The sequence below is a fragment of the Engystomops pustulosus genome, chromosome 2, assembly GCF_040894005.1.
Source record: "Engystomops pustulosus chromosome 2, aEngPut4.maternal, whole genome shotgun sequence".
In the NCBI taxonomy this organism is placed as follows: Eukaryota; Metazoa; Chordata; class Amphibia; order Anura; family Leptodactylidae; genus Engystomops; species Engystomops pustulosus.
The window spans coordinates 10,445,177-10,574,823 of record NC_092412.1 but is presented as its reverse complement, the minus strand read 5'-3'; the positions used below and the strand labels follow the sequence as shown (position 1 = coordinate 10,574,823).

The 129,647-nt window shown below is 45.6% G+C and overlaps 3 protein-coding genes and 1 pseudogene across 3 annotated transcripts; all 4 read left to right on the top strand.

The window, feature by feature from the left end:
• The first annotated feature begins 9,318 nt into the window (after positions 1–9,318).
• On the top strand, positions 9,319–17,703 carry LOC140119789 (uncharacterized; annotated as a pseudogene).
• Positions 17,704–37,138: 19,435 nt separating this feature from the next.
• LOC140116886 (uncharacterized) lies at positions 37,139–86,286 on the top strand. Its single transcript, XM_072133320.1, is given in 7 exon segments — positions 37,139–37,212; positions 39,828–41,995; positions 48,164–48,187; positions 64,011–64,601; positions 64,603–65,211; positions 80,035–80,149; positions 82,855–86,286. Coding segments are annotated over 6 exon segments (5,679 nt in total). The 5' UTR covers positions 37,139–37,212; positions 39,828–39,880; the 3' UTR covers positions 85,080–86,286.
• Positions 86,287–96,664: 10,378 nt separating this feature from the next.
• LOC140119872 (uncharacterized) lies at positions 96,665–100,849 on the top strand. Its single transcript, XM_072139301.1, has 4 exons — positions 96,665–98,570; positions 98,683–99,052; positions 99,166–99,647; positions 100,620–100,849. Exons 2-4 carry the CDS (start codon positions 98,968–98,970, stop codon positions 100,785–100,787), a joined length of 735 nt encoding a protein of 244 aa, XP_071995402.1. The 5' UTR covers positions 96,665–98,570; positions 98,683–98,967; the 3' UTR covers positions 100,788–100,849.
• A 923-nt stretch (positions 100,850–101,772) lies between these two features.
• Positions 101,773–106,476, top strand: LOC140116885 (uncharacterized). The gene is made up of 2 exons (XM_072133319.1): positions 101,773–101,800; positions 103,928–106,476. The coding sequence occupies exons 1-2, from the start codon at positions 101,773–101,775 to the stop codon at positions 105,253–105,255; spliced, it is 1,356 nt and encodes a 451-aa protein (XP_071989420.1). The 3' UTR covers positions 105,256–106,476.
• Positions 106,477–129,647: the final 23,171 nt, after the last annotated feature.

Genomic DNA, 129,647 nt, shown 5'->3' with positions numbered 1-129,647 from the left:
AGATATTTTTAATTTAGTAAATGGCATATCGTATCCATGAATGAGGGACCAATATATTGGGACGTTATCAGAATGGATGTTGGCATCGGAGGCAAGAGGCAGGGCTAAGGAAGAAGAGGTCGATATGATTGAAAGGTGTAGTAATTTGAAAATTCTCTATTTCCTGGATGGAGTATTTGCCATGTATTAACCAGCAGAAGATTCTGTAGATCTCCCTTAAGGGATTCCAGCTGCCTAGTGGGGACAGTGCTCCTACTGGAGTGTCGTAAATAAACTTCAAAAATTCTCCCTCTACTATTAAGGTTCTTGTTAGGGATTTTTATGCAGGGCCCCAACAGCCCTCTTGACTTTTGTAAGGTGAGTCCTAATTAACCCTTGATTGAACATAGAGACCAAGACATACGTCAATCTCTTAGTCAAGATCTTCTCTCCTTTAATAATCAAAATGCATAATATATATCAGACAGAAGAGTCATCAAAGGGGTGTGAATAGTATACTGCAAAGCTATTGGACATCAGCATATTCTGGGAAAAAAGTGAATTAATTGTGCTCAGTTCTCAGAGACCTTGTACACAGATATTGTTTATACTAGTTTGCTGAGAAGAAGATGATAAGTGGCTCCAGAATCACAATATAATCAAGGACAGACTGGCTTCTCATTAAATGTCAAAGGGTATTAGCTGACAGGCCAGCAAACAGGTTACATAAAATGAAGTTTGAATCATGACATTAACTTGACAATGGTCAGGGAACATGGCCGCTGTATCTAAGATGGCGGACAGTAGTCAAGATGGCGTCCGAAACAAGTGCGACCTCCTTAACAATTCCCCCCTTTGAGCTTTGCTGGCCTGTAACTCCATCCTGAGCGACCTCCTCAAGCTCCAGGTACCCACAAGTAGGCTAAGCCCTTACCTGCTGGACTTGTTACCTCTTCACCAGATCCCCTGGAGGCCAGTCACTCAGGGGTTACAGGCCTGCATACTCAAATCACATCACTGAGTTCCCATAGTCCATAGGTTTGTAAACAGGCAGCATCATCCTCCGCTCCAGGCACTTCTCCTGTCGTGGTTCTTACCGCTTGGACGGACATCTGGGACATGGTGGACTTGATGAGGGGGACTACACAGCACACAATAAGTGACAAGAGCAAAATCACAATCCCCAATATCACCCCCACTTAAAGGAAACCCTTCCAATCCCCCAACCACAAAGTGAAGGACAAAGTGTCCCCCCCAGAGTTTCTCTTGAGGTCCCTGGACAGTCCTTCAATCTTTTCACGAGCATGGGTAATGGATCCATAGGGGGTGATGTCATCTGGGATGTATATGCGACAAGCCACTCCCACCATCTTACAGACTCCTCCCTTCTCAGCAAGGGTCATGTCCAAAGCCATGCGGTTCTGGGAAGCATCTCCGATATAATTCACAAATCTCTGTTGATTACAATAAAAAACAGTTAACCCAACCAACATCTTTGCTCATAGCTCTCTGGGGAATAATGGACTCTAGACCTGCCCATATCTGATTGTGGGCCTTGTACTCAACTGGGACCCCCCTTGGTGCTCCCACTGTATCTATATAAACGTTGTCATCTAGGTGCTTCTCTCTCAGACCTCCAGAATCCTTTGGGATTCTCTACCTTTTCTAATGTGTCTGATCAACTTTATCCCTGGGGATCACGAGGAAGGAATGCACAAATCTTATCACCGTACACTCCCCTTCCCAGCCTCTAGGCCTGACCTGACTCTCCTATCCCCACAAATCCAGTACACATCAGACACTGCTAATACAGGGTTACCTGTGCTCTCAATGTTAAAGAAGGTCATTGTCGTGTTGCACCAACCGTAGGTAAAGTCTCCTACACTGGGGGCATCCTGGTCACCCCTATAGATACAGTGATAGTCATGGTTGGGGTGTCCCCGAGCATACAGTCAGTCAGAAGAGAACAGCTAGCAAGAAGTATAAGTAAGCATGGAATAGAAAGCTTGGAAGCGTACTGACTTCCCTCTAGCTTCAGACGTGGCACCGGTCAGCAGGACTTGGAAAGGACCGTCGTAGCGAGGCTCCAGACTCTCTCTCTGGTGTCTCTTCACCACCCGTAGTCTCCAGGCTTCAGGTTATGCATCCTGAGGTCTCTGTCTGCATCTGAAAAAGGAATCAGAAACACTTTTGCCGACCTTTTTCAAGGCCTGGCTCAACTGTGCCATGTTCCACCTTGTTTCCTGCCATCATCTCTAGGGTCGGTGGGAAGTAGGGGCTTAGTCTGGGTGCACAGCCAAAAAATACTTCAAAGGGGGACAATCCCATCTTTCTGAATGATGGTCAGCAGGACTTGGAAAGGACCGTCGTAGCGAGGCTCCAGACTCTCTCCCTGGTGTCTCTTTACCACCCGTAGTCTCCAGGCTTCAGGTTATGCGTCCTGAGGTCTCTGTCTGCATCTGAAAAAGGAATCAGAAACACTTTTGCTGACCTTTTTCAAGGCCTGGCTCAACTGTGTGGCATGTTTCACCTGGTTTCCTGCCATCATCTCTAGGGTCTGTGGGAAGTAGGGGCTTAGTCTGCCAGTCTACTCCCTGTAGGGCCGTGGGGTATTGGCTGGGTGAGTTTCACCCCCTTGTGGGAATCTACACCAGGTATACTGGAATACTGAACTGGTAAAGGCAAATAGGTACTGGCAATTTTCATGTTGGGGCACAGAGAGGAAAACATTTGCCAAATCAATAACAGTGAATAATATGTCACTCTCAGGGACTGCTGCCAGTTTGGGCTAGGGACCACTGGGCTTCAGTGCACTCATTGGCGGCTTGGAGGTCATGGACCATGCTACATGTATCCAGCTGTTCTTTCTGAGTCTTTTCTTGACCGGGAATGGGCTAAAATCATCATCGGACTAGCAGGGGAGAGTTCTACAATGCAAGGCGATAACTCTGTTTAAGGGGGGCTGTTCTCGCTGACATCCTTGTCCATAACCACCCCCCTTGTCTAGCCCTGTCGGGGCCGTCTCCGCCACTCACTACAGTAATGTCTCCTCCCCGCAACGCCCAATTGGGTTGGCCGGTTGAGACTTCCGGAGATGTTGTCAATCTCACTTTGGCGTGGTCTGTGAAACATCCTCTATTCCCTCTGAACGTCAATGTCAGAGTCCCTCCACCACATCTCCAGTCCAGTGTTCTGTGCTACCTATAAAGTTCTGACCAGACTCCAACGTCTCAATAAAATCCAGGTACACTTGTGTTGATTGTTAATCAAAAAGGAACAAAAGTCAGTCATAGGCTCTGTAATACAGTTGGGGGGCTCATTCTTGCTTAGTCTGTTCATGGGGTACACAGGAGGACATCACATCATACTGTATTCTTGTTCCACAATCAAATAAACTCCTTCAAGTCTTTTTTAGATTGTCAGGGAGAAGTCTAAACGCAGCGATCTACCCCTCCCAAATGTAAATGTTCTCACTAGCCTGTAAACCACGAGATAACAGAACACAGATTCCAAGCAACTCAATATGGAGAAATTCAGTTTTCCGTGAACATCAAGGTCACTATCGTCTCTCTCGTAGATAAGAAAGACACAGCACATGTCAGTTCTTCACAAAACAAAACGCAGCTCCAACAGCCCCCACCCTTTTGTTAACCCCATAAATGCCAGAAAGCAGGTACCGGAGACATTGTAACACTTTTTCATAGTAATTTCTCTAATTGTCGGGATCAATAAATTTGAATAATACTCAAACAACCTCCATCCCTCACTCCAAGACCCCTAGCAGACGCCCCAAGCATGGTCAGCTGTTTTCCTACAAAGCCCCACAACAGCTTTTATGGCTGCCAACAGCAATCAACTTTCAGGGACTTGAAGGGAATATAACTTAAAATGGCCGCCACTGAAAAATAAACTGACTTAAGATGGCCGCCACTGAAGAATGGCAGGGCACGTCATCTTCTCTAACCACCAGATACAGGGGTGGAGTCTGGATTACAGGGGCCATTTTTCACTCCAAGGAAAATATAATAAAATCTCTTTTTCTCAAATTCTTTCCACATCAAAAACTTTGAAATGTCCCTTATCGCCTGTCTCTTTCTTCAATGGGCACTCAGAAGAATCCCAGTCACTCTGTCCTGGTCCGTCTGTCAAAGTCAGAGGCTATAAGTGTCTGTTTTGCAAATCTGATCAAGTTTTCTCACTTGTACAATCATCAGATCATCTGACACATCCCAAAAAACTTTCAAACCTTCACTATGACCTTTCATTTCAACACAAAACTACCAGCCCTTATGTCCGATCATGTCAACTTGCACGTTTCCATCAGTCCTACTTAACTCAACAACCTTTTGTCTACTTACATCATGCCAATCTTCTGTCTACCTACATCTTTTTGTCTGCAATACACTTGGCTCAATTCCAATTCACAACTCATCATAAATGCCTACTACTGCAACACAACCAAACTTGTCCCCACAGACACAGCGAATGCCAACACCTCGATTTACTGACCCCAAAGAAACTAGATACCAGACTTCCACAGAGGACTCTACACCAAGTCAACTCTGACCTGTCACTACTCTTTCACCGACTACACCAAGTCCACTCTCTTACCGACTCTTTACTAAGTCACTCCTAGTTCTTACAGTCCCACGAGGCTGTTCAGACTCCCAAAAAAAAAGAAAGCTAAACACACACTTGATCAGAGCGGGTCTCCGCTGCACGTGCAGAAATTGAGCTCTATACCTCTATGGGCAACCCTATTGGCACCAGTCAAACAGTACTATAGACACTATGATAATCACAACAGAATATCTCCCACTCTCCCACTCTAGCATTGCAGACATCTAAGGGTTACTACTTCCCATCTCACAGTTTCAGCTAACATCACAGACTGTCTGACCATCCGTCACTGTCCAGTCTCTGTCCAGTCTCTGCCCATCACCTTACAAAGAGGTTCTTTGCCAAAAACTCTGAGCTTAGGTTACAGTGAACAACAGTGGCAAATACATAACACAGAGACAGTCTTACCCGGTCCGTCCAACCAGTGAACCAGAAGTGACATATCAAGGTAGACAAGAAAAATTAATATCTTACCCTGAGAGCGCTCTGGTCAGTTCTGTTCACCAAGCCGGCGGGGACTCTTCACGGAGGCTGTCTTGGTGTTGTTGTTCACTCCTAAACCCACCCAGGAAAGGACGCCAAATATTGTTAGGGATTTTTATGCAGGGCCCCAACAGCCCTCTTGACTTTTGTAAGGTGAGTCCTAATTAACCCTTGATTGAACATAGAGACCAAGACATACGTCAATCTCTTAGTCAAGATCTTCTCTCCTTTAATAATCAAAATGCATAATATATATCAGACAGAAGAGTCATCAAAGGGGTGTGAATAGTATACTGCAAAGCTATTGGACATCAGCATATTCTGGGAAAAAAGTGAATTAATTGTGCTCAGTTCTCAGAGACCTTGTACACAGATATTGTTTATACTAATGCTGAGAAGAAGATGATAAGTGGCTCCAGAAACACAATATAATCAAGGACAGACTGGCTTCTCATTACATGTCACAGGGTATTAGCTGACAGGCCAGCAAACAGGTTACATAAAATGAAGTTTGAATCATGACATTAACTTGACAATGGTCAGGGAACATGGCCGCTGTATCTAAGATGGCGGACAGTAGTCAAGATGGAGTCCGAAACAAGTGCGACCTCCTTAACAGTTCTCTCCAAGAAATCTGACAGTTTGGCTAAAAAAATTTGGCCATATATCTGGACCTTGAGGAAGACATATTTATCCGGCTACCTTCTCATCCAAGACTTCAATTGCTATCTGTGGACTCTAAAGATAATTTCCCATGAGGGTGCATGAGCCAACAGGGGGAACCTGCAAAGATCAATGTGCCATATCCAATTCGAGGGCACCCTCAGTACATTTTTGAAATTCAGTCTGAGTATATAGTGGAATTTGGAGGATTCAACAGATTCTACTAGATGGGGGACCTGATGTCTGTTAATCTGAAAATTGTGCCTGAACGGTATCTGTAGAAGATTCTACCTCTGCAACCCTAGTTTGCAACTGACACAACTCTTCTAGCATCCTTGCCAATTCATCACTGTATGATTGCTCCAAGTGCCACATAGCACTTCATATCTTCCCTTGTAAGAATTGCCTTCAAATGGGATTGGAAGGTGTATAATTCTGATAGAGCCTCCAGTGTGTGGAGAAGCAGGGACTGCTACTGCAGAGCCACAGAGGAATCCATCTGTCCAACAGACAGGGTTTGGAGTTATGTTGTCGAAGGGGTCTGGGTGCTATTAGAGGTAATCACTGTTGCATACCTCTTGGTTGGAGCAGTGGACCTGAAGAGGGATCTGGTGACATTGTCCAAGAAGAGCCACCCCAGGAAGCAGGCTGGGGGGTGGAGGTACTCCAGGATGCAGGGGCCAGGTGTTCCAGCTGAGATGGCTTTGCGGGCAGAGTTTGGGGACTCTACGTGTAAAGCTGGACCAATGCTGTAATTCTTATATTCCCAGGGATTGGTGTAGATGCTTGTTGAGGGTCTTCCCTTATAGAGAGGTAAGAGTCTGTCTGGATAGAGTCAAGTTCTGTAGATTCCTGCTGAGAGATGAAGGCAGAAGATGCCACAGTTGAGTCATGACATGATAAGCCTCTGTCTAGCAAAGGTTGACTCTATTTCTGGTGTCTCTGTTATCACAAGGGCCTCGGGTTTTGGACCACGACACCAGCTCCAATCATTGGTAGATGCGTAGACTGTGCAGGTGGTCGAATATTGGTAGTCTGGATAACAGGGATTGCAGTTGGAGCATCTGCCAAAATGTTAAATGCAGAGGTCAATGATGGTGGTGTAGAGTCACAACTGTCTCTACTATTTTTTACCTACCCTTTCTAGTCTTTGCTATGTCGGTAGTGAAAATAGAATTAGTGAAGAGTCCCAAGTCCAGTGTCATAACTCATTGCCTTAGTCTTTAAACAGTTTACCCATTGTCTTTCCATTTTTTTTTTAATTTTCCTTAGATAAAGGACTCCATTTCTCTAAAAAATGGTATTTTTTATCAGTGACCCAAAAGTAATTGAGACGGACAGAGAGCAGATGGCGGCCAGGATCCTGGACCTCAACATGGAGATCATCTCCTTGATAACCGGAGAGGTGAGAGTCTTCCAGGACATCGCTCTTATCTCTAGGAAAAACAGCGGGAAATGACTGGAGAGGTAAAGGATTCTTAGGATCTATGTAGTGATCAGTGTCTCCCCATACACAGGATTACACAGTAGTGAAGAAGTCGTCTGGTGAGTGTGTGACCCCCCGTGTGTCAGGAGGATGGACCCAGAGCCCCATCACCGAGCCTCCACCTCATTCACCGATACATGAGCAGAAGATCCTAGAACTTACCTCCAGGATCACTGAGCTGCTGAGCGGAGAGGTGAGCGCTGCCGGGAATGCTGGGACATTGTACAATAACACAAGGGAGGGGTCTGGGTGGTGACTGTGTCATTGTGTGTGTCAGGTTCCTATAAGGTGTCAGGACGTCACTGTCTATTTCTCCATGGAGGAGTGGGAGTATATAGAAGGACACAAGGACCAGTACGAAGATGTCATGATGGTGAAAGGTCCACCAGGGATGGAGAAGGACAGAGAGCAGATGGCGGCCAGGATCCTGGAGCTCACCCTGGAGATGATCTCCTTGATAACCGGAGAGGTGAGAGTCTCCCAGGACACGGCTCTTATCTCTAGGAATAACAGCGGGAAATGACTGGAGAGGTGAAGGATTCTTAGGATCTATGTAGTGATCAGTGTCTCCCCATACACAGGATTACACAGTAGTGAAGAAGTCGTCTGGTGAGTGTGTGACCCCCCGTGTGTCAGGAGGATGGACCCAGAGCCCCATCACCGAGCCTCCACCTCATTCACTGATATATGAGCAGAAGATCCTAGAACTTACCTCCAGGATCACTGAGCTGCTGAGCGGAGAGGTGAGCGCTGCCGGGAATGCTGGGACATTGTACAATAACACAAGGGAGGTGTCTGGGTGATGACTGTGTCATTGTGGGTGTCAGGTTCCTATAAGGTGTCAGGACGTCGCTGTCTATTTCTCCATGGAGGAGTGGGAGTATATAGAAGGACACAAGGACCAGTACAAGGACATCATGATGGAGGACCACCAGCCCCTTACATCACCAGGTAAGAGGAGACCTTCCTGATTATAGAGGACAGAGCAGGTGTGAGGTCACCTCCTCCATCATCTCATCATCACATATAGACAATGTATCAGTCACTGTGTATATTTCCTATAGATGGATCCAGTCAGAGAAATCCACCAGAGAGATGTCCCAGTCCTGGAGATTCCCGAGATATTACACAGGAACCAGAGAGATGTCCCAGTCCTGGAGATTCCCGAGATATTACACAGGATCCAGAGAGATGTCCCAGTCCATATTTCCATGTTGTTAAAATGGAGCCAGAGGAGAATGTCCCACTGGATCATCAGGTAGATGGAGTTGAGATTTCTGTAAATCGTCTATATATGGATCTAATGAAACTTCTACTAACCTTCTCCAGTAGCAGTGGGGTGGAGGGTCTATAACAGTGATGGCGAACCTTTTAGCGGCCGAATGCACAAACTGTAACCCAAAACCCCCCTTATTTATCGCGAGGTGCCAACCAAAAATTAAAGCAGGAATTTATTGCTTCCTGTTCAACAATTTTCAATCATATTGGCCTCCTGAGGACAGCAACACAGTAGAAAGATAGAAAATTTTCGTCATTTTAGCTTCTTTCCAGTGTCCCTTTGTACACAGAGAATCGTGGGGCCAGCAGGAGATCCTCCAAAAATAATTCGGCCCTGTCTACTACTTCCTACAGTCCCAAGTAGCGAAGTGAATATCAAAATGTGACGGAAAGCCGCATCTTTTAAGTTGCTTGGAACTGCAGGAAGATTCTTTGAGTCTCGTCTGGTGCGCTGGGGCGATGGCCCGGGTGCCCACAGAAAGGGCTCTGAGTGCCGCCTCTGGCACCCGTGCCAAGGGTTCGCCACCACTGGTCTATAAGATGATGTTGATGGTCGTTGTGGTCAGTCATAACTACAAATACGTACAAATTGCATTAAAGATTGTAGTAAAAATACCTATTACACTAAACTTACAGTTAATCTAGGACCTGATGTCCATAAGCGCAGTCTCCACCTCAGGATTGGATCACATCGTTTTATGCAGTAATATAACCGTAACTATGATGTGGATGTGTAAAATATTTGGATGAATATTGATCCTGTCTCCTGCAAGAGATTATTTTCATGCCTTCTAGAGGTTTTCTCATGTCCTTCATGTTGGATCTTTCCAGGAAAGTTGTGGTGGAAGGAGGAGCGGAGAGGAAATCCCCTCATCAGTGACAGAGGAGGGTAAGAGCCTTTCATGTATCTTGTGGGTTATTCTTCCCTTATACATTGCAGGGAGAGGTCACATCCAGGGGAGGAGATGGAGATGACATAGACACCGGCTCATCTGTCTTTGGTTCTCTCCTCCACTCAGTGGGATCTGTCGATATTCACAGGTTGTTCAGTTACGTGTGGAAGGAATATTTTCTCTCCTTTAGACATTTCAGGCTGACTATCTAGGGATGGGCTTCTGGGTGCTTACGATACCCAGTGGTTACTTGCTCTGCAATGTCTCAACAAACCCTTACTCCATACTTGCATACATTCTGAATCAGACATTCAGGCTTCTTCTCCTCCAGCATACCTCCAGGACCACCACAAATCGAAGTGGCCTATGCACAGCTAAGATCAGATCCCTCTGGACTAGGGCTAGTGGTGAAAAAGTGAAAACTGTAGTGTTCCAGAGATAATCCCCTTAGTGGTGACCCAAAGTCAAACCGTTAGGATAGCATAGTGGGTGCTCAACCAACTAATGTTTTCCAGAAGAGACCAGTATTTGTGTCAGCACCAGCTCATGCAAGCCATACAAACTATTGTCGATCGCTCGGACTCTCTATCTAGTGCACAGGTCCCAGCTTCTCCACCTGCCATAGCTTCTGTCAGTTCTGGAGTTCAACTACCACTTTTGCCTCATGATGACGGTAAGTCGAAAGCCTGCTGTGGATTCCTGGACCAGTGTCAAATCAATGCTGCATTGCATGTTCATTGATTCCCTACTGAATGCTCCAAGTTGCTTCCATTGTTTTCTTACTCTCTAGTAAGGTCTTATATTGGGCAAACCATCTCTGGGAGCATGGCAGCACTGAAACCGCAAAACCGCAAACTGTATTTGTGGAAATGTGTTGGACAGTAGACCATTCAGTTCCAGTACTCTTGCTAAATTTTTCTTGGAACAGTGATGCCTTCGTAGCCTCTTTGGGGAACTTTCTGGAAGGGATATGCCAGCTAAGACAAACTCATTCCCCTGGCCATGTGCTGTGGTCATGTGGAAAGAAGATTCCAATACTGGCACTAAAATTTAATTTGCCCCGTCTTAACGCTTCCATTCCTTTCCAAGATGAGCCAATACATGCAGAGAGGACAAGTCTCTGAGCTATGTTATGCAGGCAGACAAAGAATTATGTTTTGCTGCCGCGAGATATCAGGAGGGGGAGAAAGAAAAAGAGGAAGGATACGGTGGTTAAGTTCATCGAGGGGTTGTAATATCAATGGGACCCAGGAGCCTGTAGGGGCTCTTGTAACACCCCCAGAGCATTTGTGCTTCATTATCATAAATAGCTCCTAATATACATGGCACCTAATATACATGGAGCTGTAATCGATAGTTAATAAAGAGGAAGTCAACTACTAGATTTTCTATGTAGACATTTCTCCTGGAAAAACTTACACAGAAAAAAAAATCTAAGATGGCTGGTCATTCAAGGACTTGTAAGACTCGTAACTTCATTTCAAGCCAATTCCGGTAGCCTGCACTCTCCAAGGATATATGAGAATATGTCTCTGTATGCTCTAAGTGTGCCCAGTAGAAGAGTCTCCATTATAGACCTACAGGCTAACAAGAAGAGAAGACCACCTCATATCTACCGGCACATGGCTTTGGCTTGAGGTTCTACAAGTTTGCTCCTAAATTCCTTCGCCAATTTGAAGTTTTTTTAACAAATTGGCTTACAAGCTTCAACTTCCTCTGACCATAAGGATCCCTTACTTTTCCATTTGTCTCTTTTCAAACCAGTGGTTCTTAAATTTAAACTTCTTCTGGTGGCTCCACTGATGTTTTCGAGGTCATAGAAGAGCCCCAACAGTAGCTGGGAAAACCTTTTGCTTTTTAGACTGAAAGGCCTTTGGTTACAGAAGGGAGAGATGGAACCTGAAGAATATAGAACCAGATCCTCAAAAGATTTATTTCGTTTTGGTTCCAAGAAGTGGGGCATAATGGAAGTTGGGTGCTTCAACTGATAACTGGCAACCGGTTCTGTTTCCTCCTGCCCATTGAGAAAATTAAATATCCACTCCATCCATATCCATCCTCCAAAATTTAAAGACCCTTTTAGTTTAAGCGCTCTTCATATATTCGGTCTCAATGCGTTCAAGGTTCAAGAGGTGTTTAATTTGCTCAGCAATATATTGTAGTGTGTGTACCTCTTGCAGCCAGAAACAAAGAAAAGTTTTGTGTTGTCACCAAGCTAATTACATGTAACAATTCTCGTAACTAAATAGGGAGGCGGGAGAGACCTTCCTCTTTGAGGAAGTGAAAGTATGAAGGTGTCGGGGTTCACCGGAATTTCTCAGTCCCACAAACAATAATACACACCTCACACCATGCCCCAAAGGATCTGCACGTGTGGACATAGCAAAAGACCATGGAAAAGATTCATACCCTTCTCCTTATATTTTGGGCAACTGGTTTTGCAAGGGAGGCAGAATAAATCCAAATATGTCTTTATGCAGTAAACAAAATTGAGAATCTCTCCAAATATTGTTGAGAAAATATTTTTCCTTATCGATTGCTGATTTGTCGGTATTTATCACCTGGATATCATGAGCTGAAGCAACACATCATCTCTCATCAAGTCAATTTGTCATCTAGCCTATGGCTTTGATACGTTAGGGGCAACCAATATCAGATAATCAAATATTAGGGCCTATTTCTTTGCTGACATTGATCACTTGTGACATGATTAACACCCGTTTACACGATTAACACTCTGCACTAATCAAAAATAAGCAATTCTCTAATTTACTATAATTAGCTGTCTGTAGCTGTTTAGCAGCTAGCAGAGGTTAAACCTTGCCCCCAGGCTAATCTCTATTTTTCACACTTTCTGGTTGCGATGGGAAACCATACAGTACAGCTAGACACCACAGGAGACTTGTTGAGAGGTGCTATAGGACCTGTAGTGATGTCACAAGCATGTGACTCCTCACATGCTTCAGGTCGGCTAGTTACAAAAAATAGCTGTCCTGCATAATTTAAAAGGACTTGGTGTGATGCAAAGGACCTGCAATTGAAACCTCTCAAATGCATTCATAAAATACTTTGAGTTCTTGCTTAACAACTGATAAGACAGGGTTTCGAGTGCCAAGTCAAAAAAACAGAGTGGACAAAGAACATTCCAGCTTCATCCCCTGGTTTAACAGGTAGACCTGCATGCTATCCCTCGCTCTGGGATAAACATATAAAGCACAAAGATAAGTGCGGAACTCACCTTGGAAATCCAACCTATCCAGCACCATCCATTATTAAAGGGTTTCTTTGCATCAAGCGTGACCACAGCATCTTCTATAGCTTCCAGGACTAACAGCACTTACCTAATGTAAGTGACTGCCGATTTAAAACCCACTTGGTTCCTCGCAATTATTGTTGGTAAGATAGTTGTCAAGGAATTGGCCAGGACTTAAAGCTTTATGAGATCAGCCTAAAAGTGATCCGATCCCTCTTTTGGAAATTAACATTATATGTGAAATAAAACAGCCCTAGGTCAGTGAGTTGCCCTGGATTGTGCTGTTAAAAAGGTTGGACAGCTGGACCATAACTTTAGAAAACTACCCAGGATACCCCACTGGCTGAAGAGCCATGTATAATTCCGACCCTCATCTTAAACATGTGAAAAAAAGTTTGAAAACTTAAGATGGATTTTCTGCAACAGCATTTTAGTTGCTGTAGGATCATCACGTGATTGCGGGGAAACCCTCTAAAATTCAAAGTTACAACATGCAGGATGTAATTAACTCAAACCTAAAGACAGGAGCCCATTGAGTTGGGATTTGGATGGTGCTATAGGTGCCTTCAAGCTGTCTGATAGTCTGGGCAAGGGAATTCCAGAGAATTGGTGCAGCTCGGGAGAAGTCTTGGCGACGTGCGTAAGAGGTTCGGATTAAGATAGAGATTAATCTAACATGACTGGCAGATCGAAGAGCACGGGTTGGGCGATAGACTCCATAAGACATGCCTCTGCATGTATTTGTGAATAATAACTCTTCGTCCCCGCTCTCCGGCCTGCTATAAGTCTTTTATTGAGCTAATCCCGGAGGGTCAAGATTAGAGAAGATCAGCATTGGAATCAAGATGTAGAGGATGTTAGGTGACTATGTGAAGATTAATTTTGTTCATAAAACTGTATATGCACCTCTAATTATTTCTCTAATTTGGTGGAGCTACAAAACATGAATTTTAGACCATTCCAGTCCATATAAATAGTCATAAAATGAAGGATAAACCTCCAAACCATGGCTCTACCCTCGAGATATAGATATAGAACGTCTCATAGTAGTCACATCAAAGGATTCCGATCCAGGTTCTCCCATTGACATCAAGGTTCAGATTTCAGAAAATCGTAGAAGTAGTAAAGGTTTCCAGAGGAAATTGTTGAGGAATATAGCGTAGCCCGTAGTGTAAAAACTTTATCTTTTATTGTAGTTTACTTACAATTTCTTTGTTAAAAACCTCATTTCATAAGAGCCCTCGTGCAGAACGTCGGTTAATAAACCCCCAACCATGGGCTCCGCTCCTTTGCTTCGTCCGGGGCATGGCTAACGTCATTTCCTACTATTATTTGTATACTCTCCACTATTGGAGCTGTCCACTACTAAGTTTGCCTTTTTGGGGGTAGTTCCCAAGAGAAAAGGAGGCGTGTATAAGTTTAAAGTGAAGGCGGTTCCTCTACAGGTCCGACCATTTTTAAACATGTGATATGTGATTGGTTAGTAGTCTGCCAGGTTGGGAGCGTTTCCAAGTGGGTGCGTACAACCTCGAAGTAGCACAAGTTCTCTCTAAGGTCCGATAGATGGTGTATAGAGTAAACGCTATATGATTGGAGGAATCAGTCATGTGGTGTTTTATTTTTTAAACAATATTAGTAAATGACAAAGTGGTAAATTCAAAATTTTGATTACATAAAGATGCAGTTTGATGTTTTTTGTGTATATATAGTGCCAAGTATTTGTAAAATCTGAATATATCGAAAGGTGTTTTAATGTAAGATTCGTAACTTTGTGGAAGAGTATAAAAATGTAATAGCCAATGACGATAGCCATGCCCCGGACAAAGCGAAGCCCATGGTCGGGTGTTTATTAACTGACATTCTGCACATTCATGACATGACATTCGTTTTTTTTTTTATAAAATGTGATTTTTAACAAAGAAATTGTGAGTAAACTACAATAAAAGATAAAGTTTTCACACTACGGGCTACACTATATTTCTCCACAATTTCCTCTAGAAACTTTTATTATTTACATGAATGTGGAAGACAAAAGGAGATGAGAAGTCTGAATGGAGGCTGATTTTCTGGAATCTGAACCTTGATGTCATTGGGAGAACCTGGATCGGAATCCTTTTAGGTGTTTATTATCTGGAGTGTAGCGCCACGGAGGGTTATCCTCTGTTTAGTAATGCACAGACACTCTTCCAGTGCTAAAAAATAACGCTTTTAATGCACAATTTGTGACAAATAAATTAATATAGATGACTTTACTTTATTTTTGCTTGTAAAAAAAATGTTTAATTTCTTGACTATATTTTTTTAGGAGACAAAAGTACAAAAGGTCCCCATGGACGCCCCCCCTCATCTCCTTCTGGTGAAGACAATCAATCACATCTTTCCAGAGAGGAGGGAAATCATGGACAGTTTTCATGTCCTGAAAGTGAGATGAGTTTTACTCAAAAATCACATCTTGTTATCCCTCAGACAATTCACACAGGAGAGAAGCCGTTTTCATGTAGTGAATGCGGACAATGTTTTATGCATAAATCACAATCTGTTAGACACCAGAGAAGCCACACAGGGGAGAAGCCATTTCCATGTCCTGAATGTGGCAAATGTTTTGGGAACAAAATCTATCTGAATAGACACAAAATAATCCACACAGGAGAGAAACCATTTTCATGTAGTGAATGTGGGAATTGTTTTAACAAGAAATCATTCCTTATGCAACACAAGAAAACTCACACAGGGGAGAAGCCATTTTCATGTACCATTTGTGGGAAATGTTTTAGTGTGAAAGCAGGTCTTCTGGAACATCAGAGAATTCACACAGGAGAGAAACCGTTTTCATGTACTGAATGTGGGAAAAGTTTTAGATGTAGGGCAAGTTATTTGAAGCATGAGAAAACCCACACAGGGGAGAAGCCATTTTCATGTAGTGAATGTGGTAAATGTTTCAGCAGGAAATCAAGTCTTGTTCACCATCAAGGAACTCACACAGGGGAGAAGCCATTTTCATGTCCTGAATGCGGCAAATGTTTTGGAAACAAAATCTATCTAAATAGACACAAAAGAACTCACACAGGAGAGAAACCATATCCATGTAATGAATGTGGCAAATGTTTCATTCAAAAAAAACATCTCTATACACATCAAAGAATTCACACAGGGGAGAAACCATTTTTATGTACCGAATGTGGGAAATGTTTTAAGGATAAGTCAGTCCTTCTTGTACACAAAAAAACTCACACAGGAGAGAAGCCATTCTCCTGTACTGAATGTGGAAGATGTTTTACGGTGAAATCAGTCCTTATTGCACACGAGAGAACTCACACAGGGGAGAAGCCATTTCCATGTACTGAATGTGGGAAATGTTTTACCCAGAAATCCCTTCTTGTTAGACACCAGAGAACTCACACAGGGGAGAGGCCATTTGCATGTCCTGAATGTGGGAAATGTTTTAATTGTAAATCGGATCTTGGTAAACATCAGAGAATTCACACAGGGGAGAAGCCCTTTTCATGTCCTGAATGTGGGAAATGTTTTGCAGAAAAATCAAGTCTTGATCAACATAGGACAGCCCACACAGGGGAGAAGCCATTTTCATGTAGTGAATGTGGTAAATGTTTCAGCAGGAAATCAAGTCTTGTTCACCATCAAGGAACTCACACAGGGGAGAAGCCATTTTCATGTCCTGAATGCGGCAAATGTTTTGGAAACAAAATCTATCTAAATAGACACAAAAGAACTCACACAGGAGAGAAGCCATTCTCATGTAGTGAATGTGGAAGATGTTTTACGGTGAAATCAGTCCTTATTGCACATGAGAGAACTCACACAGGGGAGAAGCCATTTCCATGTACTGAATGTGGGAAATGTTTTACCCAGAAAACCCTTCTTGTTAGACACCAGAGAACTCACACAGGGGAGAGGCCATTTGCATGTCCTGAATGTGGGAAATGTTTTAATTGTAAATCGGATCTTGGTAAACATCAGAGAATTCACACAGGGGAGAAGCCCTTTTCATGTCCTGAATGTGGGAAATGTTTTGCAGAAAAATCAAGTCTTGATCAACATAGGACAGCCCACACAGGAGAGAAGCCCTTTTCATGTAGTGAATGTGGCAAATGTTTTAGCCGGAAATCAAGTCTTGTTCACCATCAAGGAACTCACCCAGGGGAGAAGCCATTTTCATGTCCTGAATGCGGCAAATGTTTTGGAAGCAAAATCTATCTAAATAAACACAAAAAGAACTCACACAGGAGAGAAGCCATATCCTAATGAATGTGGGAATTGTTTTAGCAAGAAATCATTCCTTCTTAAACACAAGAGAATTCACACAGCGGAGAAGCTATTTTCATGTACCGAATGTGGGAAGTGTTTTAGTGCAAAATCAGATCTTGTTGAACATCAGAGAATTCACACAGGCGAGAAGCCATTTTCATGTACTGATTGTGGGAAATGTTTTAGATCTAGATCAAGTTATTTGAAGCATGATAAAACCCACAGAGGGGAGAAGCCATTTATGTGTCTTGAATGTGGGAAATGTTTCATTAAAAAAAAACATCTTTATGCACATCAAAGAATTCACACAGGGGAGAAGCCATTTTCCTGTTCTGAATGTGGGAAAAGTTTTTTACCCAGAAATCTGTTCTTGTTCACCATCAGAGAATTCACACAGGGGAGAAGCCATTTTCATGTACTGAATGTGGGAGATGTTTTAGCAAGAAATCAATCCTTCTTAAACACGAGAGAACTCACACAGGAGAGAAGCCATTTTCATGTAATGAATGTGGAAGATGTTTTAACCGTGCATCAAATCTGGTCAGACATAGGAGAACTCACACAGGGGAGAAGCCATGTTAATAATGCAAGAAATGATAATTGGCCGATGTAAATGAACATCTCTCTGTATTTTGGCGAGAGAGAAGCCTCAGTGATATCTAACAATAAATCCATTGTTAATTTCTCCCAATAATATTTAAAAGGTTCATCCAAATCAATATGTTCTCTGCTAGATGAAGGCTTGTCCTCCCTCTTATTGAATTTCGGGGACCCTAGCTTTGTGGGCTAACCCGCCCCCCCCCCCCCCCCCAGGACATTTTCCCCCCAATTTTTTTTTATTTCAAAGGGACAATCCCTTTATAAATGTCATTTTGAGTTCATTCGAAAATGTTAAAAAAGTAGTGTACATTACAAAAAAATGTTTGTTTCTCTATTTTTTGTAACTAAAAATAAAATTAATAAAAACAAAAAAAAAAATCTTGTCCATTTTTAACTAGCTCTATGTGTCACAAAAAGATTTTTAATGCAAACCTGTCCCCAGGAATGTCCCTATTGGAAGGTTCCTGTAGCCAATGTGATTCTGATTTTAAAGGTGCCTTTGTCAGCATTCTGAATCCTTTCAGTGCTTTATAAAACTTTATTTCATATCACCTGCGAGTGGGAGATAACATTTGCATTTCTCTTGAACCATCTTAAAAATTGTTCCAGTGTTTGAGTCTCTTTGTCTGCCCATTGCTTTCTTGATAAAATGAATGAGAAAGGCAGAGAGATCCCCAAATGCCACAAAATTTTGAGACAAACTGCACCCCCGTCTGTGACGGTATTTTCAGAAATGCTATGGGGGCAGATACTTTTTATTGTTTTTAAAAATTTTATAAGACAATACAGGTAAACATAAGCAACCGGTTTTCCAGATGAGCGCAGAAGACTATAACATTGTGTAGAGAATCGCAGGCTCCTGAAGGAAGCCCACATTTTGATTAACCGTCCAGACGCTGGAGCAATTTATGGTGCCCAATGAGAGTCCAAAAAGTGCTGAAACCCAAAACAACACAATACCAAGATGGAAGCAAACACAGTGACATCTAAGAAAATGACAACATAAAGGTTACAGATGGAATATTTGAAGAGCCAAAAATGTAACACCCCCCCCCCCCCCCCGGGACATCATCCCAAAATTTGACAAAAACTAACTCCTATGGCTCTCCGATAAATATCCAAGGATACATATTATTCCTGAACATGATACACCAGTTCCATACACGGTTCCAGAACAGTTCTGCATCAAATGTGTCTGCCCGGCCCTAGATTCCCATCACTGTGAACAAGTGTCCGTGTAACGATGGAAGGTTAGGAATAAACACAGGATGGAAGCCAAAGTTTGCATAAAATGGGCTTTCAGATGTAGAACTATGTTTGGAATTGTTGTAAGCAAATTCTGCTGTTGGTAAATAGTCCACCCAATCATCTTGAAGATAAGAAATAAAGCAGCGGAGATATTGTTCAAGAGTTTGGTTAGTCCTTTCAGTCTGGCCGTTTGACTGAGGATGAAAAGCAGAAGATAAATTAACTTTGATTCCCAAGGCTGTACAAAAATTCTTCCAAAATCTGGATGTGAATTGCACACCTCTATCTGAGATGACATTGTCTGGTGCACCGTGCAGCCTAAAAATCTCTTTTATCATTAATTCTGCAGTTTGTTCAGCAGTAGGGATTCGTTTGGTTGGTATAAAATGGGCCATTTTTGTGAGTCGGTCCACAACAACAAGAATGGTGGTCATTTCTTTAGAAGGAGGAAGATCCACAATAAAATCCATGGAAATTGATCCCCAAGGCCTGGATGGAACCTGCAGTGTTTGAAGAAGACCTAGAGGGGGAGAACGTGGAGTCTTGTTTCGTGCACATGTTAAACAGGATGAAACATACTTCTTAACATCATTTTTACAATTGGGCCGCCAAAATGAGCGAAGCAACAGTTCATAAGTTTTCATAACTCCTAGATGCCCTGCAAGTTTTGAATCATGGATCAGCTTTAAGACTTCAAGTCGAGCAGATTCAGGGATATATAGTCTGTTGTCCTGCTTCCAGAACCCCTCTTTTAAGGAAAGATTTACATCCTGAGAAGGGTGATTGAGAAATGAGTCATTCTGATATCCATTTTTGATCATGGTTAAAAGTTCTTTGGAATCAAGTATTCCTACAAAATTTTTGGAAGGTAAGATGGTTGACTCTGTCTTAGACCCCTCCTTAGGTTCATCAAGAATCCTGGATAAGGCATCAGCCTTGCCGTTCCTTGAGCCTGGTCGATAAGAAATTATGAAATTAAATCTAGAGAAAAATAAGGCCCACCGTGCTTGTCTTGCAGATAATCTCCTGGCAGTACGGATAAATTCTAAATTCCTGTGATCTGTTAGGACAGTTACAGGATGATTTGCGCCTTCCAAAAGATGTCTCCATTCAGAGAAGGCAATTTTAATGGCCAACAGTTCTTTATTTCCGATGTCATAATTCCTTTCTGCAGATGACATGGTATGGGAAAGAAAGGCACATGGATGAAGTTGCATCTTGTCACCAACTCGTTGAGACAGAACAGCTCCCACAGCAGCGTCTGAGGCATCTACCTCCACAACAAATGGCAATTCAAGATTTGGATGTACCAGTATGGGTGCAGAAGTAAAAACAGTTTTTAATTTATCAAAAGCCTCCTGTGCCACAAAAATGCTTGGGTTCTCTTTGTGAGTGAAGTGATTGGAAAAATTACCTTAGAAAAGTCCTTAATGAATCTCCTGTAAAAATTTGCAAAGCCAACAAACCTCTGAATATCTTTAACATTTTTGGGGGTAGGCCAATCCACAACGGCTTTGATTTTACCAGGATCCATACATAGGCCTTCTGGAGATATGATATGTCCCAGAAATTGGATTCTGGTTTGTTCAAATTCACACTTCTCTAATTTAATATAAAGATGATTCTCCCGTAAACGTTCCAAGACTAACATAACATGTCTGTGGTGTTCCTGCAAGGTGTCTGAAAATATTAGAATGTCATCAAGATATATCACTACAAATTGATCCAAGAAGTCTCGAAACACATCATTTATAAAATGCTGGAAGGTGGCTGGGGCATTGCATAAGCCAAATGGCATAACCAGGTATTCAAAATGTCCATATCTTGTTCTGAAAGCTGTCTTCCACTCATCCCCTGGACGAACACGTATGAGATTGTATGCCCCTCTTAAATCAAGTTTGGTAAATATCTTGGCACAGCACAGTCTTTCCAGTAACTCAGGAATCAGGGGGAGAGGGTAACGATTTTTAATAGTAATCTTATTTAGTTCTCTGTAGTCGATACATGGCCGCAAGGATGAGTCTTTCTTTTCTACAAAGAACAAGGGTGCACCAGCTGGGGAGGAAGATGGACGAATAAAGCCTTTCTTTAAATTTTCATCAATGTATTCTCTGAGTACTTTTAATTCTGGTTCAGAGAGACTGTAAATTCGCCCAAAAGGAATAGCCGCTCCAGGAAGCAACTCAATAGGACAATCATATGGGCGATGAGGAGGTAGCTGATCAGCTTTTTTCTTGCTGCAGACATCATTGAATTGTTGGTACTGAGGTGGCAACATGTCCTTTTGAAGAGAAATCTCAGAGACTTGCATTTGCTTTTGGATAAACAGATTCATATGACAATTGTCCTTGCAGTATTTAGATGGAAAGGTAACCGACCTTGATTCCCAGTTGATAAAAGGATTATGTATAGCAAACCATGGAATTCCTAGAATGACTGGAAACTTGGGAGAAGAAATCAGATGAAAAGTCATAGTTTCATGATGATCAGGTTCAATACAAATTCCAAGATCCATTGTCTCCTCAGTTACCGGCCCAGATGATAAAGGTGATCCATCAACTGTTTCCATTTCGATTGGAATGGATTTCGGCCTACGTGCAATGTTATGGTCAAGTGCAAACTGTAAGTCCATAAAATTACCCCCTGCACCAGAATCCAACATAGCAGAACATTGTAACGTACGGCTCCCAATGGTGATTTGTATAGGAATGACAAAATGAGATGAATTAATTTTGTCCTGAGTTACAGAGGAGATAGACTGAGAAGCAGAATCTGGTAGTGTAGAAAGTTCAACATTGTTTACTGACTTCCCACTTATGCAGACTACAGTCCTTTGGAACTTATTTGGACAGTGGATGGCATAATGTCCCGATTCTCCACAATAAAGACAAAGATTTTCAGTACGGCGCCTTTCTTTCTCAACCGCAGTAAGAGGTTTGCGGATTACATCAATCTGCATAGGTTCAGGTGTTGTTTCAGTCTTTTGTTGTGTAGATTGGCTGAAAGAGTAGGTCGGATTGTTTCCAAAGATTCTCAACTTTTCATTCCTACGTTCTGTAAGTCTCTGATCAATTCGGATACACAGTTTAACAAAATCCTCAAAACTATCAGGGGCCTCCACTCTGGCAAGCTCATCTTTCACTTGTTCTGATAAACCTCGTCGAAATTGACTCTTCTGGGCTGGAAAATCCCATTTGGTGTCAGCTACCCAGCGACGAAATTCTGCCATATATTCAGCAACAGAGCGTCGTCCTTGACGCAGATTATGTAATTTGTTTTCAGCCGTGGCACAACGATTAGGGTCATCAAAAACTTGATCCATAGCTTTGGTAAAAATTTCCAAGTCATTGAGGAGGTCACTGTTCTTTTCCACATAAGGCGAGGCCCATGCAAGAGCTTCATCTGTCAGGAGATTGATTATAAACAATACTTTTTTCTTATCTGTGATGAAAGGTGCAGGTTGCATTTGAAAAAATATGCGGCATTGATTTAAGAAACCTCTGTAATGGCGACGTTCTCCATTGAACTTTGATGGCAGGGGCATGTGGCATGAATCTGCGCCTTGGTTGTGCATAGCCAGAATTTGCCTTTGTAATTCAATTATTTCTTTTTGTTGATCCATTACCACAGTTTGCAACTTAGAGAATTTTTCCTGATAAGTAGCACCAAAATCTTGTAGCTCAGCCACCTGTTGTCTCAGAGTGGTCACAACAGACTCCATGGTAGGCAAGATTATTCTGTAACGATCTGGGTCTGGTTTTGGAGTCTAAGTGTTGTGACTTACTTGAGTTATTGCAGGCAGGAATCGTAGTCAGTAAGGCCAGAGGTCGGAACACAGGAGAGGCTTAGCAGTACAGAGGAGCAGGCAGGTATCGTAGTCAGGAGGAAGCCGGAGGTCGTAGCACAGGAGATCAGCGTCAGTATTGATGGAGCAAGCAGGTATCGTAGTCAGGTGGAAGCCAGTGGTCGTTGCACAATAGAGGAGTCAATCGCAGGAGAGTAGGAGACAAGCTAGACTACAGGCTGGAAGCACAATAATCTTGCAAGGATGTATAGGCAAGGCTGGGTTTAAATAGGAAGTCCAATCTAGGAAGGGGTGGAGCAAGGCCAGGGAAACAGGAACTAGGAACTGGAAAGTCACAAACTAGGCCAAGGATCAGCACTGGAGCTGTCCAGCTTGTTGCTTAGCTCAGTTGGTAGAGCTGCAGCCTGGGACAGCGGAGTCCGCCGGTTCAAGTCCTGACAGTCCGCTTCCCTATATCGCATTTTAACCTACATCCTATTTTGTACACGGTACATCCTGTTGCGGCTCCTGGTGTATGAAGAGGGCCACAGCCTGAGGCCTCTTCATGCAGAACATCGCCAACATCGTTGTTAAGCATTTCACCCGATGTGCCGCCATGGGCCATGATGTCACCATGGGGCTGTGATCCTTTGCTATCTGAGACTTCCAGGTCAATCATTCAGCACAATCTGTAACAGTGTGCCTGTGGCACACTGTTATGGATCTGCAGGAATAATCCTCATATACTACAATACAGTATACTGTATGCCCCAGAATGCCCCGTCTATCAAAATATAAAAACGGTTATTTCCAGCGTTGAACAATGTAACACAAAATGGCTCCACGTGTCAGAAACGCAGAAAAAGGGACGCATCCTCCATTCCCCAAGAAACCTGATCCTAGTATCACATGTAGGAAGCGATTCCAGACTTGTAGGGGCTAAAATGGGGCCAGCCCAGGACCCATAGCAGTCTTCATCCTCTACTTTTACTAGTTTACACTAGTGTTGTACGATGTATCACAAATTTCAGTACCTTTTCAGTTTTAGAAATGGTTCAATACCAGGATTGTGTGCTGAAAATTCCCCACTTGGCTTATACTCAGGTTTATGTGCTGGTGCACATGTAGTAAGAAGACGATCTGCCCGGGGCATCAGAATGGTGAGTACTCAGTTTATTTTTTTATGTGCTGGGCATATTGGGGGCTGGCTATATACTAAAGGGGACTGGCTGGCTATATACTACAGGGAGCTGGCAGGCTATATACTACTTGGGACTGGCTATATGCTGAGGAGACTGTGACCAATGCATTTCCCACCCTAGGCTTATACTCAAGTCAATAGGTTTTGCCAGTTTTTGGTGGTAAAATTAGGTGCCTCAGTTTATATATATACACTCACCGGCCACTTTATTAGGTACACCATGCTAGTAACGGGTTGGATCCCCTTTTGCCTTCAGAACTGCCTCAATTCTTCGTGGCATAGATTCAACAAGGTGCTGGAAGCATTCCTCAGAGATTTTGCTCCATAGTGACATGATGGCATCACACAGTTGCCGATTTGTCAGCTGCACATCCATGATGCGAATCTCCCGTTCCACCACATCCCAAAGATGCTCTATTGGATTGAGATCTGGTGACTGTGGAGGCCATTTGAGTCCAGTGACCTCATTGTCATGTTCAAGAAACCAGTCTGAGATGATTCCAGCTTTATGACATGGCGCATTATCCTGCAGAAAGTAGCCATCAGATGTTACAGGGTACATTGTGCTCATAAAGGGATGGACATGGTCAGCAACAATACTCAGGTAGGCTGTGGCGTTGCAACGATGCTCAATTGGTACCAAGGGGCCCAAAGAGTGCCAAGAAAATATTCCCCACACCATGACACCACCACCACCAGCCTGAACCGTTGATACAAGGCAGGATGGATCCATGCTTTCATGTTGTTGATGCCAAATTCTGACCCTACCATCCGAATGTCGCAGCAGAAATCGAGACTCATCAGACCAGGAAACGTTTTTCCAATCTTCTACTGTTCAATTTCGATGAGCTTGTGCAAATTGTAGCCTCAGTTTCCTGTTCTTAGCTGAAAGGAGTGGCACCCGGTGTGGTCTTCTGCTGCTGTAGCCCATCTGCCTCAAAGTTCGACGTACTGTGCGTTCAGAGATGCTCTTCTGCCTACCTTGGTTGTAACGGGTGGCGATTTGAGTCACTGTTGCCTTTCTATCAGCTCCAACCAGTCTGCCCGTTCTCCTATGACCTCTGGCACCAACAAGGCATTTCCGCCCACAGAACTGCCGCTCACTGGATGTTTTTTCTTTTTCGGACCATTCTCTGTAAACCCTAGAGATGGTTGTGCGTGAAAATCCCAGTAGATCAGCAGTTTCTGAAATACTCAGACCAGCCCTTCTGGCACCAACAACCATGCCACGTTCAAAGGCCACAAATCACCTTTCTTCCCCATACTGATGCTCGGTTTGAACTGCAGGAGATTGTCTTGACCATGTCTACATGCCTAAATGCACTGAGTTGCCGCCATGTGATTGGCTGATTAGAAATTAAGTGTTAACGAGCAGTTGGACAGGTGTACCTAATAAAGTGGCCGGTGAGTGTATGTCTCTGTACACAGTATAGGTGTGGGGTGTATATATGACTATGTATGTAGCTGTATATATATGTCTCTGTATACAGTATAGGTGTGGGATGTATATATGACTATGTATGTAGCTGTATATATATGTCTCTGTATACAGTATAGGCTGTGGGGTGTATATATATGTCTCTGTATACAGTATAGGTGTGGGGTGTATATATGACTATGTATGAAGCTGTATATATGTCTGTATACAGTATAGGTGTGAGATGTATATATGACTATGTATGTAGCTGTATATATATGTCTCTGTATACAGTATAGGTGTGGGATGTATATATGACTATGTATGTAGCTGTATATATATGTATCTGTATACAGTATAGGTGTGGGGTGTATATATGACTATGTATGTAGCTGTATATATATGTCTCTGTATACAGTATAGGTGTGGGGTGTATATATATGTCTCTGTATACAGTATAGGTGTGGGGTGTATATATGACTATGTATGTAGCTGTATATATGTCTCTGTATACAGTATAGGCTGTGGGGTGTATATATATGTCTCTGTATACAGTATAGGTGTGGGGTGTATATATATGTCTCTGTATACAGTATAGGTGTGGGGTGTATATATGACTATGTATATAGCTCTATATATATGTCTCTGTATACAGTATAGGTGTGGGGTGTATATATATGTCTCTGTATACAGTATAGGTGTGGGGTGTATATATATGTCTCTGTATACAGTATAGGTGTAGATACATGTAAGTCTCTGCCCTCCCCTTCTCTTCTATACACACTGCTACTTCCTGTCCTCCGGAAGCCCCGCCCCTTCAGTGACATCACACTCCCCAGGTCACATGACTAGTGGATCGTGAGGAGACGTTTGTTAGAGAGTGTCCTGCACTGAGGAGGGAAGAGGTAAGTGACCAGAGGAGGGACTACAACTCCCAGCATGCTCCAGGAACACACACAATATATGGAGGGACTACAACTCCCAGCATGCTCCAGGAGCGCACACAATATATGGAGGGACTACAACTCTTAGCATGCTCCAGGAGCGCACACACTATATGGAGGGACTACAACTCCCAGCATGCTCCAGGAGAGCACACACTATATGGAGGGACTACAACTCCCAGCATGCTCCAGGAACACACACTATATGGAGGGACTACAACTCCCAGCATGCTCCAGAAGCACACACACTATATGGAGGGACTACAACTCGCAGCATGCTCCGGTAGCACACACACTATATGGAGGGACTACAACTCGCAGCATGCTCCGGTAGCACACACTATATGGAGGGACTACAACTCTCAGCATTCCCCAGGAGTGCACATGCTATATGGAGGGACTAAAACTCCCAGAATTCTCCAGGAGCGCACACACTATATGGAGGGACTACAACTCCCAGCATGCTCCCGGAGCACACACACTATATGGAGGGACTACAACTCTCAGCATGCTCCAGGAGCACACACACTATATGGAGGGACTACAACTCCCAGCATGCTCCAGGAGCATATACACTATATGGAGGGACTACAATTCCCAGCATGCTCAAGGAGAGCACACACTATATAGAGGGACTACAACTCCCAGCATGCTCCAGGAGCACACACACTATATGAAGGGACTACAACTCCCAGCATGCTACAGGAGCGCACACACTATATGGAGGGACTACAACTCCCAGCATGCTACAGGAGCGCACACACTATATGGAGGGACTACAACTCCCAGCATGCTACAGGAGCACACACACTATATGGAGGGACTACAACTCCCAGCATGCTCCAGGAGCACACACACTATATGGAGGAACTACAACTCCCAGCATGCTCCAGGAGCACACACACTATATGGAGGGACTACAACTCCCAGCATGCTCCAGGAGCACACACAGTATATGGAGGGACTACAACTCCCAGCATACTCCAGGAGCACACACACTATATGGAGGGACTACAACTCCCAGCATACTCCAGGAGCGCACACACTATATGGAGGGACTACAACTCCCAGCATACTCCAGGAGCGCACACACTATATGGAGGGACTACAACTCTCAGTATGCTCCAGGAGCACACACACTATATGGAGGGACTACAACTCCCAGCATGCTCCAGGAGCATATACACTATATGGAGGGACTACAACTCCCAGCATGCTCAAGGAGAGCACACACTATATAGAGGGACTACAACTCGCAGCATGCTCCAGGAGCACACACTATATGGAGGGACTACAACTCCCAGCATGCTACAGGAGCGCACACACTATATGGAGGGACTACAACTCCCAGCATGCTCCAGGAGCGCACACACTATATGGAGGGACTACACCTCCCAGCATACTCCAGGAGCACACACACTATATGGAGGGACTACAACTCCCAGCATGCTACAGGAGCACACACACTATATGAAGGGACTACAACTCCCAGCATGCTCCAGGAGCACACACACTATTTGGAGGGACTACAACTCCCAGCATGCTCCAGGAGCACACACACTATATGGAGGGACTACAACTCCCAGCATGCTACAGGAGCGCACACACTATATGGAGGGACTACAACTCCCAGCATGCTCCAGGAGCGCACACACTATATGGAGGGACTACACCTCCCAGCATACTCCAGGAGCACACACACTATATGGAGGGACTACAACTCCCAGCATGCTACAGGAGCACACACACTATATGGAGGGACTACAACTCCCAGCATGCTCCAGGAGCACACACACTATATGGAGGGACTACAACTCCCAGCATGCTCCAGGAGCACACACACTATATGGAGGGACTACAACTCCCAGCATGCTACAGGAGCGCACACACTATATGGAGGGACTACAACTCCCAGCATGCTCCAGGAGCGCACACACTATATGGAGGGACTACACCTCCCAGCATACTCCAGGAGCACACACACTATATGGAGGGACTACAACTCCCAGCATGCTACAGGAGCACACACACTATATGAAGGGACTACAACTCCCAGCATGCTCCAGGAGCACACACACTATATGGAGGGACTACAACTCCCAGCATGCTCCAGGAGCACACACACTATATGGAGGGACTACAACTCCCAGCATGCTACAGGAGCGCACACACTATATGGAGGGACTACAACTCCCAGCATGCTCCAGGAGCGCACACACTATATGGAGGGACTACACCTCCCAGCATACTCCAGGAGCACACACACTATATGGAGGGACTACAACTCCCAGCATGCTACAGGAGCACACACACTATATGGAGGGACTACAACTCCCAGCATGCTCCAGGAGCACACACACTATATGGAGGGACTACAACTCCCAGCATGCTCCAGGAGCACACACACTGTTAGAGATTTTTATCTAGGACTCAAAACATGTTGTACAGGAGACTTCAAATGAAACATTTCATGGCTGCCCCGGGGCTTGAACACAAACCCAAGACACACGTCAGTCTCTTGGTGTCTGTAAAGATCTTCTCTCCGTTTATTTCCCAACCACCCGTATATCAAAACAGAAAAAGCAGCATTGGGGGGCGTGGTGAGATGATTAGGGGCGGGATTAAGTGAGCCATCGGCTCACTGAGGGGAGAGTACCCCTGTCAGTTTGTCACGAACAACCCATCACTATGAGGAATTGAAACTTTGGGTCCTGACCAGTGATGAGGGAATAGAAGCCACAGGTCCTGACCAGTGTTGGGAAATAGATGCTTAGGGTACTGACCAGTGATGGGGAAGAGAAGCTCCAGGTCCTAACTAGTGAAGGGGAGAGAGGCTCCAGGTCCTGACCAGTGATGTGGAAGAGAAGCTCCAGGTCCTGACCAGTGTTGAGGAAGAGAAGCTCCAGGTCCTGACCAGTGATGGGGGAATAGAAGCTCCAGGTCCTGACCAGTGATGGGGAATAGAAGCTCCAGGTCCTGACCAGTGATGTGGGAAAAGAAGCTCCAGATCCTGACCAGTGATGGGGAGAGATGCTCCAGGTCCTGACCAGTGATGGGGAATAGAAGTTCCAGGTCCTGACCAATGATGGGGGAATAGATGCTCCGAGTCCTGACCAGTGATGGGGGCAAGAGAAGCCCATGTCCCGACCAGAGATGGGCAATAGAAGCCCATGTCCCGACCAGTGATGGGCAATAGAAGCCCTAGTCCTTACCAGTGATGGGCAATAGAATCTCCATATCCTGACCAGTGATGGGGAATAGAAGCTCCAGGTCCTCACCAGTGATGGGGTAGGGGAACAGAAGCCCCAGATCCTGACCAGTGATGGGGTAGGGGAACAGAAGCCCCAGATCCTGACCAGTGATGGGGAAGAGAAGCTGCAGGTCCTGACCAGTGATGGGGAAGAGAAGATGCAGGTCCTGGCCAGTGATGGGGAAGATATGCTCCAGGTCCTGACCAGTGATGGGGAATAGAAGCTCCAGGTCCTGACCAGTGATGGGGGAATAGATGCTCTGAGTCCTGACCAGTGATGGGGGCAAGAGAAGCTCCAGATCCTGACCAGTGAAGGGGAGAGAGGCTCCAGGTCCTGACCAGTGATGGGGAATAGAAGCTCCAGGTCCTGACCAGTGATGGGGGAATAGATGCTCCGAGTCCTGACCAGTGATGGGGGCAAGAGAAGCTCTACGTCCCGACCAGTGATGGGCAAGAGAAGCTCCAGGTCTCGACCAGTGTTGAGGAAGAGAAGCTCCAGGTCCTGCCCAGTGATGGGGAGAGATGCTCCAGGTCCTGCCCAGTGATGGGGAGAGATGCTCCAGGTCCTGACCAGTGATGGGGAATAGAAGCTCCAGGTCCTGACCAGTGATGGGGGAATAGATGCTCCGAGTCCTGACCAGTGATGGGGGCAAGAGAAGCTCTGGGTCCCGACCAGTGATGGGCAAGAGAAGCTCCAGGTCTCGACCAGTGATGGAGAATAGAAACACCAGGTCCTGGCCAGTAATAGAGAATAGAAGCTCCGGGTCCTGACCAGAGATGGGCAATAGAAGCCCATGTCCCGACCAGTGATGGGCAATAGAAGCCCTAGTCCTGACCAGTGATGGGGAATAGAATCTCCATATCCTGACCAGTGATGGGGAATAGAAGCTCCAGGTCCTCACCAGTGATGGGGTAGGGGAACAGAAGCCCCAGATCCTGACCAGTGATGGGGAAGAGAAGCTGCAGGTCCTGGCCACTGATGGAGAAGAGAAGCTGCAGGTCCTGGCCAGTGATGGGGTAGAGAAGCTTAAGGTCCTGACCAGTGATGGGGAAGAGAAGCTCCAGCTCCTGACCAGTGATGGAGAATAGAAGCTCCAGGTCCTGACCAGTGATGGGGGAATAGAAGCTCCAAGACCTGACCAGTGATGGTGAATAGAATCTCTAGGTGCTGACCAGTGATGGGCAAGTGAAGCTCAGGTCCCAACCAGTGATGGGCAAAAGAAGCTCCAGGTCCTGACTAGTGTTGGGGAAGTGAAGCCCCAGGTCCTGACCAGTGTTTGGGAAGAGAAGCTCCAGGTCCTGACCAGTGATGGGGATGAGAAGCTCCAGGTCCTCACTAGTGATGGGGAGGAGAAGCCCCAGGTCCTGACCAGTTATGAGGAATAGAAGCCTTGGGTCATGACCAGTGATGGTGAATGGAAGCTCCAGGCCCTCACCAGTGATGGGGGAATAGAAGCCCTAGTCCTGAAGAGAAGCTCCAGGTCCTGGCCAGTGATGGGAAGAGAATCTTCAAATCCTGACCAGTGATGGGGAAGACAAGCTCCAGGTACCTACCAGTGATGGAGAATAGAAACACCAGGTTCTGACCAGTAATAGAGAATAGAAGCTCCATGTCCTGACCAATGATGGGGAATAGAAGCCTTGGGTCCTGACCAGTGATTGAGAATGGAAGCTCCAAGTCCTGACCAGTGATGGGCAATAGAATCCTTGGGTCCTGACCAGCGATGGAGAATAGAAGCCTTGGGTCTTGACCAGTGATGGAAATAGAAGCTCCAGGTCCTGACCAGTGATGGGGAGTAGAACCTCCAGATCCTGACCAGTGATGGGGAATAGACGCCCTATTCCTGACCAGTGATGGTGAATAGAAGCTCCAGGTCCTGACCAGTGATGGTGAATAGAAGCTGCAGGTCCTGACCAGTGATTGAGAATAGAAGCTCCATGTCCTCACTAGTGATGGGGAATAGAAGCTCTAGATCCTGACCAGTGATGGGGAATAGAATCCAGTGAATAGAAGCTGCAGGTCCTGAACAGTGTTGGGGAAGAGAAGCTCCAGGACCTGACCAGTGTTGGGGAAGAGAAGCTCCAGGTCCTAACAAGTGATGGAGAATAGAAACACCAGGTTCTGACCAGTTATAGAGAATAGAAGCTCCAGGTCCTCACCAGTAATAGGGAATAGAAGCTCTGGATCCTGACCAGTGATGGGGAATAGAAGCTTTAGGTCCTGACCAGTGATGGGGAATAGAAGCTCTGGATCCCGACCAGTGATGGGGAATAGAAGCCTTGGGTTTTGACCAGTGATGGAGAATAGAAGCTCCAGGTCCTGACCGGTGATGGGGAATAGAAGCTCCAGGTCCTGACCAGTGATGGGGAATAGAAGCTCCAGATCCTGACCAGTGATGGGGAATAGAAGCCTTTGCTCCTGACCAGTGATTGAGAATAGAGGCTCCAGGTCCTCACCAGTGATGGGGAATAGAAGGTCCATATCCTGACCAGTGATGGGGAAGAGAAGCTCCAGGTACTAACCAGTGATGGGGAATAGATGCTCCAGGTCCTGACCAGTGATGGGGAATAGAAACCCTAGTCCTCACCAGTGATTGGGAATAGAAGCTCAGGTCCTGACCAGTGATGGGGAATAGAAGATCCATGTCCTGACCAGTGATGGGGAATAGACGCCTTATTCCTGACCAGTGATGGTGAATAGAAGCTCCAGGTCCTGACCAGTGATGGTGAATAGAAGCTGCAGGTCCTGACCAGTGATTGAGAATAGAAGCTCCATGTCCTCACTAGTGATGGGGAATAAAAGCTCCAGGTCCTGACCAGTGATGGTGAATAGAAGCTGCAGGTCCTGACCAGTGATTGAGAATAGAAGCTCCATGTCCTCACTAGTGATGGGGAATAGAAGCTCTATATCCTGACCAGTGATGGGGAATAGAATCCTTGGGTCCTGACCAGTGTTGGGGAATGGAATCCTTGGGTCCTGACCAGTGATGGGGAATAGAAGCCTTGGGTCTTGACCAGTGATGGAAATAGAAGCTCCAGGTCCTGACCAGTGATGGGGAATAGAAGTTCCAGATCCTGACCAGTGATTGGGAATAGAAGCTCCAGGTCCTGACCAGTGATGATGAATAGAAGCTGCAGGTCCTGAACAGTGTTGGGGAAGAGAAGCTCCAGGACCTGACCAGTGTTGGGGAAGAGAAGCTCCAGGACCTGACCAGTGATGGGGAATAGAAACTCCAAAACCTGACCAGTGATGGGGAAGAGAAGCTCCAGGTCCTAACAAGTGATGGAGAATAGAAACACCAGGTTCTGACCAGTAATAGAGAATAGAAGCTCCAGGTCCTCACCAGTAATAGGGAATAGAAGCTCTGGATCCTGACCAGTGATGGGGAATAGAAGCTTTAGGTCCTGACCAGTGATGGGGAATAGAAGCCTTGGGTCCTGACCAGTGATGGGGAATAGAAGCCTTGGGTTTTGACCAGTGATGGAGAATGGAAGCTCCAGGTCCTGACCAGTGATGGGGAATAGAAGCTCCAGGTCCTGACCAGTGATGGGGAATAGAAGCTCCAGATCCTGACCAGTGATGGGGAATAGAAGCCTTTGGTCCTGACCAGTGATTGAGAATAGAGGCTCCAGGTCCTCACCAGTGATGGGGAATAGAAGGTCCAGATCCTGACCAGTGATGGTGAAGAGAAGCTCCAGGTACTAACCAGTGATGGGAAATAGAAGCCTTGGGTCCTGACCAGTGATGGGGAATAGAAGCCTTGGGTTTTGACCAGTGATGGGGAATAGAAGCTCCAGGTCCCGACCAGTGATGGGGAATAGAAGCTCCAGGTTCTGACCAGTGATGGGGAATAGAAACCCTAGTCCTGACCAGTGATTGGGAATAGAAGCTCCAGTTCCTGACCAGCGATGGGGGATAGAAGCCTTTGGTCCTGACCAGTGATTGAGAATAGAGGCTCCAGGTCCTCACCAGTGATGGGGAATAGAAGCCACAGGTACTGACCAGTGATGGAGAACAGAAGATCCAGGTGACTGGGTCATAGGCGTCGCTGTCACCCCTAGTTTTAATTTGTGGAATATAGGTAACTCCCTCAGGTGGGTGAAGAAGACGAGAAAGGACTCTCCCTCATTTGTTTGAATGCTCGTAGAGGTGGCTTTTAAATCTCATGCATTGCAAGAGATATTTTTAATTTAGTAAATGGCATATCGGATCCATGAATGAGGGACCAATATATTGGGACGTTATCAGAATGGATGTTGGCATCGGAGCCAAGAGGCAGGGCTAAGGAAGAAGAGGTCGATATGATTGAAAGGTATAGTAATTTGAAAATTCTCTATTTCCTGGATGGAGTATTTGCCATGTATTAACCAGCAGAAGATTCTGTAGATCTCCCTTAAGGGATTCCAGCTGCCTAGTGGGGACAGTGCTCCTACTGAAGTGTCGTAGATAAACTTCAAAAATTCTCCCTCTACTATTAAGGTTCTCTCCAAGAAATCTGACAGTTTGGCCAAAAAAATTTGGCCATATATCTGGACCTTGAGGAAGACATATTTACCCGGCTACCTTCTCATCCAAGACTTCAATTGCTATCTGTGGACTCTAAAGATAATTTCCCATGAGGGTGCATGAGCCAACGGGGGAACCTGCAAAGATCAATGTGCCATATCCAATTCGAGGGCACCCTCAGTACATTTTTGAAATTCAGTCTGAGTATATAGTGGAATTTGGAGGATTCAACAGATTCTACTAGTTTGGGGACCTGATGTCTGTTAATCTGAAAATTGTGCCTGAACGGTATCTGTAGAAGTTTCTACCTCTGCAACCCTAGTTTGCAACTGACACAACTCTTCTAGCATCCTTACCAATTCATCACTGTATGATTGCTCCAAGTGCCACATAGCACTTCATATCTTCCCTTGTAAGAATTGCCTTCAAATGGGATTGGAAGTTGTATAATTCTGATAGAGCCTCCAGTGTGTGGAGAAGCAGGGACTGCTACTGCAGAGCCACAGAGGTATCCATCTGTCCAACAGACAGGGGTTGGAGTTATGTTGTCTGGGTGCTATTAGAGGTAATCACTGTTGCATACCTCTTGGTTGGAGCAGTGGACCTGAAGAGGGAGCTGGTGACATTGTCCAAAAAGAGCCACCCCAGGAAGCAGGCTGGGGGGTGGAGATACTCCAGGATGCAGGGGCCAGGTGTTGCAGCTGAGATGGCTTTGCGGGCAGAGTTTGGGGACTCTACGTGTAAAGCTGGACCGATGCTGTAATTCTTATATTCCCAGGGATTGGTGTAGATGCTTGTTGAGGGTCTTCCCTTATAGAGAGGTAAGAGTCCGTCTGGATAGAGTCAAGTTCTGTAGATTCCTGCTGAGAGATGAAGGCAGAAGATGCCACAGTTGAGTCGTGACATGATAAGCCTCTGTCTAGCAAAGGTTGACTCTGATGTCCTATTTCTGGTGTCTCTGTTATCACAAGGGCCTCAGGTTTTGGACCACGACACTGGCTCCAATCATTGGTAGATGCGTAGACTTTGCAGGTGGTCGAATATTGGTAGTCTGGACAACAGGGGTTGCAGTTGGAGCATCTGCCAAAATGTCCCTGCCTGCGGTGCCCGTCCTTGAGAAGCCAGCAGAGGTCAATGATGGTGGTGTAGACTCACAACTGTCTTTACAGTTTCTTACCTACCCTTTCTAGTCTTTGCTTTGTCGGCAGTGAAAATAGAATTAGTGAAGAGTCCCAAGTCCAGTGCCATAACTCATCGCCTAGTCTTTAAACAGCTTACCCATTGTCTTTCCATTTTTTCTTAATTTTCCTTAGATAAAGGACTCCACTTCTCTAAAAAATGGTATTTTCTTTCAGTTACCCAAAACTAATTGAGAAGGACAGAGAGCAGATGGCGGCCAGGATCCTGGAGCTCACCCTGGAGATGATCTCCTTGATAACCGGAGAGGTGAGAGTCTCCCAGGACACGGCTCTTATCTCTAGGAATAACAGCGGGAAATGACTGGAGAGGTGAAGGATTCTTCGGATCTATGTAGTGATCAGTGTCTCCCCATACACAGGATTACACAGTAGTGAAGAAGTGTTCTGGCGAGTGTGTGACCCCCCGTGTGTCAGGAGGATGGACCCAGAGCCCCATCACCCAGCCTCCACCTCATTCACTGATACATGAGCAGAAGATCCTAGAACTTACCTCCAGGATCACTGAGCTGCTGAGCGGAGAGGTGAGTGCTGCCGGGAATGCTGGGACATTGTACAATAACACAAGGGAGGTGTCTGGGTGATGACTGTGTCATTGTGGGTGTCAGGTTCCTATAAGGTGTCAGGACGTCACTGTCTATTTCTCAATGGAGGAGTGGCAGTATATAGAAGGACACAAGGATCGGTACGAGGACATCATGATGGTGAAAGGTCCACCAGGGATGGAGAAGGACAGAGAGCAGATGGTGGCCAGGATCCTGGAGCTCACCCTGGAGATGATCTCCTTGATAACCGGAGAGGTGAGAGTCTCCCAGGACACGGCTCTTATCTCTAGTAATAACAGCGGGAAATGACTGGAGAGGTGAAGGATTCTTAGGATCTATGTAGTGATCAGTGTCTCCCCATACACAGGATTACACAGTAGTGAAGAAGTCGTCTGGTGAGTGTGTGACCCCCCGTGTGTCAGGAGGATGGACCCAGAGCCCCATCACCGAGCCTCCACCTCATTCACTGATACATGAGCAGAAGATCCTAGAACTTACCTCCAGGATCACTGAGCTGCTGAGCGGAGAGGTGAGCGCTGCCGGGAATGCTGGGACATTGTACAATAACACAAGGGAGGGGTCTGGGTGATGACTGTGTCATTCTGGGTGTCAGGTTCCTATAAGGTGTCAGGACGTCACCATCTATTTCTCCATGGAGGAGTGGGAGTATATAGAAGGACACAAGGACCAGTACAAGGACATCATGATGGAGGACCACCAGCCCCTCACATCACCAGGTAAGAGGAGACCTTCCTGATTATAGAGGACAGAGCAGGTGTGAGGTCACCTCCTCCATCATCTCATCATCACATATAGACAATGTATCAGTCACTGTGTATATTTCCTATAGATGGATCCAGTCAGAGAAATCCACCAGAGAGATGTCCCAGTCCTGGAGATTCCCGGGATATTACACAGGAACCAGAGAGATGTCCCAGTCCTGGAGATTCCCGAGATATTACACAGGAACCAGAGAGATGTCCCAGTCCTGGAGATTCCCGAGATATTACACAGGATCCAGAGAGATGTCCCAGTCCTGGAGATTCCCGAGATATTAAAGAGGAGCCAGAGAGATGTCCCAGTCCATATTTTCATATTGTTAAAATGGAGCCACAGGAGAACGTCCCACTGGATCATCAGGTAGATGGAGCTTAGATTTCTGTAAATCTTCTATCGATGGATCTAATGAAACTTCTACTAACCTTCTCCAGCAGCAGTGGGTGGAGGGTCTATAAGATGTTGCTGGTCGTTGTGGTCAGTCATAATTACAAATACTTACAAATTTCATTAAAGATTGTAGTAAAAATACCTATTACACTAAACTTACAGTTAATAGCAGGAGAAGTGATTAATCTTGTCCCTGGTGTCCATGAGTCTCCACCTCAGGATCGGGTCACATCGGGTTATGCAGTAATATAACCGTAACTATGATGTTGATGTGTAAAATATTTCGATGAATATTGATCCTGTCTCCTCCTGCAAGAGATTATTTTCATGCCTACTAGAGGTTTTCTCATGTCCTTCATGTTGGATCTTTCCAGGAAAGTTGTGGTGGAAGGAGGAGCGGAGAGGAAATCCCCTCATCAGTGACAGAGGAGGGTAAGAGCCTTTCATGTATCTTGTGGGTTATTCTTCCCTTATACATTGCAGGGAGAGGTCACATCCAGGGGAGGAGATGGAGATGACATAGACACCGGCTCATCTGTCTCTGGTTTCCTCCTCCTGTCAGTGGGATCTGTCGATATTCACAGGTTGTTTTATTACGTGTGGAAGGAATATTTTCTCTCCTTTAAACATTTCAGGCTGCCTATCTAGGGATGGGCTTCTGGGTGCTTACGATACCCAGTGTTTACTTGCTCTGCAATGTCTCAACAAACCCTTACTCCATACTTGCATACATTCTGAATCAGACATTCAGGCTTCTCCTCCAGCATACCTCCAGGACCACCACAAATCGAAGCGGCCTATGCACAGCTAAGACCAGATCCCTCTGGACTAGGGCTAGTGGTGAAAAAGTGAAAACTGTAGTGTTCCAGAGATAATCCTCTTAGTGGTGACCCAAAGTCAGACCGTTAGGATAGCACAGTGGGTGCTCAACCAACTGCGGTTTTCCCGAAGAGACCTTTATTTGTTTTAAAACCAGCTCATTCAGGCCTTCAAAACTATTGTCAATCACTCGAACTCACTATCTAGTGCAGTGGTAGCACAGGTCCCAGCCACACCAGCTTCTCAGCTTCTCTCCTGCCATAGCTTCTGTCAGTCCTGGAGTTCAACTACCATTTTGCCTCATGGTCCCGGTAACTCCAAAGCCTCCTGTGGACTCCTGAACCAGTGTCAAATCAATGCTGCATTGCATATTCATTGATTCCCTACTGAATGCTCCAAGTTTCTTTGATTGTTTTATTACTCTCTAGTAAGGTCTTATATTGGGCAAATCATCTCTGGGAGCATGGCAGCACTGAAACCACAAACTTGGCAACATTTCTGGAATGACTCAGAACTGTATTTGTGGAAATGTGTTGGACAGTAGACCATTCAGTTCCATACTCTTGCTAAATTTTTCTTGGAATAGTGATGCCTTCGTCGCCCCTTTCGGGAACTTTCTGGAAGGGATTTGCCAGCTAAGACAAACTCATTCCCCGGCCATGTGCTGTGGTCATGTGGAAAGAGGATTCCAATATTGGCACTAAAATTTAATTTGCCCCGTCTTAACGCTTCCATTCCTTTCCAAGAGCTGTAATCGATAGTTAATAAAGAGGAAGTCAACTACTAGATTTTCTATGTAGACATTTCTCCTGGAAAAACTTACTCAGAAAAAAAAAATCTTAAATGGCTGGTCATTCAAGGACTTGTAAGACTCGTAACTTCATTTCAAGCCAATTCCGGTAGCCTGCACTCTCCAAGGATATATGAGAATATGTCTCTGTATGCTCTAAGTGTGCCCAGTAGAAGAGTCTCCATTATAGACCTACAGGCTAACAAGAAGAGAAGATTACCTCAGATCTACCGGCACATGGCTTTGGCTTGAGGTTCTACAAGTTTGCTCCTAAATTCCTTCGCCAATTTGAAGTTTTTTTAACAAATTGGCTTACAAGCTTCAACTTCCTCTGACCATAAGGATCCCTTACTTTTCCATTTGTCTCTTTTCAAACCAGTGGTTCTTAAATTTAAACTTCTTCTGGTGGCTCCACTGATGTTTTCGAGGTCATAGAAGAGCCCCAACAGTAGCTGGGAAAACCTTTTGCTTTTTAGACTGAAAGGCCTTTGGTTACAGAAGGGAGAGATGGAACCTGAAGAATATAGAACCAGATCCTCAAAAGATTTATTTCGTTTTGGTTCCAAGAAGTGGGGCATAATGGAAGTTGGGTGCTTCAACTGATAACTGGCAACCGGTTCTGTTTCCTCCTGCCCATTGAGAAAATTAAATATCCACTCCATCCATATCCATCCTCCAAGTTTTAAAGTCCCTTTTAGTTTAAGCGCTCTTCATATATTCGGTCTCAATGCGTTCAAGGTTCAAGAGGTGTTTAATTTGCTCAGCAATATATTGTAGTGTGTGTACCTCCTGCAGCCAGAAACAAAAAAAAGCTTTGTGTTGTCACCAAGCTAATTACATGTAACAATTCTCGTAACTAAATAGGGAGGCGGGAGAGACCTTCCTCTTTGAGGAAGTGAAAGTATGAAGGTGTCGGGGTTCACCGGATTTCTCAGTCCCACAAACAATAATACACACCTCACACCATGCCCCAAAGGATCTGCACGTGTGGACATAGCAAAAGACCATGGAAAAGATTCATACCCTTCTCCTTATATTTAGAGCAACTGGTTTTGCGAGGGAGGCAGAATAAATCCAAATATGTCTTTATGCAGTATACAAAATTTATAATCTGTCCAAATTCTGTTGAGAATTTTTTGAATAGAGGCCTATCTTCTGAAATCTGAACCTTGATGTCATTGGGAGAAACTGGATCGGAATCCTTTTAGGTGTTTATTATCTGGAGTGTAGCGCCACGGAGGGTTATCCTCTGTTTAGTAATGCACAGACACTCTTCCAGTGCTAAAAAATAACGCTTTTAATGCACAATTTGTGACAAATAAATTAATATAGATGACTTTGCTTTATTTTTGCTTGTAAAAAAGTTTAATTTCTTTTTTACTTTTTTACTTTGCTTTTACTTGTAATTTCTTTTTTAATTCTTTCTATATTTTTTTAGGAGACAAAAGTACAAGAGGTCGCCATGGACAGTTTTCACCTCCTGAAAGTGAGATGAGTTTAACTCAAAAATCACATCTTGTTATCCCTCAGACAATTCACACAGGAGAGAAGCCGTTTTCATGTAGTGAATGCGGACAATGTTTTATGCATAAATCACAATTTGTTAGACACCAGAGAAGCCACACAGGGGAGAAGCCATTTACATGTCCTGAATGTGGGAAATGTTTTGCTTATAAGTCAAGTCTTGTTCACCATCAAGGAACTCACACAGGAGAGAAGCCATTTCCATGTCCTGAATGTGGCAAATGTTTTGGGAACAAAATCTATCTGAATAGACACAAAATAATCCACACAGGAGAGAAACCATTTTCATGTAGTGAATGTGGGAATTGTTTTAACAAGAAATCATTCCTTATGCAACACAAGAAAACTCACACAGGGGAGAAGCCATTTTCATGTACCATTTGTGGGAAATGTTTTAGTGTGAAAGCAGGTCTTCTGGAACATCAGAGAATTCACACAGGAGAGAAGCCATTTTCATGTACTGAATGTGGGAAAAGTTTTAGATGTAGGGCAAGTTATTTGAAGCATGAGAAAACCCACACAGGGGAGAAACCATTTGTGTGTCTTGAATGTGGCAAATGTTTCATTCAAAAAAAACATCTCTATACACATCAAAGAATTCACACAGGGGAGAAACCATTTTTATGTACCGAATGTGGGAAATGTTTCAAGGATAAGTCAGTCCTTCTTGTACACAAAAAAACTCACACAGGAGAGAAGCCATTCTCCTGTACTGAATGTGGAAGATGTTTTACGGTGAAATCAGTCCTTATTGCACACGAGAGAACTCACACAGGGGAGAAGCCATTTCCATGTACTGAATGTGGGAAATGTTTTACCCAGAAATCCCTTCTTGTTAGACACCAGAGAACTCACACAGGGGAGAGGCCATTTGCATGTCCTGAATGTGGAAAATGTTTTAATTGTAAATCGGATCTTGGTAAACATCAGAGAATTCACACAGGAGAGAAGCCCTTTTCATGTCCTGAATGTGGGAAATGTTTTGCTGAAAAATCAAGTCTTGATCAACATAGGACAGCCCACACAGGGGAGAAGCCATTTTCATGTAGTGAATGTGGTAAATGTTTTAGCAGGAAATCAAGTCTTGTTCACCATCAAGGAACTCACACAGGAGAGAAGCCATTTTCGTGTCCTGAATGTGGCAAATGTTTTGGAAACAAAATCTATCTGAATAGACACAAAAGAACTCACACAGGAGAGAAACCATATTCATGTAATGAATGTGGGAATTGTTTTAGCAAGAAATCATTCCTTCTTAAACACAAGAGAACTCACACAGGGGAGAAGCCATTTTCATGTACCGAATGCGGGAAATGTTTTAGTGCAAAATCAGGTCTTGTTGAACATCAGAGAATTCACACAGGCGAGAAGCCATTTTCATGTACTGATTGTGGGAAATGTTTTAGATCTAGGTCAAGTTATTTGAAGCATGAGAAAACCCACACAGGGGAGAAGCCATTTATGTGTCTTGAATGTGGGAAATGTTTCATTCAAAAAAAACATCTTTATACACATCAAAGAATTCACACAGGGGAGAAACCATTTTCATGTTCCGAATGTGGGAAATGTTTTAATGATAAATCAGTCCTTCTGGCACACAAGAAAACTCACACAGGAGAGAAGCCATTCTCCTGTAATGAATGTGGAAAATGCTTTACGGGGAAATCAGCCCTTATTGCACATGAGAGAACTCACACAGGGGAGAAGCCATTTTCCTGTTCTGAATGTGGGAAATGTTTTACCCAGAAATCTGTTCTTGTTCACCATCAGAGAATTCACACAGGGGAGAAGCCATTTTCATGCACTGAATGTGGGAAATGTTTTAGATATAATTCAAGTTATTTGAATCATCAGAAAACTCACACAGAAGAGAAACCGTTTTTATGCCTCGAATGTGGAAAATGTTTTACTCAGAACTCAGATTTTGTGAACCACCAAGGATTTCACACAGGGGAGAGGCCATTTTCATGCACTGAATGTGGGAGATGTTTTAGCGAGAAATCAATCCTTCTTAAACACGAGAGAACTCACACAGGAGAGAAGCCATTTTCATGTAATGAATGTGGAAGATGTTTTAACCGTGCATCAAATCTGGTCAGACATAAGAGAACTCACACAGGGGAGAAGCCATGTTCATAATGCAAGAAAGGTCATCAGTTTGGGGATCTATTGTTGGATTTTCTCCTTTAGTGATGGCTTTTGTATAATATATGTTATCTAAAATTAACATGGGAAGTCCAATGGGCCAATCATCATGAAAAAATTTATACAGAGACCTGTTCCTGATAATTGGCCAATGTAAATGAACATCTCTCTGTATTTAGGGGAGAGAGAAGCCTCAGTGATATCTAACAATAAATCCATTGATAATTTCTCCCAATAAAGTTTAAAAGCTTCATCCAAATCATTATGTTCTCTGCTAGATGAAGGCTTGTCCTCCCTTTTAAAGGGGTTGTGTCACCATTGCACATTGCTGTAATTGGGTCCAATGCATTGTTAAAAGTACTTTCACCATTTACACTTATTACAAAATCTGCAGGCTTACTGAGATAACTCCTTTTGTTCTGGTTGCTGGCGCCCCCCGGTGGTAGCTGTGTCCCGTCCTGAGCAACAGCTGATCTGGCCGAGTCTGCGCACAGGGAGTCAGTCAGCTGTTCTCCACTACAGATCACTCCACACTGAGAGATCACCTGACACACTGCAGCCAATAGGAGGTGAGAGAGGAGGAGGGGCAGAGATTGTGCTGTGATGGCCACTGCTCACCAGCTACACAGGAGCCTACAGCAGCAGATACAAGGTAACTGCAGCCAGACTTGGGAGTCCTCCCCTAACATGGATCATAGCAATGTAGCAGCCCTTTCCTCCCTCCACCATTAGTCAGATCACACAGGTGCCTACAGCAGCAGATACAAGGTAACTGCAGCCAGACATGTCTGCTCAGAGGAGTCCTCTCCCAACATGGATCATAGCAATGTATCAGCCCTTTCCTCCCTCCACCATTAGTCAGATCACACAGGTGCCTACAGCAGCAGATACAAGGTAACTGCAGCCAGACATGTCTGCTCAGAGGAGTCCTCTCCCAACATGGATCATAGCAATGTATCAGCCCTTTCCTCCCTCCACCATTAGTCAGATCACACAGGTGCCTACAGCAGCAGATACAAGGTAACTGCAGCCAGACATGTCTGCTCAGAGGAGTCCTCTCCCAACATGGATCATAGCAATGTATCAGCCCTTTCCTCCCTCCACCATTAGTCAGATCACACAGGTGCCTACAGCAGCAGATACAAGGTAACTGCAGCCAGACATGTCTGCTCAGAGGAGTCCTCCCCTAACATGGATCATAGCAATGTATCAGCCCTCTCCTCCCTCCACCATTAGTCAGGTCACACAGGAGGCTGCAGAGATAAGACAAGTAACAGGCTGAGATCTGACCTCTCTTGATGCATCCTCCTCCTGTACTCTCCACCATGCACTGTCCCTCCATGTTACCCTGCTCTCCTGCAGTCCTCCTCCTGTACTCTCCTCCATGCACTGTCCCTCCATGTTACCCTGCTCTCCTGCAGTCCTCCTCCTGTACTCTCCTCCATGCACTGTCCCTCCATGTTACACTGCTGTCCTGCAAAGGGGTCCCTGTGCCTGACTAGCAGGGAAGTAGCTAAAGATCAGCAACATGTGAGAAGCTGTCATCTATCTATCTATCTCTCTATATATCTATCTATCTCCTATCTATCTATCTCCTATCTATCTATCACATATCACTCTATCTATCTCCTATCTATCTATCTCATATCTATCTATCTCATATCTATCTATCTCATATCTATCGATGTCATATCTATCGATCTCATATCTATCTATCTCCTATCTATCTATCTATCACATATCTATCTATCACATATCTATCTATCTATCTATCGATGTCATATCTATCTATCTCATATCTATCGATGTCATATCTATCGATCTCATATCTATCTATCTCCTATCTATCTATCTATCACATATCTATCTATCTATCTCATATCTATCTATCTAGTGATTTGGTTGCAATTCCTTACAAAATACACAGAAAGAGATTCAATCAACATGCAAAAATACAAAAGTTTATTAGTAAAAGTTATAAAAACAACTATTGCACCTAATTTTGTACAATCAATGCATACAAGAAGAGCAAAACAATGTATTCTCACAGCATCATGGTCGGTCAGGCGGACAGCAAAGTGTAAATATGTCGGAGGTCTAGAAAAATGCAGGGACAGCAAACTCCATGCGTATCCTCACTTCAGAGTGACTTCCTCAGGGGTAAGTGGCACTTTGGAGTGACGATACACGTGGGGTTTGCCTCCCCTGCAACCACCTAGACTTCCGCCATGCATGTCAACCTGACCGACCATGATGCTGTGAGAATACATAGTACATGTGTACTATGTGCAGTGTCCTGTGTAGTGTGCAGGGGGCGCCAGATTCAGGATTTCTGGCGCACATTCTTCATGAATCTGGTGCCCCCTGCACTGCTTTGACAGACTGCACCAACTTTTTTTGGTGCACTTTTAACATGGGGCGTGCGACACATTTCTATTGGACTTCTATTGGATCAGTAAATGCAGGGACTATTTGAGCACAGCAGGTGGAAGGAGACTGAAGGCTGAGCGCTCTGTAGCACTGAGGTGTGGAATAACTGCAGCTGTCAGTGCTGTGCATGTGCCCGGCCCCTCCCACATCTGTGCATGTGCCTGGCCCCTCCCACATCTGCTTCTGTGTGGAACAGAGTAGAGGCTGAACAAGCATCATAATAACAAATAGAAAGGTATCTTTACTTCCAGGTAACCATTACAAATAGATTTTTGAAATATTTTAACCTCTTTGACAGCTTTTTGTAGTCAATTGTTTCGTGGCATAACCCCTTTAAGGGTTGATTGTTCCACATTTACATCCAGAAGTTATAGCTAGGGCCACCCTTATGAATTTCGGAGACCGTAACTTTGTGGGCTTCCCATGGGTAAGGGATTATGTACCTTTCTATTAGCCCCCTCATCATTGCCGAGCTTTGAAACTCCCCCCCAAAATGCCTCTTTGCCCCCCCCTGAGGACAATTTTCCCCCCAATTTTTTAGATTTCAAAGGGACAATAGGGAATCCATTTATCATTGTCATTTTGAGTTAATTATAAAGTGTAAAAAAAAAAAATTCTGTACATTTCAAAAATTGTTTCTCTAGTTTTTGTAACTAAAAATAAAAAAGGAAAAAAAAAATCTTGTCAATTTTTAACTAGTCCTACGTGTCACAAAAAGATTTTTTTAAAGCAAACCTGTCACCAGGAATGTCATTTTTAGCTTGTGCCAGGTTCCTGTAGCCAATGCGATGCCGATTTTAAAAGTGCCTTTGTCAGCATTCCGAATCCTTTCAGTGCTTTATAAAACTTTCATAAACTATTATTCACAAATAATAAATGTATCTGTCAATTTTAAATCTATATCTTCATTTACATTTGGAAATTATTGTTATATTTATATATAGACACATAGGTTTACAATTGGACTTATCTTACTATTGATAAGCCCCTACTGTCACTGGCTTCAATGATAACGCCCTTATTATTCATTGTATCTCTTCCCAAACTTTTTATCTTCTTCTTATTATTGCATATTATTACATTTTTTTTTTACTTTTCTTTTTTATATATACTTGTTTCTTTTCAATGTATACTTGTCCTTTACCAAATTTACAGAATTTTATTTCACTTGAAAAAGCGGGCTTTAGTTCCCCGAAACGCGTTGTGATGATCTGTGACCTATCCTTTCATTAATAATAAACCTATTCGAAGAGATTATACATGCCCGGTCTCGTTGTGCGCCTAGCGTTTCTACTCTTCCCGATTTGACTCCTAGACTCCAACCGGCCTAGTCCCCTGTGTTTGGAGAACATTTTGAAACAACGGCTGCCACTGACCACTGCCACCTCAAACTAACACTAGAGTTGTGCCTGGATGAGCACAACTCAACCAGGTGAGCAACCACATAACTATACAAAATACACGTATCCTAACAATACTACCCTATGAGCGCTTTTATTTTGTTTTTGCCATTTTTCCCTTAACTGGATGATGGGGGAGATTCTTCGTTGGGGTCCAGAGTGTCAGTCCCACTGTATGGTGGCGTCTCGGCCTATACCTGTCTTGGCCTTCTCCGTTACTCCCAAGCCTTTGAAGGGCCTACCAACGTGTTACCGGGATTTTGCCGATGTGTTCTCTAAGAAGCAGGCAGAGACATTGTCACCACACAGTCCCTATGACTGCCCTATAGATTTGTTGCCGAATACCTCTCCTCCCCGGGGACAGGTGTACCCTCTCTCCATTCCAGAGAACACTGCCATGTTGGAGTATATTAAAGAGAACCTGCAGAGAGGATTTATACGCAAGTTCTCCTCTCCAGCTGGTGCAGGGTTCTTTTTTGTGACCAAGAGAGATGGCTCCCTCCGCCCTTGCATTGATTATCGCAGACTTAACAAGATCACGGTTAAGAACCGCTATCCTATGCCTTTGATCACAGAGCTCTTTGACCGCTTGGCGGCTCCAAGATTTTCTCCAAGCCGGATCTTCGGTGGGCCTACAACCTTATCTGGATCTGCAAGGGTGACGAATGGAAGACAGAATTTAACACCCGAGATGGACATTTCGAGTACCTTGTGATGCCATTTGGACTTTGTAATGCTCCAGCTGTCTTCCAGGAATTCGTCGACATCTTCTGAGATCTGCTGTACACGTGTGTCGTGGTGTACCTAGACGACATTTTGGTGTTTTCCCCAGATCTTGAGGTGGATGCATCCTCTGTAGGTGCTGGTGCAGTGCTCACCCAGAAAGGGTCTACAGTCATGGCCAAAAGTTTTAAGAATGACACAAATATTATATTTTCACATGATCTGTGTGTTTGTCAGATGTTTTTATCACATACAGAAATACAAGTGCAATCATATTATGAGTAACAAAAGCTTTTATTGACAGTTAGAATGAGTTAATGCAGCACGTCAATATTTGCAGTGTTGACCCTTCTTCTTCAGGACCTCTGCAATTCTCCCTGGCAGCTCTCAATCAACTTCTGGACCAAATCCTGACTGATAGCCGTCCATTCTTGCACAATCAATGCTTGTATTTTGCCACAATTTGTTGCTTTTTGCTTGTCCACCCGTCTCTTGATGATTGACCACAAGTTCTCAATGGTATTAAGATCGGGGGAGTTTCCAGGCCATGGAGCCAAAATCTCTATGTTTTGTTCCCTGAGACATTTGGTTATCACCTTTGCCGTATGGCTAAAAGGCATTGTTCATCACCAAATTGCTCTTGGATGGTTGGGAGAAGTTGCTCCTGGAGGACATTCTGGTACCATTCTTTATTCATGGGTGTTTTTAGGCAAGACTATGAGACAGCCGATTCCCTTGGCTGAAAAGCAACCCCACACATGAATGTTGCAGGAGGCTTTACATTTGGCATGAGACAAGACTGGTGGTATCTCTCACCTTGTCTTCTCCGACCAAGCTGTTTTCCAGATGTTCCAGAAAGGGGATTCATCAGAGAAAATGACTTTACCCCAGTCCTCAGCAGTCCACTCCCTGTACCTTTTGCAGAATATCAGTCTGTCCCTGATGTTTTTTTCTTGAGAGAAGTGGCTTCTTTGCTGCCCTCCTTGACACCAGAGTCCTGGCGCTTGCTGGTCCTTCATGGGCGCCCTGGAGTCTTTTTGGCAACAATGGAACCTCTCTCTTTGAATTCCTTGATGATACAATAGATTGTTGACTGAGGAGCAATCTTTCTAGCTGCGATACTCTTCCCTGTTAGTCCAGTTTTGTGCAGTGCAATGATGACTGCACGTGTTTCTTTAGAGATAACCATGGTTAACAGAAGAGAAACAATGCCAAGCACCAGCCTCCTTGTAAAGTGTCCAGTGGTGTGATTCTTACTTTATTATGACAGATTGATCTCCAGCCCTGTCCTCATCAGCACCCACACCAGTGTTATAATAATTCTTTATTTATATAGCGCACACAGATTACGCAGCGCTGCACAAGCATGTCAAATTGGTCCCTGTCCCCAATGGGGCTCACAATCTAAACAACCTAACAGTATGTTTTGGAGTGTGGGAGGAAACCGGAGTACCCGGAGGAAACCCACGCAAACACGGAGAGAACATACAAACTCTTTGCAGATGTTGACCTGAGTGGGATTCGAACCCAGGACCCCAGTGCTGCAAGGCAGAAGTGCTACTCACTCAGCCACCTTGCCGCGCACAGTATTAATGGAGCAATCACTGAAACGACGTTAGCTGCTCCTCTTAAGGCGGGCCTGCAATGAAGTTGAAATGTGTTTTGGGGGAAAAAGTTCATTTTCTAGGCAAATATTAACTTTGCAATTAAAAAAGCTGATCACTCTTTATAACATTCTGGAGTATATGCAAATTGCCATTATAAAAACTGATGCAGTAGACTTTGTAAAAATGTACATTTGTATTATTCTCAAAACTTTTGGCCATGACTGTAAAGGCCGAACACTCACATGCGGATTCTTTTCTAAAACATACTCTCCCGCAGAGAGAAATTACTCTATTGGGGATAGAGAACTTTTAGCCATCAAACTTGCTTTGGAAGAATGGCGATATCTTTTGGAGGGAGCTCGCCATCCGGTCTGCGTATACAGGCAGTCCCCGGGTTACATACAAGATAGGGTTTGGAGGTTTGTTCTTAAGTTGAATTTGTATGTAAGTCAAAACTTTATATTTTAGAAATGAAGATCTAGACAAATTTTTTTTTTTTGTCCCAGTGACAATTGGAGTTTTAAAATTTTTGCTGTAATTGGACCAAGGATTATCAATAAAGCTTCATTACAGACACCTTACAGCTGATCATTGCAGTATGGGACTATAGTAAAGCATCCAGAAAGCTCCACCAGAGGTCACAGTGGGCAGAGGGGTCTGTCTGTAACTATGGGTTGTCTGTAAGTCGAGTGTCCTTAAGTAGGGGACTGCCTGTATATAGACCATAAAAACCTCTTGTATCTCCAGACAGCCCAACCTATTAATCCCAGGCAAGCCCGTTGGTCTCTTTTTTTTCTCTCGCTTTAACCTGATAATCCACTTTTGACCTGCGGAGAAGAATATCAAAGCTGATGCCCTTTCCTGTGCCTCCAGTGTCGTTGGAGAAGAGCCATTTCCTCAGCATATTACTTCTCCGGAACAGTTAGTAGTTGCTGCTCTGGTGGATCTTCAAGCTCCGCCTTCTTCCCACTATGCCCATCCTGAACTTCCATGTCTCCCTTCTGAAACCTTTCATCTTGAACCGCTTCTCTGAGCAACTTCATCCTCCTGCTCCAGAGGCTGACTCCGTGGATGTCTACGAGGTAAAAGAGGTACTGGACATGAAGACCGTGAGAGGGAAGCGGTTCTTCCTTGTTGACTGGAAGGGTTTTGAGCCTGAGGAGAATATTCTGGACCGTAACCTCCTGCAAAAGTTTCTTCAACCCAAGAAGAGGGGGAGGCTGAAGGGGGGGTACTGTCACAGGTGCTCCCATGACCCGTATAGTGGGCCGCGGGCTCACCCGTGCTTCTCTCCCCCCACTGGCGCATCACCAGTGCTTCTTAACTGTCCCGGCCGTCCGTGAGCGTTCCCGATTCCTAGGGCACGCTGGCTTCAGTAAGTGTAAAGGGCCAGCACGCCGCTAATTGGCGCTGGCCATTTTCAGAAAACTATTTAAACCTCTTCCAAAAAACGCTACCAGATCTTTGAGCTACCTAGCCATTGTGAAGTCTCCCAGCGTTTCTCCTGTGCTCCGTATTCCTGTTCCCATGCTCCTGTGTGTTCCTGTGTTTCCAATCCGCTCGGACCTGACTTCTCTGCTGCCTGCCCTGACCCTGAACTTCACTACAAGGCTGTCTCCTTCAAAGGTACCTCGACCTTGGCTGCCACCGTGGGCTAGTTGCACCTGCGGAACGACCTGGGGGTACCCCGCTGCAGCAAGACTATCCCGCTTTGCGGTGGTCTCTGGTGAAGACCAGGTGCCACTTAGATTCCGGTCCCAGGTGTTGGCTCCTGCGGTGGTCCAGAGGATCCACAGATCCCAAACCCTGACACATGTTAGGAGCTGACGGAGCGAGTCATGAACCCTCTATGAAGGTTCTAGAACCTGGTCATTATGTAAAAGCTGCAGATCCTGCCTGAACAGGCAATGGTTAGGTGGGTGTAAGTTAGTAACCAATGAGTTGGCTGGACTGTAAGCTGGAGTGTGATTGGAGAGATGCTATCACCTGATCAGAAGAATAAAACCCCTGGGCAGGAGGAGCACAGGTTCTTAGTCCAGACCTCATGGTCTTTCTACAGAGACAGAGTGAACAGAGAGAGACAGTGTGCAGTACACCTTTAGTACTGACACTTGACCTGATCCCAGGACCAGAGTCATGAGACTCAAATCCAGAGCTGCAGCTTTCACACCTTGCACACAGCTCCATCCCAGCCTGCATCTACTACCAGGCTGGTGCACTATTCCTGAGGACCTTCTCCACGACCACTCCAGTACCAGAATCTGCTGTTAACTGTTTAGGCCCGTTGCCTGCTACCTGTTCAATAAAGAAACGTGAGTTCATTTGCACAATGTTGCCTCAGTCTGATCCATGGATACGGCTGTCCCCATCCATTACCCAGGGACCTATCGTACACACTCAGGGGTTTCCCCAAGGAGAACCAGTACCTCAGCCTCTCCCTCCATATTTCTTGCACACAACCCCTGCTGGAGACCTGCCAGGCTGTGGGACAGCCCTCCGGTCCCCATACCAAGCACCATGACCACAGCGTGCCAAAGGCCGCAATCGACAGCCACTCTGGTATTCTGGGCGCCGGATGCCTCCAGGCCCCAAGAAAAGGCTAGGCCCCGGTGGGGATGTTGCATATATATATGTCTCTGTATAGGTGTGGGATGTATATATGACTATATACACTCACCGGCCACTTTATTAGGTACACCATGCTAGTAACGGGTTGGACCCCCTTTTGACTTCAGAACTGCCTCAATTCTTTGTGGCATAAATTCAACAAGGTGCTGGAAGCTCCTCAGAGATTTTGGTCCATAGTGACATGATGGCATCACACAGTTGCCGCAGATTTGTCGGCTGCACATCCATGATGCGAATCTCCCGTTCCACCACATCCCAAAGATGCTCTATTGGATTGAGATCTGGTGACTGTGGAGGCCATTTGTGTCCAGTGACCTCATTGTCATGTTCAAGAAACCAGTCTGAGATGATTCCAGCTTTATGACATGGCGCATTATCCTGCTGAAAGTAGCCATCAGATGTTACAGGGTACATTGTGGTCATAAAGGGATGGACATGGTCAGCAACAATACTCAGGTAGGCTGTGGCGTTGTAACGATGCTCAATTGGTACCAAGTGGCCCAAAGAGTGCCAAGAAAATATTCCCCACACCATGACACCACCACCACCAGCCTGACCCGCTGATACAAGGCAGGATGGATCCATGCTTTCATGTTGTTGACGCCAAATTCTGACCCTACCATCCGAATGTCGCAGCAGAAATCGAGACTCATCAGACCAGGCAACGTTTTTCCAATCTTCTACTGTCCAATTTCGATGAGCTTGTGCAAATTGTAGCCTCAGTTTCCTGTTCTTAGCTGAAAGGAGTGGCACCGGGTGTGGTCTTCTGCTGCTGTAGCCCATCTGCCTCAAAGTTCGACGTACTGTGCGTTCAGAGATGCTCTTCTGCCTACCAGTCTCGAACCAGTCTGCCCATTCTCCTCTGACCTCTGGCATCAACAAGGCATTTCCGCCCACAGAACTGCCGCTCACTGGATGTTTTTTCTTTTTCGGACCATTCTCTGTAAACCCTAGAGATGGTTGTGCGTGAAAATCCCAGTAGATCAGCAGTTTCTGAAATACTCAGACCAGCCCTTCTGGCACCAACAACCATGCCACGTTCAAAGGCCTCAAATCACCTTTCTTCCCCATACTGATGCTCGGGAGAACTGCAGGAGATTGTCTTGACCATGTCTATATGCCTAAATGCACTGAGTTGCCGCCATGTGATTGGCTGATTAGAAATTAAGTGTTAACGAGCAGTTGGACAGGTGTACCTAATAAAGTGGCCGGTGAGTGCATATATATATGTCTCTGTATACAGTATAGGTGTGGGGTGTATATGTGACTATGTATGGAGCTGTATATATAGGCCTCTGTATACAGTATAGGTGTGGGGTGTATATTATGACTATGTATGTAGCTGTATATATATGTCTCTGTATACAGTATAGGTGTAGATACATGGAAGTCTCTGTCCTCCCCTTCTCCTCTATACACACTGCAGCTTCCTATCCTCCCGTAGCCCCGCCCCTTCAGTGACATCACACTCCCTGGGTCACATGACTAGTGGATAGTGAGCAGGAGGCTCCGCCCCTCAGTGACATCACACTCCCAGGGTCACATGACTAGTGGATGGTGAGCAGGATGCCCCGCCTCTCAGTGACATCACACTCCCCGGGTCACATGACTAGTGGATAGTGAGCAGGAGACGTATATGAGGTAGAGAGTGTCCTGCACTGAGGAGAGAAGAGGTAAGTGACCAGAGGAGGGACTACAACTCCCAGCATGCTCCAGGAGCACACACACTATATGGAGGGACTACAACTCCCAGCATGCTCCAGGAGCACACACACTATATGGAGGGACTACAACTCCCAGCATGCTCCAGGAGCACACACACTATATGGAGGGACTACAACTCCCAGCATGCTCCAGGAGCACACACACTACATGGAGGGACTACAACTCCCAGCATGCTCCAGGAGCACACACACTATATGGAGGGACTACAACTCCCAGCATGCTCCAGGAGCACACACTATATGGAGGGACTACAACTCCCAGCATGCTCCAGGAGCACACACACATACACTATATGGAGGGACTACAACTCCCAGCATGCTCCAGGAGCGCACACACTATATGGAGGGACTACAACTCCCAGCATGCTCCAGGAGCACACACACTATATGGAGGGACTACAACTCCCAGCATGCTCCAGGAGCACACACACTATATGGAGGGACTACAACTCCCAGCATGCTCCAGGAGCACACACACTATATGGAGGGACTACAACACTAGGAGCACACCCTGCACTTGTACAGGAGCTGAGTGGATAGGGCGTGGGAGGGTGGGGGTTGTAGTTGCTGTGGTGTCACAGAGCAGTGAATGCAGTTGGTTACGGACATCACTGGAGAAGTTGTCCCCATTCATTGAGTCTCTTATCTTCCAGGGGTTTCCAGGGACGTGTCTGTATACACAGTACAATGCGCTGTATACAGTGATTCTCCGGTCACCCCCTGGGGAGGGGGGTGGGGGGGTGGATTCCTTGGTACTTGGTGTCCCGGTGATTGTTACACACAGTTGGAGATCAGGTTACAGTTACATACGTACGCTGCAGGAGGCGAGTCCTTACATGTTTCTGGTTCCTAAGCTACAGGAGGTTGTGATACATCAGGGTCTCAGAAACCTCCATCAGTGGTCACCACCAGCATCGGAGCTTCCAAGGATCCAGAAGAAAGGTTCTTTAGTCTCCACAGAAGTTGGGGCTCTGTCCTGAGCCCTTAGTCTTTCAGTGTTTGAAGCCAGTCTATCAATCAGTCCTCAAACTTCCGAGAACTATTAGTGGTCCTAAACACATTGCAGCCCATCCTACCAAAAATCAGGAGAGTCATGACGGACAACCATAGCACGACAAGAAGTCAAGACATTAAGACGGGAGAACGTTCAGCAAACCAAAACCTCTTCATGGAAATAACCCAGTAGATAGATTCACTCGCCACCAGTGAAAAAAACTAAAAGGGGAGGTTCTGCGGTCTCAGCTGAAGGGACAAGTTGCTACTATAGATGGAATTTTCGTCTCTACTAATATGAAAGACACCAGAAGCACCAAGCCACGGGTAACTTCATATGTCAGGCTTCAGGGATAGTGGACCCCCTGGACCACCGCGGACAATGACACAAGCCGACACCTGGGACCGGAGTCTAAGTGGCATCCGGTTTTCATCAGAGCTTGGTGCAAAGCGGGTTGGACTTGTTGCGGCGTGGTACCACCAGGTTATTCCACAGGTGCAACTTTGTCCGTGGTGGCAGCCAAGGCGAGGTACAGTCAGAAGGCAAGTTCATGGTTGGGGACAGGCAGGAGGTCAAGACGGACGGCAAAGGTTCAGGGTCGGAGGCAGAGCAGAAGGTCAAGGCTGGCAATGGAGGAGCGTAGATGGAACACGGTCCGGGGTCAGAACGGGAAGTCAATACACAGGAATGTCGCAAGGGTACTAGCTTTCTAGATCCGGTGGGGAATGCTGGGAGAAGCCGGGTAATCAGCGGTAATCAGCGGTGCGCTGGCCCTTTAGACTTATGAGCGTCGGCCCAATGTTGGTTAAAGAATTGACATTTTAACTAAAGAGTAGTATAAAAAGTTACAAAGCTGCGGAGTGTAAACCAGCAAAGCAGTCCGAGATACACCGACGTCCCTCATCATAGAGAACGGAGCATGAGAGATAAAAGTGGCTACACCAACACCAACGTTCAATTGAATGCAGTAGGAATGAGCAGATCCGACCCAGAGGGCAGCCGCAAGTGGGGCTTACCCAGAAAATAAATCTGGTTGATGAGCCGCTTAGCTAAGTGTCTATACCCACAGCATCGTCTACCACACTGATAGTAACCGAGTGTCTATACCGACAGCATCTTCTACCACACTGATAGTAACCGAGTGTCTATACCCACAGCATCTTCTACCCCACTGATAGTAACCGAGTGTCTATACCCACAGCATCTTCTACCCCACTGATAGTAACCGAGTGTCTATACCCGTAGCATCTTCTACCACACTGATAGTAACCGAGTGTCTATACCCACAGCATCTTCTACCACACTGATAGTAACCGAGTGTCTATACCCACAGCATCGTCTACCCCACTGATGGTAACCGAGTGTCTATACCCACAGCATCTTCTACCCCACTGATGGTAACCGAGTGTCTATACCCACAGCATCTTCTACCCCACTGATGGTAACCAAGTGTCTATACCCACAGCATCTTCTACCACACTGATAGTAACCGAGTGTCTATACCCACAGCATCTTCTACCACACTGATAGTAACCGAGTGTCTATACCCACAGCATCTTCTACCACACTGATAGTAACCGAGTGTCTATACCCGTAGCATCTTCTACCACACTGATAGTAACCGAGTGTCTATACCCACAGCATCTTCTACCACACTGATAGTAACCGAGTGTCTATACCCACAGCATCTTCTACCACACTGATAGTAACCGAGTGTCTATACCCACAGCATCTTCTACCCCACTGATAGTAACCGAGTGTCTATACCCGTAGCATCTTCTACCCCACTAATAGTAACCGAGTGTCTATACCCGTAGCATCTTCTACCCCACTGATAGTAACCGAGTGTCTATACCCGTAGCATCTTCTACCCCACTGATAGTAACCGAGTGTCTATACCCGTAGCATCTTCTACCCCACTGATAGTAACTGTGTGTCTATACCCGTAGCATCTTCTACCCCACTGATAGTAACCGAGTGTCTATACCCGTAGCATCTTCTACCACACTGATAGTAACCGAGTGTCTATACCCGTAGCATCTTCTACCACACTGATAGTAACCGAGTGTCTATACCCGTAGCATCTTCTACCACACTGATAGTAACCGAGTGTCTATACCCACAGCATCTTCTACCACACTGATAGTAACCGAGTGTCTATACCCACAGCATCTTCTACCCCACTGATAGTAACCGAGTGTCTATACCCACAGCATCTTCTACCACACTGATAGTAACCGAGTGTCTATACCCACAGCATCTTCTACCCCACTGATAGTAACCGAGTGTCTATACCCGTAGCATCTTCTACCCCACTGATAGTAACTGAGTGTCTATTCCCGTAGCATCTTCTACCACACTGATAGTAACTGTGTGTCTATACCCGTAGCATCTTCTACCACACTGATAGTAACCGAGTGTCTATACCCACAGCATCTTCTACCACACTGATAGTAACCGAGTGTCTATACCCACAGCATCTTCTACCCCACTGATAGTAACTGAGTGTCTATTCCCGTAGCATCTTCTACCACACTGATAGTAACTGTGTGTCTATACCCGTAGCATCTTCTACCACACTGATAGTAACCGAGTGTCTATACCCGTAGCATCTTCTACCCCACTGATAGTAACTGAGTGTCTATTCCCGTAGCATCTTCTACCACACTGATAGTAACTGTGTGTCTATACCCGTAGCATCTTCTACCACACTGATAGTAACCGAGTGTCTATACCCACAGCATCTTCTACCACACTGATAGTAACCGAGTGTCTATACCCACAGCATCTTCTACCCCACTGATAGTAACCGAGTGTCTATACCCACAGCATCTTCTACCACACTGATAGTAACCGAGTGTCTATACCCACAGCATCTTCTACCCCACTGATAGTAACTGAGTGTCTATTCCCGTAGCATCTTCTACCACACTGATAGTAACTGTGTGTCTATACCCGTAGCATCTTCTACCACACTGATAGTAACCGAGTGTCTATACCCACAGCATCTTCTACCCCACTGATAGTAACTGAGTGTCTATTCCCGTAGCATCTTCTACCACACTGATAGTAACTGTGTGTCTATACCCGTAGCATCTTCTACCACACTGATAGTAACCGAGTGTCTATACCCGTAGCATCTTCTACCCCACTGATAGTAACTGAGTGTCTATTCCCGTAGCATCTTCTACCACACTGATAGTAACTGTGTGTCTATACCCGTAGCATCTTCTACCACACTGATAGTAACCGAGTGTCTATACCCACAGCATCTTCTACCACACTGATAGTAACCGAGTGTCTATACCCGTAGCATCTTATATTACAGTGACAATGTCTTGTTCAATTCTCCACAACATCCACCACCTTCTGATACAGCCTGTAGTATTAGGAGACTTTGAATCATATGGTGGATGAGTATCTGTTGTCATGTCTTCTGGTACTGAATAAATGTCCTGCTCATTCAACATCTAAGTAAATTGGACAGGTAGCCAGAATTTGCCCTCTATGACTTGGAGGTGCTATTCTATCGGAACAGGTGTTGAGTGCTGCTTGGCTTTAATCACCAACAAGAGGATCCACCTATCCACAGCCAACATGGACATCCCTACATTCAGTAAGATGAACTAGGCTTGGATCCCACATTACTTGACTTTGCCAGTGCATGACTAAGTGGTTAAGGTGTTGGCTACCTCCTTCGCCACCTCTTTAACATCTTCCGCCACATCCAACCCGTCCTCACCTCACCCCCCATTTTTTTTGAAAGGAATGAGTATTTTGAATGACCTCAGAAGGCTCGTTACAAGGAGAGATAGGACCCCATAGCATTCCTCAGAGATTTTGGTCCATATTGACATGATGACATCACACAGTTGCCGCAGATTTGTCGGCTGCACATCCATGATGCGAATCTCCCGTTCCACCACATCCCAAAGATGCTCTATTGGATTGAGATCTGGTGACTGTGGAGGCCATTTGTGTCCAGTGACCTCATTGTCATGTTCAAGAAACCAGTCTGAGATGATTCCAGCTTTATGACATGGCGCATTATCCTGCTGAAAGTAGCCATCAGATGTTACAGGGTACATTGTGCTCATAAAGGGATGGACATGGGCAGCAACAATACTCAGGTAGGCTGTGGCGTTGTACCAAGGGGCCCAAAGACACCATGACACCACCACCACCAGCCTGAGCCGCTGATACAAGGCAGGATGGATCCATGCTTTCATGTTGTTGACGCCAAATTCTGACCCTACCATCCGAATGTCGCAGCAGAAATCGAGACTCATCAGACCAGGCAACGTTTTTCCAATCTTCTACTGTCCAATTTCGATGAGCTTGTGCAAATTGTAGCCTCAGTTTCCTGTTCTTAGCTGAAAGGAGTGGCACCCGGTGTGGTCTTCTGCTGCTGTAGCCCATCTGCCTCAAAGTTCGACGTACTGTGCGTTCAGAGATGCTCTTCTGCCTACCTTGGTTGTAACGGGTGGCGATTTGAGTCACTGTTGCCTTTCTATCAGCTCAAACCAGTCTGCCCATTCTCCTCTGACCTCTGGCATCAACAAGGCATTTCCGCCCACAGAACTGACGCTCACTGGATGTTTTTTCTTTTTCGGACCATTCTCTGTAAACCCTAGAGATGGTTGTGCGTGAAAATCCCAGTAGATCAGCAGTTTCTGAAATATTCAGACCAGCCCTTCTGGCACCAACAACCATGCCACGTTCAAAGGCACTCAAATCACCTTTCTTCCCCATACTGATGCTTGGTTTGAACTGCAGGAGATTGTCTTGACCATGTCTACATGCCTAAATACACTGAGTTGCCGCCATGTGATTGGCTGATTATAAATTAAGTGTTAACGAGCAGTTGGACAGGTGTACCTAATAAAGTGGCCGGTGAGTGTATACCTACATACATTTATACACTCATGCACACATATAGAGCATATACACACACATACAGTATATACATACATACACCATGTACACATACATTTTATACACATCACAGATACACACACATGTACAGCATGTATACATCACCTGTATGTTATATACATATTACACTGTACAATGTGCATCCTCCATTCTTTAGTGTCGTTAGATGACGGGGCCCCCTGACATAGCGGCTGCTACCACACAGAAAATCACTGCTCTGCTGTATTTTTTTTTTCCACCATTCCTCTTGTCTCTTCCACAGTTCCGACTCTTGTCGGTTCCTTGGCCATAAATTTGTAACCAAAGATTTTCTAAAGGTTCTCTTTTGGATTGAGATCAGGACTCTGGTCTGTGGCTATTTCATTATTTCTGTTTCAGGGAACTGCTTTACCTGTTTCGCTGTGTGACGTTGGGCATTGTCCTACATGAAAGTTGCTGCCTGATTGAGTGAAAAAAGCAAGGAAAGAGCAACGTGTTGTTGACTTTCTGATACAGACTTGCATTCACTCTGTTGCCATGTAGCTGTAGTAGAGGTCCAACCCCCTGCGACAGAAAACATTCCCCAAACCCTGACACATCCTCCACCACTTTTCACTGACTTCTTCACACACTTTGGGTTCAGTCTTTCCCCAGTTTGTCGACAACTATAAGGTTTCCAATCAGATCCAAACAACTTACTAAAATGAACTGTGGTACACTTCTCTGTCCACACAACATGCTCTTCAGCAAAGTTCCCTTCTCTTTCTTCAGTCACTTTGGAATGGCACTGTGTGTTTTTGCTAAGTAGGGTGAAAATTGCAAAGTTAGGCGGCTTGTCAGATAGATAAGGAAATTAGCACCAGGTGTCAGATTTAAACCAATAAGGTATCTGAACGTGTTCTCTAATTTTTATCAGTGTCTTTTACAATTATGTAATTTACATTTTTATTTTGTGCTGTAAAATATATACAGTGTATGAAATAAGCTTAAAATACTGAGATATTAGTCATGTTAGGATATATTTATATAGGACACACAATGACCATGACATTTAGGAAACGTTGTACATATTGATAACTGAAGTCTCTAATTCTCTGAAAACCTAAGGGGTTTGCAGCAGTCACATAGTCCAGCGTTATAACTCTTCCAATATAGTTTACCTCATCATTTCTCTCAAAGATGATCCTTTCCATCAATGATCCACCAGGGATCCGGGAGAAGGACAGAGAGCAGATGGCGGCCAGGATCCTGGAGCTCACCCTGGAGATGATCTCCTTGATAACCGGAGAGGTGAGAGTCTCCCAGGACACGGCTCTTATCTCTAGGAATAACAGCGGGAAATGACTGGAGAGGTGAAGGATTCTTAGGATCTATGTAGTGATCAGTGTCTCCCCATACACAGGATTACACAGTAGTGAAGAAGTCGTCTGGTGAGTGTGTGACCCCCCGTGTGTCAGGAGGATGGACCCAGAGCCCCATCACCGAGCCTCCACCTCATTCACTGATACATGAGCAGAAGATCCTAGAACTTACCTCCAGGATCACTGAGCTGCTGAGCGGAGAGGTGAGCGCTGCCGGGAATGCTGGGACATTGTACAATAACACAAGGGAGGGGTCTGGGTGATGACTGTGTCATTGTGGGTGTCAGGTTCCTATAAGGTGTCAGGACGTCACTGTCTATTTCTCCATGGAGGAGTGGGAGTATATAGAAGGACACAAGGACCAGTACAAGGACATCATGATGGAGGACCACCAGCCCCTCACATCACCAGGTAAGAGGAGACCTTCCTGATTATAGAGGACAGAGCAGGTGTGAGGTCACCTCCTCCATCATCTCATCATCACATATAGACAATGTATCAGTCACTGTGTATATTTCCTATAGATGGATCCAGTCAGAGAAATCGACCAGAGAGATGTCCCAGTCCTGGAGATTCCCGAGATATTACACAGGAACCAGAGAGATGTCCCAGTCCTGAAGATTCCCGAGATATCAAAGAGGAACCAGAGAGATGTCCCAGTCCTGGAGATTCCCGAGATATTACACAGGAACCAGAGAGATGTCCCAGTCCTGGAGATTCCCGGGATATTACACAGGAACCAGAGAGATGTCCCAGTCCTGGAGATTCCCGAGATATCAAAGGGGAAGCAGAGAGATGTCCTAGTCCTGATGATCTCCCAGATATTAAAGAGGAACCGGAGAGAAGTCCCAGTCTTGTATATTTTCATATTGTAAAGCTGGAGCCAGCGGAGAATATCCTTGATCATCAGGTAGATTGAGTTGGGATTCAGTTGGTGGTGATCTATGAAATGTTGATAGTTGTTGTGGTGGGACATAACTGCAAATAATTTCTAAATTTCACTAGACATTGTTTTATAGGACATATGGTGTCCATGAGTCTCCACCTCAGGATCGGGTCACATCGGGTTAGGCAGTAATATAACCGTAACTATGATGTTGATCCCGTCTCCTCCTGCAGGAGATTATTCCCCTTAGTTCCTGGTTCTAGAGGTTTCTGTCCTCCTTATGTGTGAGGGGAATAAGTTGAGGGGCAGCTAAAATCCCCCCTAGCAAATCATTGATTTAGGAGGGTGTCCAGTTCCACTTTTATTGTAGGGAACAGAAAGATCCTGGGAACAGAAAGATGGTGCACTTAGTAATGCACACAGTCATGTAGTAATGCACTGTAATACAAGGTGTGCAGACACATACAATGCAACAATGAGGATGAACATCCATAGATACAAGGACGTGTGCTGTCTTATATATGACCAGCACAGAGCTAGGGGTAGGGGATAGGAGATGGGGACATGGTAACATTATAATATGCATTAACATATAAACTACAGGGCTGGGTGGGAACTAGAAACATACCAGCGAAGCTTCCGTAGACTGGTGGACGGAGGATGGAGGACGGTGCTACCATCTCCACTGGAGGGTCTTCAGAAAATGGCTCCTGTATAGCAGAATGATGTTAGCAGGTCAAGGGGTGAAAACTACAGTGGCCTCCATGGGACAAAATTGGTATTTTAGAGAAACACATAATGAACAATTAAGGCCTCTAGATGGCGCTGTAACAATTAACAGTTAATACATATTAAATTAACATTACAAATTTCTGAAGGCAAGACAAGGTTTCTGTCCATCACTTGGGTATAAGAGAATCTCTGGAGACATTTCCTTGTTTTCTCAGGTCCTTCATGTTGGATCTTTCCAGGAAAGTTGTGGTGGAAGGAGGAGCGGAGAGGAAATCCCCTCATCAGTGACAGAGGAGGGTAAGAGCCTTTCATGTATCTTGTGGGTTATTCTTCCCTTATACATTGCAGGGAGAGGTCACATCCAGGGGAGGAGATGGAGATGACATAGACACCGGCTCATCTGTCTCTGGTCTCCTCCTCCCGTCAGTGGGATCTGTCGATATTCACAGGTTGTTTTATTACGTGTGGAAGGAATACTTCTCTCCTTTAGACATTTCAGGCTGACTATCTAGGGATGGGCTTCTGGGTGCTTACGATACCCAGTGGTTACTTGCTCTGCAATGTCTCAACAAACCCTTACTCCATACTTGCATACATTTTTACTCTCTAGTAAGGTCTTATATTGGGCAAACCATCTCTGGGAGCATGGCAGCACTGGAACCGCAAACTTGGCAACATTTCTGGAATCACTCAGAACTGTATTTGTAGAAATGTGTTGGACAAGAGGCTCTGAGAGTTGGACAGTAGACCATTCAGTTCCATACTCTTGCTGAATTTTTCTTGGAATAGTGATGCCTTCGTCGCCCCTTTTTGGAACTTTCTGGAAGGGATATGGCAGCTAAGACAAACTCATTCCCCGGCCATGTGCTGTGGTCATGTGGAAAGAGGATTCCAAGACTGGCACTAAAATTTGCCCCATCTTACCTCCTCTATTCCTTTCCAAGATGAGCCGATGAAAGCAGAGGGGACGTGTCTATGAGCAAGAGTGTGTTATGCAGGCAGACAAAGAATTATATTTTGCTGCCCCAAGAATTTTAGACCATTCCAGTCCATATAAATAGTCCTAAAATGAAGGATAAACCTCCAAACTGTGTCTCTACACTCAAGATATAGATATAGAGCGTCGTATAGTAGTCAGATAAAAGGATTCTGATCCAGGTTGTCCTAATGACATTGAGGTTCAGATTTCAGAAAATAGGCCACCATTCAGACTCCTCCGCTATTTGTCTCTTCTCCTTTTGTCCTCCACACTCACAAGGTTTCTAGAGGAATACAGCGTATCCCATAGTGTACTTCTGTTTATTTACAATTTCTTTGTTAAAAACCTCATTTCATAAGAGCCCTCGTGCAGAACGTCGGTTAATAAACCCCCAACCATGGGCTCCGCTCCTTTGCTTCGTCCGGGGCATGGCTAACATCATTTCCTACTATTATTTTTATACTCTCCACTATTGGAGCTGTCCACTACTAAGTTTGCCTTTTTGGGGGTAGTTCCCAAGAGAAAAGGAGGCGTGTATAAGTTTAAAGTGAAGGCGGTTCCTCTATAGGTCCGACCATTTTTAAACATGTGATATGTGATTGGTTAGTAGTCCGCCAGGTTGGGAGCGTTCCCAAGTGGGTGCGTACAACCTCGAAGTAGCACAAGTTCTCTCTAAGGTCCGAGAGATGGTGTATAGAGTAAACGCTATATGATTGGAGGAATCGGTCGTGTGGTGTTTTATTTTTTAAACAATAATAGTAAATGACAAAGTGGTAAATTCAAAATTTTGATTACAGAAAGATGCAGTCTGATGTTTTATGTATATATAGTGAGATGTGTTTGTAAAATCTGAATATATCGAAAGGTGTTTTAATATAAGATTCATAACTTTGTGGAAAAGTATAAAAATGTAATAGCCAATGACGATAGCCATGCCCCGGACAAAGCAAAGGAGCGAAGCCCATGATCGGGTGTTTATTAACCGACGTTCTGCACGACTTTTTTAAAAAAAATAAAATGTGATTTTTAACAAAGAAATTGTGAGTAAACTACAATAAAAGATAAAGTTTTCACACTACGGGCTACACTATATTTCCATAATTTCCTCTAGAAACTTTTATTATTTATATGAGTGTGGAAGACAAAAGGAGATGAGAAGTCTGAATGGAGGCCTATCTTCTGAAATCTGAACCTTGATGTCATTGGGAGAACCTGGATCGGAATCCTTTTAGGTGTTTATTACTCTTCCAGTGCTAAAAAATAGAGCTTTGAATGCACAATTTGTGACAAATAAATGAATATAGATGATTTTACTTTATTTTTGCTTGTAAAAAAGTTTGATTTCTTTTTTACTTTTACTTTTAATTTCTTTTTTAATTCTTTCTATATTTTTTTTAGGAGACAAAAGTACAAGAGGTCCCCATGGACAGCTTTCACCTCCTGAAAGTGAGAGGAGTTTAACTCAAAAATCACATCTTGTTATCCCTCAGACAATTCACACAGGAGAGAAGCCGTTTTCATGTAGTGAATGCGGACAATGTTTTATGCATAAATCACAATTTGTTAGACACCAGAGAAGCCACACAGGGGAGAAGCCATTTTCATGTCCCGAATGTGGGAAATGTTTTGCTTATAAATCAAGTCTTGTTCACCATCAAGGAACTCACACAGGAGAGAAGCCATTCTCATGTACTGAATGTGGAAGATGTTTTACGGTGAAATCAGTCCTTATTGCACATGAGAGAACTCACACAGGGGAGAAGCCATTTCCATGTACTGAATGTGGGAAATGTTTTACCCAGAAATCCCTTCTTGTTAGACACCAGAGAACTCACACAGGGGAGAAGCCATTTCCATGTACTGAATGTGGGAAATGTTTTACCCAGAAATCCCTTCTTGTTAGACACCAGAGAACTCACACAGGGGAGAGGCCATTTACATGTCCTGAATGTGGGAAATGTTTTAATTGTAAATCGGATCTTGGTAAACATCAGAGAATTCACACAGGGGAGAAGCCCTTTTCATGTCCTGAATGTGGGAAATGTTTTGCAGAAAAATCAAGTCTTGATCAACATAGGACAGCCCACACAGGGGAGAAGCCATTTTCGTGTCCTGAATGCGGCAAATGTTTTGGAAGCAAAATCTATCTAAATAAACACAAAAAGAACTCACACAGGAGAGAAGCCATATCCTAATGAATGTGGGAATTGTTTTAGCAAGAAATCATTCCTTCTTAAACACAAGAGAACTCACACAGCGGAGAAGCCATTTTCATGTACCGAATGTGGGAAGTGTTTTAGTGCAAAATCAGATCTTGTTGAACATCAGAGAATTCACACAGGCGAGAAGCCATTTTCAAGTACTGATTGTGGTAAATGTTTTAGATCTAGGTCAGGTTATTTGAAGCATGATAAAACCCACAGAGGGGAGAAGCCATTTATGTGTCTTGAATGTGGGAAATGTTTCATTCAAAAAAAACATCTTTATGCACATCAAAGAATTCACACAGGGGAGAAACCATTTTCCTGTTCTGAATGTGGGAAAAGTTTTACCCAGAAATCTGTTCTTGTTCACCATCAGATAATTCACACAGGGGAGAAGCCATTTTCATGTACTGAATGTGGGAGATGTTTTAGCAAGAAATCAATCCTTCTTAAACACGAGAGAACTCACACAGGAGAGAAGCCATTTTCATGTAATGAATGTGGAAGATGCTTTAACCGTGCATCAAATCTGGTCAGACATAGGAGAACTCACACAGGGGAGAAGCCATGTTCATAATGCAAGAAATTATAATTGGCCGATGTAAATGAACATTTCTCTGTATTTTGGGGAGAGAGAAGCCTCAGAGATATCTAACAATAAATCCATTGTTAATTTCTCCCAATAAAGTTTAAAAGCTTCATCCAAATCAATATGTTCTCTGCTAGATGAAGGCTTGTCCTCCCTTTTAAAGGTTGATTGTTCCACATTTACATCAAGAAGTTATAGCTAGGGCCACCCTTATGAATTTCGGAGACCCTAGCTTTGTGGGCTTCCCATGGGAAAGGGATTATGTACCTTTGTATTGGCCCCCTCATCGTTGCCGAGCTTTGAAACCCCCCAAAATGCCTCCCCCCCCCCCCCCCCTCAGGACATTTTTCCTCCAATTTTTTTTATTTCAAAGGGACAATCCCTTTATAAATGTCATTTTGAGTTCATTCGAAAATGTAAAAAAAGTAGTGTACATTACAAAAAAATGTTTGTTTCTCTATTTTTTGTAACTAAAAATAAAATTAATAAAAACAAAAAAAAAAATCTTGTCCATTTTTAACTAGCTCTATGTGTCACAAAAAGATTTTTAAAGCAAACCTGTCCCCAGGAATGTCCCTATTGGAAGGTTCCTGTAGCCAAAGTGATTCTGATTTTAAAGGTGCCTTTGTCAGCATTCCGAATCCTTTCAGTGCTTTATAAAACTTTATTTCATATCACCTGTGAGTGGGACATTTGCATTTCTCTTGAACCATCTTAAAAATTGTTCCAGTGATCCCCAAATGCCACAAAATTTTGAGACAAACTGCACCCCCGTCTGTGACGGTATTTTCAGAAAAGCTATGGGGGCAGATACTTTTTATTGTTTTTAAAAATTTTATAAGACAATACAGGTAAACATAAGCAACCGGTTTTCCAGATGAGCGCAGAAGTCTATAACATTGTGTAGAGAATCGCAGGCTCCTGAAGGAAGCCCACATTTTGATTAACCGTCCAGACGCTGGAGCAATTTATAGTGCCCAATGAGAGTCCAAAAAGTGCTGAAACCCAAAACAACACAATACCAAGATGGAAGCAAACACAGTGACATCTAAGAAAATGACAACATAAAGGTTACAGATGGAATATTTGAAGAGCCAAAAATGTAACACCCCCCCCCCCCCCCCCGGGACATCATCCCAAAATTTGACAAAAACTCCTATGGCTCTCCGATAAATATCCAAGGATACATATTATTCCTGAACATGATACACCAGTTCCATACACGGTTCCAGAACAGTTCTGCATCAAATGTGTCTGCCCGGCCCTAGATTCCCATCACTGTGAACAAGTGTCCGCTTCCCTATATCGCATTTTAACCTACATCCTATTTTGTACACGGTACATCCTGTTGCGGCTCCTGGTGTATGAAGAGGGCCACAGCCTGAGGCCTCTTCATGCAGAACATCGCCAACATCGTTGTTAAGCATTTCACCCGATGTGCCGCTGCCATCTTGGGCCATGATGTCACCATGGGGCTGTGATCCTTTGCTATCTGAGACTCCCAGGTCAATCATTCAGCACAATCTGTAACAGTGTGCCTGTGGCACACTGTTATGGATCTGCAGGAATAATCCTCATATACTACAATACAGTATACTGTATTTATATTTTTCTTAGGACTGATAAAACAAAATAATGAACTTATCAGGTATCGCCACGCCCCAGAATGCCCTGTCTATCAAAATATAAAAACGGTTATTTCCAGCGTTGAACAATGTAACACAAAATGGCTCCACGTGGCAGAAACGCAGAAAAAGGGACGCATCCTCCATTCCCCAAGAAACCTGATCCTAGTATCACATGTAGGAAGCGATTCCAGACTTGTAGGGGCTAAAAAGGGGCCAGCCCAGGACCCATAGCAGTCTTCATCCTCTACTTTTACTAGTTTACACTAGTGTTGTACGATGTATCACAAATTTCAGTACCTTTTCAGTTTTAGAAGTGGCAAAACGGTTCAATACCAGGATTGTGTGCTGAAAATTCCCCACTTGGCTTATACTCAGGTTTATGTGCTGGTGCACATGTAGTAAGAAGACGATCTGCCCGGGGCATCAGAATGGTGAGTACTCAGTTTATTTTTTTATGTGCTGGGCATATTGGGGGCTGGCTATATACTAAAGGGGACTGGCTGGCTATATACTACAGGGAGCTGACTCTATACTACAGAGGGCTGGCTATATACTAAAGAGGACTGGCTGGCTATATACTAAAGGGGACTGGCAGGATATATACTACAGGGGCCTCACTATACTACAGGGGGCTGGCTATATACTGAAAAGTTGAAAGAGTCCAGCTCACCTCACGCCAAACAGGAGAATCCAATGAAGCACGGACTGCCCCACTGCAAGGGCTGCAACAGGTTAACAGACGTAGGAAAAAAGGATTCCGTGTCCAGCTTCATCCAAGATAATCCACACTTTTATTAGGGCATAATTGTTAAAATTCCAGAGTGTTACATGGCTGGCTATATACTACAGGGGGCTGTCAGGCTATATACTACTGAGGGCTGTCAGGCTATATACTACTGGGGACTGGCTGGCTATATACTATTGGGGACTAGCTGGTTATATACTACAGGGGGCTGGCAGGCTATATACTACAGGGGGCTGGCAGGCCATATACTACAGGGGGCTGGCTATATAATACTGATTTGGCAAGCTCTGTGTACTGCTTTGTAATCTGTGTGCTATATAAATAAAGGAATTATTATTATAGACTACATGGGGGCTGGCTGGCTATATATAACTGGGGCTGGCTGGCTATACACTACAGGGGGCTGGCTATATACTACTGGGGGCTGGCTATATACTACTGGGGGCTTGCTGGCTATCTATTGCAGGGGTTTGTCAGGCTGTATATACTACTGGGGGCTGGCTGGCTATATAATACTGGTGGCTGGCTGTCTATACTACTTGGGGCTGGCTTGCTGTATATATTACTGGAGGGGTGGCTGGCTATATACTACTGGGGGCTGGCAGGCTATATACTACTTGGGACTGGCTATATGCTGAGGAGACTGTGACCAATGCATTTCCCACCCTAGGCTTATACTCAAGTCAATAGGTTTTGCCAGTTTTTGGTGGTAAAATTAGGTGCCTCAGTTTATATATATACACTCACCGGCCGCTTTATTATGTACACTATGCTAGTAACGGGTTGGACCCCCTTTTGCCTTCAGAACTGCCTCAATTCTTCGTGGCATAGATACAACAAGGTGCTGGAAGCTCCTCAGAGATTTTGGTCCATATTGACATGATGGCATCACACAGTTGCCGCAGATTTGTCGGCTGCACATCCATGATGCGAATCTCCCGTTCCACCACATCCCAAAGATGCTCTATTGGATTGAGATCTGGTGACTGTGGAGGCCATTTGTGTCCAGTGACCTCATTGTCATGTTCAAGAAACCAGTCTGAGATGATTCCAGCTTTATGACATGGCGCATTATCCTGCTGAAAGTAGCCATCAGATGTTACAGGGTACATTGTGCTCATAAAGGGATGGACATGGTCAGCAACAATACTCAGGTAGGCTGTGGCGTTGTACCAAGGGGCCCAAAGAGTGCCAAGAAAATATTCCCCACACCATGACACCACCACCACCAGCCTGAACCGTTGATACAAGGCAGGATGGATCCATGCTTTCATGTTGTTGACGCCAAATTCTGACCCTACCATCCGAATGTCGCAGCAGAAATCGAGACTCATCAGATCAGGCAACGTTTTTCCAATCTTCTACTGTCCAATTTCGATGAGCTTGTGCAAATTGTAGCCTCAGTTTCCTGTTCTTAGCTGAAAGGAGTGGCACCCGGTGTGGTCTTCTGCTGCTGTAGCCCATCTGCCTCAAAGTTCGACGTACTGTGCATTCAGAGATGCTCTTCTGCCTACCTTGGTTCTAATGGGTGGCAATTTGAGTCACTGTTGCCTTTCTATCAGCTCGAACCAGTCTGCCCATTCTCCTCTGACCTCTGGCATCAACAAGGCATTTCCGCCCACAGAACTGCCGCTCACTGGATGTTTTTTGTTTTTCGGACCATTCTCTGTAAACCCTAGAGATGGTTGTGCGTGAAAATCCCAGTAGATCAGCAGTTTCTGAAATACTCAGACCAGCCCTTCTGGCACCAACAACCATGCCACGTTCAAAGGCCTCAAATCACCTTTCTTCCCCATACTGATGCTCGGGAGATTGTCTTGACCATGTCTACATGCCTAAATGCACTGAGTTGCCGCCATGTGATTGGCTGATTAGAAATTAAGTGTTAACGAGCAGTTGGACAGGTGTACCTAATAAAGTGGCCGGTGAGTGTATATGACTATGTAAGTAGCTGTATATATATATGCCTCTGTATACAGTATAGGTGTGGGGTATATATGACTATGTATGTAGCTGTATATATATATGCCTCTGTATACAGTATAGGTGTGGGGTGTATATATGACTATGTATGTAGCTGTATATATATGTCTCTGTATACAGTATAGGTGTGGGATGTATATATGACTATGTATGTAGCTGTATATATATGTCTCTGTATACAGTATAGGTGTGGGGTGTATATATGACTATGTATGTAGCTGTATATATATGTCTCTGTATACAGTATAGGTGTGGGATGTATATATGACTATGTATGTAGCTGTATATATATGTCTCTATATACAGTATAGGTGTGGGGTGTATATATATATGTCTGTATACAGTATAGGTGTGGGGTGTATATATATATGTCTCTGTATACAGTATATGTGTGGGGTGTATATATGACTATGTTGTAGCTGTATATATATGTCTCTATATACAGTATAGGTGTGGGGTGTATATATATATGTCTGTATACAGTATAGGTGTGGGGTGTATATATATATGTCTCTGTACACAGTATAGGTGTGGGGTGTATATATGACTATGTTGTAGCTGTATATATATGTCTCTATATACAGTATAGGTGTGGGGTGTATATATATATGTCTGTATACAGTATAGGTGTGGGGTGTATATATATGTCTCTGTATACAGTATAGGTGTGGGGTGTATATATATATGTCTGTATACAGTATAGGTGTGGGGTGTATATATATATGTCTCTGTATACAGTATATGTGTGGGGTGTATATATGACTATGTATGTAGCTGTATATATATGTCTCTGTATACAGTATAGGTGTGGGGTGTATATATATGTCTCTGTATACAGTATAGGTGTGGGGTGTATATATATGTCTCTGTATACAGTATAGGTGTAGTTACATGTAAGTCTCTGTCCTCCCCTTCTCTTCTATACACACTGCTGCTTCCTGTCCTCCGGAAGCCCCGCCTGTTCAGTGACATCACACTCCCAGGGTCACATGACTAGTGGATAGTGAGCAGGAGCCCCGCCCCTCCAGTGACATCACACTCCCAGGTCACATGACTAGTGGATCGTGAGGAGGACGTGTGTTAGAGAGTGTCCTGCACTGAGGAGAGAAGAGGTGAGTGACCAGAGGAGGGACTACAACTCCCAGCATGCTCCAGGAACACACACTATATGGAGGGACTACAACTCCCAGCATGCTCCAGGAGAGCACACACTATATAGAGGGACTACAACTCCCAGCATGCTCCAGGAACACACACACTATATGGAGGGACTACAACTCCCAGCATGCTCCAGGTGCACACACACTATATGGAGGGACTACAACTCTCAGCATTCTCCAGGAGCGCACATGCTATATGGAGGGACTACAACTCCCAGCATTCTCCAGGAGCGCACACACTATATGGAGGGACTACAACCCCCAGCATGCTCCCGGAGCACACACACTATATGGGGGGACTACAACTCTCAGCATGCTCCAGGAGCACACACACTATATGTAGGGACTACAACTCCCATCATGCTCCAGGAGAGCACACACTATATAGAGGGACTGCAACTCCCAGCATGCTCCAGGAGCGCACACACTATATGGAGGGACTACAACTCCCAGCATGCTCCAGGAGCACACACTATATGGAGGGACTACAACTCCCAGCATGCTCCAGGAGCACACCCACTATATGGAGGGACTACAGCTCCCAGCATGCTCCAGGAGCACACACACTATATGGAGGGACTACAACTCCCAGCATGCTCCAGGAGCACACACACTATATGGAGGGACTACAACTCCCAGCATGCCCCAGGAGCACACACTATATGGAGGGACTACAACTCCCAGCATGCTCCAGGAGCACACACACTATATGGAGGGACTACAACTCCCAGCATGCTCCAGGAGCACACACACTATATGGAGGGACTACAACTCCCAGCATGCTCCAGGAGCACACACACTATATGGAGGGACTACAACTCCCAGCATGCTCCAGGAGCACACACACTATATGGAGGGACTACAACTCCCAGCATGCTCCAGGAGCACACACACTATATGGAGGGACTACAACCCCCAGCATTCTCCAGGAGCACACACACTATATGGAGGGACTACAACTCCCAGCATGCTCCAGGAGCACACACACTGTTAGAGATTTTTATCTAGGACAGTCCTTCATGTTGTACAGGCGACTTCAAATGAAACATTTCATGGCTGCCCCGGGGCTTGAACACAAACCCAAGACACACGTCAGTCTCTTAGTGTCTGTAAAGATCTTCTCCCTGTTTCTTTCCCAACCACCCGTATATCAAAACAGAAAAAGCAGCATTGGGGGGCGTGGTGAGATGATTAGGGGAGGGATTAAGTGAGCCATCGGCTCACTGAGGGGAGAGTACTCCTGTCGTTCTCTTGAAGGAGCCGGCTCTTAGAGTCAGTTTGTCACGAACAACCCATCACTATGAGGAATTGGAGCTCCGGGTCCTGAAATAGATGCTTAGGGTACTGACCAGTGATGGGGGAACAGAAGCCCCAGATCCTGACCAGTGATGTGGAAGAGAAGCTCCAGGTCCTCACCAGTGATGGGGGGAACAAAAGCTCCAGGTCCTCACCAGTGATGGGGGAATAGAAGCTGCAGGTCCTGACCAGTGAAGGGGAGAGAGGCTCCAGGTCCTGACCAGTGATGGGGAATAGAAGCTCCAGGTCCTGACCAGTGATGTGGGAAAAGAAGCTCCAGATCCTGACCAGTGATGGGGAGAGATGCTCCAGGTCCTGACCAGTGATGGGGAATAGAAGCTTCAGGTCCTGACCAATGATGGGGGAATAGATGCTCCGAGTCCTGACCAGTGATGGGGGCAAGAGAAGCCCATGTCCCGATCAGAGATGGGCAATAGAAGCCCATGTCCCGACCAGTGATGGGCAATAGAAGCCCTAGTCCTGACCAGTGATGGGCAATAGAATCTCCATATCCTGACCAGTGATGGGGAATAGAAGCTCCAGGTCCTCACCAGTGATGGGGTAGGGGAACAGAAGCCCCAGATCCTGACCAGTGAAGGGGAAGAGAAGCTGCAGGTCCTGACCAGTGATGGGGGCAAGAGAAGCCCATGTCCCGATCAGAGATGGGCAATAGAAGCCCATGTCCCGACCAGTGATGGGCAATAGAAGCCCTAGTCCTGACCAGTGATGGGCAATAGAATCTCCATATCCTGACCAGTGATGGGGAATAGAAGCTCCAGGTCCTCACCAGTGATGGGGTAGGGGAACAGAAGCCCCAGATCCTGACCAGTGATGGGGAAGAGAAGCTGCAGGTCCTGACCAGTGATGGGGAAGAGAAGATGCAGGTCCTGGCCAGTGATGGCGAAGAGATGCTCCAGGTCCTGACCAGTGATGGGGAATAGAAGCTCCAGGTCCTGACCAGTGATGGGGGAATAGATGCTCTGAGTCCTGACCAGTGATGGGGGCAAGAGAAGCTCCAGATCCTGACCAGTGAAGGGGAGAGAGGCTCCAGGTCCTGACCAGTGATGGGGAATAGAAGCTCCAGGTCCTGACCAGTGATGGGGGAATAGATGCTCTGAGTCCTGACCAGTGATGGGGGCAAGAGAAGCTCTACGTCCCGACCAGTGATGGGCAAGAGAAGCTCCAGGTCTCGACCAGTGTTGAGGAAGAGAAGCTCCAGGTCCTGCCCAGTGATGGGGAGAGATGCTCCAGGTCCTGCCCAGTGATGGGGAGAGATGCTCCAGGTCCTGACCAGTGATGGAGAATAGAAGCTCCAGGTCCTGACCAGTGATGGGGGAATAGAAGCTCCAAGACCTGACCAGTGATGGTGAATAGAATCTCTAGGTGCTGACCAGTGATGGGCAAGTGAAGCTCAGGTCCCAACCAGTGATGGGCAAAAGAAGCTCCAGGTCCTGACTAGTGTTGGGGAAGTGAAGCCCCAGGTCCTGACCAGTGTTTGGGAAGAGAAGCTCCAGGTCCTGACCAGTGATGGGGAGTAGAAGCTCCAGGTCCCTCGCTAGTGATGGGGAGGAGAAGCCCCAGGTCCTGACCAGTTATGAGGAATAGAAGCCATGGGTCATGACCAGTGATGGTGAATGGAAGCTCCAGGCCCTCACCAGTGATGGGGGAATAGAAGCCCTAGTCCTGAAGAGAAGCTCCAGGTCCTGACCAGTGATGGGAAGAGAATCTTCAAATCCTGACCAGTGATGGGGAAGAGAAGCTCCAGGTACCTACCAGTGATGGAGAATAGAAACACCAGGTTCTGACCAGTAATAGAGAATAGAAGCTCCATGTCCTCACCAATGATGGGGAATAGAAGCCTTGGGTCCTGACCAGTGATTGAGAATGGAAGCTCCATGTCTTCACTAGTGATGGGGAATAGAAGCTCTAGATCCTGACCAGTAATGGGGAATAGAAGCTCCAAGTCCTGACCAGTGATGGGCAATAGAATCCTTGGGTCCTGACCAGCGATGGAGAATAGAAGCCTTGGGTCTTGACCAGTGATGGAAATAGAAGCTCCAGGTCCTGACCAGTGATGGGGAATAGAACCTCCAGATCCTGACCAGTGATGGGGAATAGACGCCCTATTCCTGACCAGTGATGGGGAATAGAAGCTCCAGGTCCTGACCAGTGATGGGGAATAGAAGCTCCAGATCCTGACCAGTGATGGGGAATAGAAGCCTTTGGTCCTGACCAGTGATTGAGAATAGAGGCTCCAGGTCCTCACCAGTGATGGGGAATAGAAGGTCCAGATCCTGACCAGTGATGGGGAAGAGAAGCTCCAGGTACTAACCAGTGATGGGGAATAGAAGCTCCAGGTCCTGACCAGTGATGGGGAATAGAAACCCTAGTCCTGACCAGTGATTGGGAATAGAAGCTCAGGTCCCGACCAGTGATGGGGAATAGAAGATCCATGTCCTGACCAGTGATGGGGAATAGACGCCTTATTCCTGACCAGTGATGGTGAATAGAAGCTCCAGGTCCTGACCAGTGATGGTGAATAGAAGCTGCAGGTCCTGACCAGTGATTGAGAATAGAAGCTCCATGTCCTCACTAGTGATGGGGAATAGAAGCTCCAGGTCCTGACCAGTGATGGTGAATAGAAGCTGCAGGTCCTGACCAGTGATTGAGAATAGAAGCTCCATGTCCTCACTAGTGATGGGGAATAGAAGCTCTATATCCCGACCAGTGATGGGGAATAGAATCCTTGGGTCCTGACCAGTGTTAGGGAATGGAATCCTTGGGTCCTGACCAGTGATGGGGAATAGAAGCCTTGGGTCTTGACCAGTGATTGAAATAGAAGCTCCAGGTCCTGACCAGTGATGGGGAATAGAAGTTCCAGATCCTGACCAGTGATTGGGAAAAGAAGCTCCAGGTCCTGACCAGTGATGATGAATAGAAGCTGCAGGTCCTGACCACTGATGGGGAAGAGAAGCTGCAGGACCTGACCAGTGTTGGGGAAGAGAAGCTCCAGGACCTGACCAGTGTTGGGGAAGAGAAGCTCCAGGACCTGACCAGTGATGTCGAATAGAAACTCCAAAACCTGACCAGTGATGGGGAATAGAAGTTCCAGATCCTGACCAGTGATTGGGAAAAGAAGCTCCAGGTCCTGACCAGTGATGATGAATAGAAGCTGCAGGTCCTGACCACTGATGGGGAAGAGAAGCTGCAGGACCTGACCAGTGTTGGGGAAGAGAAGCTCCAGGACCTGACCAGTGTTGGGGAAGAGAAGCTCCAGGACCTGACCAGTGATGTCGAATAGAAACTCCAAAACCTGACCAGTGATGGGGCAGAGAAGCTCCAGGTCCTAACAAGTGATGGAGAATAGAAACACCAGGTTCTGACCAGTAATAGAGAATAGAAGCTCCAGGTCCTCACCAGTAATAGGGAATAGAAGCTCTGGATCCTGACCAGTGATGGGGAATAGAAGCTTTAGGTCCTGACCAGTGATGGGGAATAGAAGCCTTGGGTCCTGACCAGTGATGGGGAATAGAAGCCTTGGGTTTTGACCAGTGATAGAGAATAGAAGCTCCAGGTCCTGACCAGTGATGGGGAATAGAAGCTCCAGGTCCTGACCAGTGATGGGGAATAGAAGCTCCAGGTCCTGACCAGTGATGGGGAATAGAAGCTCCAGATCCTGACCAGTGATGGAGAATAGAAGCCTTTGGTCCTGACCAGTGATTGAGAATAGAGGCTCCAGGTCCTCACCAGTGATGGGGAATAGAAGGTCCAGATCCTGACCAGTGATGGTGAAGAGAAGCTCCAGGTACTAACCAGTGATGGGAAATAGAAGCCTTGGGTCCTGACCAGTGATGGGGAATAGAAGCTCCAGGTCCCGACCAGTGATGGGGAATAGAAGCTCCAGGTCCTGACCAGTGATGGGGAATAGAAGCTCAGGTCCTGACCAGTGATTGGGAATAGAAGCTCAGGTCCTGACCAGTGATGGTGAATAGAAGCTCCAGTTCCTGACCAGCGATGGGGGATAGAAGCCTTTGGTCCTGACCAGTGATTGAGAATAGAGGCTCCAGGTCCTCACCAGTGATGGGGAATAGAAGCCACAGGTACTGACCAGTGATGGAGAACAGAAGATCCAGGTGACTGGGTCATAGGCGTCGCTGTCACCCCTAGTTTTAATTTGTGGAATATAGGTAACTCCCTCAGGTGGGTGAAGAAGACGAGAAAGGACTCTCCCTCATTTGTGATGGATGTTGGCATCGGAGGCAAGAGGCAGGGCTAAGGAAGAAGGGGTCGATATGATTGAAAGGTGTAGTAATTTGAAAATTCTCTATTTCCTGGATGGAGTCTTTGTCATGTATTAACCAGCAGAAGATTCTGTAGATCTCCCTTAAGGGATTCCAGCTGCCTAGTGGGGACAGTGCTCCTACTGGAGTGTCGTAGATAAACTTCAAAAATTCTCCCTCTACTATTAAGGTTCTCTCCAAGAAATCTGACAGTTTGGCCAAAAGAATTTGGCCATATATCTGGACCTTGAGGAAGACATATTTACCCGGCTACCTTCTCATCCAGGACTTCAATTGCTATCTGTGGACTCGAAAGATAATTTCCCATGAGGGTGCATGAGCCAACGGGGGAACCTGCAAAGATCAATGTGCCATATCCAATTCGAGGGCACCCTCAGTACATTTTTGAAATTCAGTCTGAGTATATAGTGGAATTTGGAGGATTCAACAGATTCTACTAGTTTGGGGACCTGATGTCTGTTAATCTGAAAATTGTGCCTGAACGGTATCTGTAGAAGTTTCTACCTCTGCAACCCTAGTTTGCAACTGACTCAACTCTTCTAGCATCCTTGCCAATTCATCACTGTATGATTGCTCCAAGTGCCACATAGCACTTCATATCTTCCCTTGTAAGAATTGCCTTCAAATGGGATTGGAAGGTGTATAATTCTGATAGAGCCTCCAGTGTGTGAAGAAGCAGGGACTGCTACTGCAGAGCCACAGAGGTATCCATCTGTCCAACAGACAGGGATTGGAGTTATGTTGTCTAAGGGGTCTGGGTGCTATTAGAGGTAATCACTGTTGCATACCTCTTGGTTGGAGCAGTGGACCTGAAGAGGGATCTGGTGACATTGTCCAAAAAGAGCCACCCCAGGAAGCAGGCTGGGGGGTGGAGGTACTCCAGGATGCAGGGGCCAGGTGTTGCAGCTGAGATGGCTTTGCGGGCAGAGTTTGGGGACTCTACGTGTAAAGCTGGACCAATGCTGTAATTCTTATATTCCCAGGGATTGGTATAGATGCTTGTTGAGGGTCTTCCCTTAAAGAGAGGTAAGAGTCCGTCTGGATAGAGTCAAGTTCTGTAGATTCCTGCTGAGAGATGAAGGCAGAAGATGCCACAGTTGAGTCATGACATGATAAGCCTCTGTCTAGCAAAGGTTGACTCTATTTCTGGTGTCTCTGTTATCACAAGGGCCTCGGGTTTTGTACCACGACACCAGCTCCAATCATTGGTAGATGCGTAGACTGTGCAGGTGGTCGAATATTGGTAGTCTGGACAACAGTGGTTACAGTTGGAGCATCTGCCAAAATGTTAAATGCAGAGGTCAATGATTGTGTAGACTCACAACTGTCTCTACTATTTTTTACCTACCCTTTCTAGTCTTTGCTACGTCGGTAGTGAAAATAGAATTAGTGACGAGACCCAAGTCCAGTGTCATAACTCATCGCCTTAGTCTTTAAACAGTTTACCCATTGTCTTTCCATTTTTTTTAAATTTTCCTTAGATAAAGGACTCCATTTCTCTAAAAAATGGTATTTTCTATCAGTGACCCAAAAGTAATTGAGAAGGACAGAGAGCAGATGGCGGCCAGGATCCTGGACCTCAACATGGAGATCATCTCCTTGATAACCGGAGAGGTGAGAGTCTTCCAGGACATCGCTCTTATCTCTAGGAAAAACAGCGGGAAATGACTGGAGAGGTGAAGGATTCTTTGGATCTATGTAGTGATCAGTGTCTCCCCATACACAGGATTACACAGTAGTGAAGAAGTCGTCTGGTGAGTGTGTGACCCCCCGTGTGTCAGGAGGATGGACCCAGAGCCCCATCACCGAGCCTCCACCTCATTCACTGATACATGAGCAGAAGATCCTAGAACTTACCTCCAGGATCACTGAGCTGCTGAGCGGAGAGGTGAGCGCTGCCTGGAATGCTGGGACATTGTACAATAACACAAGGGAGGTGTCTGGGTGATGACTGTGTCATTGTGTGTGTCAGGTTCCTATAAGGTGTCAGGACGTCACTGTCTATTTCTCCATGGAGGAGTGGGAGTATACAGAGGGACACAAGGACCAGTACAAAGATGTCATGATGGTGAAAGGTCCACCAGGGATGGAGAAGGACAGAGAGCAGATGGCGGCCAGGATCCTGGAGCTCACCCTGGAGATGATCTCCTTGATAACCGGAGAGGTGAGAGTCTCCCAGGACACGGCTCTTATCTCTAGGAATAACAGCGGGAAATGACTGTAGAGGTGAAGGATTCTTAGGATCTATGTAGTGATCAGTGTCTCCCCATACACAGGATTACACAGTAGTGAAGAAGTCGTCTGGTGAGTGTGTGACCCCCCGTGTGTCAGGAGGATGGACCCAGAGCCCCATCACCGAGCCTCCACCTCATTCACTGATACATGAGCAGAAGATCCTAGAACTTACCTCCAGGATCACTGAGCTGCTGAGCGGAGAGGTGAGCGCTGCCGGGAATGCTGGGACATTGTACAATAACACAAGGGAGGGGTCTGGGTGATGACTGTGTCATTGTGGGTGTCAGGTTCCTATAAGGTGTCAGGACGTCACTGTATATTTCTCCATGGAGGAGTGGGAGTATATAGAAGGACACGGGGACCACCAGCCCCTTACATCACCAGGTAAGAGGAGACCTTCCTGATTATAGAGGACAGAGCAGGTGTGAGGTCACCTCCTCCATCATCTCATCATCACATATAGACAATGTATCAGTCACTGTGTATATTTCCTATAGATGCATCCAGTCAGAGAAATCGACCAGAGAGATGTCCCAGTCCTGGAGATTCCCAAGATATTACACAGGAACCAGAGAGATGTCCCAGTCCATATTTTCATATTGTTAAAATGGAGCCAGAGGAGAATGTCCCACTGGATCATCAGGTAGATGGAGTTAAGATTTCTGTAAATCTTCTATATATGGATCTAATGAAACTTCTACTAACCTTCTCCAGCAGCAGTGGGGTGAAGGGTCTATAACAGTGATGGCGAACCTTTTAGCGGCCGAGTGCACAAACTGTAACCCAAAACCCCCCTTATTTATCGCGAGGTGCCAACCAAAAATTAAAGCAGGAATTTATTGCTTCCTGTTCAACAACTTTCAATCATATTGGCCTCCTGAGGACAGCAACACAGTAGAAAGATAGAAAATTTTCATCATTTTAGCTTCTTTCCAGCGTCCCTTTGTACACAGAGAATCGTGGGGCCAGCAGGAGATCCTCCAAAAATAATTCGGCCCTGTCTACTACTTCCTACAGTCCCAAGTAGCGAAGTGAATATCAAAATGTGACGGAAAGCAGCATCTTTTAAGTTGCTTGGAACTGCAGGAAGATTCTTTGAGTCCCGTCTGGTGCGCTGGGGCGATGGCCCGGGTGCCCACAGAAAGGGCTCTGAGTGCCGCCTCTGGCACCCGTGCCAAGGGTTCGCCACCACTGGTCTATAAGATGATGTTGATGGTCGTTGTGGTCAGTCATAACTACAAATACGTACAAATTGCATTAAAGATTGTAGTAAAAATACCTATTACACTAAACTTACAGTTAATAGCAGAAGTGAATAATCTAGGACCTGATGTCCATAAGCGCAGTCTCCACCTCAGGATTGGATCACATCGTTTTATGCAGTAATATAACCGTAACTATGATGTGGATGTGTAAAATATTTGGATGAATATTGATCCTGTCTCCTCCTGCAAGAGATTATTTTCATGCCTTCTAGAGGTTTTCTCATGTCCTTCATGTTTGGATCTTTCCAGGAAAGTTGTGGTGGAAGGAGGAGCGGAGAGGAAATCCCCTCATCAGTGACAGAGGAGGGTAAGAGCCTTTCATGTATCTTGTGGGTTATTCTTCCCTTATACATTGCAGGGAGAGGTCACATCCAGGGGAGGAGATGGAGATGACATAGACACCGGCTCATCTGTCTCTGGTCTCCTCCTCCCGTCAGTGGGATCTGTCGATATTCACAGGTTGTTTTATTACGTGTGGAAGGAATATTTTCTCTCCTTTAGAGATTTCAGGCTGACTATGTAGGGATGGGCTTCTGGGTGCTTACGATACCCAGTCATTACTTGCTCTGCAATGTCTCAACAAACCCTTACTCCATACTTGCATACATTCTGAATCAGACATTCAGGCTTCTCCTCCAGGACCACCACAAATCGAAGCGGCCTATGCACAGCTAAGACAAGATCCCTCTGGGCTAGGGCTAGTGGTGAAAAAGTGAAAACTGTAGAGTTCCAGAGATAATCCCCTTAGTGGTGACCCAAAGTCAGACCGTTAGGATAGCACAGTGGGTGCTCAACCAACTTCTGTTTTCCCGAAGAGACCTGTATTTGTGTCAAAACCAGCTCATTCAGGCCTTACAAACTATTGTTAATCGCTCGAACTCACTATCTAGTGCAGTGGTAGCACAAGTCCCAGCCACACCAGCTTCTCAGCTTCTCTCCTGCCATAGCTTATGTCAGTCCTGGAGTTCAACTACCATTTTGCCTCATGGTCCCGGTAACTCCAAAGCCTCCTGTGGACTCCTGAACCAGTGTCAAATCAATGCTGCATTGCATATTCATTGATTCCCTACTGAATTCATTGATTCCCTACTATTCAGTTCCATACTCTTGCTAAATTTTTCTTGGAATAGTGATGCCTTTGTAGCCCCTTTCAGGAACTTTCTGGAAGGGATGTGCCAGCTAAGACAAACTCATTCCCCGGCCATGTGCTGTGGTCATGTGGAAAGAGGATTCCAATACTGGCACTAAAATTTAATTTGCCCATTCGTTTCCAAGATGAGCCAATACATGCAGAGAGGACAAGTCTCTGAGCTATGTTATGCAGGCAGACAAAGAATTATGTTTTGCTGCCGCGAGATATCAGGAGGGGGAGAAAGAAAAAGAGGAAGGATACGGTGGTTAAGTTCTTCAAGGGGTTGTAATATCAATGGGACCCAGGAGCCTGTAGGGGCTCTTGTAACACCCCCAGAGCATTTGTGCTTCATTATCATAAATAGCTCCTAATATACATGGCACCTAATATATATGGAGCTGTAATCTATAGTTAATAAAGAGGAAGTCAACTACTAGATTTTCTATGTAGACATTTCTCCTGGAAAAACTTACTCAGAAAAAAAAAAATCTAAGATGGCTGGTCATTCAAGGACTTGTAAGACTCGTAACTTAATTTCATGCCAATTCCGGTAGCTTGCACTCTCCAAGGATATATGAGAATATGTCTCTGCTTGCTCTAAGTGTGCCCAGTAGAAGAGTCTCCATTATAGACCTACAGGCTAACAAGAAGAGAAGACCACCTCAGATCTACCGGCACATGGCTTTGGCTTGAGGTTCTGCAAGTTTGCTCCTAAATTCCTTCGCCAATTTGAAGTTTTTTTAACAAATTGGCTTACAAGCTTCAACTTCCTCTGACCATAAGGATCCGTTACTTTTCCATTTGTCTCTTTTCAAACCAGTGGTTCTTAAATTTAAACTTCTTCTGGTGGCTCCACTGATGTTTTCGAGGTCATAGAAGAGCCCCAACAGTAGCTGGGAAAACCTTTTGCTTTTTAGACTGAAAGGCCTTTGGTTACAGAAGGGAGAGATGGAACCTGAAGAATATAGAACCAGATCCTCAAAAGATTTATTTCGTTTTGGTTCCAAGAAGTGCGGCATAATGGAAGTTGGGTGCTTCAACTGATAACTGGCAACCGGTTCTGTTTCCTCCTGCCCATTGAGAAAATTAAATATCCACTCCATCCATATCCATCCTCCAAGTTTTAAAGTCCCTTTTAGTTTAAGCGCTCTTCATATATTCGGTCTCAATGCGTTCTAGGTTCAAGAGGTGTTTAATTTGCTCAGCAATATATTGTAGTGTGTGTACCTCCTGCAGCCAGAAACAAAAAAAAGCTTTGTGTTGTCACCAAGCTAATTACATGTAACAATTCTCGTAACTAAATAGGGAGGCGGGAGAGACCTTCCTCTTTGAGGAAGTGAAAGTATGAAGGTGTCGGGGTTCACCGGAATTTCTCAGTCCCACAAACAGTAATACATGCCTCACACCATGCCCCAAAGGATCTGCACGTGTGGACATAGCAAAAGACCATGGAAAAGATTCATACCCTTCTCCTTATATTTAGAGCAACTGGTTTTGCGAGGGAGGTAGAATAAATCCAAATATGTCTTTATGCAGTAAACAAAATTTAGAATCTGTCCAAATTCTGTTGAGAATTTTTTGAATGGAGGCCTATCTTCTGAAATCTGAACCTTGATGTCATTGGGAGAACCTGGATCGGAATCCTTTTAGGTGTTTATTATCTGGAGTGTAGAGCCACGGAGGGTTATCCTCTGTTTAGTAATGCACAGACACTCTTCCAGTGCTAAAAAATAACGCTTTTAATGCACAATTTGTGACAAATAAATTAATATAGATGACTTTGCTTTATTTTTGCTTGTAAAAAAGTTTAATTTCTTTTTTACTTTTTTACTTTGCTTTTACTTGTAATTTCTTTTTTAATTCTTTCTATATTTTTTTAGGAGACAAAAGTACAAGAGGTCCCCATGGACAGTTTTCACCTCCTGAAAGTGAGATGAGTTTAACTCAAAAATCACATCTTGTTATCCCTCAGACAATTCACACAGGAGAGAAGCCGTTTTCATGTAGTGAATGCGGACAATGTTTTATGCATAAATCACAATTTGTTAGACACCAGAGAAGCCACACAGGGGAGAAGCCATTTACATGTCCTGAATGTGGGAAATGTTTTGCTTATAAGTCAAGTCTTGTTCACCATCAAGGAACTCACACAGGAGAGAAGCCATTTCCATGTCCTGAATGTGGCAAATGTTTTGGGAACAAAATCTATCTGAATAGACACAAAATAATCCACACAGGAGAGAAACCATTTTCATGTAGTGAATGTGGGAATTGTTTTAACAAGAAATCATTCCTTATGCAACACAAGAAAACTCACACAGGGGAGAAGCCATTTTCATGTACCATTTGTGGGAAATGTTTTAGTGTGAAAGCAGGTCTTCTGGAACATCAGAGAATTCACACAGGAGAGAAGCCATTTTCATGTACTGAATGTGGGAAAAGTTTTAGATGTAGGGCAAGTTATTTGAAGCATGAGAAAACCCACACAGGGGAGAAACCATTTGTGTGTCTTGAATGTGGCAAATGTTTCATTCAAAAAAAACATCTCTATACACATCAAAGAATTCACACAGGGGAGAAACCATTTTTATGTACCGAATGTGGGAAATGTTTTAAGGATAAGTCAGTCCTTCTTGTACACAAAAAAACTCACACAGGAGAGAAGCCATTCTCATGTAGTGAATGTGGAAGATGTTTTACGGTGAAATCAGTCCTTATTGCACACGAGAGAACTCACACAGGGGAGAAGCCATTTCCATGTACTGAATGTGGGAAATGTTTTACCCAGAAATCCCTTCTTGTTAGACACCAGAGAACTCACACAGGGGAGAGGCCATTTGCATGTCCTGAATGTGGAAAATGTTTTAATTGTAAATCGGATCTTGGTAAACATCAGAGAATTCACACAGGAGAGAAGCCCTTTTCATGTCCTGAATGTGGGAAATGTTTTGCTGAAAAATCAAGTCTTGATCAACATAGGACAGCCCACACAGGGGAGAAGCCATTTTCATGTAGTGAATGTGGTAAATGTTTTAGCAGGAAATCAAGTCTTGTTCACCATCAAGGAACTCACACAGGAGAGAAGCCATTTTCGTGTCCTGAATGTGGCAAATGTTTTGGAAACAAAATCTATCTGAATAGACACAAAAGAACTCACACAGGAGAGAAACCATATTCATGTAATGAATGTGGGAATTGTTTTAGCAAGAAATCATTCCTTCTTAAACACAAGAGAACTCACACAGGGGAGAAGCCATTTTCATGTACCGAATGCGGGAAATGTTTTAGTGCAAAATCAGGTCTTGTTGAACATCAGAGAATTCACACAGGCGAGAAGCCATTTTCATGTACTGATTGTGGGAAATGTTTTAGATCTAGGTCAAGTTATTTGAAGCATGAGAAAACCCACACAGGGGAGAAGCCATTTATGTGTCTTGAATGTGGGAAATGTTTCATTCAAAAAAAACATCTTTATACACATCAAAGAATTCACACAGGGGAGAAACCATTTTCATGTTCCGAATGTGGGAAATGTTTTAATGATAAATCAGTCCTTCTGGCACACAAGAAAACTCACACAGGAGAGAAGCCATTCTCCTGTAATGAATGTGGAAAATGCTTTACGGGGAAATCAGCCCTTATTGCACATGAGAGAACTCACACAGGGGAGAAGCCATTTTCCTGTTCTGAATGTGGGAAATGTTTTACCCAGAAATCTGTTCTTGTTCACCATCAGAGAATTCACACAGGGGAGAAGCCATTTTCATGCACTGAATGTGGGAAATGTTTTAGATATAATTCAAGTTATTTGAATCATCAGAAAACTCACACAGAAGAGAAACCGTTTTTATGCCTCGAATGTGGAAAATGTTTTACTCAGAACTCAGATTTTGTGAACCACCAAGGATTTCACACAGGGGAGAGGCCATTTTCATGCACTGAATGTGGGAGATGTTTTAGCGAGAAATCAATCCTTCTTAAACACGAGAGAACTCACACAGGAGAGAAGCCATTTTCATGTAATGAATGTGGAAGATGTTTTAACCGTGCATCAAATCTGGTCAGACATAAGAGAACTCACACAGGGGAGAAGCCATGTTCATAATGCAAGAAAGGTCATCAGTTTGGGGATCTATTGTTGGATTTTCTCCTTTAGTGATGGCTTTTGTATAATATATGTTATCTAAAATTAACATGGGAAGTCCAATGGGCCAATCATCATGAAAAAATTTATACAGAGACCTGTTCCTGATAATTGGCCAATGTAAATGAACATCTCTCTGTATTTTGGGGAGAGAGAAGCCTCAGTGATATCTAACAATAAATCCATTGTTAATTTCTCCCAATAAAGTTTAAAAGGTTCATCCAAATCAATATGTTCTCTGCTAGATGAAGGCTTGTCCTCCCTTTAAGGGTTGATTGTTCCACATTTACATCCAGAAGTTATAGCTAGGGCCACCCTTATGAATTTCGGAGACCCTAACTTTGTGGGCTTCCCATGGGTAAGGGATTATGTACCTTTCTATTAGCCCCCTCATCATTGCCGAGCTTTGAAACTCCCCCCCAAAATGCCTCTTTGCCCCCCCCTGAGGACAATTTTCCCCCCAATTTTTTAGATTTCAAAGGGACAATAGGGAATCTATTTATCATTGTCATTTTGAGTTAATTATAAAATGTAAAAAAAAAAAATTCTGTACATTTCAAAAATTGTTTCTCTAGTTTTTGTAACTAAAAATAAAAAAGGAAAAAAAAAATCTTGTCAATTTTTAACTAGTCCTACGTGTCACAAAAAGATTTTTTAAAGCAAACCTGTCCCCAGGAATGTCATTTTTAGCTTGTGCCAGGTTCCTGTAGCCAATGCGATGCCGATTTTAAAAGTGCCTTTGTCAGCATTCCGAATCCTTTCAGTGCTTTATAAAACTTTCATAAACTATTATTCACAAATAATAAATGTTGTATCTGTCAATTTTAAATCTATATCTTCATTTACATTTGGAAATTATTGTTATATTTATATATAGACACATAGGTTTACAATTGGACTTATCTTACTATTGATAAGCCCCTACTGTCACTGGCTTCAATGATAACGCCCTTATTATTCATTGTATCTCTTCCCAAACTTTTTATCTTCTTCTTCTTATTGCATATTATTACATTTTTTTTTTTTACTTTTCTTTTTTATATATACTTGTTTCTTTTCTATGTATACTTGTCCTTTACCAAATTTACAGAATTTTATTTCACTTGAAAAAGCGGGCTTTAGTTCCCCGAAACGCGTTGTGATGATCTGTGACCTATCCTTTCATTAATAATAAACCTATTCGAAGAGATTATACATGCCCGGTCTCGTTGTGCGCCTAGCGTTTCTACTCTTCCCGATTTGACTCCTAGACTCCAACCGGCCTAGTCCCCTGTGTTTGGAGAACATTTTGAAACAACGGCTGCCACTGACCACTGCCACCTCAAACTAACACTAGAGTTGTGCCTGGATGAGCACAACTCAACCAGGTGAGCAACCACATAACTATACAAAATACACGTATCCTAACAATACTACCCTATGAGCGCTTTTATTTTGTTTTTGCCATTTTTCCCTTAACTGGATGATGGGGGAGATTCTTCGTTGGGGTCCAGAGTGTCAGTCCCACTGTATGGTGGCGTCTCGGCCTGTACCTGTCTTGGCCTTCTCCGTGACTCCCAAGCCTTTGAAGGGCCTACCAACGTGTTACCGGGATTTTGCCGATGTGTTCTCTAAGAAGCAAGCAGAGACATTGCCACCACACAGTCCCTATGACTGCCCTATAGATTTGTTGCCGAATACCTCTCCTCCCCGGGGACAGGTGTACCCTCTCTCCATTCCAGAGAACACTGCCATGTTGGAGTATATTAAAGAGAACCTGCAGAGAGGATTTATACGCAAGTTCTCCTCTCCAGCTGGTGCAGGGTTCTTTTTTGTGACCAAGAGAGATGGCTCCCTCCGCCCTTGCATTGATTATCGCAGACTTAACAAGATCACGGTTAAGAACCGCTATCCTATGCCTTTGATCACAGAACTCTTTGACCGCTTGGCGGCTCCAAGATTTTCTCCAAGCCGGATCTTCGGTGGGCCTACAACCTTATCTGGATCCACAAGGGTGACGAATGGAAGACAGAATTTAACACCCGAGATGGACATTTCGAGTACCTTGTGATGCCATTTGGACTTTGTAATGCTCCAGCTGTCTTCCAGGAATTCGTCGACATCTTCTGAGATCTGCTGTACACGTGTGTCGTGGTGTACCTAGACGACATTTTGGTGTTTTCCCCAGATCTTGAGGTGGATGCATCCTCTGTAGGTGCTGGTGCAGTGCTCACCCAGAAAGGGTCTACAGTCATGGCCAAAAGTTTTAAGAATGACACAAATATTATATTTTCACATGATCTGTTGCCCTCTGGTTTGTCAGATGTTTATATATCATACAGAAATACAAGTGCAATCATGATATGAGTAACAAAAGCTTTTATTGACAGTTAGAATGAGTTAATGCAGCAAGTCAATATTTGCAGTGTTGACCCTTCTTCTTCAGGACCTCTGCAATTCTCCCTGGCAGCTCTCAATCACCTTCTGGACCCAATCCTGACTGATAGCCGTCCATTCTTGCACAATCAATGCTTGTATTTTGCCACAATTTGTTGCTTTTTGCTTGTCCTCCCGTCTCTTGATGATTGACCACAAGTTCTCAATGGTATTAAGATCTGGGGAGTTTCCAGGCCATGGAGCCAAAATCTCTATGTTTTGTTCCCTGAGACATTTAGTTATCACCTTTGCCTTATGGCAGGTGCTCCATCATGCTGGGAAAGACATTGTTCATCACCAAATTGCTCTTGGATGGTTGGGAGACGTTGCTCTTGGAGGACATTCTGGGACCATTCTTTATTCATGGGTGTTTTTAGGCAAGACTATGAGAGCCGATTCCCTTGGCTGAAAAAGCAACCCCACACATGAATGTTGCAGGATGCTTTACATTTGGCATGAGACAAGACTGGTGGTATCTCTCACCTTGTCTTCTCCGACCAAGCTGTTTTCCAGATGTTCCAGACAGGGGATTCATCAGAGAAGTGGCATCTTTGCTGCCCTCCTTGACACCAGGCCTTGCTCCAAGAGTCCTGGCGCTTGCTGGTCTTTCATGGGCGCCCTGGAGTCTTTTTGGCCACAATGGAACCTCTCTCTTTGAATTCTTTGATGATACGATAGATTGTTGACTGAGGTGCAATCTTTCTAGCTGCGATACTCTTCCCTGTTAGGCCAGTTTTGTGCAGTGCAATGATGACTGCACCTGTTTCTTTAGAGATAACCATGGTTAACATATGACAGATTGATCTCCAGCCCTGTCCTCATCAGCACCCACACCAGTGTTATAATAATTCTTTATATAGCGCACACAGATTACGCAGCGCTGCACAAGCATGTCAAATTGGTCTCTGTCCCCAATGGGGCTCACAATCTAAACAACCTAACAGTATGTTTTGCAGTGTGGGAGGAAAACGGAGGAAACCCACGCAAACACGGAGAGAACATACAAACTCTTTGCAGATGTTGACCTAAGTGGGATTCGAACCCAGGACCCCAGTGCTGCAAGGCAGAGGTGCTACTCACTCAGCCACCGTGCCGCGCACAGTATTAATGGAGCAATCACTGAAACCACGTTAGCTGCTCCTCTTAAGGCAGGCCTGCAATGAAGTTGAAATGTGTTTTGGGGGAAAAAGTTCATTTTCTAGGCAAATATTAACTTTGCAATTAAAAAAGCTGATCACTCTTTATAACATTCTGGAGTATATGCAAATTGCCATTATAAAACCTGATGCAGTAGACTTTGTAAAAATGTACATTTGTATCATTCTCAAAACTTTTGGCCATGACTGTAAAGGCCGAACACTCACATGCGGATTCTTTTCTAAAACATACTCTCCCGCAGAGAGAAATTACTCTATTGGGGATAGGAAGAGAGGGGAGAGAGAGCGGGGACGCTCGATGTGTAGGATTTCTCAATAATTAGCGGGCAGGTGCATATGCTAATTGTGCACTCACCTTTTTATGTTGCGCTAATGGCACAACTCATATATCGCATATTGGATGAAGAATGGAACTGGATGCAGCCTTCCGGGAGTCACTTCGGTCTGGGTGCCGGTAGAAACAATGGTGCAGATTGGTCTCTATTTCTAGAGGCCCTTTAGACTCCTATTTGGTCTTGGAAAAAACCCGGCGCACTTCGTTCCAGTTAAAGGAGGTTTTATTTATCAGGTATAAAAAAACATAAAATATATTTAAAAGGCAAGACGCGTTTCGGATCCGGACTGGATCCTTCTTCAGTTGCATTGGATGTGTTCGTTTCGGATGTTCTATATATACATAACTTTTTGGCGCGTTCCCGGTATCAAGACCGGGAAGCGTCATACAGGGTAATAAATAGATAACAGATCTGATCGATTACGCAAACTGACTAATAGTAAAGACGGTTAAAAAGAGACAATACACGATAGTTGATACAAAATATATACATAATTTATATATAACTATCGGAGATGTATGGATTTTGTTTGTTTCCTGTGGATTGAAGATGCTAATTATATAGGTAAGTATAGTCTTGACTATGGTGGGTATATGGAATTGGTATATGTTATTAGAATTTATATTAAGATCGTTTCGGTAACCTCATTTAAGCCTAGTGGCTTAAGTGTCTTAAGTTTGAACATCCAATAAATTTCCTTGCGTTTAAGGACTTCGAATCTATTAGAAGTTTCTTTATGAACGTGGAGTAATGTTATATTTAATGTCATTTTTATGTTTAATTTCCATATGTCTAGATAGACTGTGTTTATTGTTTTTGTGTTGGATGTTAAACCTGTGTTGATTAAGGCGACAGTGAAGGGGTTGCGTGGTCCTTCCAACATACTGTAATCCACACTGGCACTCGATTAGGTAAATTACATAACGGGATTGGCAAGTCATATTGGTTTTTATGTGAAATTTTTCTTCGGAGTTACTAGAACCGAACGTAAAAGTGCCGTGGTTAATGACCTTGCAACATTGGCAATTTTTGCTGTTGCATTTCATAACTTTTTTAACTGAGTTATCCGTATGGATTTGTTTCAATTGTTTTGGTATACTGGGAGCCAGTTTTTGCTTTAGTGTTTTGGCTCTCCTGTATGTGAATATTGGTTTTTCAGAGATGTTCTTTTGCAAATATGGATCATTGCGTTAAATGTGCCAATGTTTCTTAAAGACCGCTTCTATCTCCTTGTGATTTTTCGTATATGTTGTGATGAAACGGATCTCTGAGTCCCTATTCTTATTCTTCATGTTCTCTTTCTTTTTGTCTTTTTCGGGAGGTTTTAAACATTCTGCTTGAGAATATTGGCTGGCTCAGCTCAAGGCATCTTTTATTAGTTCTATCAGGTAGCCTTTTTCGATAAATCTACTCTCTATGATTTCTGCTTGTTTCTTAAAAGTGGTGTCATTAGTACAATTTTTCCTGATTCTAAGACATTGACTATAAGGGATATTATTTAGCCATTTCTTGTGGTGATTACTCTTAAAATTAAGGTAGCTGTTGGTGTCCACCGTTTTAAAGTATGTTTCAGTGATAAAATTGTTTTCGTTATGTTTGATAATTAAGTCTAAGAATTCAATTCCCTCTTTTTGGACATTGAGGGTGAGTTTTATGCCCCATTCATTTTTGTTAATTTCCTCGAAATAGTTTACCAATGTTGCTTTGTCGCCTTTCCAGATCATAAATAAGTCGTCTATGAATCTGAAATAGGTGACTAGATGTCCTTTGTGGACATATATATGACTATATACACTCACCGGCCACTTTATTAGGTCCACCATGCTAGTAACGGGTTGGACTCCCTTTTGCCTTCAGAACTGCCTCAATTCTTCGTGGCATAGATTCAACAATGTGCTGGAAGCTCCTCAGAGATTTTGCTCCATATTGACATGATGGCATCACACAGTTGCCGCAGATTTGTCGGCTGCACATCCATGATGCGAATCTCCACATCCCAAAGATGCTCTATTGGATTGAGATCTGGTGACTGTGGAGGCCATTTGAGTCCAGTGACCTCATTGTCATGTTCAAGAAACCAGTCTGAGATGATTCCAGCTTTATGACATGGCGCATTATCCTGCTGAAAGTAGCCATCAGATGTTACAGGGTACATTGTGCTCATAAAGGGATGGACATGGGCAGCAACAATACTCAGGTAGGCTGTGGCATTGTACCAAGGGGCCCAAAGAGTGCCCAGAAAATATTCCCCACACCATGACACCACCACCACCAGCCTGAACCGTTGATACAAGGCAGGATGGATCCATGCTTTCATGTTGTTGACTCTAATTTCTGACCCTACCATCCGAATGTCGCAGCAGAAATCGAGACTCATCAGACCAGGCAACGTTTTTCTAATCTTCTACTGTCCAATTTCGATGAGCTTCTGCTGCTGTAGCCCATCTGCCTCAAAGTTCGACGTACTGTGCGTTCAGAGATGCTCTTCTGCCTACCAGTCTCGAACCAGTCTGCCCATTCTCCTCTGACCTCTGGCATCAACAAGGCATTTTCGCCCACAGAACTGCCGCTCACTGGATGTTTTTTCTTTTTCGGACCATTCTCTGTAAACCCTAGAGATGGTTGTGCGTGAAAATCCCAGTAGATCAGCAGTTTCTGAAATACTCAGATTAGCCCTTCTGGCACCAACAACCATGCCACGTTCAAAGGCATCAAATCCCCTTTCTTCCCCATACTGATGCTCGGTTTGAACTGCAGGAGATTGTCTTGACCATGTCTACATGCCTAAATGCACTGAGTTGCCGCCATGTGATTGGGTGATTATAAATTAAGTGTTAACGAGCAGTTGGACAGGTGTACCTAATAAAGTGGCCGGTGAGTGTATATATATTTGTCTCTGTATACAGTATAGGTGTGGGGTGTATATATGACTATGTATGTAGCTGTATATATATGTCTCTGTATACAGTATAGGTGTGGGGTGTATATATGACTATGTATGTAGCTGTATGTATAGGTCTCTGTATACAGTATAGGTGTGGGATGTATATATGACTATGTATGTAGCTGTATATATATGTCTCTGTATACAGTATAGGTGTGGGGTGTATATATAGGTCTCTGTATACAGTATAGGTGTGGGGTGTATATATAGGTCTCTGTATACAGTATAGGTGTGGGGTGTATATATATGTCTCTGTATACAGTATAGGTGTGGGGTGTATATATATGTCTCTGTATACAGTATAGGTGTGGGGTGTATATATATGTCTCTGTATACAGTATAGGTGTGGGGTGTATATATAGGTCTCTGTATACAGTATAGGTGTAGATAGATGTAAGTCTCTGTCCTCCCCTTCTCCTCTATACACACTGCTGCTTCCTGTCCTCCCGGAGCCCCGCCCCTTCAGTGACATCACACTCCCTGGGTCACATGACTAGAGGATAGTGAGCAGGAGGCTCCGCCCCTCAGTGACATCACACTCCCCGGATCACATGACTAGTGGATAGTGAGCAGGAGACGTGTGTGAGGTAGTGAGTGTCCTGCATTGAGGAGAGAAGAGGTAAGTGACCAGAGGAGGAACTACAACTCCCAGCATGCTCCAGGAGCACACACACTATATGGAGGGACTACAACTCCCAGCATGCTCCAGGAGCACACCCACTATATGGAGGGACTACAACTCCCAGCATGCTCCAGGAGCACACACACACACTATATGGAGGGACTACAACTCCCAGCATGCTCCATGAGCACCCACACACTAGATGGGAGGGACTACAACTCCCAGCATGCTCCAGGAGTGCAAACACTATATGGAGGAACTACAACTCCCAGCATGCTCCAGGAGCACACACCCTATATGGAGGGACTACAACTCCCAGCATGCTCCAGCAGTGCACACACTATATGGAGGGACTACACCTCCCAGCATGCTCCAGGAGCACACACACACTATATGGAGGGACTACAACTCCCAGCATGCACCAGGAGAACACACACTGCATGGAGGGACTACAACTCCCAGCATGCTCCAGGAGCTCACACACCATATGGAGGGACTACAACTCCCAGCATGCTCCAGGAGAACACACACTGCATGGAGGGACTACAACACTAGGAGCACACCCTGCACTTGTACAGGAGCTGAGTGGATAGGGCGTGGGAGGGTGGGGGTTGTAGTTGCTGTGGTGTCACAGAGCAGTGAATGCAGTTGGTTACGGACATCACTGGATAAACTCTCCCCATTCATTGAGTCTCTTATCTTCCAGGGGTTTGCAGGGACGTGTCTGTATACACAGTACAATGCGCTGTATACAGTGATTCCCCGGTCACCCCCTGGGGAGGGGGGTGGGGGGGTGGATTCCTTGGTACTTGGTGTCCTGGTGATTGTTACACACAGTTGGAGATCAGGTTACAGTTACATACGTACGCTGCAGGAGACGAGTCCTTACATGTTTCTGGTTCCTAAGCTACAGGACGTTGTGATACATCAGGGTCTCAGACACCTCCATCAGTGGTCACCACCAGCATCGGAGCTTCCAAGGATCCAGAAGAAAGGTTCTTTAGTCTCCACAGAAGTTGGGGCTCTGTCCTGAGCCCTTAGTCTTTCAGTGTTTGAAGCCAGTCTATCAATCAGTCCTCAAACTTCTGAGAACTATTAGTGGTCCTAAACACATTGCAGCTCATCCTACCAAAAATCAGGAGAGTCATGACGGACAACCATAGCACAACAAGAAGTCAAGACTTGATGCCGCTTCCGTCATGAATATTTCCTGGAAAGCCTTTCTTCCACATGAGTGGTACGTACCGGAGGCACTGGTAATATGAGAGCCTTCACACATTAAGACGGGAGAACGTTCACTTGCCATCAGTAAAGAATAAAAGGGGAGGTTTTGCGGTCATAGCTGAAGCGACGAACCGCAACTATAGATGGAATTTCCCTGAAACGGAACTTGGAGTTGGCTTGTGCCTTCCCGATAGACTCCAGAAGCACCAATCCATGGATAACTTGATATCTGTCAGGCTCCAGGGATAGTGGGTCCTCTGGACCACCCCGGATGATGACACAAGCCGACACCTGGGACCAGAGACTAAGTGATACCCAGTTTTCACTTGAGCTCAACACAAAGCGGGTTGGACTTACTGCTGTGTGGTATCACCTGGTCGTTCCACAGGTGCAACTTTGTCAGTGGTGGCAGACAAGGTGAGGTACAGAGTCAGAAGGCAAGTTCGTGGTCAGGGACAGGCAGGAGGTCGAGATGGACGGCAAAGGTTCAGGGTCAGAGGCAAAGCAGAAGGTCAAGGCTGGCAATGGAGGAGCGTAGATGGAACATGGTCCGGGGTCAGAACGGGAAGTCAATACACAGGAATATAGCAAGGGTACTACCATTATGTTAGGCATATAGCACGAAGATCCGTAGTATGTAAGTATCCGAAGAGTAGTATAAAAAGCTACAAAGCAGTCTGAGATACACCGACGTCCCTCACCATAGAGAACGGAGCTTGAGAGATAAAAGTGGCTACACCAACACCAACGTTCAGTTGAATGCAGTAGGAATGAGCAGATCCGACCCAAAGGGCAGCCGCAAGTGGGGCTTACCCAGAAAATAAATCTGGTTGATGAGCCGCTTAGCTAAGTGTCTATACCCACAGCATCGTCTACCACACTGATAGTAACCGAGTGTCTATACCCGTAGCATCTTCTACCACACTGATAGTAACCGAGTGTCTATACCCGTAGCATCTTCTACCCCACTGATAGTAACCGAGTGTCTATACCCGTAGCATCTTCTACCCCACTGATAGTAACCGAGTGTCTATACCCGTACCATCTTCTACCCCACTGATAGTAACCGAGTGTCTATACCCGTAGCATCTTCTACCACACTGATAGTAACCGAGTGTCTATACCCGTAGCATCTTCTACCCCACTGATAGTAACCGAGTGTCTATACCCACAGCATCGTCTACCCCACTGATAGTAACCGAGTGTCTATACCCACAGCATCTTCTACCACACTGATAGTAACCGAGTGTCTATACCCGTAGCATCTTCTACCACACTGATAGTAACCGAGTGTCTATACCCGTAGCATCTTCTACCACACTGATAGTAACCGAGTGTCTATACCCACAGCATCTTCTACCACACTGATAGTAACCGAGTGTCTATACCCACAGCATCTTCTACCACACTGATAGTAACCGAGTGTCTATACCCACAGCATCTTCTACCCCACTGATAGTAACCGAGTGTCTATACCCGTAGCATCTTCTACCACACTGATAGTAACCGAGTGTCTATACCCACAGCATCGTCTACCCCACTGATAGTAACCGAGTGTCTATACCTGTAGCATCTTCTACCACACTGATAGTAACCGAGTGTCTATACCCGTAGCATCTTCTACCACACTGATAGTAACCGAGTGTCTATACCCGTAGCATCTTCTACCACACTGATAGTAACCGAGTGTCTATACCCGTAGCATCTTCTACCACACTGATAGTAACCGAGTGTCTATACCCGTAGCATCTTCTACCACACTGATAGTAACCGAGTGTCTATACCCGTAGCATCTTCTACCACACTGATAGTAACTGTGTGTCTATACCCGTAGCATCTTATATTACAGTGACAATGTCTTGTTCAATTCTCCACAACATCCACCACCTTCTGATACAGCCTGTAGTATCAGGAGACCGACTTTGAATCATATGGTGGATGAGTATCTGTTGTCATATCTTCTGGTACTGAATAAATGTCCTGCTCATTCAACATCTAAGTAAATTGGACAGGTAGCCAGAATTTGCCCTCTATGACTTGGAGGTGCTATTCTATCAGAACAGGTGTTGAGTGCTGCTTGGCTTTAATCACCAACAAGAGGATCCACCTATCCACAGCCAACATGGACATCCCTACATTCAGTAAGATGAACTAGGCTTGGATCCCACATTACTTGACTTTGCCAGTGCATGACTAAGTGGTTAAGGTGTTGGCTACCTCCTTCGCCACCTCTTTAACATCTACCGCCACATTCAACCCGTCCTCACCTCACATCCCATTTTTTTTTTAAGGGAATGAGTATTTTGAATGACCTCAGAAGGCTCGTTACAAGGAGAGATAGGACCCCATAGCATTCCTCAGAGATTTTGGTCCATATTGACATGATGACATCACACAGTTGCCGCAGATTTGTCGGCTGCACATCCATGATGCGAATCTCCCGTTCCACCACATCCCAAAGATGCTCTATTGGATTGAGATCTGGTGACTGTGGAGGCCATTTGAGTACAGTGACCTCATTGTCATGTTCAAGAAACCAGTCTGAGATGATTCCAGCTTTATGACATGGCGCATTATCCTGCTGAAAGTAGCCATCAGATGTTACAGGGTACATTGTGCTCATAAAGGGATGGACATGGTCAGCAACAATATTCAGGTAGGCTGTGGCGTTGTACCAAGGGGCCCAAAGAGTGCCAAGAAAATATTCCCCACACCATGACACCACCACCACCAGCCTGAACCGTTGATACAAGGCAGGATGGATCCATGCTTTCATGTTGTTGACGCCAAATTCTGACTCTACCATCCGAATGTCGCAGCAGAAATCGAGACTCATCAGACCAGGCAACGTTTTTCCAATCTTCTACTGTCCAATTTCGATGAGCTTGTGAAATTGTAGCCTCAGTTTCCTGTTCTTAGCTGAAAGGCGTGGCACCCGGTGTGGTCTTCTGCTGCTGTAGCCCATCTGCCTCAAAGTTCGACGTACTGTGCGTTCAGAGATGCTCTTCTGCCTACCTTGGTTGTAACGGGTGGCGATTTGAGTCACTGTTGCCTTTCTATCAGCTCAAACCAGTCTGCCCATTCTCCTCTGACCTCTGGCATCAACAAGGCATTTCCGCCCACAGAACTGCTGCTCACTGGATGTTTTTTCTTTTTCGGACCATTCTCTGTAAACCCTAGAGATGGTTGTGTGTGAAAATCCCAGTAGATCAGCAGTTTCTGAAATATTCAGACCAGCCCTTCTGGCACCAACAACCATGCCACGTTCAAAGGCATCAAATCACCTTTCTTCCACATACTGATGCTTGGTTTGAACTGCAGGAGATTGTCTTGACCATGTCTACATGCCTAAATACACTGAGTTGCCGCCATGTGATTGGCTGATTATAAATTAAGTGTTAACGAGCAGTTGGACAGGTGTACCTAATAAAGTGGCCGGTGAGTGTATACCTACATACATTTATACACTCATGCACACATATAGAGCATATACACACACATACAGTATATACATACATACACCATGTACACATACATTTTATACACATCACAGATACACACACATGTACAGCATGTATACATCACCTGTATGTTATATACATATTACACTGTACAATGTGCATCCTCCATTCTTTAGTGTCGTTAGATGATGGGGCCCCCTGATATAGCGGCTGCTACCACACAGAAAATCACTGCTCTGCTGTATTTTTTTTTTCCACCATTCCTCTTGTCTCTTCCACAGTTCCGACTCTTGTCGGTTCCTTGGCCATAAATTTGTAACCAAAGATTTTCTAAAGGTTCTCTTTTGGATTGAGATCAGGACTCTGGTCTGTGGCTATTTCATTATTTCTGTTTCAGGGAACTGCTTTACCTGTTTCGCTGTGTGACGTTGGGCATTGTCCTACATGAAAGTTGCTGCCTGATTGAGTGAAAAAAGCAAGGAAAGAGCAACGTGTTGTTGACTTTCTGATACAGACTTGCATTCACTCTGTTGCCATGTAGCTGTATTAGAGGTCCAACCCCCTGCGGCAGAAAACATTCCCCAAACCCTGACACTTCCTCCACCACTTTTCACTGACTTCTTCACACACTTTGGGTTCAGTCTTTCCCCAGTTTGTCGACAACTATAAGGTTTCCAATCAGATCCAAACAACTTACTAAAATGAACTGTGGTACACGTCTCTGTCTACACAACATGCTCTTCAGCAAAGTTCCCTTCTCTTTCTTCAGTCACTTTGGAATGGCACTGTGTGTTTTTGCTAAGTAGGGTGAAAATTGCAAAGTTAGGCGGCTTGTCTGATAGATAAGGAAATTAGCACCAGGTGTCAGATTTAAACCAATAACTTCCAGGTATCTGAACGTGTTCTCTAATTTTTATCAGTGTCTTTTACAATTATGTAATTTACATTTTTATTTTGTGCTGTAAAATATATACAGTGTATGAAATAAGCTTAAAATACTGAGATATTAGTCATGTTAGGATATATTTACATAGGACACACAAAGACCATGACATTTAGGAAACTTTGTACATATTGATAACTGAAGTCTCTAATTCTCTGAAAACCTAAGGGGTTTGCAGCAGTCACATAGTCCAGCGTTATAACTCTTCCAATATAGTTTACCTCATCATTTCTCTCAAAGATGATCCTTTCCATCAATGATCCACCAGGGATCCGGGAGAAGGACAGAGAGCAGATGGCGGCCAGGATCCTGGAGCTCACCCTGGAGATGATCTCCTTGATAACCGGAGAGGTGAGAGTCTCCCAGGACACGGCTCTTATCTCTAGGAATAACAGCGGGAAATGACTGGAGAGGTGAAGGATTCTTAGGATCTATGTAGTGATCAGTGTCTCCCCATACACAGGATTACACAGTAGTGAAGAAGTCGTCTGGTGAGTGTGTGACCCCCTGTGTGTCAGGAGGATGGACCCAGAGCCCCATCACCGAGCCTCCACCTCATTCACTGATACATGAGCAGAAGATCCTAGAACTTACCTCCAGGATCACTGAGCTGCTGAGCGGAGAGGTGAGCGCTGCCGGGAATGCTGGGACATTGTACAATAACACAAGGGAGGGGTCTGGGTGATGACTGTGTCATTGTGGGTGTCAGGTTCCTATAAGGTGTCAGGACGTCACTGTCTATTTCTCCATGGAGGAGTGGGAGTATATAGAAGGACACAAGGACCAGTACAAGGACATCATGATGGAGGACCACCAGCTCCTCACATCACCAGGTAAGAGGAGACCTTCCTGATTATAGAGGACAGAGCAGGTGTGAGGTCACCTCCTCCATCATCTCATCATCACATATAGACAATGTATCAGTCACTGTGTATATTTCCTATAGATGGATCCAGTCAGAGAAATCCACCAGAGAGATGTCCCCGTCCTGGAGATTCCCGAGATATTACACAGGAACCAGAGAGATGTCCTAGTCGTGGAGATTCCCGGGATATTACACAGGAACCAGAGAGATGTCCCAGTCCTGGAGATTCCCGAGATATTACACAGGAACCAGAGAGATGTCCCAGTCCTGGAGATTCCCGAGATATCAAAGAGGAACCAGAGAGATGTCCCAGTCCTAAAGGTTCCCGAGATTTTAAAGAGGAACCAGAGAGATGTCCCAGTCCTGGAGATTCCCGAGATATCAAAGGGGAAGCAGAGAGATGTCCTAGTCCTGATGATCTCCCAGATATTAAAGAGGAACCGGAGAGATGTCCCAGTTCTGGAGATTCCCGAGATATTAAAGAGGAACCGGAGAGATGTCCCAGTCTTGTATATTTTCATATTGTAAAGGTGGAGCCAGCGGAGAATATCCTTGATCATCAGGTAGATTGAGTTGGGATTCAGTTGGTGGTGATCTATGAAATGTTGATGGTTGTTGTGGTGGGACATAACTGCAAATAATTTCTAAATTTCACTAGACATTGTTTTATAGGACATATGACATTGAACTTGTGGCTCAGAGCAGGAGAAGTGAATAATCTTCTCCCTGGTGTCCATGAGTCTCCTCCTCAGGATCGGGTCACATCGGGTTAGGCAGTAATATAACCGGAACATTGATGTTGATCCCGTCTCCTCCTGCAGGAGATTATTCCCCTTAGTTCCTGGTCCTAGAGGTTTCTGTTCTCCTTATGTGTGAGGGGAATAAGTTGAGGGGCAGCTAAAATCCCCCCTAGCAAATCATTGATTTAGGAGGGTGTCCAGTTCCACTTTTATTGTAGGGAACAGAAAGATCCTGGGAACAGAAAGATGGTGCACTTAGTAATGCACACAGTCATGTAGTAATGCACTGTAATACAAGGTGTGCAGACACATACAATGCAACAATGAGGATGAACATCCATAGATACAAGGACGTGTGCTGTCTTATATATGACCAGCACAGAGCTAGGGGTAGGGGATAGGAGATGGGGACATGGTAACATTATAATATGCATTAACATGTAAACTACAGGGCTGGGTGGGAACTAGAAACATACCAGCCAAGCTTCTGTAGACTGGTGGACGGAGGATGGAGGACGGTGCTACCATCTCCACTGGAGGGTCTTCAGAAAATGGCTCCTGTATAGCAGAATGATGTTAGCAGGTCAAGGGGTGAAAACTACAGTGGCCCCCAAGGGACAAAATTGGTGTTTTAGAGAAACACATAATGAACAATTAAGGCCTCTAGATGGCGCTGTAACAATTAACAATTAATACATATTAAATTAACATTACACATTTCTGAAGGCAAGACAAGGTTTCTGTCCATCACTTGGATATAAGAGAATCTCTGGAGACATTTCCTTGTTTTCTCAGGTCCTTCATGTTGGATCTTTCCAGGAAAGTTGTGGTGGAAGGAGGAGCGGAGAGGAAATCCCCTCATCAGTGACAGAGGAGGGTAAGAGCCTTTCATGTATCTTGTGGGTTATTCTTCCCTTATACATTGCAGGGAGAGGTCACATCCAGGGGAGGAGATGGAGATGACATAGACACCGGCTCATCTGTCTCTGGTCTCCTCCTCCGGTCACATCAGTCTATAACCACATGTTGTGTTACTATACGGCTGGATATTTCCTCTCCTCAGACATTTCAGACCGGAGATATAAACAGATGTGACCCGGGGGCCATGATTGAATATTTAGGGTGTATATGGGTCCATATACCAGTATTTTGTGGACATTGCAGCCTCAGTAAAGTCAGGCTACGTGTCCTTCTCTCTTTCCATGTCTACCTCATGACTCTTCCCTCTTTCTGGGTTCAGTCTCTGGGCAGGGAATGTGAAGTTTAATAGTTCTTAGATTCTGCTCACACATACAGCACATCATGCAAATAGCATAAACACACATACATAGAGTAGCATATAGACATCACATATAAACACACACCGCAAATACACACATGCATACAATATCATATAGAGACATACAGCTCCAGATCCCGGGGCCCCCTCACACTGTTGGCCCCATAGTGGCTGCTATGGTTACCTGGCCTGTAGTTCGCCCCGGCCCTTGACACTGAGATTAATTTTGTAAGGCTGTGGATCAGTTCTGCTCCTGTATGCATTCGCTGCCGCAGGGTCACAGCTTCCTTACTCTGTGACAACAAACCTCTGTCCTATACTTCCATGCATTCCTATGTCAGACATCCAGCCTAATCCTCCAGCTCATGTAGGATGTAGGCGCCAGCTCTCACCGTCTTAATGACCGCTGTCCTGGTCCTTAGCAGCACAAAAATAAATATAAAAACTGAAGCTCACCGGCTACGGCATTAGCTCTTTTTTTGGATCACTTTCTATTTTCCAGGAATGGATTTCTCAATCAGAACTTCAGCTTTGGTACTTCACTTGTCCTTCAGCATGCCTATATTCTAGAGGACAATGCACACACATAGTGCATATGGGTTAAAAAGCTAATAGTCAGGCACTCACATTCAAAAACACTCAAATCTACACAAAAAACGCATCGATGCGATGGCCAGTCATTCACGGCCGACCCTGGGTTTGGGCAGTGTGGCTTCTTCGGGGCATCATGCTGACACCTCCTGATTCTGCTACAGCATCCGTCAGTCCTGGAGTCCAGCTACCGCTCCTGCCTCATGAATGGAATTCAAAAGATTGCCATAGATTCCTAAACCAGTGTCAAATCCATATCGTGCTCACCGATCCTCTACGTTGTTTCCGTACCCGCTGGTGAGAACAGGCAAGATGAGCGCATGCAAACTGAGAGGACCACGCTCTATGAGCAAGAATGGTTACCCATGCGCACAGAGAATTTGGTTTCATATTGTGGCTATTATGAGATCTGTGCCTCGTGTCCCCCGCTCTGTGCTCTCATACACTCCTCTGCCTTACTCTGCAGTGTGGGAATTTTATGTAAAGTCAACTGAGGTCTCAAATTTGGCAAATTTTGCAGTATTTCTACCCTGAAATAGTGTCTTCATTAGACTAAAAACACCAGCTGTAAAATAAAACTGCCCCATGCAGGACCTGCACACAACCAATTACACAACCAATACCATTCCTACGGTTACAACCTTCCTCCCTTCCTCTCATATTTAGGGTTAAACGGCCATCGGCCTTCACAATTAGGCCCCATTCTGCAAAATGCCTCCAGATACAGGCGGTCCCCTACTTAAGGACACCCGACTTACAGACAACCCATAGTTACAGACGGACCCCTCTGCCCACTGTGACCTCTGGTGAAGCTCTCTGGATGCTTTACTATAGTCCCAGACTGCAATGATCAGCTGTAAGGTGTCTGTAATGAAGCTTTATTGATAATTCTTGGTCCAATTACACCAAAAATTTTGAAACTCCAATTGTCACTGGGGCAAAAGAAAAAAAATTGTCTAGAACTTCCATTATAAAATATACAGTTTCGACTTACATACAAATTCAACTTAAGAACAAACCTCCAGACCCTATCTTGTATGTAACCCGGGGACTGCCTGTAATTGATAACCTTTTACATTAATGTATTCCCTTACCCAACCAATTCCCTTACCCATTCATCTCACCATGCCACTGTATATACCCCCAACACGAAACCTTCTTATTCATCCTGACACCACTCACCAATCCAATCAAAATCACCAAGTTCTCCATAGGCACCTGATAAAACTGCGGAGACTATTAACATCCAGTAAAACTATTCAACCTTTCCAGTTACGCCCTTCAAAGACATGAAACTAAAACAAAACTAGTCCATAGGTTTATCATTTTGCCCCACCTCCCCAGCTGACAACTTTCAACTTTTCCTTGACCTCCATAAACATCAAACAAACCAAACCCCATTAGAGTACTAGTTCATCCCCCCCCCCACCAATTTCTATCCACCTAAATCAGAAGCGACCCTCTATCGAGACCTTCAAATTTATTCACTATAAACAAAATCTCTCACTGCCTGAGAACCAAACCATCTATCCCACCATTGTTATTGGACCATATTGACTACATCTCCAAAGCCAACCACATTGTGGAGGACAAACCGTATCTCACAGTCTTCATCCCTCCTTTAACGTTCTTCTGTCATTTAGCGAAGGTGCATAAGTTGCCCCCAATTCTCCCTCGTCAACCAATCATCCATGGAATTAATTAGTTCACAAGTGACCTCTCACGTTAGACTGATCTGCATCTCCAGCCCTTGGTATAGTACGGGCGCTAGACTTGGCGCTTAAATTGAAATGGGAATGCAAGGTTTCCAAGGTTTTGTGACTTCTCTTTGGTTACATGCACACACAAGTGCCAGCCACACCGTAGCAAGGTGGGCACATGTTATCGCCAGGGAAAGGAGGAGGAGATGAGCGCTGCTCACCCCCACCTCTCTCCATAGGGATATATGGCGCACAGCACCGTATGCCGAGAGAAGATAGGACATGTCCTTTCTCTTCACGGCTACGGAACGGTATGGTGCCGTACGTGTGCGGCCACGTACCACTCCCGTACGGCGCCACAAGCCTATTACGTATATAGGTCCCCCATACGGCCGTGTGAATGAGGCCTTTGATTGGATGTTAAACAAATTATATGGGAGTGTTTAATATCTATTTGATTGTCACTATTCTTCTGCTTGTAACTGGGGAAAAAGAAATCCTCCAAGTTTGATTTCTTGGTTATATTTTTTTAGGAAACAAAAGTATAAGAGGTTCCCATGGACATCCCCCCTCATCTCCTTGTGGTGAAGTAGAAGATAATCAGTCACATCTTTCCACAGAGGAGGGAAATCATGGAGAGAAGAGGCAGTTTTCATGTACCGAATGTGGAAAATGTTTTATCCAGAAAGGAAGTCTTATTAGACACCAGAGAACTCACACAGGGGAGAAGTCATTTTCATGTAATGAATGTGGAAAATGTTTTAGCAGGAAATCACATCTTGTTAAACATCAGGGAACTCACACAGGGGAGAAGCCATTTCAATGTCCTGAATGTGGCAAATGTTTTAGAAACAAAGCAAATCTTAATGGACACAAAAGAACTCACACAGGGGAGAAACCATATCCATGTGATGAATGTGGAAATTGTTTTAGCCAGAAATCAATACTTGTTGAACACCGAAGAACTCACACAGGCGAGAAGCCATTTTCATGTACTGAATGTGGGAAATGTTTTAGCCAGAAATCAATTCTTCTTTACCATCAGAGAATCCACACAGGGGAGAAGCCATTTTCATGCCCTGAATGTGGGAAATGTTTTAGTAAGAAATCTTTCCTTGTTGAACACCAGAGAACTCACACAAAGAAGAAGCCATTTCCATGTAGTGAATGTGGGAAATGTTATACTTCTAGTTCACTTCTTTTAAGACATCAGAGAATTCACACAGGGCTAAAGCTATTTTTATGTAATGAATGTGGGAAATATTTTACCCAGAATGCAGATCTTGTAAAACATCAAAGAACTCACACAGGGGAGAAGCCATTTTCATGTCCTGAATGTGGGAAAGGTTTTTCCTATAAGTCAGTTCTTATTAAACATCAGAGAACTCACACAGGGGAGAAACCCTTTTTATGCACCGAATGTGGGAAATGTTTTAATCAGAAATCAATTCTTGTTAGCCATCAGAGAACTCACACAGGGGAGAAGCCATTTTTATGCACTGAATGTGGCAAATGTTTTACATTTAATTCAAGTTATTTGAATCATCAGAAAATTCACACAGGGAAGAAGCCATATTTGTGTCTTGAATGTGGGAAATGTTTCAATCAAAGTTCAGACCTTGTTAAACATCAAAGGATCCACACAGGGGAGAAGCCATTTTCTTGCACTGAATGTGATAAATGTTTTTCCTGGAAAACCCTTCTTGTTAAACATCAGAGAACTCACACAGGGGAGAAGCCATTTTCATGCACTGAATGCGGGAAATGTTTTAGTAAGAAATCAGACCTTCTTAAACACAAGGAGATTCACGCAGGAGATGGGCTATTTTCGTGTTCTCTTTTGGGGCATGGAGATACCTAACATGTTTATGTTTCTTGTTTACTTTTGTATCAGGTCTCAACAAAGGGGGGGATTCGAAGTTTTTTTTTTCCATACTTACATACCATTTTATTGCATTTTAGGGCACTTTTGCTATGGATCTGCCGCCGGTACATTGTTACAGATAAGTCCCGGAGTCCTATGTAGATTTTAGGCTGTCATGGTTACAGATAGTCGCACTCCAATAGTAGGGAGTGATGTTCTGAGCCAGAGGCATTTAATTGGATACCACTGTACAAGGCATTGGTTCGGCCTCACCTGGAATATGCTGTTCAGTTTTAGGCTCCGGTCCATAAAAAGGAAGCCCTAGAGCTGGAGAAGGTTCAACGAAGAGCCTCAAAAATGATAAGGGGTATGGAGGAAAGATTAAAACAACTAGATTTATTTAGTCTGGAAAAGAGACGACTACGAGGGGACATGATTAATTTATGTAAATATATGAATGGTCCATACAAATATTATGGTGATAAGTTGTTTCAGATTAAATCAAAAGACGAGGGGGCACTGTCTCCATCTGGAGAAAACAAGGTTTAATCACCAGAGGTGACAGGGCTTCTTTACTATGAGAACTGTCAATCTGTGGAGTAGGTGAGCTCTGGCGCTGGTCACAGCAGGGACAGTAGAGAGCTTCAAGAAGGGTCTAGATGCCTTTTTACACCTAAATAACATTGATTGTTATGTTATATAGAATTGTTTCCTCTAAATCTCTTCCCTAATCTCTAATCCCTTCCCTTCTTTGGTTGAACTGGATGGACATGTGTTTTTTTTTCAATCGTATAAACTATGATACTCACAATCTGTACAGTCCTCAAACGTGGCTGCCATTTGCAGCAAACACCCAGTCTGTATGGAAAGTGTTAAGCCCGTGAACCCTCTCTATACTCCGCTTATCACCCACCAACGTACAATTACGGCTGGTCAAGCCTTTCTAGGTCTCGTCGTTAGAAGGTTGAAGCACCAGAGTCTCTTGGGAAAAATGTTGATTATTATTGCACACCCAGACACACATTTTGTATCGGTCTTTTTGGCATATATCTGCTGTTTCAATCATTATCCCTTTATCTGATGCTATTTGTGTGGCTCGTGCTGACAACCTGCAACGCCGGGTACTTCCCTTGTACATTGTCATCCTTTCTGCTTGTGTGTGATGTAAAAGGTTATTGCCAGGAATTTCAATAAAATGACCTGCTGATATGTAATATATTTTGGGGTGATAACTTTCCTTTCTTTTGTTCGGTATGATGGGCCCGGCAATTTAAAGAGATTGTAGCCTCCCGATGGTGTAGATTTAAAAATAATGAGATGTTTAGTTTACAAAAAGTGTAATATAACAAAACTATAACATAACTAAACATATGAAAAGTAGACAGCACCGGAACCAAGGGGATAATCAGTCTCAGGGTTCTTGCGTCGGGTCGGAAAAGGTATATTTTGGCTCCTCCCTCCCTGCTTGAGAGCCAATAACATCAGATGGACCTAAAATGGGCTTCTGTCACACAAAGAGGAGCCTCTGAGGTTCATTTGCATAATTTTAAAAGATGATTAAACCATCTAGAACTAGGCCACATGAAGATGAAGGGTGAACAGATGATGTTTCAGGGGACACACAACAATCTGTGTTCTTGGTCTTATAGATTTATATCTGGGGCTCAAACCCCTAATCATTGTAAGGTGACTTCCAAATTAAATGAGTCTGTGTCCAGCGCTGGAATTTGACTAACTTGAATGAAAAGACAAGACCTGTCCTTGCAGGAAGTTAGCAACAAGACTGATAAGTTTATTGAGGGACGGACATTTATAGAAAACCATAAGGCACTTTACATAAGGCGTGTAATTAGGACAGCAGCAACTATAATTGGGTGTTCTCACCCAGGAAATGTAACACTATTGGATGTAAGCACACAAAGGAGTCTAATACTATTGGCTACATGCAAATACTGAAACTTCACATAAACCAAATGTCCAGATGTGCACCTGGATACCTTCCACTAGGTGGTGCTAGTGAGCACTAAGTCTTTGTTACAAGAGGGAAACACCCAAACTTAGTTATCACTACACAAAGTTATGTGAAATAATGCTGAGTCTTTAAAATGTCCGACAATACGTAAGATGGCGTCTGAGTCCAGTGTAATATCTTTAACAATTCCCCCCTTTTGAGCTTTGCATGGCCTGTAACTTTTGTCCAGAGTGACCTCCTCAAACTCCAGGTACATACAGGTAGGCTAAGCCCTTACCTGCTGGACTTGTTAACTCTTCACCAGATCCCCTGGAGGCCAGTCACTCGGGGGTTACAGGTCTGCATACTCAAATTACATCATTGTGTTTCCATAGTTTATGGGTTTATTAACAGGCTGGTTCTTCAACAAGACGGTATCCTCCACACTGGGACTTCTCCTGTCATGGTTCTTACCGCCTGGACGGCCATCTGGGACATGGTGGACTTGATGAGGGGGACCACACAACACGCAATAAGTGACGAGAGCAAAATCACAATCCCCAATATCACCCCCACTTACAGGAAACCCTTCTAATCCCCCAACTACAAAGTAAAGGACAAAGTGTCCACCCCAGAGTTTCTCTTGAGGTCCCTGGACAGTCCTTCAATCTCTTCAAGTGCATGGGTAATGGATCCATAGGGGGCAATGTCATCCGGGATGTACATGCGACAAGCCACTCCCACCATCTTACAGACTCCTCCCTTCTCAGCAAGGATCATGTCCAAAGCCGTGTGGTTCTGGGAAGCATCTCGGATACAATCACAAATCTCTGTTGATTACAATAAAACCAGTTAACCCAACCAACATCTTTGCTCATAGCTCTCTGGGGAATAATGGACTCTAGACCTGCCCATATCTGATTGTGGGCCTTGTACTCATCTGGGACCCCCCCTAGGTGCTCCCACTGTATCTATATAAACGTTGTCATCTAGGTGCTTCTCTCAGACCTTCAGAATCCTTTGGGATTCTCTACCTTTACTTTGTGTCTGATCAAACTTATCCCTGGGGATCACGAGGAAGGAATGCACAAACTTTATCACAGTACACTCACCTTCCCAGCCTCTAGGCCTGACCTAACTCTCCTATCCCCACAAATCCTGTACACATCAGACACTGCTAATACAGGGCTACCTGTGCTGTCAATGGTAAAGAAGGTCATTGTCTTGTTGCACCAACCGTAGGTAAAGTCTCCTACCCTGGGGCATCCTGGTCACCCCTATAGATACAGTGATAGTCATGGTTGGGGTGTCCCTGAGCATACAGTCATTAAGAAGAAACCAGCTAGCAAGGAGAATAAGTAAGCGTGGAAGCGTAAGTGTGGAAGCATGCTGACTTCCCTCTAGCTTCACAGACGTGGCACTGGTCAGCAGGACTTGGAAAGGACCATCTTAGTGAGGCTCCAGACTGTCTCTCTCTGGTGTCTCTTTACCATCACGTAGTCTCCGGGCTTCAGGTTATGTATCCTGAGGTCTCTGTCTGGATCTGAAAAAGTAATCAGAAACACTTTTGCGGACCTTTTCCAAGGCCTGGCTCAACTGTATGGCATATTCCACTTGGTTTCCTAGTAGGGGCCTAGTCTGGGTGCATAGCCAAAAAATACTTCAAAGGGGAACAATCCCATCTTTCTGTTGGGGGTGTTCCTAACTGAATGGTGGGCAGCAGGAAAGCACTCGCGCCATGGTTTCCCTGTTACTTCCATGGCCTCCCGGATCTCTAACTTAAGAGTGCCATTTATTCTCTCAAACCCACAACTAATTCGGGAAGGTGTGTGCAGGGCCTGTTCTACACCCAGGAGGGACAAGGCTTCAGGTCTTTACCTGTCCAGTGAAGTGGGTTCTGCGACCGGACTCTATGGTTTCTGGAAGTCCAAACCTGCAGAAAAATCTCACTCACCACCTTCTTGGCTGCGGCTCTGGGAGTAGCCTTGGTCATGGGAGAAGCTTCTGGACACCCTGGAAAGAGATCAATGCACACAAGCACGTATTCCTACGTGCCCCTTTTGGTAGCTGGATAAAATCCATCTGCAGTCTTTGGAAGGGATACAGCAGCTTGGGTGTCACCTTCTGTGGGGTCTTTAACACCTTACCCGGGTTGTGGCGGGCACAGACTATACAGGCTTTCACTAGTCTAGTGACAGGGGTAGTAATGCCGGGGCAAACCACTTATGGTTTATGAGCACTAGCATGGCCATTTTGGATGTGTATGTGTCCGTAGGCTACTTGACTTACTGTCGGGTGCAGGGCTCTGGGCAGGCACACCCTCTCTCCCAGCATCCAGGTCCCACAATCTCTAGACCTGCCCATATCTGATTGTGGGCCTTGTACTCATCTGGGACCCCCCTTGGTGCTCCCACTGTATCCATATAAACGTTGTCATCTAGGTGCTTCTCTCAGACCTTCAGAATCCTTTGGGATTCTCTACCTTTACTTTATGTGTCTGATCAAACTTATCCCTGGGGATCACGAGGAAGGAATGCACACCCTCTCTCCCAGCATCCAGGTCCCATCGGCATCTGGGCTCCAGCTTTCCTCCACACTCCCTTCACTTCTGATGACCCTCGGGCCACCAGGGACTGGAACACCTGTGGATCAAACTTTTAGCTCAGAACTCAGCGCTGAGACTTCAGGACAGTCTCCGGGCTCCATCTGTGCAGCTGCCTTCGCCATCCCGTCAGCCACATACTTGCCCTTGGCTTGTGGAGTTACCAAATAATGTGTGCTTTTAATTTTATTTTCCTCACCTCTTGTGTAAGTAAGGGAGCATCCATGAGCTCTTTAACCAGCGTGCCATGCTTAAAGGGGGTCCCTGCAGAGGTGAGGAAATCTCTAGCCTTCCATAAGGGTTCATAGTGGTGTTTAGACCCCAGAACTATACCTTGAGTATAGATATTTGCCCTTTTACCTTCCACCAGCTGTAGCGCTTCCCTGAGTGCCATCACTTCACCCCCTGCACTGACCTGTGTGGAGGGAATGGTTCTGCTTGTACTACCTCATGTGCGCCACTGATCACTGCATATCCAGTGTAGAACCGTCTGTCTTCTCCTGCAGACCTGGAGCCATCTATGAGAAAAAACTCAACATCTGGGTTAATCACCCTTCTCTCCCCCCTCTCTGAATCCTGGAAGACTGGCGATAGAATGAAGGATTCAGAGCTGTGCAACTTATCAGTGTATCCTGGGGAATCAGGAGTGCACACTGGAGTCTGAGCTGTCTGGCCTTTGCTCAGATGCTTGGGCTGTACTTGGGTGAGGACACTGTGCAAGGTATGTGGGGTTTGAGTTTGCAACTCACTGACCTTGCTGAGCAGATTGCTGGCTGCAGCTACTGACACCTGAGGGGCTCCCCTCATGACTGAGTCTAACCGGGCCTAATAGTGGGCCACCACGTTCCTGGACTCAACACCTGTGGCGTGGCCTAGATACTCAATGCAAAATAAAACAAAAGTTTGATCCAGTGGGATGTGCCTAGGGCCGGGGGGAAAACAGGATTTGCTACCTTAAGGCTATAGAAGGCATCAATTGCCTCCTGACTAAGGGCAAATGGGGAAGAGGCAATTCAATTATCAAGGGGCAACATCAGGCTGGAGGCAGCAGACCTTATCCCAGGCTGCAGGAGCTGGTCAGTCCTAGAAACATGTGAAGAGGCTTAGGGCCTCAGGGCAGGGGCACATTCTGGACTGCCAGCTTTCTTTCCTCTATCAGGTGTCTGCCTGTGGCTGAGAAGCAGTGGCCTAGGAAGACCACCTTCTCCTGGCAGCACTGGAGTTTGTCTCAGGAAACTTTACAACCCTTCTGGAACAGAAAACACATAAGGTCAATAAATGCATCCTGGCAAACAAAAAACAGTAGGTCCTCCGCATACTGAAAAGGAGAACATCCAGTAAGGGGCCAGTCTGCCAGTCTACTCCCTGTAGGGCCGTGTAGTATGGAGTACTGGCTGGGGGAGTTTTACCCCCCTTGTGGGAATCTACATCAGATATACTGGATTACTACACTGGTAAAGGCAAATAGGTACTGGAAATCCTCATGTAGGGGCACAGAGAGGAAAACATTTGCCAATAGGGAAGAGTTCTACAATGAAAGGCACTAACTCTATTTGGGGGGGGGGCTTTCAGAAGAGGGGGACTGTTCTTGCTGACATCCTTGTCCATTACCACCCCCCTTGTCCTGCCCTGTTGGGGCTGTCTACGTTTCCTAGAGTGTGGGAAGTCACTTCAGTAATGTCTCTTTGTATTCTTATCACAAGCAAATTCCTTTAAGTCTTTTAGATTGTCAGCTCTGTCTCCCCCACTCAACACAGATGCTTTCTGTGTGCTTCAAGGCCACTTCTCACAGACACAGATAAGACAAAGCCCAGCTGCACAGCTGCACAGAGATCTCCCCCTGATTAACTCTTTCAACTCCAGAAAGCAGGTACCAGAGACATTGCAACACTTTTTCTAGTAATTTTTCTGCAATTGTCAAGATCAAATAAGTTTTAAAATAAAATAAACAAAATAAACAAACAGCGTTGCACACTCAAGACTCTTAGCAAATGTTTGAAATTGGCGAAAATATTCACCTGCCGGCATTTATTTCAAACGTCCGCCAGGATGCCTCAAGGGTGACTCGGCTGCTATCCTACAACCAGCCTACAGTGTAGAGTTATAGGCAATTAACTTTCAGGGACTTGAAGGGAATATACTGTCTTAAGATGGCCACCACTAAAAGATGGTAGGGCGTGTCATCTTCTCTAACCCCCCAGATACGGGGGTGGAGTCTAAGAGGGTGCTCTTCTGCATTTCAAAAGATTTTTTTTTTTTTTTAATGAGCACTCTCTAGGATTCCTGTCCCTCTGCCCTGGTCCGTCCGTAGTCACTGGTCTAAGCCTCCAGTAATCAACCCCATCCACTTTCCTTTGTCATTAACTCTCTACTTACATCAAAACAACCTTCTGCCTGGGTGTGCCACTTTTGTCTTTGAGCCAGCCACCATTCTCATCAAGTGCTGTCTCCTACCTCTGCACACTCAGGGAATCATCTAACATACCCAAAACTTCAATACCTCATAACTTCCTTTTACCCACTCTTTACCTTTCCTGTGTGACACTATGTCAGTCACCTTTTTAGGTCTGCAGTGTCCAGCTACAGTCTTACTTTGCTCACTACCCATTTTGTGGAATCTGTGGAATACCTGATTTTGTTCAAGGGCTATAGACATCCTCCGTACATACAGCTCCAGACTACCCCGCTAACTATCAGCAAGTACAAATTAGAGACCTTCACACAATATTTCAGAAATCAAGGAGAACCCTCAACTGTAAAATTCCCGTCAGTGTCCTTCCTGCCTCTGTCCTTTCCGCATCACGGGGCCGCATCAATCCCGAAGGAACGATACGTAAATTTGGCCAGAATTTGTCTCTGCAAACTTCCAGATGCTATCCGCGCTTACATGAACAAAAATCTCCACCATCACAAACTTTCTGAACTATCTCAACAATCCACAAGAGGGCACTGCAGATCTTTTTCTATAACATACATTGTCACGTCCAGTCTCTGTCAGTCAATCACCTTACAAGAGATCCTTTATCACAATTAAAGTGAACATACTATTATATATGGACATTTTAGGCAAAGTACATATTATCACACAAGGAGATGACCTTACCCAGTCCCTTTCAGCCAGTGAAACAGAACTACAGTCAAGGTAGACAAAAATAGACTTGACTTACCCCGACGAGCGCTCATTGTCAGTTCTGGTCACTGGCCGCTTGGACTCTTGCGGAGGTCACCTCGATGGTTAGATGCCCATAAAAGTATGCCCAACCCAGGAAGACGCCAATTCTTATAGATTTATATCTGGGGCTCAAACCCCTAATCATTGTAAGGTGACTTCCAAATTAAATGAGTCTCTGTCCAGCGCTGGAATTGACTAACTTGAATGAAAAGACAAGACCTGTCCTTGCAGGAAGTTAGCAACAAGACTGATAAGTTTATCGAGGGACGGACATTTATAGAAAACCATAAGGCACTTTACATAAGGCGTGTAAGTAGGAAAGCAGCAACTATAATTGGGTGTTCTCACCCAGGAAATGTAACACTATTGGATGTAAGCACACAAAGGAGTCTAATACTATTGGCTACATGCAAATACTGAAACTTCACATAAACCAAATGTCCAGATGTGCACCTGGATGCCTTCCACTAGGTGGTGCTAGTGAGCACTAAGTCTTTGTTACAAGAGGGAAACACCCAAACTTAGTTATCACTACACAAAGTTATGTGAAATAATGCTGAGTCTTTAAAATGTCCGACAATACGTAAGATGGCGTCTGAGTCCAGTGTAATATCTTTAACATTGGTATACAATACTGCACCTATGTGGTAGATTTAACACACGGATTGTCTACATTGATGTTCCCAGAACAAAGATAACTACACAGATCTAAGACTGGAACTAAGTTTACTATGTAGATACACTACCACTCCCAAGCTTTCTAAATAAGTATGTTACCAGAACCGATAAGAATGGTCGCCAAATTCAAGTCAAAGCCACGAGAACAAATACAGTACAAAATCAGTTAGAAAAATGGATGGTCAGGAATACAAGCAAGAGTCAGAAATACCAGCATGTCCACTCCTCCTAAGATCCACAACTCATCTAATGAACCAAAAACTGGACAGAATTCTAGACCCTACAGGAATCCAGAATCTCTTCCACTTCAATCTCCAACTCACAACTGCAGCTGGCGGGTTAGACTTTAGCATTACACGGGAGATGAACTTTTTTTTACAACAGATTTGTGAAAAATCTTGTGAATACAGAATGTGCTGGGCAGCTGTAATCTGTAGGACAATGGATCATTAATTTTATTTATTGAACATAAAACTCATTTGTCATTTTTTGTAGTATACAGGAAAGAGTAGTTGACTGACATGAACCCTGTGCTATCACTCTCCTTAACCACCGTATTAAGTGTGTCCCTCTTCATAGATATAGATCATTCTTGTTGTGGCAGAGCATCATTTTACCCTATATGCTTGTGGGGGTCCCAGTATAAATAGTAACTGTCCCAGCAGGCACAGAGACACCGGTGGTACTAAGGCATAAAGCGAAGCGGGAAGTCAAGAAACCCAGCACGCAAGATATAGTAAGAGGATCGAAAGAGGCTACTGGGGCGTGGAGTGGCCGCTCCATGTAGCTTGAGCTCCAGCTACTCCACGCCCCAGTAGCCTTTTTTTACTAATTTGCATATTAGGGCAATAAAAGATTTACAAACAGAACGATTTGCCCTAAAAAGGGCTGTGATGGCATTTATTAGAGGAACCTGCCACCGGATCTACCTTAATAAGTAGATCCGAAATGGTCGGTTTCCTTTAATGGCGAAGATTTAAAGTTGTTTCAGCAATTGAGGGAGAACTTTGATATTCCACATGCACAACTTTACAAGGTCCTCCAGTTTACACATGCACATGACAATGATGAGGGAAGCCCCAATAACCAATTACATGTTTATGTTTATTGTGAAAGATGGTACATAAAGGGTTGATTGTAGTCATCTATAACCGGCTTCTAGAGGAGTTTCAAAAAAAGTCATCCGGCTTCTATTAGGGAAAAGTGGGAGGAAGATTTGGGCGCCATCACTGATGAGCAGTGGGAAGAAGTCTTGGAGAATGTCCCTTTGCTTTCCCCATCGGAAGCCCAGCGGTTATCCCAGATAAAGATCTTACATAGAGTCTACGAGACCCGAGCCTACTGAATGGTGTTCGTCCGATTTCTGATTGTCCTCGGTGCTCAATCCCAGATGCCAAATTGTTACATATGACGTGTGAGTGTAGAAGCCCGGGGAGATTCTGGAGGGAGGTAATTAGAACTGTCTTGTCAGTGTACCTCGAGACAGATTTCAAGATATGTTTATTGGCTATTATTGAAATTGACGATGTTGACAATGTAACCAAGCAATGTATACTAAAGCTTTTGTATCTGGCCCGTAGAGCTATCGCTGGCAGGTGGATCCAAAGTTCTCCTCCTACTAGGCAGGAATTTATTCAAAAGGTCAATAACATCATTAGACTTGAATGGGGAGTTTACCTAAAGCGTAAGTGTCCAAAGAAGTTTGAGAAGCTGTGGGGGAGGTGGATGGACACGCTAGGCCTACCAAGTAAGGCACTTTTAGATTTGTGAGGGAGTCATATCGAGGAGGGTGGGGAAGTAATGTATACTGTATCAAGGACTATGTTTTTGGTCTTTGTTTTACTATGTACAAAACTGGAAAATGCTTTAATAAAAATGTTTTGATTCAAAATAAAGGGAGATGGATTCGCATGACCGGATACCGCGGCTGAAGGTAAGCCTGCGACAGGGATTTGTCATTAAGACAGCCCCGCCCGGCACCAGAATGCAAAAGGGTTCAAGAAGACACCTCAAAAGAAACACTGAACAATAGTTTCCAGAGCCACTAAACAACAAAAAGGCCCAAGTGCAGTACAAAATCACAAGGGAGAGGTAAAGTCTGAATATAAGCAGAAGCTCAAGACAATATAATAATACATAATAAGGGATCAGAAAAAAAACACAAAAAGTTGGACACTCTCTGTCTGCCCCTGAGAGGGTCCCAGTACCAGGAATTTCCTTAAATAGATCAGAAGCACAGAGAGAAGTACTAGTATAGGAAAGGAAGTGCTAATGTTTTGGATTGCACACTAAAACCCGTGTGCTACTCTGAATGTATTGATCTCTGCTCCAAATTGGATAATAAATATATATATATTATATAATCCGTACGCAAAGAATCAGACAGACACAGCCTTGGTCTCTACGAGTCTCTCTCTTATTATTGAACTACTGAGTATTTATCTAGCATAAATGGGAGGAGCCCTCTTCGGTACCGTGCTTGGTTGTGATTGGCTTATCTAAATTTGGTTACGTTTCCACATATGCACGGATACAGAGATGTAATGAACAACATATGATGTGATATTGATCTACATGAGGCTCCAGTCTTCCTCACGGTACATGGAGGAGGAACGTGATGTATCCTCACCAAGGCCGTGTTGGAGATGATGTTGTCTTGGAGGTCATAGCATGTAGACGCCATCGTGCAGAGCTTCACAATATGAAACTGAGCTATATCCATAAGAAATGTAAACTCTTTCTTGAAAAAATTTAACCAGAAGATATAGCCCTATACTTAACAGCCCCCTCTTTTGAAGGTATTCAAGAGCTATCTAATAACCTAACAATGTGTACCAAAGTGCGGACCTCCTCTTCACCAGGTGGGAAATCGTCACCAGTGGATAGTCTCCTTCTTACTGGACTTGCACAGAGGGAGGTCAGATTCTATCTATACCTTCAGGTGTTCATATACCTTGATGGAATCGCATTGTAGACCTCACCTTGGGCTTTTGACTCCATACCTTCTTCTTCATCCTCTTGGGATGTAACGTATCTATCCTCACCGGCCTTAGACATTAACCTCTTAACATAAAGTATGACTAAAATGCATTTTAAACAACATAATAGAAAGAATAATAAGGACACACAAGAGAAACAATCCTAATTGTTTAGGGCTGACCGCCAACGACTCAGCCACTCATATATAAAGGGATATTCCAATGAAGACAAGAGTCTTAAATGTACTCAGGATAACAAAATAACACATTCTCTAATTCACTGTTATTAACAAAAATACAGCATTTCACAGATATAAGTCCAACCTGTCTCTATCAGTCCTGGTGTTCACAATTTCAGTTGTCCCAGGTTTCCGACCCTGTAACTTCTGACTTTAGGGTCGGCAGCCATCTTGCTTTTCTGTCTGATGCTGTGGAGCTGAGATTTTCTTTTTTCCCTGCAGGGGCCCCTCCCCTTGCATTCCAGAACAAGGTCACACTAATACACAGACACGGACTTCCTGCCGAAAAACAGCAGCTGCGAGAGGAGATCTACAAGCTATAGGCAGATAAGTTCTTTATGCGGGGAAGGCGGTGGAGGCACAGCAGATCTGATATTCTGTGTGTGTAGCGGAGATGTAGCAATAGCTGGAGAGTGTCATTGCGTGTAATGTACATCTCATAGATCTCTTAGTCTCATCTCTGATCTGTCTCATCTTTCTCTTTCTGTGTCAGATACTAGTACAATGTTCAGAAGGTAAATGAAAGTGTATATAAACCTTGTACCCTGATAATCTAACCACATTGTCAGCTCACAGAACTAAAAAGATCATGAAGTGTCTGCTTAGAGAGTCCCCGCCCACACTCTGGAATCTTGCACTGACCATCACTGAGTGATAGGAGCTAAAACTGCAATAAAGCTGAGTAAAATTGTAAAGTAAAGGCTTAAAAAATGGTCATTATTGTGCTAACATCACTAGGGGATTGAGATTTGAGAATTTTCGTTTATGGGCAAACCACTTTAGATTTCAACTTAGCCAGTGTCCTCCTCTCAGCTACCACCTGCTCCGTCCACTGGATAACCACTGGGTAAGAAGGAGGACTTACAGAAGCCCACCATTTCCTTGGCCTTCCCAGCATTAATCCTAAGGTGGTTTAGGTCCCGGGTTCTCACATACTGAGGCCGGTTTGTGAGTTAGTCTAGGATCCAACTAGAGAGATGGTGGTCCACTCTAGTCAGATCCAGTTTGTCCCGTAGTAGCCCTGGCTGTATAGTATTGAAAGCACTGGAGAAATCAAAGAACATTCTCACAGTGTTCCCCGGTTTCTCCAGGTGAGAAAGGGTTCGATGTAGAAGGTGGATGATGGCATCATCTCCACCAATGTCTGGCTGATAAGAAAACTGTAGGACGTCCATACATGAGTTCACTAGAGGGTGGAGATGTGCGAGAACCAACTTCACGAAGGCCTTCATCAAATGGGATGTTAATGCTCCTGGTCTGTAATTTTTGAGGTTTGAAGGGTGTAGTGTTTGTGGAACTGGTACCACACAAGATGTTTTCCACAGTTGTGGTACCATTCCCAACTTCAGGCTCACATTGAACATATGTGCAATGATACCACAACGCTGATCACCACAAAGGTGAGTAGTCTTGCACTGATACCATCTGGACCTGCAGCCTTCCCCTCTTTGAGTCTTTTCAGCTCTCTTCTCACCTGGGCACTTGTAATGATCTCATTGTAGCCTGATGACTCACAATTGGTTTGACTGATATGGAGATCAGGGCTAACAGTAGGTGATCTAGTGGGGTAGGTCAGATTGAGTGTGGAGAAGACAATAGAATATCAGACAATGTGGTCAGAAAGGGAGAATACATCCAGAAAGCCTCTTGCACAGTCAAGTTCCCAGAGGGTGGAATTATAGTGAAGTGTTGTCACAGGAGGAATTTCAAGTGTTAGATGAGGTCTATACTTCAGCATCAGAGGATGAAGAAGATCCTAATGCAAGTGTATCTCCCATAGAGAAAATAAATAAGCTTATTCGTGTAGTAAGAATGGAGGAAAGTTCTAATGTGAGTGTGGATCAGGAGCCTCAGAATAAACCTAGGAACATTTCTTTGGATGAAGTTGATTTGCAATTCATGGAACGAGAGTGGAAGACTCCAGAGAAACCCCCAGTTATAAATAAGAGATTTTAAATGATGTTTCCCTTTGATTAATCAGGACCTAAGTTCTGGGAATCTCCTCCAAGTGTGGATTTTACAGTGGTTAAGCTGTCTACAAGGACATTGGTTCCTGTAGAAGATGGCGCTAATTTACCGGAAGTATTAGATCGTAAAATGTACACAGCTTTTAGAAGATCATATTACACCAGAGCGGCTCAAGTCAAAGAGGCAGTTCTACAGTAGCTAAATCTCTTAGGTCCTGTTTGAATCAGCTCTAAGATGACATTCACAAGGGAGTCCACAGGGATGATCTCCTGAAGGCCTTTAGATACAGGTCGTTGGCAAGTGAATTTTTATGTGACGCCTCCAGCCAGGCTGTGAGATTGTCAGCAGAGAGTATGGCTTTGTCAGGCAGAAGAGCCGACTTAAGTCTTGAGTGGCGGACATAAAATCTAAGAGTGCTTTATGCAATACGGAATTTAAAGGGCATCTACTATGATATTACTGGTGGTAGAGTGTCCTAAATAGGCTGCTTGTTACACGTTTTACATGTATTTCTTCTTTATTGATGAAATAATTTTGTAAAAGAGCCAGAGGCGCTCAAGCTTACTAGAACATATTCATGCCCCCACGCTGCAGGCCTCCTCCTGCCGCCAACCGGGGCCCTCTGACGTCTGGATCCTAGTTTGCTTGCTAATGCAGGAGGAGGCTTGCAGAGGGGGTGTGCATAAATTGAAGTCCATGGAAGCTGAGAGGTGCTCGGTTGCCATCAGCTTGAGCGCCTTCGACACTGTTACAAAGTTATTACTTCGGCAATAAAGAAGCCAAAATACGGGATAATATAGGAGAAGACTCTGTAGGTCATGCGGAAGAGGCAGCTCAACCCAACTGTCTTCTTCACAATTTCTGATGCCAGATATCTGCTTGTATGAGGAAGATTATAAAACTTTGCAGAAGCCTGGAAATGTCAGGGTACAGATCCCTGGAGCATAAAGGTCACACAACACGAATGCAGGATAAAGTTCTTATCTCCTCCGGTACAAACATTTCAGACAACAAAGATTCCTTCCAGAAATGCAAGAAAAACACTATTGGCAGCCATCAAAGATTTCTGCACAAACCAGGTCCTACAAGAAGTTCTCATTACCTCAAGAAGAAGAGTTTATTCTCCATTATTTTTAGTTCCCAAAGAACAAGGAAAATCTGTGGTCGTCCTCAGATACCTAAAAACCTTTGTGAAAAAGCGAAGATTTTGTATAAAGACCATAGGATTAGCCAGGAAGCTGGTGGAAGAAGGAAGTTTTGTAGCAACTCTACATCTTCAAGATACCTAACTACGTGTATCAATACAACCCTCATGCAGAAGGTTCCTTCGGGTGGCCTATATAGAAGAAGGGAGTTGAAGCATCTGTAAATCGCATGCCTACCATTTGGGCTGAAAATCGCACATTGTAATAGATAGCCTTAAACATGACAGCCTCGGATCTTTGTGTGACCCGAGGCTGTCATGGCGATGGATCGCCGCTCCCTGATGACGTCACGGGGAGTGACGATCGGAGCCAAGATGTCGGGGACAATCAAAGGGTTGACACCCGCGATCGGTGCGGGATTAGGGGAAGTCACCGCCGCCCTATGGCGCTTTGAGAGCGGTCTGGCGTTTGTAGTGTACAGCGCTGCAGTGTTTGTTAGTGTTATCGGAGGTTACACAATGGGGCCACAATATAGCCACAAGTATAAGGCTACATTCACACAAACATTGGAGGACGTATATATACGGCCGTCGTATATATATATATACGCCCCCCATAGGCCGGCAATGGGCGCACAGAACAGTACGGAGCCGCACGTGTTGTACCGTTCCATACCCAGGCAGAAGATAGAACATGTCTTCCCCTATCTTCCCCCATATTACGGCACCGTGCGTCATGTATCTCTATGGAGAGGGGCGGGGTGAGCGCTGCTCCTCCTCTCCCCGGCGCCGCTGTGTACCCGCCGTGCTACATGAAGGTAGACTAATGTATATAACACAATACAGACCACTAAGGATAAACCTGCACAATCCCAAGTATGCTGCACTTTATATTAACACACAGGTACGAGGGACGTCTATACATTCCTCATAGCCGGCAAAGGGCGCACGGCGTCGTAAGTGAGCGGTGCGGTGCTGTACCATGTTTTACTATAGAGAGGGGCAAGGTGAGCAGCGCTCTCCCCCTGCTGCTGCTGGACGTGTGGCGGGGCGCGGCTGCTGTTGGACGTGGGGCGGGGCGCGGCTGGCGGTGGGGCTTCTGCTGGACGTGTGGCGGGGCGCGGCTGGTGGTGGGGCTGCTGCTGGACGTGTGGCGAGGCGCGGCTGGTGGTGGGGCTGCTGTTGGACGTGTGGCGGGGCGCGGCTGGTGGGTGGGGGCTGCTGCTGGACGTGTGGCGGGGCGCGGCTGGTGGTGGGGCTGCTGCTGGACGTGTGGCGAGGCGCGGCTGGTGGTGGGGCTGCTGTTGGACGTGGGGCAGGGCGCGGCTGGTGGGTGGGGGCTGCTGCTGGACCTGGGGCAGGGCGCGGCTGGTGGTGGGGCTGCTGCTGGACCTGGGGCGGGGCGCAGCTGGACGTGGGGCGGGGCGCGGCTGGTGGTGGGGCTGCTGCTGGCGCCAGACATGCAGACCCATGTAACATACAGCTCAGTTCCCATCAGTTTTGCAGTCCCATGCAACATACAGCTCAGTTCCCATCAGTTTTGCAGTCCCATGTAACATACAGCTCAGTTCCCATCAGTTTTGCAGTCCCATGTAACATACATCTTGTAGCAGTTCAGCTCCTCTGCCTGACTGCAATAATCACATCCATTCCTGCCCCGTCACCTCCATCACATATCACACTCCTCCACTTCCTGCAATGTGACCAGACTAGGACAAAGCCACACCCATTTCCCGGAGTCTCCGCCCCTCCCACATCACTTCTACCAGGAACCGCCCCATACTAGACGGTACCGTCGTGCAGACAAAGGTAAGTGACCAGAGGAGGGACCACAACTCTCAGCATGCTCCAGAAGCGCACACACTATATGGAGGGACTACAACTCCCAGCATGCTCCAGGAGCGCACACACTATATGGAGGGACTACAACTCCCAGCATGCTCCAGAAGCGCACACACTATATGGAGGGACTACAACTCCCAGCATGCTCCAGAAGCACACACACTATATGGAGGGACTACAACTTCCAGCATGCTCCAGGAGCGCACACACTATATGGAGGGACTACAACTCCCAGCATGCTCCAGGAGCACCCACACTATATGGAGGAACTACAACTCCCAGCATGCTCCAGGAGCACACACACTATATGGAGGGACTACAACTCCCAGCATGCTCCAGAAGCACACACACTATATGGAGGGACTACAACTCCCAGCATGCTCCAGGAGCACACACACACTATATGGAGGGACTACAACTCCCAGCATGCTCTAGGAGCGCACACACTATATGGAGGAACTACAACTCCCAGCATGCTCCAGGAGCACACACACTATATGGAGGGACTACAACTCCCAGCATGCTCCAGGAGTACACACACTATATGGAGGGACTACAACTCCCAGCATGCTCCAGGTGCACACACACTATATGGAGGGACTACAACTCCCAGCATGCTCCAGGAGTACACACTATATAGAGGGACTACAACTCCCAGCATTCTCCAGGAGCACACACACTATATGGAGGGACTACAACTCCCAGCATTCTCCAGGAGCACACACACTATATGGAGGGACTACAACTCCCAGCATGCTCCAGGAGCACACACACTATATGGAGGGACTACAACTCCCAGCATGCTCCAGAAGCACACACACTATATGGAGGGACTACAACTCCCAGCATTCTCCAGGAGCACACACACTATGTGGCGGGACTACAACCCCCAGCATGCTCCAGGAGTGTACACATTACATGGAGGGACTACAACTCCCAGCATTCTCCAGGAGCACACACACTATGTGGAGGGACTACAGCTCCCAGCATGTTCTAGGAGCACACACACTGTATGGAAGGACTACAACTCCCAGCATTCTCCAGGGGCGCACACACTATATGGAGGGACTGCAACTCCCAGCATGCTCCAGGGGCGCACACACTATATGGAGGGACTACAACTCCCAGCATGCTCCAGGAGCACACACACTATATGGAGGGACTACAACTCCCAGCATGCTCCAGGAGCGCACAAATTGTACATTGGGGATTGTAGTGTGGGGGGGAGTGGAGTGTTAGGGCGCAGGTCACACGCTGCAGTTTCCTCCTCAGTCCGCTCCTTGTGCTCTTCTCCTTCTGTGATTGGTTCTGGACACTTGTGGCTCATCAGACGGGCGTGTCCCCGCAGGAGCAGAATAATCCTGGACGCCCCCTTTTTCTAAACCACGCCCCTTGTTCCACCCACAAGCATAGCATAATTGGGACACACTTACCCGTCACTGCGCGATTAAATTGTGCGTCTGCATGTGTCGCTCCCCGCTCAGGTCTGCAGGAGTTCACCTTCTTCCCGATGTATGTAAGCGCTTGGTCTTGCGACACAATTTGTAATGTTTAATCCCGCGAACAGTCCAAATCAGTTGGATCTTCCGATGGCCACACCCCCGATTTGCAATCCTCGAAAAGTCGGAAAACCGGAAACAAAAGTACGGCCACAGGGCCCTTAGTAAATAAGCCCCATTTTGTTCTCCAGTCTCCTCCTATCCTCTAACCTCCTTCTGATGCCCCCTGTCCTCCAGCCTCCTCCTGTAGCCTCCTGTCCTCCAGACTCCTCCTGTGGTCCCCTGTACTTCATCCTCCTCATGTGGCCCCCTGTCTTCCATCCTCCTCATGTGGCCCCCTGTCTTCCATCCTCCTCATGTGGCCCCCTGTCTTCCATCCTCCTCATGTGGCCCCCTGTCTTCCATCCTCCTCATGTGGCCCCCTGTCTTCCATCCTCCTCATGTGGCCCCCTGTCTTCCATCCTCCTCATGTGGCCCCCTGTCTTCCATCCTCCTCATGTGGCCCCCTGTCTTCCATCCTCCTCATGTGGCCCCCTGTCTTCCATCCTCCTCATGTGGCCCCCTGTCTTCCATCCTCCTCATGTGGCCCCCTGTCTTCCATCCTCCTCATGTGGCCCCCTGTCTTCCATCCTCCTCATGTGGCCCCCTGTCTTCCATCCTCCTCATGTGGCCCCCTTACTTCAGCCTTCTCCTGTGGTCCCCTGTCTTCCATCCTCCTCATGTGGCCCCCTGTCCTTCAGCCTCCTCCTGTGGCCCCCTGTCCTTCAGCCTCCTCCTGTGGCCCCCTGTCCTTCAGCCTCCTCCTGTGGCCCCCTGTCCTTCAGCCTCCTCCTGTGGCCCCCTGTCCTTCAGCCTCCTCCTGTGGCCCCCTGTCCTTCAGCCTCCTCCTGTGGCCCCCTGTCCTTCAGCCTCCTCCTGTGGCCCCCTGTCCTTCAGCCTCCTCCTGTGGCCCCCTGTCCTTCAGCCTCCTCCTGTGGCCCCCTGTCCTTCAGCCTCCTCCTGTGGCCCCCTGTCCTTCAGCCTCCTCCTGTGGCCCCCTGTCCTTCAGCCTCCTCCTGTGGCCCCCTGTCCTTCAGCCTCCTCCTGTGGCCCCCTGTCCTTCAGCCTCCTCCTGTGGCCCCCTGTCCTTCAGCCTCCTCCTGTGGCCCCCTGTCCTTCAGCCTCCTCCTGTGGCCCCCTGTCCTTCAGCCTCCTCCTGTGGCCCCCTGTCCTTCAGCCTCCTCCTGTGGCCCCCTGTCCTTCAGCCTCCTCCTGTGGCCCCCTGTCCTTCAGCCTCCTCCTGTGGCCCCCTGTCCTTCAGCCTCCTCCTGTGGCCCCCTGTCCTTCAGCCTCCTCCTGTGACCCCTGTCCTTCAGCCTCCTCCTGTGGCCCCCTGTCCTTCAGCCTCCTCCTGTGGCCCCCTGTCCTTCAGCCTCCTCCTGTGGCCCCCTGTCCTTCAGCCTCCTCCTGTGGCCCCCTGTCCTTCAGCCTCCTCCTGTGGCCCCCTGTCCTTCAGCCTCCTCCTGTGGCCCCCTGTCCTTCAGCCTCCTCCTGTGGCCCCCTGTCCTTCAGCCTCCTCCTGTGGCCCCCTGTCCTTCAGCCTCCTCCTGTGGCCCCCTGTCCTTCAGCCTCCTCCTGTGGCCCCCTGTCCTTCAGCCTCCTCCTGTGGCCCCCTGTCCTTCAGCCTCCTCCTGTGGCCCCCTGTCCTTCAGCCTCCTCCTGTGGCCCCCTGTCCTTCAGCCTCCTCCTGTGGCCCCCTGTCCTTCAGCCTCCTCCTGTGGCCCCCTGTCCTTCAGCCTCCTCCTGTGGCCCCCTGTCCTTCAGCCTCCTCCTGTGGCCCCCTGTCCTTCAGCCTCCTCCTGTGGCCCCCTGTCCTTCAGCCTCCTCCTGTGGCCCCCTGTCCTTCAGCCTCCTCCTGTGGCCCCCTGTCCTTCAGCCTCCTCCTGTGGCCCCCTGTCCTTCAGCCTCCTCCTGTGGCCCCCTGTCCTTCAGCCTCCTCCTGTGGCCCCCTGTCCTTCAGCCTCCTCCTGTGGCCCCCTGTCCTTCAGCCTCCTCCTGTGGCCCCCTGTCCTTCAGCCTCCTCCTGTGGCCCCCTGTCCTTCAGCCTCCTCCTGTGGCCCCCTGTCCTTCAGCCTCCTCCTGTGGCCCCCTGTCCTTCAGCCTCCTCCTGTGGCCCCCTGTCCTTCAGCCTCCTCCTGTGGCCCCCTGTCCTTCAGCCTCCTCCTGTGGCCCCCTGTCCTTCAGCCTCCTCCTGTGGCCCCCTGTCCTTCAGCCTCCTCCTGTGGCCCCCTGTCCTTCAGCCTCCTCCTGTGGCCCCCTGTCCTTCAGCCTCCTCCTGTGGCCCCCTGTCCTTCAGCCTCCTCCTGTGGCCCCCTGTCCTTCAGCCTCCTCCTGTGGCCCCCTGTCCTTCAGCCTCCTCCTGTGGCCCCCTGTCCTTCAGCCTCCTCCTGTGGCCCCCTGTCCTTCAGCCTCCTCCTGTGGCCCCCTGTCCTTCAGCCTCCTCCTGTGGCCCCCTGTCCTTCAGCCTCCTCATGCAGCCTCTTGTCTTCCAGCCGCCGCCTCCTCCTCTTGTCTGCCAGCCGCCGCCTCCTCCTCTTGTCTGCCAGCCGCCGCCTCCTCCTCTTGTCTGCCAGCCGCCGCCTCCTCCTCTTGTCTGCCAGCCGCCGCCTCCTCCTCTTGTCTGCCAGCCGCCGCCTTCTCCTCTTGTCTGCCAGCCTCCTCCTGTGGCCCCCTGTCCTTCAGCCTCCTCATGCAGCCTCTTGTCTTCCAGCCGCCTCCTCCTCCTCTTGTCTTCCAGCCGCCTCCTCCTCCTCTTGTCTTCCAGCCGCCTCCTCCTCCTCTTGTCTTCCAGCCGCCTCCTCCTCCTCTTGTCTTCCAGCCGCCTCCTCCTCCTCTTGTCTTCCAGCCGCCTCCTCCTCCTCTTGTCTTCCAGCCGCCTCCTCCTCCTCTTGTCTTTCAGCCGCCTCCTCCTCTTGTCCTTCAGCCGCCTCCTCCTCTTGTCTGCCAGCCTCCTCATGCAGCCTCTTGTCTTCCAGCCGCCTCCTCCTCCTCTTGTCTTCCAGCCGCCTCCTCCTCCTCTTGTCTTCCAGCCGCCTCCTCCTCTTGTCTTCCAGCCGCCTCCTCCTCCTCTTGTCTTCCAGCCGCCTCCTCCTCTTGTCTTCCAGCCGCCTCCTCCTCTTGTCTTCCAGCCGCCTCCTCCTCTTGTCTTCCAGCCGCCTCCTCCTCTTGTCTTCCAGCCGCCTCCTCCTCTTGTCTTCCAGCCGCCTCCTCCTCTTGTCTTTCAGCCGCCTCCTCCTCTTGTCCTTCAGCCGCCTCCTCCTCTTGTCTGCCAGCCTCCTCATGCAGCCTCTTGTCTTCCAGCCGCCTCCTCCTCCTCTTGTCTTCCAGCCGCCTCCTCCTTCTCTTGTCTTCCAGCCGCCTCCTCCTCCTCTTGTCTTCCAGCCGCCTCCTCCTCCTCTTGTCTTCCAGCCGCCTCCTCCTCCTCTTGTCTTCCAGCCGCCTCCTCCTCCTCTTGTCTTCCAGCCGCCTCCTCCTCCTCTTGTCTTCCAGCCGCCTCCTCCTCCTCTTGTCTTCCAGCCGCCTCCTCCTCCTCTTGTCTTCCAGCCGCCTCCTCCTCCTCTTGTCTTCCAGCCGCCTCCTCCTCCTCTTGTCTTCCAGCCGCCTCCTCCTCCTCTTGTCTTCCAGCCGCCTCCTCCTCCTCTTGTCTTCCAGCCGCCTCCTCCTCCTCTTGTCTTCCAGCCGCCTCCTCCTCCTCTTGTCTTCCAGCCGCCTCCTCCTCCTCTTGTCTTCCAGCCGCCTCCTCCTCCTCTTGTCTTCCAGCCGCCTCCTCCTCTTGTCTTCCAGCCGCCTCCTCCTCCTCTTGTCTTCCAGCCGCCTCCTCCTCCTCTTGTCTTCCAGCCGCCTCCTCCTCCTCTTGTCTTCCAGCCGCCTCCTCCTCCTCTTGTCTTCCAGCCGCCTCCTCCTCCTCTTGTCTTCCAGCCGCCTCCTCCTCCTCTTGTCTTCCAGCCGCCTCCTCCTCTTGTCTTCCAGCCGCCTCCTCCTCTTGTCTTCCAGCCGCCTCCTCCTCTTGTCCTTCAGCCTCCTCCTGTGGCCCCCTGTCCTTCAGCCTCCTCATGCATGCTCTTGTTTTCCAGCCGCCTCCTCTTGTCTTCCAGCCGCCTCCTCGTCTTGTCTTCCAGCCGCCTCCTCGTCTTGTCTTCCAGCCGCCGCCTCGTCTTGTCTTCCAGCCGCCGCCTCCTCCTCGTCTTGTCTTCCAGCCGCCGCCTCCTCGTCTTGTCTTCCAGCCGCCGCCTCCTCGTCTTGTCTTCCAGCCGCCGCCTCCTCGTCTTGTCTTCCAGCCGCCGCCTCCTCGTCTTGTCTTCCAGCCGCCGCCTCCTCGTCTTGTCTTCCAGCCGCCGCCTCCTCGTCTTGTCTTCCAGCCGCCTGCCTCCTCGTCTTGTCTTCCAGCCGCCGCCTCCTAGTCTCGGCTCTGCACCTCTAGTGTGTTGGGATGGAGACCAGTAGTTGGGACATTGTGGGACATTCTCCCAACCGCCTGGGACAGCGCCCATTGGAGAAAAAACTGACTTCATATGGAAGTCCTCCACATGCCATCCTGTTTTGTTTTTTTTTTCTGAGGATCCACTGATTTCTGTGGAGGTCCGTGGTCCATAGCACGTGCTGCATTTTTTTTCTCATAGTTTCCTCCCAGACATGTGAACAGACCCATAGAAATAAATGGGTCAGTGTAAGAGATGAGCGGACCCGATGGTCGAGTTTGGCCGCCTTACGTGGACTTCTTGGCGGATTGGTGGCTGAACAGCCTATATAGCTAATTGACGCCCATAGCCATGGCTGTGATTGGTCAGGGGGAATACTGATCAGTTGCCAGTTCAGCAGGATGTCCAGGTCAGAAGGCTTAAGGGGTTGTCCGAGAGTTATGAAAATTAACTAAAGGTGTCCGGAGGGGGCTGATTAAAAAATAAAGAACGACTTACCTTCCGGTGCCCTGTGGGTATCCCGCACTGCTGTCGTTCCGGTCCAGGCGCCATGTAAACAAACATGGCTGCCGGAGCAGCGCTGGACTCAGCTTCCGGCCAGCCCTGGCCGGGCTCGCCTATCCATCCCTATTCACAACATTCCCGGACAGGAGCGTCAGCAGCGCGGGATACCGTAGGGCACCGGAAGGTAAGTAGTTCTTTATTTATTAAGCAGCCCCCTCCGGACATCTTTAGTTAATTTTCATAACTCTCGGACAACTCCTTTAACCCAAACCCGACCATCATATCCCGGTGCTACACTTGGCTTTCATTGGCTTATCTTAACTTCTTGGGGCTGCACCATACTTCCTCACAGGCTCATATAGGGCAGGTGTCTGCTGTATTATACACCTACCACTAACTGCAGTGATCATTTTTGGAAATAAGTGTGACAGTTAACTTGTTAGGTGCCGGAGTCAAAGCCGACCATTTCATCTAAACAACAACTTCAGAAGGGAGACGCCGTATTGCTGCCAATCGGCACACCCCTGACCAGAGGTCCCACTAACATTTTGCCAGAAGGGTAATAATACTCCTCTTACCTTTTTTGAGGAGTGAGGGAGGATGAAAATTTCAGTGATACAAATATCCTAGTCGTATATGGTAATATATTACAATAATATATTTCAAGTAATATATTACAAGTAATATATTTCAATATGACAATGTTTTTACTCTGCATTGTCTTATTTTATTTGTAGATGTCCCCTGTGATCTGTAGAGTGCTACGGAATATGATGGCGCTATGTAAATAAAGATTATTATTATTATTATAGACTATTTATAGAAAAAATTGTTACAGCCCCTGTTTTTGTAGCTACTTGAGACAATTATAGTACTATATGGGGCTTAAAAAAACTCTGACCGGAGCTCCCAATGATTCCAATACGCCTTACTACTTTCTCTTTTAGTTTTTGCTACCACACTGTTGAGTGAGTTTATGGAGAAAACTGCACCTTAAGGACGTTCTGAATAGGGACCTACATCTTGTTGCAAAACTTTCTTCATCGGTAGAATATAATTGAAGATCTTTGAAGGAATTTTGAACAACAGCCGTATTGGAATCATTGGGAGCTCCGGTCAGAGTTTTTTTATACTCCTTTCTTTATTGTTTAAAGTGGGACTTGTTGGATCGGTCTCGGACTGTGGTGTTAGCTCCTGTGGTATGGAAGTGTGCTGCACCGTGTTTTTATAATTTTTACTATATGGGGCTGATGCTGGCCCCAAACCCCCAAACCAAAGAGCGGACCAGGGCTAACACCTTCCCACTGTGTGCCGCAACTTCCCCTGCTGCAGTAACATCAGGCAAAGGGAAGGAG

Bases quoted from the DNA above. Each gene is read 5' to 3' on its own strand.
- LOC140116885 (XM_072133319.1), top strand. From the start codon at position 101,773: ATGGCCAGTCATTCACGGCCGACCCTGG. The intron at 101,801-103,927 runs GTTTGGGCAGTG...ATATTTTTTTAG, and splicing joins TCATTCACGGCCGACCCTGG to GAAACAAAAGTATAAGAGGT.
- LOC140119872 (XM_072139301.1), top strand. From the start codon at position 98,968: ATGGAGGAGTGGGAGTATATAGAAGGACACAAGGACCAGTACAAGGAC. The intron at 99,053-99,165 runs GTAAGAGGAGAC...TATTTCCTATAG, and splicing joins CCAGCTCCTCACATCACCAG to ATGGATCCAGTCAGAGAAAT. The intron at 99,648-100,619 runs GTAGATTGAGTT...TTGTTTTCTCAG, and splicing joins AGAATATCCTTGATCATCAG to GTCCTTCATGTTGGATCTTT.